Source organism: Anastrepha obliqua, chromosome 5 (genome assembly GCF_027943255.1).
Source record: "Anastrepha obliqua isolate idAnaObli1 chromosome 5, idAnaObli1_1.0, whole genome shotgun sequence".
In the NCBI taxonomy this organism is placed as follows: Eukaryota; Metazoa; Arthropoda; class Insecta; order Diptera; family Tephritidae; genus Anastrepha; species Anastrepha obliqua.
In genome coordinates, this window is record NC_072896.1 from 127658926 (window position 1) to 127803104 (window position 144179).

The window sequence follows — 144179 nt, forward strand, 5'->3', positions numbered from 1 at the left end:
TTTCTCTTCGTCCAAGTGTGCCCACTCCCTGGGCAACCATACTAACCTAACCTAACCATACAAAAAGCTTGCAGTTCCTGTATAATCGTATGTACATGCATACATACATACATATGTATGTAGTGGTAGCGGAGAGGAGTTATCAGCGAAAGTAGTAGCCGGCTACCTGCTGAGTGATGCCATTGAATAGAAGTCAATTAGTAATGCATTTTAGATCGGCTTAGAAGACTGGAAAGATAGTTGGCGTAGGAGCGATAATATCTGGCAACAGTCCTGAGCGGAGCATAGCTCTTCTTGAATCAGGGTGTTCTTAGTATCAGAAGAAAACAAGAAGAACGCGTATTCATAAGTCCTTTGAATAAAATTTCTTATGTTGTTATAAACAAAATTTCATCAGAAAATTTGTTGAGACTTCGCATGGCTATCAACACAAAAAGTAATTGCCTAACACTTCGTATACGTATAAGCATACTTTTATGTACATGTGTTAATGGGGGTTGTTTTTTGTTTTTGCTTTTTTTATTTCTTTATTTATTTTTTTGTTTTGTAGTTCAATTCGCGATGATAATGCGCAAAAAAGTCATCGTTTAGTAAGCTTTACGTGCCGGATAAATCACTAGCCAGCTCGTTCGTGCGACTACGCCGATACATAGTTTAACATTTAGAAGACGACTTTTAACGTAACATATTATTGCTGAAATACCGCTTGCTTTACTATTGCGAAAAGTGTGTGAAAACTCGTCCTCCATATTATGCGTCAGTTCCGGCCCGCAAATGGCCCCACAAGCCCGAAATGATATTCAAACACTGCAGCCAATTTCATGGACATTTAAACAAATTTTTCTGTACTTTATTTCAATTTAAGCATTTGCTCTTGTAAAAAACACTCTGTAATTCTGTAGAGTTTTCAAAAAACATATTTTATTAAATAAACACATATGTACACGCATACATACATATGCACGTGGATTAAACACTTTCTACAAATATTCACTTATTTATGTGTGTATGAATGTAACTTCTATTTCCAGCAATACTAACTTTAGTATCATTCATACGAACATGTGAATGGGAACAAAACAGACATAACAACCCTAAATATAAACAATAAATAGTTAAATTTCAATTGTACTGTTATTCAAAATGAAGGTTTGCGTCTCCGTAATTGATGCAACCAAGCACCAAAAATAAATCCCTCGACTCAGAGTTAGAACAGTTAGGTAACATAACTGTCTGCAAAAGTATATTTAAATCGAATTTTACTCAAATTTTCTTTTATACAGGACAGTTCAAGAACACCAACTTCAAATAAGTATAGAAAAAAACGATCTATGGCAAAAAAAAAATTTTTTGCGATTTTGTTATGGGAGGCGTAAGCTGTCATTTACTTTTGTTTTATTAAATACGTAGAATCCTGTTGCACTTCACTTAGCAGCATGCCCATACAAATGTACATACACATGGTAGAAAAAGTCTGCGTTCACCCACTGTTATAAAGTATTAAAACAATTTAACGTGTTTATCTTAAAACTCTCAGTTATTTCTTTTCACTTATTTCAAAGAAAATTATTCGTAGAGGGTATGAACAAAATTTTTTGGAGTTTGAGCTGCGTCGTGTTCAGATAACGGGATTGTAGTACAGTTACTTAAATAGACTGAGCAGAAAAAGTGTGCGTTCATTTCGAATAGTGACGATTATTTGCATTGGAATTACGTTAAATTTAATTTTAAATCATTCATGTAGTTGACGCGGTTAAGAACAAATCTAAAGAGGGAAAAATTGATATTAGAAATACATTTTTTGTTACTATGAACCAAAGGCGAAAAGAAATAGATATTGGTGAAAGGAAAATCATTGTAAGTTTGTGGCAAAATAGTAAGAGCTATAGGGAAATCGCGAAAATTGTTGGGAGGCAATACTCCTCGGTCCAAAGAGTGATAACCAACTTCAAGCAAACGAATTGTTTGGAGTCTAAGCCTCGTTCTGGGCGCCCAAAAAAACTGGCGGAAAGAGAAGAACGCAACATAACTATTCTTGTGAAGTCTAATCCACGACTAACAGCTAGCCAAATTTCAAAAGACATAGAAGTAAAATACCGAAAGAAAGTACATCCAGATACAGTAAGAAAAATTCTAAAAAGAATCGGATTTCACGGCAGAGTGGCCCGAAAAAAACCCTTCATATCGCGAGTAAATCGACTTAAGCGGATGGCTTTCGCCAAGGAATACGTAAACAAGCCATCTGAGTTTTGGAATAGTGTGATTTTTTCAGATGAGAGCAAGTTTTGCATTTTCGGGATAAAAGGTCGTAAAATTATTTGGAGGAAAAACGGAACGGCACTTGGAAAGCAAAATCTGGTACCTACGGTAAAGCATGGGGGAGGAGGTGCCATGATATGGGGGTGTATGGCTAGTTCGGGCGTTGGAAATACACAGTTTATTGAGTCGATAATGAACAGACATGATTATCTCTATATTTTAAAAACGAATTTGAGAGAAAGTGCTATCAAACTTTGACTCGGTGAAAGATTTGTTTTCCAACAGGACAACGACCCGAAACGCACAGCAAAGATTGTTAGGTTGTGGTTGTTGTATAATGTTCCAAAACAACTTCACACACCCCACAATCACCTGACCTTAACCCCATTGAGCACTTATGGGACGTTCTAGAAAAAAAATACGAGAGCGAACAATAACTAGCAAGGAAATGCTTAAGAACGCGCTTAAAGAGGAATGGGAAGCCATAAGTCCAGAAATAACAGCCAAACTAGTTGGATCAATGAAAAGACGCCTTTTAGAAGTCATAAAAAGGCGTGGATACCCAACTAGCTATTAATTTTAAAACATTTCTATGATCCTAAACCTTTTATTTTATTATTATTGAAGTGAACGAAAACTTTTTCCGTGTAGTTTGAATGTCCTTTTTAATTTTATGTGATCTCATTTTAAATTTGATTTTGTTATTGGTAGCGAAATATGTGTGATAGTTACGTTTAAGTGAACTAAATAAAACTCATTAAAAAAATTTCTGAAATATTTATTGTTTTGAACTTTTTCTAATGCAAAGAATATTTGCATACGTGAACGCAGACTTTTTCTACTATGTGTAGGTCTGTGCTCCTATGTAAGTTTGTATGCTTATAAAAATATGTTTCTGTAATGCTTTAAAGACACTTATAGTGAGTGCTCAAACAATTAGCACCTGCGAATTAAATAATCTTGCATTTGTTGCAGGAGCGTCATGATAAAAAAAAACACATTTTTAAATAAGCATTAAGAAATTCCACCAGCTCTTCCTTTTGGCTGCTTAAAAAATCCATAGCGATATCCATTAACAGCAGCAGTGGCAGAACTGCTTTTCGGTGCATTGCCCCTAAAGTATGAATATATGTACATATGTATATCTCTTTAAGCCAGACGGCTACAAATATAGCTAAATTGTCGTTCCTTTCATGTACAAATTTTCCGAGAAGTGATGAATCGATGGCGGTAAGTATGTCATTAGATGAAAATGTGTATGGATATAGAAAAACGTCTCGTATTTAAGTCACCTGATTGTTGTTTTCTTTCCATAATTGAGAAGTAGTGTCGAAATAAATCAAAATATGTACGTCTGGATGCATGCGAAAGGTAAACAATTTATAGTTCAGCTAACTTTACATACATTCATGCATATATACATATGTATATATGTATATGTACATACATATGTAGATTTGCTCAAGGCAAATACATAACCCTAGGACTTATACCCAAGTACAGGTGTGGCCAGTAGCTATTTGGAGTGATGTAGCTCCTAAATCGCTAAAGATATTGACTTGAAATTTTTGATCTAGGAAAACGAAGTAAATATACGTCGATTGGTGTCTTATTTGTCATGCTAGGTCCATGCATTGATGAGATATAAGCTTTCAAAGTTGACACCTACGACTTCTTATACCCGGGTACAGGTGTGGCCAGTAGATTTTTTTTTCGTTTTTTCTCATTTTTTGAAGGAAAAAAATTTTTATTTATTATTTTCTTTATAAAATATTATTTTATTGATTATTTCTTATAACTAAATATGCAAACAAATTTAAATTATTCAATGCACATTGGGCGCTGACATATTCTGCACATGTGACGCGTTCGTCTTCTGTGTTGGCCATGGATGTAGCAGAGAAAACAGCTTCCAACCTGCTGTTTCTTTGGTTTTGCACCAGCAGCTGCAGACGTTGATGGCCTATTGTCAGCACTTCCTTGCAAGGCCGTACTTATGAAACTCGCGACTGCAATTTTTGTGTTGAAGTTCCGTATAACTTGCTGATTCACCGACCGCTCTTCAATTATGGGCATAGACAGATCCTTGGCGAGCTGGCGAAGAAATCTCTTACGCTTCGCATTGGTGCATCTGATATTGGGATTATTCTCATAATATATGATGTACGCTGCCAATGCCGTCAAATCAATCATATTGAAGAATAGGGACAACGGCCAACGCTTTGTCATCCTTTGGCAAGTATATTCTCCAAGCAATTGGTCCATCACGTCCACTCCTCCTTTTTTCTTGTAATAAAACTCGATCATTTCTGGTTTGCCGCTTTCGCCAATGTGATCATCGTCATGCATTGATGATAGTAATATAACTGCCTTGTTTTTTTTCGACACATAGGAGCATATGGATATGTTGTGCCTAAAATCGAATGTACTTGACCTCTCTGCACGATCTTTGTGTGCCAACATCTTCTTTGGTATGTAGGGCTTATTTTTCCGCAGAGTTCCAACTGCCGTCAAATGCATGGATGACAAGCTTTCCACTAGATTTAGGGATGTAAAAAAATTGTCCATCGTTATATTTCGGCGGTTCCATGAAATCGGCTTACTAAATCCTTCACCACGCGTTCACCCTGGTTAGTTTCTCGTCCCGTAGGTGCTTGGCCAATATATATGTGTCCATACAGTGGATATGCGTTTTTGGCATCACATACCCACCACACTTTGATGCCATATTTTGCCGATTTCGATGGGATGTATTGCTGAAACGGGTGCGGCCACGATATGGAAAGAGCTGCTCGTCTACCGTTAGATATTCACATGGCTTATATGACTGTTCAAAGTTGTAGTTCATCACAGCTCGGATATTGGTGCAGCTTTGTCAGTTACCAAACGTTGTGCCCGTGTGTTGCCATCGTCAAACCTTATAAACCGCACGATATAATGGACAATTTCCCACCGACCACAAGTCCGGCGCACATTCGGCATTGCTGCGGTTAGCGCCAGTCATAATAAGCACTCCAATGAAAGCATACATTTCACTCAAAGTAACCTTCTTCCATGTTTTTGGTTGCGCCTCTGGATATTTTGCGTTTAATTCCGCATATGTAGCTTCTGCTTTTTTGTTGGTGCAGTGTACTATAATATCCACCATTTCCGGAGTCATAAAACATTTATAAAATATGTATTGACTATTGACATCATATTAGTTGATCTTGCGGGCCCACTTCGCTGTCGCAAAATATTTTGTTGCCTAGTTTGGCGTACAAGTCGTGGCTGTGAGCTCCATATGGTACCATCACGTGCTACGAATTCAGCTGCACGCAAATTAATCTCCTCAGAATCATCTGCAGCATCGGATTCATTGTCAGATTCTTCGTAATCAGCCTCATCTACCTGGGCATTGTCAATTGTGTAATCAGGGTCTTCTACATCCGATTCAACCACGCCATCTGTTACTGCTACTTGTTCGCTTTCATCACCTTCAGCGTCGGAAAATTCAAATACATATGTAATTCATCATCTGAGATTTCGTCAAACAGGTTTTGTATGTACTGCTCTTTTTCAGCGTCAGATAATCTATATAAAAATAATTAATTTTTATTCCATATATGAAATTATATTTAAGTTATTTGTATTTACCTCATATATTGATTCGAAGACAAATATTCCATGTTCCTTCTGCTATCCATGTTGTAATATTTTAAATTTTTTCTGACTTGTTATTTTCACAAATATAAATCAACTTCACACTTCAAAAGAACGCTTTACAATGAATAAAAACTGACAAAACTGCCGTTTATATAGCTGCAACTCTTAAGATTCTGGAAGCATTTCTTACCTGCCAGGTAGTGGGATTATATCAAATGTTGTTTGTCAGCAAATTCTAGCAAGGGTACAATATAATGTCTTCTTCTAAATAATTAAGAGTGCGCGAAAAAGGTTGTATTCTAAAAATTCTAACAACAATAGAAATTATTGACTTCTTAGAAATAATTTAGAATGCGCGCAATTCTTAGAAGCAGGCTACAATTATATGTTTATAACTACTTAAAATGTTCGTAAGACAGTCAGCTACAACATTGCATTAGAAAAAATAACTTGTTTCTCAGAAAAAAATGAGAAAAAACGGGTAAAACAGGCTACTGGCCGCACCTGTACCCGGGTATATGAAGTCGTAGTAAAAGTTGGGTATAAATCCTAGGGTTAATAAAATTGGCTATTTATTGAACAGGAAAGGCAATTATCATTGCGTGATGGGAATGCGAAATTTCCATTGCATGTATAAATAAAAAAATGGGCTCACTTCAAGATTTTTCCAGTATGTAATTACGCTTCTAGACCTTGAATTGATAAGGTCTAAAAATAAATCCTTTGCAAACATACCTCAACAAAGGTTTCAATTATGTACATATGTACATATGAGCATACATATGTATATATCTATGTATGTGTGTATGCATGTAAAAAGCCAACTTGAATTTAATGTTGATAAGATTTCGGTACTGAGTCTGACATACATAAATGTAAATAAGTCAATTTGAAAAATACATACATACAGACATTCTTATGTGTGCTGGTTATGCTACTCACTGAGTGCTTTAATTTTCTGTTGTTGAAGCAGCATTAACATTCCCCTTACATATACGGCGAATGCTGATGAAGGGATCGTCTTTGGCCGTATATAAGTCCGGATCGGTCCGGTTACGTAGAATCGACTGTCGTCGGGGCTTTTAAGTCAGTTTTATTTTTAATAAATTACTTGGGCTATTTTGAGGGTCTGTATGCTCCTATGTAAATTGGCTTCTACTACTCGTCGACTGCGGACTGTGTTCGAGTTTTTCGACAAATTTAGTTATTTTCAATGTTCAATGAAGAAATAAATCGATTTTTTTTAAATTAAATTGATGATTCTGTATAACACTGTGAATCCAAGCAGTTTAAATCTTTCAGAAATTTATTTTTGGGAAAAGCTTTCTCAAAATGATTTAATTATCTTTAAATATCAACTTAGTATGCACGTTATATTTATTGTTTTGCAATGCAAGTAATGTTCACTGCAGAAATTTTTTACCTAAAAATACAGAATTTACTTCAATAAACTCTATTTTATAAATAATTGCGAGCTGAGTCATATTATTTGCGCAGTTAATATAATATATAACTCTCAGTCATGAATGATATAATAGCTTTCTGTATACCGTGACTTTTAGCGTCAGCGTAATAAAGGTAGAAGCTGATGCACAGCGACCTACTTTTGTGATATCTTCCAATGTTGCCAGAGAGCGGATTTAGCTGGAATTAAAAAAATTTTAAATGAAAATTGCTCCGAAAATTAAGAACAAATTTCATTTTCGTATTTGAAATATGAAAAATGCAATGGGAACTTTCAATCCACAGCAATCTTGTGAAAAAATCTGTGGAGTTTTGTTCTACCGCTTACTTCAAATAGCTTCTTACTCAAAACTAGAAAACGAAATAAATTCAGAAAATCTTCAAAAATTAAGATATAAGCGATAGTCTAAAAAACTCATCCTGTCTGTGATAGCTGGAAGATATTCGAAATAACAAGGGAACCTGGCAATGTTTTAAAGTAAAATATTCATTGATTGTAATTATTCATGACATTTCCAATAAAAAATAGCTTTGACCATTGCCAGCATTCTACGAGTATATAGCAATGGTATTTCCAATATGACTGTCAAGTTGCTGTCAAATCTATGCGAAATTCGAACAAAATTTCTTAAATTAATTAAACTTAAGTATTTGAAAAAAAATATCAAATTTCAATTGTTCATTTAAGTATTGAAACCGAATTGCAAATACGTATGTATGTATGTATGTGTGTGTTATTGTAAAATGGTATAAATACTTCAGATCTCGATTAACTGATCCTCGATTTAAAAGATTCAAAAACATCTCTACCCTAATCGCAATCAGTTATGATACCATCAAACTTATGAAATATTCACTCCTTCATTTCTAACTCTCGCATTAAATGTGCATCACAATTGTGTATATGTACATATATGTACATATGTATGCATGTGTACATACACTTCGGTGTTAATATAATATATATTAGCATATCAACAATTTGTATTGAACGTAAACACAAATAAAGCTTAATAAAATTCCTCATGAGTGGTACTCCGAAAAAATCACGTAAGCACCAATTAGACACGGTCATACATAAATGTGTGAATAAGTGTATGTACTTCTGTACGTGGGTATATAACTTTGCCCTATATACTATACATATATATATGTACATATATATATGCATATATACAGCCATGGACAGATAAATAGCACAAATGTAAACCTTATATGTTAAGTTAAGTTTTTAGTACAAACTCTGCTTTGATCGAATAAATTTATTTACTTACATTTATTACCGTTATTAGGCTTACATTTATGCAAAGAATTTGCCGTTTTTTTTCGATGGAATTTTTTGCGTTCTATTTATTTATGTTTATTACTGCTTTGAAGCGGACACAAAAATAGCACATTTTAACTTGTGCAGCGGAGAGTAAAACTTTAATATTTTTCAGCGAGTTTTTTAATTTTATATATAATTGTTTGTTTCTTTCTTCTTACTCAAGAGCAAAGCAAATAATGCTTGAAATAAACCAAGAATCTGGACTACAGGTGTCCAGAAAGGTGATTTAACGAAGTCCAGCTGTTTGGACGCATAAGCTGATAGAACCAACTTCTCTCAAAAAGACATATCGAACACCGACTTGCCTTTGCAAAAGCCCACAAAGACAAATCTATTCAGTTTTAGAAAAACGTACTTTGCACCGACGAAACCAAAATAAATAGGATGGGACCAGATGGGAAAACTATTGTACGTCGTCCAAAAAATCAAGCGCTAAATCCTAGGTTCACAAAAAAGACGATTAAACACGGTGATGGAAGCATCATGGTTTGGGGAGCTTTTTCCTGGCATGGTGTTGGGCCGATTGTTCGTGATCTGGCAAAATAATATTATTGCTGATTTGTTAACTATTTTTGCTTTTATTTGGTATTTTCTAGGATGTGTCCAGGAGTTTTCGAGAGTTATCAATATTCTCGTAAATTAAATCAGAACTGAAATTCTTTTTGGCCATTTTTTTGTTTTAAAGTGGAAATAAATAAGTTTTTTTTTATTTTTTAATAAATAAAAATAAAAAGTAATTATTTAAAAACATATTTAACTCTTTGCTTTCAAAGTCTTAATGTGCTACTTATATGACCATGACCCTATATATATGAATGAGTATGAACGTAGGGATAGCCCAGCCACAAGTGAGAACGAACGGGTGTTTATCTGAACTTATCAAATATACCAACGGACTATGACGTATGTATGTATGTAAGTATGTGTAGCACGTGCATTCCCCGGACATGCTCTCAGTCATGTCCGGCGAGTCTAAAAAGATTCTACGCACAACAAAATTCGTGTGTGGACAAATATGTATAATATTGCCATTATTCACACATTTGTATGTATGAATATCTATGTAAATATAGTACGTGCGTATGTATGCGTTTATGCTATTTATATGTATATATATGTATATATATAAATATCGAGAAATCAGGTCAACAAACGACATTATTCAAAATGACGTGCTGACGACCTAACGGTCAACAGCACCAGAAATTACAAAAACACTCGTGCTTAATTTTAGAATTCTCCCAGCTTTAAAGGTACATATATACTAACGTACAAATGTACATACATACATATGTAAGTATAAACTGATAACCCTTCAGCACATAAATAAGTAATCCATTAGGTTAACGGTAGCTATCAAGTAAAAGAACTCTCCTACTAAATTTATATAGTGGAGAGGCTGAGCGAGATCTTGGGAGGCGATCGCATGCTTCATAAAAGGACCTCCTTATAGTGGGCCAATGAAGTTCTCGTCGTGAGCGACCAGGGGAAACTAGGGAAAAGCGACGAGAAAAACATTTCGTACTCTCTATGCGCTTCTAAAGAAAATAAAATCAGGCTCACACTTTGAGTTGACTCAAGTCCCTCAGTCTCTATCACATATCTCTAAAGCATTAAAGACGCGACGAAGGAGTATTTGACATTGGTAGTTATCGACAGGTGGTGCCCTGACGGAAACATATCTCCGGATAACAGGAAATCGGTTCTAAGGTTGTATTTACGATATACTCTAGTCCGGCACTGGTTATTCGGGATGCTGACTAGCATCGAGGTCGTGCGAAGCTTGCACCATGCGCTGATGAGCGATCGGTCAAGTTGACCTAGGATAGACCTTGTGAGTTTTTATAGGGCATTGTGCCTTTTTATATGTGACATTCGTAATTAGTCGCAAGAAATTTTGGAGCTTATCCAACATCGACAACTCGAGGAGTCTGAGTTGGCGAGGTCAAGGAAAAGTAGCGACATGTTGATTTTGTTTTCAACGAAGTTACGCTCCCAACTCTCGCGGACTGTGTGTCCTCAAGAAGAACGAATCAGTGAGGCAACACCTCGAGCGGACCTGCTGAACCAAATACCGTGGAGGGAGACATAGGGGGCAACGCTCAGAGTGGGCCTCCTGACATCTTAGCTAAATATGTTCTGGCATCTTAGTAGGTTTAAATCACATTCTTTAACAAATCCATGCATAAACCGATAATCCATTACCAGAGTCTAAAATTTAAACAGTTGCTCAAAAAGAAAAGAGGAGTTCTGCGAACTAATCTCGGTTTCGAAAATACTACAGAAGCATCAACCGTGGTCAGTGTGGTTTCTTTTGTAGGTTTTTTTTGTACATGTGTATAAGTATGTATGTATATCGGTTCCATGAATCCGTGAGAATACTGCAATATGTAATTTATATTGCATCACATACCAATCCGTGCCTTGCAATGCTCTTCAGTCGTTGACGCGTAAACTGTGCCATTTATTTCATTGCAGGCGTCCTGATAAGAATGGGAACGTCGGCGCACACCAGATCGAGTTCGCCTTAAAAGTGAACAGATCAATCACCTCATGGTATACAAATGTACGTACATACATACATACATATGTAGGTTGTTATTTGGAATAATTTACTTATATAATATAATTTGGTAGTGGGTTGTGCCAAGCTTCTGATCGTACAAGTCCCGCATAAAAGATCTGAAGGTAAACTTTTGTGTGATCAAGTGTTTCAATTGCCAAGAATCTCGCAAATAACATTTGAATACCAAGTGTAGTCATTTACGTATATATGTGTGTGTGCACTGCCTTGTTAAACAGAATTTCTCTGTCATGAGTCATTGTAACCGAAATTTTTGACTTGAACAGAAGCTACAGATTATTTTTTTTAAATTAATGTTGGGAAATCCTTCCATATGTCACAAATACAAAAATAAATGTGTATGTGTAAGTGAGTGCCGTGCCTATGAATCATTGCTATTGATAAGATACTAAAGTGAATCAATTCTTGGAGTTCTTGGAGGCACACATACATACATACGTACGTGTTGAATATTTATAAAAATACATATTATGCACATACATACATACATACATGCAATAGCGAATAAATATTTACTACGTACTTAAAAACCACAATAAACATGTTTGTATGCACATACGCACCCACGTTAATTAATTTGTTCATTTACTCTGTTTTGATTCCGAGGAAAGCGTGCAATTTCCTATGGGATTTGCATCAGCCTAGGCGATTTTTGACAAATTTTATTGATTTTCACATTATCACAAATACACCAATATACATACATATATACATGTACATAAGAGCTTTAATTCATTATCTACATTAGTTTAGGGTCAATAAATAATTGTAGCAGGAAGTCCGTGATAAACTTTTGTTTTGAATTTTTTCTATTTATAATTTGACATCCTTGGTTTTTTTTTTAATTATGAGTTATTTCGCTAAGACGTCGAAAATATGTTGGAGTTGAAGCTTTAGTCAGAACCATGATTCAATTATACAAGGTTAAGTAAAGTTTGACAACTGATTTCGGATGCTACTTAATCCATTGATGTAATTTGGAAGCAAGGGAAAAAAGGGCATAAGTTTATCCCCTTTCTGAAAATGTAGTAAAAAATTGAAAAAGGTCGTTGTAAGCCATAGAATAATTTTATGTTATTTTATAAGTGGTACTTAATTATTTATATTTTTAATATAATAGTGGAAACTCTTAACGAGGAAAAACCACTTTTATTTCGTTACGTCCGCTAATCATACATTTGATTTTTTAACGAGATTACCTGCAAAGTTAGAAGTATAAAATCTGTGCTAAAAAAAGATAAATTTATATACAGTCACTCACATTCAAAGTCGGGCAGATGCATACGAAAACTTCTAGACATAATATCTATGTTTTGATGAAAGAAAACACGTTCTACCTTTTTCTGTTTTTTCACAAAAATTGTTTTATTTAAAAACAACAAAAAAAATATATTCCAAGTTGCTTTATAAAATGTTAATGTATAAAAAACTGAAAAAGGCCACTTCTTTACATTTAAAGTCGGGCAAACCATGTTTTGCAAATATGCATACCGTTATTTCTAAATTTTCTATACTTGTATTAAAAGTTATTGTTCATTGTTACCTTGTCAATCATTGGGTGAGTTTATAAAAGTATTTTGCAAAATGCCGCGTTATGGTAAACAGTCTACATTGGAGGAACGCAAAATAGTAGTTCAACTGCACTTAATTCTACCAGGACAACGATCCCAAACATTCCTCATATGACGTCAAGAGCTGGTTGTTATATAACTGTCCAAAGGTAATAAAAACCCCTGCACAAAGTCCCGACTTCAATGCCATTGAGCATTTGTGGGATGAATTAGGTCGCCGGATGCAGGAAAGGCAGTGTACATCAATTCAACTCTTGAAAATTGCTCTGCAGGAAGAATGGAATAAAATAAGCCCTGATGTTTGCAAAAAGTTAGTGGAATCGATGCCAAGCCGGCTACAAGCTGTTGAAAAGCAAAAAGGTGGAGCAACGAAGTATTAATTTTGCGTTGTGTACAAATTTTTTCACACCTGTGTATATAAATTTTAAGCAGTTATTAACAAAAAATCAGATTGATAATCTGCAACAAAAGACTTACCTAAATGTGGCTATGTAGCAGATATTTATCAATGTAATTTTCACAGAACTTTCAATAGAATTGAAAGATGCGAAAGTCTAAGCAAAATGGAATAGGCAAAACAATATTGCCTACTAACTTTTTCAGCAAAAATTTTAATTTCTACACTTTTGAGTACTTTTTCTTTAGAATTTGCTCTGAAATAAAAAGTAGCTTTTCCAAGAGGACAACACGGATTTATTAAGTAGCTTCAAGATGGCTAACACAGGGTGAAATTTGGCTACTTACATCACCTTTAATTATTGCTTCATGAGTCAGAACGTGTGATATTTTCATCAAATTGAAAGATGACTGTTTTCTTTGAGAGGATAGCTATTTAAAAAAATTCATCCATAGTTATTCTTATCTAATAAAATTGCGATCAGTTGAAAATTTTAATTACTGTTGGTGGGTTTTGACGACATGTAAAAATTAATCTTATATATAAAATAAAGTCAACTTTTTGTGTGTGTTCGCTAACCGGCCATGTCTTTGCACCGAATTAAACCAAACTTACACACATTGTTAAGTAGGTATTGAAGATGGTTTACGTATAGTTTGGATGCCTATTGGTGGATAGGGCTCGAGATATAGGTCAAAACGTGGACCCGGGTAACCTTCGGATGTGTATGTACAATATGGATATCAAATCGAAGCTGTTGGTGAATGCTTTAGTTCAGAGTATTTTTCATGCCGCTCCGTGACTAGGGTCTCAAAATAGAGACCAAAACGTGGTATTGAATAAAGAAATAAATAATATGAGAATAAAGAAATAAATAATATGAAAACCATATCTTTTCTGTTCTAAACCATATCTATTCTATTTTAGTGTGCCCAGCGAAGCGGGCCGGGTTTGCTAGTTTTCTATAAATCGTAAGCTAACCAATTTAATTTCCTCAAAGAAAGCTGGACATAGTAAAATAAGTTTCTGGCTTATGATTAAATGCATTTCAGTTTTTGATTATTATTAACCCCGAATAAAGTTTCATTAATTTAAATTAAATTATTTCATTATACTTTTCATTCATTCAATTGGATATTTTAGGCATTTTTTTAAATAAAATAGTTAAAAAGAATTGTTTGACTCCATGACACGTAGACTTCAAGCTGTAATTAATAATAAAGGATACGCGGCAATGTACTAAATACTTTTAACTGTATCATTTAAGCTGCTGCGGAATTTCTATGTTTTTTTTTTTTTTTTCATTACAACGAAATGAGTGGACACTGTTTTTGCATTTTATGTTGAGAAATGAAATAACACAGAATGAATAAAATAACTGCTCACTCTGTTTTTCTATTTTCGCAAAATATTGTGAAATATAAAACACTTTCCAAAAAAATCGTATCTGTATTCAATAAGGTGTGAGTGACTCCATGTGCCCATCAACAAGGCCATCGTTCTAAAATTTATTTTTGATAGTGATATAAATTACTACTCCCTCTTAAAGAAAATAATGTGCGAATTGGTTCAGCGCCGCACGACCTTAATTTCGCAAAACCATAAAAACAACCTTCAAATGTGCAATGAACTTATTTAGACTAAGTTCGACTGATAGCCCGTTCGTTCAGTCTGTTTGGAAAATAAAATAGGGAATTAGTGAGAGAAAGTGATAGCGTTTTTATCGCGCCGGTCGGAGAACGAAGACGCCAACTACTTACATATGTATGTACACGCATACATACATATGTATGTACAACTGTGTTCACAATAATAGCAGCGCGATATAGTGCAAAGTTTTGACAAATTGGTCCCCTCCACCATTTTTAAGGTGTTCAACAACCTCTCGATACAATAATTTCTTTCATAATATGTTTTTGCTTCCATTATTACAAATTGACTTTTTCTGGTAATTATTCAACGTTTGATAATATTATTTGGATTACTGTTCTGTTTTGACTTAACATTTAATATCGATATATTTCCGAGTAAAATTAGGGAGGACAACGATTTGTTCGTGATTTGCGGGGCAATTGCAACTGAAATATTTACAAATTAGGTAATTCGCTCTCAAAAGTTTGGGTAATTTGAAGCGAGTTACGTGACATGGGAGCATAGCATAAGAAGCTTTAACTAACTATTATTCATGCCGCTCACCTAACTCCTTTCTCTCTTTGGACCCAATCCTTCGAAACATATTGGGACGCCCCCCTCCGTTAGACGAGATTGACGACGACGATAATGATTTACTAGAACTGCTAGAGGTAAAATCCGCCAAACAGCCGATGCATGGATTCTTAATTGTTGAGAACGTCGTTTTGGTCCACCAGTCCTTTTTCTATCTTCGACAAAACCAGTTTCGTGAAATTTTTTTCACCAACCTTTGAATTATCGACTCATTCAGACTTTCTTTTCATAAAAAAAATCACGAATTTTGCGATATATTGTTTTTAGAGACCGACCATTTTCATAATAAGTTCCAGTTATTTTAACGCGTTGTTCTATCGTGTATTTTTATGCAGGTGGTAAAAAGCATTGAAAGCCCAAAAATGTGAGACTTTTCTTTCGACTCACCCACTGATATTTAGGCATCACTTTTGATAGAATAAAATAGTTTAAGGTTTGTCCTTCGACTTCAATATATTTTGTGCTTTCGTGTCTGTGTTTTTTGTGATAAGGCAACAGTTTCTCAAGCATCGACTCCTAAGCTAAATAGCCATTTTTAATCGTGAACAACTGAGCTTACTCTAGAACAAATCTGTACACAAAAATTTGTGTAAAATTTTAATCATCATTGAAGGCTTTACATCCGAGTATTGGTAGTATTGTATAATTTTGCAATCGGCAAGGAGTATCGATCCGTAATGAAAAGCACACTACTCGTACTATTATTAGTCCAGTCAAAAGAGACAAAAAAAATAGCCAACTAAATAGTTTTAGGAGTATGGGAGTTTATGGTTTTATTATGTAAAACCCATCACTGTGAACTTAAATTTGAGTTTTCGGGGTCGGGGGTTGTGTCCCGCGGCCGCCATCTTGGAAATAAGGGTGCAACTGGTTTTTGCGATTATCTCGTGAATTTCGAAAGTTACGAAAATTTTGTTAAATACTTTTTTGTAGATAATACAATAATATTATCTACAACTTTCATTCAAAACTTTTTATTGTAAAATTAATCATAAAAAAGTTATACACAAAATTACGCGAAAAATTAAGGGATGAATTTTTTTCAAGCGTAATAACTTTTTTTTATTGATTTTATGGAAAATATACATCAGAGCTTTTTTATAGAGCATTCTTTTGTGAACATTTTTGTCCTTAAGTTTTTTTCGCTATCTTTATTTAGTCTTATGACTTTGAGCTGTTAAGCGGAGCAACCATTGCATTAGCGAAGCGCGTACATGATTACACAGGCCGACAAAATTTAACCAACATTCAGACCCAGAAACCAGACTATATATTTCCGAAGGTTTATAATGCGCTGAATCCAAATCTGGCCTCAGAATTGATCTATCAGCTCTGGTTTTTGAGATATCCTAACCTAAAAGTGCAAAAAACACCGTTTTTGCCCATATTTGAGGTTATGTAGCCTTGCCGATGTTTTCTCTCACCGAAATTAAAGGATGGCATCTTTAAATACAAGCCTTCTTTTATCAAATGGCGTTGAGATTGCTCAAATATCATTTTTTTCGCTGAGATATCGCATTTTGAAATTTTCATGTTTCTAAATTTTCCTACACCTGAAAATCGATTAAGATAACATGGACATGATATAGTCGATTACTAATTTTCTTGAATTGAGTCTTATTTTTCTTAAAATTTTGTCTAACACCATAAGTATGCTGACTCACCACACCCCTACACTATCTAACCCACGGGTACCGAGTCAGACACAGCCCTAACCCCTAGAAACCACCCCTACCATACCGCAAGCAAGTGTAGGGGTGTGGTGAGTCAGCACACTTATGGTGTGAGACAAAATTTTAAGAAAAATAAGAGTCAATTCAAGAAAATTAGTAATCGACTATATCATGTCCATGTTATCTTAATCGATTTTCAGGTGTAGGAAAATTTAGAAACATGAAAATTTCAAAATGCGATATCTCAGCGAAAAAAAATGATATTTGAGCAAACTCAACGTTATTTGAAAAAAAAGGCTTGTATTTAGAGATGCCATCCTTTAATTTCGGTGAGAGAAAACATCGGCAAGGCTACATAACCTCAAATATGGGCAAAAACGGTGTTTTTTGCACTTTTAGGTTAGGATATCTCAAAAACCAGAGCTGATAGATCAATTCTGAGGCCAGATTTGGATTCAGCGCATTATAAACCTTCGGAAATATATAGTCTGGTTTCTGGGTCTGAATGTTGGTTAAATTTTGTCGGCCTGTGTAATCATGTACGCGCTTCGCTAATGCAATGGTTGCTCCGCTTAACAGCTCAAAGTCATAAGACTAAATAAAGATAGCGAAAAAAACTTAAGGACAAAAATGTTCACAAAAGAATGCTCTATAAAAAAGCTCTGATGTATATTTTCCATAAAATCAATAAAAAAAAGTTATTACGCTTGAAAAAAATTCATCCCTTAATTTTTCGCGTAATTTTGTTTATAACTTTTTTATGATTAATTTTACAATAAAAAGTTTTGAATGAAAGTTGTAGATAATATTATTATATTATCTACAAAAAAGTATTTAACAAAATTTTCGTAACTTTCGAAATTCACGAGATAATCGCAAAAAAAAAGTTGCACCCTTATTTCCAAGATGGCGGCCGCGGGACATAACCCCCGACCCCGAAAACTCAAACTTAAGTTCACAGTGATGGGCTTTACATAATAAAACCATAAACTCGCATACTCCTAAAATTACTAAGTTAAATCTTCTAAAAATTATAAGAACAGTGTGCATATCTTTTTGTTGATTTTGGTCCCTAGAATGTCAAACTGTATAAACAAACATTGACAGTTTAGAGTAATGAAACGAAATTTTACAATTTAGAGACCAAATAAATAGAAAAAATCAAAATAGCAGCCCTGCGACCGCTACTGTCTAATGTGCCAGGGTTAAAGAATTAGCAACGACACGAACCAATAATATTGCCGTCAGGTTGACTTTTGAGCAGGTGAAGCATGACAGTTTGATTTGTCAGAATGTCAAAACTGAAACTACTTATAAACAGCAATCTTTGCAGAACAATATTTTTTTGTGATATTTGGAGTTTTAGCAATAGGTAAAAGAAATATTAAATTTTAATTTTTGGTTAAAAAATCAGTATTTTGTTCCCGGATTATTCTGCATTTCTAGTAAACTATGCCCGAGGCGCGCAGTCCAATGGCGAGCTTCGCCCAGTCTGTGCACAACATCATCGATGGGCCTGTTACATGGTTCAGAGGTATGTAAATACGTGTTCAATGCGTGTTCAACGTGTACATTTGTGTATCAATGAAAAAAACACATTTGAACTAAAATATTTAGCGAATAATTCTTTAAAAGTTGGAGCGGTATATTACATAATAACATAACCTCAATGGCATACAAACAGTATGTCGAGTAGTTTGTTTACATTTTTATTAATGCCAGTTTTCACTTTTATAATATTTTTCAGAGTCGATTGTAGAGCCAAATCAAACGAAGCAAGCGTGGTACCACCAACGTTTCCGTCGTGTACCTACAATTGACCAGTGTTACACTGATGATGCTGTTTGTCGTTTTGAAGCTGACCAACAATTCCGTCGCGATCGAATGGTAGAAAACGAAATCGTATCGATTTTACGTCAACGCTTCGAAGATTGCATATTATACGAAGCGCCCGATCACATGAGAAAATGCAAGCCAATACTAGAACAATACGAGAAGGCTGCTGAAAATTGGTTTATCAAATGTAAGTGACAGAATTTGATTTCTACGAAAAACTTAATTATTTTAGAAATGTTTTGACTCTTGCAAGACGGTGATTTAGGAGCCTACGCTAATGCTAAAACCGCATATATGAAGCAGAAGCACCGTTTGATCTGGGAGCGTCGCCATGGACCTGTTGGTAGTGGAATGAAAAGCCAAGAAGAGCTTGCCAGTCCTGCAACGGAAGAAGAGTAACGTGGTTGCTGAAGGAAAATGCTCAGTAATATATACATTGACATTTTAGTAAGGGTTGAATTAATATGAATTTCTGTGAACGGTCAGAATGCAAACGAAACGAATCACAAACGTCATGGATGGAAAAACTACATAATACCGGATAGATATTTTATTTCAAACATAATAGAGCCAAACTCGACTCTTTTGGAAAGCATTGCTTTAATAAAACAACATCTGGATGTAAATATTTGCACGTTTATTATGTTATTATGATTTAGTAATTTTCTTAATGTCCAAGATACTTTGGAATGCTGTTTTAGGTATCAGCTCAATGAGTTTTAATTAATTTTTGTTCCGTTAGCAGAGTGATTGATGTAATTGCATAACACAATGTTAATTGTATTAGATTTTTAAAAAGTAGTTAAATTTACTGAAGTATCCTAATATAAATTGTTCACGATTTTCAGTCGAAAGTTGGTTGTAGGGCGGTTTTTTTCTGATTTTCGTTTGAATAAACTTGTCGTTAGCTAATAGATACTAGTGGCTTATCCACGAGATTCTTTTTTAATTTGGCCAAAACGCTCGATTTCTGATCACTGCTTTTCTGACGTTTTATGTTCTTAGCACCAAGTGGTATCATTGTGGTGTCATGCAGCCGTCTACGAAATAGCTTATAGAACTGAAGCACTTGTGCATTGGCCCAAACCTGTTTTGGATCGAAGTCTAATATGCGTAAAGAATCCAACGATTTCGCACGAGATAGGGCTACGTAAGCCTGCCCAGCTTCAAATACTTTTGACAATGACATCTCAACGCAATCCAATGTGAGCCCTTGGCTTTTATGTATAGAAAACGCCCAGGCAAGCTTCAATGGCACCTGTCTTCGTGTTATTGTACCACCTGAGGCTGTTTTTATAATCCATTTCTCATGTTTACATAAATATTCGCGGTTGTTTTTAAAACGCACAACTGGGACACCTTTTTCAATGCGGACGACAATACCACGCGCACCATTTACCAGACCAGCAGCAATATTAATATTTTTAAGTAACATTACTTGTGCGTTTATTTTCAAATATAAATTGGAAGTCGCTTGCACCTGCGAGTCTAGCTGCTTCGTTATACTCGCATCAGAATCCTCAGCTCGGAATAGAATTTTTTCGCCATCTAAGCTTTCGAGTTTGGATTCATTAATAGATTGTGCATCATTCGTATGAGAACACAGTTGTGTAGCCAAAATCCCATCGCCTTCGATTTTTTGCTTTGACGTGGCACGCAATCTTTTAGCAATTTCCTCATTTACATGACCAATGCGTATGTGATTTAGAATTTTCACGAATTCTGGATCGGATTGTCGATGCACCTCATTGAGTTCAAAAACACACTCAATGCATTTTTCCCAGGCATTACTTTGAAAGCAAAAATTTTTTGTTGGAGTGATATTATTGTCACTTTTTACCACAGGTGGTAGTTGTAGGAAATCTCCACAAAGAATCAATTGAATTCCACCAAACGGTCGGTCGTTTTTACGCACATGTCTTGCCACTGCTTCTATTTTCTGAAAGTAGGCAGATATTTCAAATATGTTCCATAAAAATTATAATTTCTCTTGTAGGTACTTCAAAGTATTGCCCGTCCACCATGGAGATCTCGTCAATAATCAACCTTTTACATTTCCGCCAAATCTGCCCGCTTGCTGGACGGGATGCCAATTCAATACAGCGCTGTAACCCATAGTCACCACCGCCGATTCCCGCAAAAGCATGTAAAGTTGTACCACCTAAAAGAAATATTCAATTGTATTTGAAAATATTATAAATGCATCACATTAACCTATTAGGCAAGCTGCTACACCCGTAGAAGCGGTCGCCACAGTGCCATCTGGAGGTAGAGCAGATATGATTTTCCTCAACAGAAAACTTTTCCCCGTACCAGCAGAACCTGTGAAAAATACACTTTTGCCCGAAGTGCAGGCCCGTAACACTTCCAACTGTTCTTCACAAAGTTTCACACTTTCTTCGATACCAAGTGATAAAGTACTTTTTTCTTGGTAAAGCTTTTTAGCAGCTACTGTCTCAGATGTCACTTGGCTACTTCCTCCATTTACATCTTCGTAGCGTCGTTTTTTCGCCGCCAGTGGTGATGGCGTAGTCGCAGTGCCACGCCCTAGCAAACCAGCCTTTTTTCTTGCCATTATCATCTCAGTAGTTGTTACCGGGGAGACATCGTTGAAATTGCTCGGCTTCCCCGAAAGCATGTGAGCACGTAATTGTGATTGAGTCGTCGCTTCATCTTTTTGCTCTCCTCCATTTAATTTGATGAATATGGTGCGAAGAAAATACATTAACGTACCAGGTGGGGCATTCGATAGATACATTGCACATTTCTCAGCCTTGAAATTAATTGATGCCTTACCCTCCGACATAAATTTCTTATGGACCATCACATCTTTTAGCTTGAATTTTATTGGCTTAGCCTTCTCCCCCGTTACTTCAATGAAAAGTTCTCTTATTTCGCTTCGCACCAAACGCAATGTAGCTGTTTTGAAAGCCAACTTTCTTCCAGTTACGCCGACCGCATTTGTCCATAAAATATTAACAACACAAGTTAGCACGGCATCATTTAAGTCCATTTTTAGTAAAATTGCCGCTCAATGTTCAGAAAATTATCCCTCTTATATTCCAACAAAGGAGTTGAAACCCGCCAAATCGCTGACATCTCACTTTTCTTGTTCTTTCCGTTGTGTATTCACAATGTAGAGGGCATCACCTTGCCGATGTTGGCAAACCATTATTTTATTACAAACAACTCCAAAAGAGATTCGCGAAGTTGAAGTAACGAAATTTGCTTTGTACAAACGCGATCTAATGAAGAGAGAATTACAGCATTCAATATAGTGAGCTATACCAGTTTTAGTATTCTGTATACCGTGATTCAAACTAAGTTGATCTATATATTAGGCGCCTTACAAAGATAGTTATAGGTTAAAATAAACTCAGGGAATATTGAAGAAATGTAAAATTTATCATCTTTCCAATGAAAATGGGTTGTTCTCTGTTTCTGTTAAAATCGTATAGTATTAAATTCAGACCAATTCAAAAAATTTCTTAAATATTATTTAATACTTTTTTAATACTAGTACAAACTTGATTTTATTTTACCCCTTTCTAAAACGTAGAAAATGGATGCTATCAATTAAGGCAGTCTACCATTCACTGAAAGTAACAACAAAGTTATCGAGCAGGATTCACCGCTAGCGAGTATACCTGAAGTTATACCTCATAAAACTGTTCACACTCACCAATGTAAATGTACGCCCGTATGAGCTGACTCGATGAAATTAATGAGGGCCCCATGTAAATGAATTCTCATCACCGTTCCGTCCGTTCCGTTCCGTAGTATCGTAGATCGTTGACGTGGAATTTTGGATAGAATCGTGTCAGCTGATTGCTCTCTGACCACACAGTGTTGCCAAACAGTACATTTCGAAATCATTCACAAAATAAACTCAGAAAATATTAATTTTTATCAAAATAACTTATAAACAATGTTGAATAATGTTAATTATAGATAAATGAACTATTTTCATTTGATGGTTTTTGACTTTCACTTGTTGTACAATGAAAAATTGTAAATGATAACGCGGGTGTGTGTAAAAGTGTGTATGCAAAAATATCAATGGCAACATTGTGTCGATACTACCAAACACAAACACACATAAACCGATGTATTGTGGAAATATGTAACTAAAAGAATGCAGTTGTTTTCTACGGGATAAGCTTTGTTCAATTTTGTATATCCTACGGAAAGGGACTACGAAGCGTTGGTGAGTGTGAGCACCGTAATAGTTATTAAGTACTTCCAAACAAATGTAATTTTTGGCAGCTCTTTTCCAGTTCTACCTATATATGTTTTTTTATACCAGTTGCTTCATTTATTCTCCCCTCGCTAACGCATGAGGAATCGAAGGCACCTAATGATAACATAATAGCATGACGATAATAAAGCTTTAATATTTCAACAGCTAAGTAATTGCTGTGTGAAAAATAAAAAATACTTACCTCAGAAATAATACTCAAAATGTTTTTTATGTTAATTATTAAAACAATAATTTATCAACATTTTTTACATATATATTTTTCATTCGACCTTCTTTTTACATTGCAGAAAAGCAGAAAAGCTGTAACTTTCACAGTTTCCGTAAACTTGTTCAAGAACTGTTAAAACTTATGTTTTCAGGTTAACATAGCAATGGGCGACTAAGGAAAATACCAAAAGAAGACAAATCCGACCCGGATGAAAAATATTTTTATATTGTATTATTTATTTATTAATTTATCCGTTTGTCTTTCATTCCTTCATCTATTCTCTTTCCATTGGCAGTTCTAATTAGAAAAATGTCACCATCTTGAATAGATTCGCCTTGAACTATGCTAAAAGAAATTCTATTTATTGCACTCTACTTCGCATTCTCTGGCCCACTTTCGCCGTACACATTTCAATTTCTCATTTAGATATTTATTTCAATTCCCTCGATTTTTTATTCCTTTTGATTAACTGATGAAAGTTGGTCAGATGCTGTGTGATACGGAAAAACTCTATATAAAATTTTCAGTTGTTCAGCTGGTGTTGAGCACTGCAAAACAAACTTTGTAGATTCTGTGAAGAAAAGTAAAATAAGCGTATTGTAATGTAAATAAAATTCATAATTGTCACAATTTTTGTGAATATATAATTAAGAAGTAACACTGAAAAAAATGCAGAGATTCTTGCAAACATTTACACTTATGCGGCATGGTATAGGGCATCCATTTCACTGATAACGGTATTTGCTGACTTATTTTCAATTGAAAAGTAACGAAAAGGAAGTATTTTATCTGTTCGAAATTATCTTGTATTATTCTGTATTATCTATACATACTCGTATATGTGTATGTATAGTATTATTTTTTGGTCTATTAATATGGTCTGTAACAAGTTTGACTCCGACATAGATATGATGTTGCTTCCGGTCTCATACAGCAACTTGTTTGAGCATGATGGCGGCGCCCAATATACCAACACCAACGAGATACGACGAAGCACTTTTGTATTCGTTGAGTCGTTGGCGCTTTTGTCGATTGGTATTGTTGGTATTGGTGGTGGTCGCTACTCAGCCGCTACCGTTGCTGTCACCGATAACGTTGGCATATTGTTGTTCTGCTGCTTTCGTGAAAGAAGGTGGTATACGCCGCATATTTCGCAAAAATACTTAAAAGACAAACGAATATTTTATCGACGCGAACTGTTAAATAATGGTGAAGCAAAGTGGATTAAATAAAATTGTTTTTGAGTGCTGATAATACACATATATCTAATGAAATAGATGATTCAAAATATGGGATAGAAAAAGGAGAATTAGCAGCCATTTATTCTAAAGTGTATTGTCATGATTTAACACGGTTTAGTTTCCGAAAAAGCCGAATGTAATGCAATTGTAAGATAAAGATACAAAAATTGAATCGGCGAAATACGAAAAGTACGAGTATTTCAAAAAAGTAAATATGCATAAGTAAATAGACACATACTACATAAATGCAAAAGTAATAAAAGCGACGAAAAAAATACGTATGAAAATATGATAAGCAAATTTTGCCGAAAATGTAGATGTAGATGACAAACCAAGAATTGGCGAGATTCTATAAAATTGGCAGACGTATAGGCTGACGGAAATAAAAACAACTGCGACAATAAATAAATAAAATCAGAGTAAAAGCATTTACAACACAAGTTTTTGGAAGTAAAGCTTGCGAGCGGTACAAGTTAAGGGGTGGAGGAATTCAGATAGCGACTGGGTCGCCTCATTTGTTTGTATTCGTGTTCGTCGCCTTGCCCCTGTGATGCCTCACCACATATGAGCTGAACGCGGTGTCGATATTTGCGAGTCGGGACGACAAATAGACGAGACAAAAGTCTGCCTCTGCGTCTCCAATACACTTTTGGGTGTATTTTCTAATCAGCAAAAACAGCAAATAAAAAAGCAATTGCGGCAACAACGACGCAGGGCAAAAACTGAAGCAGAAGAAGAAACGAAGCGACTGAAAATCGAACTGGGAGAGCAAAACACGCGCCAGCAAACACTACGGCCAACGCTACCGGCCACAACCACACCAACGTACAAGTCGCGTAGTCTCACAGCATCGCAGTCGCAGTGTTTGCAGCTGCGCTCTTTGGGGCCACTCAACGTCGTGCCCACGTTGGCGTGCTCTCTCGTTTGCACATTATTGTATTAGTGTAGCAGTGACAGAAATAAGAACATATGGAAGTTTCTTAGGCACAACAACAACAGGTAGTGAAGCTCACGTCGTGTGCGAGAACAACTTGTGTTCGGCACGAAACCAAATTAATGAAAGCTGAAGAGCAGTAGTGGCAGCAGCAGCAGCAGCAGCAGTAGCAGAAGCAGTAGTCAAATCCAGTTGAATTTTTGACATTTCAGCCTCAGAGCGCCGCGTTTTGGTCATCAGTCGAACGGTCAGTCGCGAGGTCGTTTGTTTGGCGCATTATTCTACATGCGCACATTATCTTGATACACACAGATATCTATAACGCATAGATATAATACGCATACCTCCATTCTTATACACACAAGCGCACAACATATGGAGATGCGCCTGTAAGCTCAACGGAAGTATCGCCCAAACGAACAGTGAATTGTGTAGTGATGTGAATTTGCAGTTTATGTAAAAATGCTATGATTTATTTATCTTCTAAGTTTGTCGAAAATTTTAAGAATTGAAAGTTTTGATGAGCGGAAAAGCATTTGCGAAAGTGATAAATATTTAATTGAAATTGCGGGTTAACTTCTGATTATATTCTGAGTAATCGGCGATGTTATGTGAAGAAGTTGGGCAAAAGAAAAGAAAAAATCAAAATAAAACATGAAAATTAATGAAATTTTTCTAATTTTTGCTGTGCCTGTGAGTTTAAAAATAACTGCACAGTTTTTTAATTCTTTGTTTTTATTTGTTGTCGGTTCTGCTTTTGAAATTTCGTCGCTGCCAAAACCGGGCTGTGTGCTTAGTGCTCAAAGCAAATAAAACAAAGCAAGAAGCAAGAGAAACAAGTAGGCTGGGGGGCGGAGAGTGGAGCAGTGGAAGGGAAGAGTTTTTTGCGTTGCATGTCGCTATTGTTTTTGTAAAAGCACGACTACGAAATGCCGTCGGAATTGTGCGCGAAAATAATTGAAGCTGCGACAAAATAGAAAAAGTGCAGTGTAAAATTTAGAAATTTAAAAATTTAACATAAGAGCACTATAAACGCTCGCAAATATTAAAGTAAAAATTATAAAAAGTGTGTGAATGGAACGGATAACGTGCCAAATTGTTGAATAAAAAAAAAAAATAGATCAAAATAAATTATCTACATAGTGAGAAAAGTGCGCATATATCTCAAAAATTTAAGGCACATCCAATTCACATATCCAAATAATAAATGAAAATACCTTTCTGCTGAAGCTCTATATTATAATATTATTACTCAGGTCAATTGCCATTGAGTTTTGTGAACAGAGCGGCAGCCGGTGTGCATTCGCGTATACATCATACAATTTAAGTGGATCTCATCTGCCCCATGGCTATATTAATTTCGACCTGAACTTTAATTGACTTTTATTAGCGCGCTAAGATTGCCGCCCTCTCCACCACCTTCGGCAGAAGGGAGTGGCCAATAAAAGGACAAGGAAAAAAATGACTGAGTACGTTACGCCAAATATACACACAGTGTTGAAAAAGTATCAAACAAGTGCACCAAAAAGTTTACAGGGCCCTGGCCATGCGCTGAGCGCCGCCGGCTGCCCAACCGGCTCTAACTGTCCGCTTGACGCCACTTTGACTGGCGTGAGTGGCAGCGGCGGCAGCAATACTGAACTGAATATTGTGGGCGCTCGCAATCTTTGTACCGGTCACCTCTCGGTCGGGATTCTACCGCCAAACGGCCTAGCAAGCGGTAGCAACAAGTTATCGCCGCACTGCCCGCTCATAGCCTCGTCATCACCATCTTGCTCAAAATCCCCAAATTCGGGTTCAGCATTGCCACCGGCCGTTCCGCTTATTAAGAAGGAGGTGCTGAGTTCACCCGAGCCACATGAACTGGGTGAGACATTGCCACCACAAACGCTGCTGCTGCCGTTGTCGATGTCGTCACAAACAACACAATCTCAATCCCAAACAACTCCTCCTCAGCCTCCCCTAACTACGGTGAAAATTGTACCCCCTCCACCGCCGGAATTGTCACAACCTATCTTTACTGTGCCAGACTCTGGTTCCGGTGTATTATACGAAACGCGGCTTGAGGGTAAAACAATTGGCTGCTTCTCGCTGGGCGGGGAGATGCGTTTGTGTCTGCCGCAGTTTCTTAACAATGTGCTCGCCGACTTTACGCTCGACCAAATTAACCGCATATTCGATGAATTGGGTATCTATTGTTCACAGTGTACACCTGATCAACTATTGGAATTTAAAACAGCAAAGATTTTACCACCGGACGTGAAAGCGTCTGGTTTGATAACACGGACTGATGCTGAGCGTTTGTGTGCCGCACTTTTACATCGAGCTGATCGGAATAGTTACATTAGCGATGACGATATACCGAAAGGTGCCATCTCCTTCAAAGTATACCACCGCTGTTTCGGAAAGTGTGACGGCATTTGCACGCCCGATTTGTATTCTTACAATAAGCCAACTTGCATTATGTGCTTGGAGTGTAAAGGTTGGTTCTCACCACAGAAGTTTGTAGGCCATGTACATCGGGAAGTTGAAAATCGTACTTGCCATTGGGGATTCGATTCGCGAAATTGGCATGACTATCTGCATGTGGCGTTAGATGTCGAGAACCGTGAAAAATATCAAAAGATACTGGACGAGCTGAAGGAAGTCGAGATCAAGGAGGCGCTAAAAGCACAAAACGAAATACTCTACATGAAAAGAAAGGTATGCATCCCCGTAAAATTAATTTGGAAGATATGAAGTTTCCCATGCTCTCTATCGCAATTCGCGAAGTTTGTGGAATTATAAAAATACTCTCAAAGTTACAAAATATTTTTATTTAGTGGCGAGTAATAAAAATTGTGTTTTCTTTTTTTGAAAAAAGTGCCATCCATTATATTACAACATTACAAAAATGTTATGTATTTCATATGAGAATAGCAAAACGCCAAACCTACCAAAAATATTGAATTTAATTAAATATAACGATTTACATCCATGTTTTTGTAACAATTACAGTTTTTGGAAAACTAGTTTGACGAACTTGTGTTCACAGATTAATTAAAATTAGTTGGTCAACGTTCATCCTCACTTACACAACTGGTATAAAATGTAAGGAGGTAAAAACTTTTGCCCGGTTAGGGTGCACATTTTGAGAAAAGATCACGCAACTTTGTGAAAATGCTGTGGAAAACAATAAAATTTGACAGCTCTGTCGCAGAGCATTATAAATGCGACATTATTACGAGAAAAGAAACCTCCATTCTGCGTTGTGTATCGACGCTACAAAAACGTTATTGACCACTGGTTAAATAATTAACCATTGATGCTTATGTACATAGGTATGTACACACATCAAGCCCGTTTTTATAATTTTAGACGCAGAAATTCGAAATACATACTTTGTATGTAAATTATTTAGTTAATGAAGCACTGCATTTTTCAATAATTTTTTGAATACTTAGAAATTGTGGCCGCGCACGTTTTGCAAATCTAAATAACATTTCCATTAATTTGTATTTATAATACATAAATTTTCGTCCGCCAAAAACACGTATTTCTTAAGGCGTTGAAATTTTAAGTATAAACTGGACTCGGCTTTCTTAGCGACAGATATGGAATTGTAAACTGGATGATTCGCCGTAGTCCAAGCGAACTGCTAATGTGACATCTTGACTAGGAGTGGTCCAACTTTTTAAACCATTCTAAACAATTTTAATCATCGTGTTTTACGTTGCATTGAAATTTAGGAGTGAACTCGATATTTATAATACAAGTATTTACTTGCTCGTTTTAAGTGCTCTAATTTTATTTGAACTAGTCCGCATGAGATACTCGTGCATATCTACGTAGTAAAACAACCAAAACCATGGAAATATCTGCAACATCTCACAGTCCAATGGTATCGAAACCAACTGAACCACTTATCCATGTTGACGGGTATTGCAGCCAGCCAAGCTCTACCCTCAGTCAATCTGCTGATAGAAATTAAAAACCCACATATACACATAGGTGTGTATATGTGGAATAAAACAAAAATTTTATTAACCGGTTATCAGACGCGACTATGTCGTTTGACTTTGGGCAGAGTTCTGCAATGATTTTGTTGCTGTTTGTGCAAAAATCATGTGTGCGTGCACAAGCGCAAACGGTTAAAAATGCTTTCGCAAATGGCGAAAAAAGAGTTAAGCGTACACCACAAAAGAGTATGAACAGTAAAATAGCAAAACAGCAACAGACGAAAAAGGTGGACAGCAACAAAACACAAATTTTGTGAAGATAAAGCCGTATCGCATTGTACATAAACTTGAAATACCAACGAATCATGCCCGAGCGTCTTTGAGCATCCGCACTTGATCGTACATATCTATGTACATAGTGTTTTTTTTGTATTTTGTATGAAGGTAGGCTATACACACTTATGTACTTACTTATGCATGTGTGTTAGCCCCACATAATCGTGTATGTATGTATGTTGGTGTAGTGGATACCAGATTAAGTCACACCGCGTCGAACCAATGGAGACCAAAACCGACGTGCAAAACGTGCAAGACGCTGTTGACATCGACGGCCACACTGTAGGCCAGTGGAGACACGTTTCAAAACCAAAAGCCCAGTTTATTGGTGTGCGATGCTATTGTTTATTTTTGTATATTCTTGTTTGTGAATTGTTTTTGGTTGTAACGGTCGTAATTCTTTTGCGACTACTGACAGTGACTTCGACGGAGTTTTATTACCTCACTCAGCCCGACAGTCGACCGTTCAGTAGGCTAACTGGTCCGGTAATTCGCATATACTTTTGGTCAGGTTCCATTTTTCCGTACGGATTCGACTGAAAATTTTTGTGCCTTTGCTTCGTGAGAATGGTCTTAGTTCTAGTTTGAAGTCTCACTTTTGAGTTAGTACTTTTTTTTTGTGAATATTTGTAGCAAGTAATTCTTTTCAGTTTTGTCACATGATAACAACGGGATAACCCAAATCGCAAATTTTTTAATCATACATACACCCTTGGTGGGGTGTTTGGCTACTTTGTGGTGTGCGACTTGAGGTTGCTCTGGAATTGAGGAATCTGAAAGCTGTAACAACCTCCCGAACGACAGATGTTTTCTTCACAAGAAGCTCGGACGATGCATGCCTACTGTGAGCCAATCGAATTGTAGTCACGCAAGCCCACTCGAATACTGAGTAATACTTTGAAGTTGGCTTCCTTCTTCTTGATTGGCGTGATAACCGCTTAAGCAATTTTGACCGAGTTCAACAAAGCGCGCTAGTCGGAGCGTTTGTATCCATTCGGATGACATGACCCAGCCAACGAAGCCGAAGAGTGCGGTTCCGTGTGTAGAAGTCCACGCAAGTCACTGATGGCCAGGACGATTCTTCTGCATACGGTTCAAGTAGTTCACAACTTCTGGGCTTCTCCCAAGTATTCTCCGCCAAAACAAAGCCTCGGATGAAAGCTTGGAGTGTGCTTTAGGGATATAAAAATCGATTCCGATTCAACTCAAGAACCAACTCTTCTGTTAAAATAATCTGTTATTAATAATCGATTTGTAATTTTAAGAACCAATAAAGTATTTAACTTTTTGAATTGTTTAAATTTCACCATCATTGCATTGGTATTTTTTAATTTTGTGTGTATATTGAACAATTCCAAGCGAGGGTGGATATACTTTAACAACAGTTGCCGCTTTCGATTCACCACTTCTCTTTTCACTTGAGAATTTCGCTGCTCGCAAAGCGAAAAATTTGTCTGTGGAAGGAGCAAGAATTTAGCGATGATCAAACCACTCTGCGTATAGCCACATAGCTCACAAGCGATTTGCTACTCAGAGCTTCCAAGCATAAAAATAAATAAATTATTGGCGCGTACACCTCCTCCTATTTGTGGTGTGCGTCTTGATGTTGTTCTACAAATGGACGGACCTACAATTTTAAGCCGACTCCGAACGGCAAATGGGTTTTTATGAGAAGCTTTTTCATGGCGGTAATACACTCAGAGGTTTGCGATTGCCTGCCGAGAGGCGACCGCTATTAATTTTAATCATCGTGCTTCAATATGGTGTTTCACAGAGATTCGAACATACGTACTCTGAATGGTAGTTACGCAGCCGCTGGCCAAGCATACATTTTTTTATTATATATTGCATACTTAGGGGCAATTCTGTGCTCAAACAGGGTCTAACCATTTTGCATGCTTTCAGGCGGAGCGCTTTGAAAAGCAATACTATCACATGACGGGTTGCCAAAATGAAAACAATGCAGGGCTGCCAAATTATATTCAACGTTGGATTCAAGGTGGATTTGTTTCTTTATTCGCTATTCGCTAGAATGGGAGCAATGTGTAAAGGACAAGGACCTAAATCGGATTTGTGGGACTACTATTCGGTTGCTCATCCACTCAAAGCCTAATATGGCTATAAAACATCAATTGATAGAAAATATGTCTGCTATGGATAAGTGCCTGGTCTAAGTAATAAGATTCAAATAGCCTTCCCCTTATGTCAAGGGAAATAAAATAATAAGCACTAAGCAATGCAAGTTTCCGGAACCTTAAATGTACGAAATCGCGAATACGTACTTATAAGTGACCCATGTGCTATGGATAAGCTCTTTTTACCATTTGATTCCTTCGGGGATGTTTTTGTTCCAAAACTCCTCATATTAATGCTAGCGATGCATTTCCGTTTGCGCCTAAACAGTCGTTGACATGCGAGTATGTATCGCAGTTTACGTGCAAAAAATGCATACTTTTGCCTTTTTTGCTTCCGCTGGCCTAGCAACAATTCCTATTATGTAGGCAGTAACAACACTGCTTATGCCACAAACGTAAGTTTTCACATGTGTGTATGCATGTCATGGGCTATATTCGCGTATATTTACCTATTGGCGTCTAAATAGCCAACAAATAAGCAAGCCAACTTACCAATCAGCGAACTAAGCAGCACTATTCAGCGTTGTGATAAGTGGCAAGTAGTTGTTGGCAGTACCAAACAAGCTCCAAAGCAGGCTGGCCGCAGTACCTCGTTCTGTTCTTAGTCCACTGCTGCACCTGCGGTTTAAGGTGGGTTCAGACATGGTAAATGGTTTTGCTGTTCCGTTTGAGCATCACAAAAGAATTTTAAGGCGATTGTTTTTCGGTAATTAATTTCTTGCATAGTCGCAATTTGATTAGGAGCTTTTATTGATACTTTGTATGATATGCCTTTATGTATTTTAGCTATGACTATACTCGGCGGCCGCCGTAGCCGAATGGGTTCGTGCGTGACTACATTCGGAATTCACAGAGAGAACGTCGGTTCGAATCTCGGTGAAACAGTAAAATTAAGAAAAACATTTTTCTAACAGCGGTCGCCCCTCGGCAGGTAATGGCAAACCTCCGCGTGTATTTCTGCCATGAAAAAGCTCCTCATAAAAATATCTGCCGTTCGGAGTCGGCTTGAAACTGTAGGTCTCTCCTTTGGGGAACAACATCAAGACGCACACCACAAATAGGAGGAGGAACCCGGCCAAACACCCAAAAAAGGGTGTACGCGCCAATTATATACATGTATATACTCGTACATTCATACTGACTTAGGTGACTCGTAGTGGTAACGCTAATGGACACACACAGGGATGTGTTTTGCGTTTTGATGAGCTATTGCACAAATTATGGGTATTACTTTTCACGTTGTTGTTGTTGTATACGTTCACAAAACCATGCCAAGACCCAGGAAACAGGATGTTTCGACAAGGTGGGTCCAGGGGAAAACGAGCGCTAGATGAGACGGTTTAAGGAGGTGTGTGAAGAGTTGGTTAGTGCCGTGTGAAGTTCCCATTAATGTCGGACAGATGTTGATGTTGCTGTAATATCCAGACGGATCCGGCGGCCGCCGTAGTCGAATGGGTCGGTGCGCGACTACCATTTAAAAGTGCGTATGTCGAATCTCCGTGCATGAACATCAAATAAAGAAATAGTTTTCTCTTATAGCCGTCGCTCCTCGGCAGGCAATGGCAAATCTTTAAGTGTATTCCTGCCACGAAAAAGCTCTATTTGTGGAACAACTTCAAGACGCACGCGACAAATAGGAGGAGGAGCTAGGCCAAACACCTAACTTAAGTGTGCGCGCTAATTATTTTTTTAATATCCAGAACGTAATTGCCCCAGAATTGCGTGGGTTTCACAAGGCAGTTGAAGCTCTTCGTCTGCAATGATTGGTGATTGGACACAGATAACAACATTAGGGCAATCATTTTCATACCATGATAAGAATTAACCAAGCTTCCGAACACAGGCGCAATTTAGTTTAAAAACTAACTGCCTGAAAGTGTTGCTTATTGCAGTGGGGGAACAGTTAAAAGGAGTTTCAGAATGTTGCTCAAATCGCTTCTTGAAAATAAAAGCTTTCTTTCAGAAAGTAAAGCACTTTAGTTCAACTTGATGGAAGTACTTTCCATATCAAGTCTGTCGGCAGCTTAACGTTTGCTTGTTGCATTGGTGGTTATGCGGTGGTAGCGAAATATTGTCTTGTGTGTGGGTAATTTAGTTTTTGCATATTTAGAACTCGTGTTGTAGTTGACTTTGTTTGTGCTGTTCTCTTTTTTTTGTTTTTTCTTTTTTGTTCTTTGTAAAACTGGCAAAATGCGCCACAACGAGTACACACAAGTGGCAAAGCTACATTGCATGATTAGACAGGTGTGTTTTCAGGCTGGCTATAGCTCCGTTCGTCCCTCCGCCTGTCGGTTGGTCTGTCTCATTGTTTTCAGCTGCTTATGTCGACTCGCTTGTCTGTTTATCTGTCTGCTTGTCTGTCCTTCTGCGCATGCATCATCCAGTTGTTTATCTAACAACCTTTAGCCGTCTATTCACGCCAGTCCAGTCAAATTCGCCTCCAGCGGCGACCCCTTCAGTCACACTCTGGTCTATCGTTTCAGAGAGTCTGTTGTGCCTGTCAGTTGGTCTATCTTATTTTATATCAACATAAACTTTATTGCTTGTTTTTCGTTTTCTGTTCTCTTTTTAAAGTATGCAAGTGTATCTGCATATAAATAAACAAGCACTTGTATACATATGTGTGTGTTCGTATGTGTATAAATGTGTGCATGTAAATATGTGAGCACGTGAAGGCATTTGCTTACCATCGTGCACTTTTTTCTGCAGGTATTATTGAAGTCGCTACTGCGCGCTTTATTTTAGTTGTAACCGTTGTTGGCTTCAACGATTTGCAGCAGTGCGGCAACAGCTTCGTCACTGTCATGAGTGCAGGCGCACGCTGCTGAGCCAACTTGGCGCTGCTTTTGTGGACCCTCAGCGCTGGTGGTGGCCCCTTTAGCTGGCAAACCGACGAACTGGCAAACTGACAACTTGAGTTGGGCGCGATCTTATGTTGTTGTGATGTTTTTGCAACAATTTCCCTGACATGTAGTTGAATATGTTTTTGTAATTTATGAACAACAACTAATATAAAAAACGCACGTTGCCGATAGAAAATGCATAATGAATGCGGAAAAATTTATATGCATTCGGGCAGTAATTAAAATTATCGTAATAATGTTGCCTAATCGCGTATCCCTCCGTTATTCTGTATTGGTGTTTGAGAATGCAAAATATGCGTGCGAGCAATTAGAGCGCTGGCTGAAGATTCTAGTATTGCAATTCAAACCGTTTTGAGTGAGGTAAAGATGTTAACTGAACTACCGAGCGATCCCTCCTGCCAAGAAATACAATTCTTATGCTAATTTAATACAGTTTTTTTCTTTTAACTCTTGACTGCTCATAAAGTTAGCACTTATTCTTTTCATAACGGCTTACATAAACTTGGGTGACGTATTTATTGAGATTGCAGTTGATATATTTGATTAATTTTATTTAGAAATTTACAAGTCGATATTAATGCGGTCACAGTAACAGGAAGAATAAAAAATTAGAAACAGATGATGAGTAATGACAGATGACACGCATAGTGTTGCCAGAAATAACTTGAACACGCCCTCTCAATATGCGGATCATCTAAGTAGTTAAACCAAGTCCAGTACGACATCTTTCGTGATTAACTTTTGAGAGTGATTTCGTCATAACATCTGCAACCATATTTTGCGTTGATATGTGTTGTAGCTTCAAATGGCCAGCGGCGACTGTTTCACGAATGAAATGATGTTTAATATCGATGTGCTTCGTGCGAGCATGAAAAACAGGATCACCAGCCAAACATTGAGCTCCTTTATTATCAACAAAAATTGTTATGTCGATAAACTCTCGTAGACCAAGCTCAGTTAACAAACTTCGTAAATAGATTGCTTCTTTCGTTGCTTTTGCCAAGCTAATATATTCCGCTTCCGTTGATGATAGTGCGACCGTGCGTTGCTTTTGCGACTTCCAGGTAATCGCAGCGCCGCTAATTAAAAATACGTAGCCGGTATATGAACGACGATCTACGGTACAACCTCCCCAATCAGCATCCGCGTAGCCAATCAGTGGGTCATTCGTCTTACGAAACACTAATCCCCTATGTGCTGAGCCAGCAAGATATCTCAGAACTCTCTTCGCAGCCAACCAATGGCACATAGATATCGCGATACAATATTTGCTATGTCAGGTCTCGTTGCCACTGACAAATACATCAAACTTCCAATTAATTCTCTATAATGATTTACTTCAGACAGCTTTTTCGAATCTGGAAACTTAACATTCACTTCGGATGGCGTCATTACAGGATTGCAATCTTCCATACCATATTGCTTCAACAAATTCATTACATAACCTGTTTGTCGCAAAGTGATACAATCTGCAGATTGACTTATTTCAAGTCCCAAACAATATTTCGCTTGACCCATATCTTTGATCTCAAATTCCTGCAAGAGCTGCTTCTTTACGTATTCAATGCATTTCAAACTTTTCGCTGAAACTAATAAATCGTCGACGTACACCAATAACAAGCAAACCTCATCACAGATTATACCAGAAAACAAACAGGGTTCATTTTTCAATGGCTCCAATCCCATTTCAGATAGCTTTGTTCGAAGTTTAATATACCACTGGCGACCAGATTGCTTGAGGCCATATAAAGCCTTATTAAGCTTACACGCGCTACCACCATTATGTAATTTTGTGAGCATATTTCCAGTACATATACTAATAGGATAATTATCGCTCCGTTTTCACACAATACGCTTCAGTATCTCAGGTAACATGTCTGGAACCTTCATGAATACGTCTTCATCTAAAGGACCATTGAGATAAGCTGTAACGACATCAAATTGCCAAATTTTAAAGTTAAAATGAATGGCAAATGCCAACATCAGTCGGACTGTCTCCAACCTCGCAACAGAAGCAAACGTCTCATTGTAATTCACACGGTATTTTTGACTATAACCCTTAGCTACAAGTCGTGCTTTACGCCGCTCAATTTTTCCTTCGTTTCCATACTTGTTAGTAAGCACAAATCGACAGCCAATAATGTTTTTGTTATCGCCGGTCTTCACGATCTTAAAGGTGTCATTTTTAAGAATACTAATAACTTCACTCTCAATAGCATCTTTCCATTCATCACGATCGGGACCTTTTAAAGCACTTCGAGTTTCAATTTCGGCTATTCCAGTAAATACGTCATCACTAAGTTCGTCAGCGTGAACACCTGGAGGATCGGAATCTTATGAGGCTTCTATTAAATTTCGAGAATGGAATAACTTTCGCGGACGCCCTCTATATCCGCGGAGGAGTCGTGGTCTTCCAGGTGCCCTATTTTCAACCTGTTTAATATCATTCACAGGGGCAACATTTTTCACAGAATCACCTTCAGTATTTGCTGAATTATCTCCCTGCATCTTCGGAGGAGAAAATTCAACGATCCCTCGCTCATCATTATCGACATTTTCTTCTTTGTCAGACAACAACAACTCATCAACAACCACCGTATGTGGTGACCGTGGTAGATTCATCTCTAAAAATTTAACATCTCGAGCATAGACTATTTGATGAGTATTGGGGACCCATATACAATAACCCTTTCTGTCTCTTGGGTATCCTACAAATATACCTTCTATGGATCTAGGAGCAAGTTTATTTTTACCTGGATTCTTATCGAGCACCATTACTTTTGATCCAAATACTTTAAGTGATTGAGCAGTGGTTGGTCGCCATTCAACTTTTCGTAGGGTGTTTTCCAATTTATACTACTCGATGGGCACCTGTTGCGAATGTATCCAGAGGTTGCAACAGCTTCCGCCCAAAATGACTTCCCTAAGCCAGATTGTGATAAAAGACACCTAGACATGTCCAATAATGTCCGATTCATCCTTTCGGCGAGCCCATTCTGCTCAGGAGTATTGGGAATACTTAGTCTCCTCAAAATACCGTTATCTGAAAGATACTGATCAAAAAGGTTATTGCAGTACTCACGACCATTGTCTGATTTTAGACACTTTATTTTCTGTCCTGTCTGCCTCTCGATACAAGTTTGATAAAGTTTGAAAGCGGTGAAAACGTCTGATTTTTGCCGTAAGAAATAAACTTCACACCAACGTGAACTGTCATCTATAAACGTGACGAAGTACCTGGCACGGCCAATTGATTCTTCCCTGAAAGGGCCAACGACGTCGGAGTGCACGATCTTTAGCAATTCTTTGCAATGGTCACGGCTTTTATCAAACGATAAAGCCGTCATTTTGCTTTTCAAACAAGTTTCACAGTTTGAAAGTTCTGTACTCTCGCTAACATCCATTTTAGGAAGTGCCCACTGACTAACTAATTAATCTTACTAAGTCTTTGGAGTTAAGATGACCTAGACGACAATGCCATTTAAATAACTCAGAGCATCTGACTTCAGCAATCGCGCATTCGTTGCCTTCACGTGCAAAGAACAAAGCACCTTTACGATCAGCGACTAAAATTGCTTTGCCATTCTCATCACTAACATATGCTCCATTCTTGACAAATGTTACTGTATGCCCTTTGTTGGTGATCTTTGCAACAGATATTAAGTTTGTGCGCAAGTCCGGCACAAATAATGTATTGTTGAACTCAATGAGTTGTTCGCCACCACAACCAGCAACTGCCAGCTTAACTTTACCCTTGCCTTTGACTTCTGCACAAGCTTGACTAGCGAGATTCAGTTTAACCTTTGTTGATTTGTCAATAGACGAAAAATTTGAAATATCGCCACATAAATGCGCCGTACATCCACTGTCAAGAATCCAATCATGTGTCGACCTGAAACTATGCTCACTTCTCCAAGTGTGCTCAGCACCAGTATAACAAGCTGCATACGATTCGTTTACTTCTTGATCTTGTTGTTTTCCGCGATTTGCACTATCACCTTTTCGTGCTTTACAAACACTTGCCTTGTGCCCAAATACACCACACTTAAAACACTTAAAGTTGTGCTTAGGAGTGAACTTATCTTTACACTTTGTACATTTCTTATGAGCATGCATACGCTCCCCAGTGGCCATTGCAATAACCGCACTTCCCGAAGCTTGTTTACGTGCCTCGCTCCCTTCAATAATTTTTACCTTCAATATATCAGCTTTGGGTAGTTCGTCTCTTGACTCAATAGCACAACGAAAATTTTCGTACGACGATGGCAAACTATACAGCAGCATAATTGACAATAAATCGCCATTTATTGGTACACACATGCTTTCCAACTTGTCAACTGCATCGAAGAACGTGCAATATGCTCTTTAACATTACCGCCCTCATCTAATTTGTGTAGCATTAGCTGTTTCAAAAGAGTTGCTTTGCGGGCCGGTCCTTTTGATGCATAAATTGACTCTAATTTAAGCCACACGTCCCGCGAAGTGTCGCAGCCACGAACTTGCTTCAATTCTGATGGTTGAATTGAAAGAACTAAATCTGCCTTAGCCTTTTTATCGTTTTTCAACAACAAGGCTTTGGCAGCAGCATCACACTCTGTTGGCATAGCACACGTACCATTGACATACTCCCACAAATCATTTTTAATCAGCAACGCCTCCACCTGCATACTCCAAGTGTCAAAGTTCTCCTTGGACAAAAGCTCAATTCTGGATGAGCTAGATACGAAATTCCCAGCCATCTTAGATGCAGTATCAAGAGTCGAACCACGTGTCTGTTGGATAATTTCTTCTTTTGGAATCTTCTTTTGGAATCGCCTTTTCGTCGGTTTTACTCAGTACGCGCAATTGAAATTATGTCAGCAGAATTATTTTGGGTAACTGGGCCCATAACCTATTGAGATTGCAGTTGATATATTTGATTAATTTTATTTAGAAATTTACAAGTCGATATTAATGCGGTCACAGTAACAGGAAGAATAAAAAATTAGAAACAGATGATGAGTAATGACAGATGACACGCATAGTGTTGCCAGAAATAACTTGAACAGTATTATTAAGGAGAGATAATTTTGAAACACTCATATCTTATTAGTATTAACAAATTATAATTGAAGTTAATTCTTGTATAAAGATTTCATAGTCAAAAAAATAAAAAAATTAATTAATCTAAATCAAAGCAATACACTTTGCAGAAATTTTCATAAGCTTTCCATTCAGCTGCTGCAGTTACAATTCTTGGCCGGATTTAAAGCTGCAAATAGTGGCGCCGTACCGTAGGCATAGCTGTAACCATAACAATCAGCTGTTCTGATCAAGCACTGGGGTTTCACTGTAAACGATTATATAGTAGGTGCCGCATCATGGCGCCATAAGCATCGCCGTATGTATCCATTAAATTCTGGTTTTTCACCGTAACCGTAAGCAGTGGTGAAATACTTTAATATTTGCGGTAAAAATTTGGGTATTAGAAATGAACGACGAAAAATTAATTGACTTAGTGGAAAAGTATCCGTGTTTTTATGTCAAAATGTAAATGTTGTCATTAAATCTACTTCAATATAGCTGTTTATGGTTACGGCATGACTAATTTTCAAATGGTGTAATGTTGTGGCTATGGTTATGGTTACGGCTATGGCATCATCATTAATCAATGTCTCAGCAATTTCATATAGTTGTATTGTTGTTGTTGTAACATCATAAAAATTCCACATATATGTACGGGGAATGCTGCTGAAGTGGAAGTCCTTGGCGGGATTTACATCTGAAATATATTTACTTACATTTTTATTTAAATTTAGAACTTTGACTCAATTCGCTAAATTGAATTCGCGATTATTTTTACTTGGCGATCAGCTGTGTTTCTCACTTTGCAAATTCTCACAAGCAAAAATGCATCCAGTAAAAACTTACAACTTCTCCTCAAAATGATATGCCATTTTGCTCTCTCACTTTCCCCTATTTTGCAAGTGTTTTGGATACATGGACACCAAAACTTGATAATTTGTAACAAGACCAAGAAATCTAAAATTATTGAAATAAGCATAGTTGTAATATATTCGCATTTGCTTGCACCAGATGAACTACATATTGCGCATACATACATATGAAAATTATTGCTAGCACCAATATGAAAGTCACGGCTAGAAATTTTCTTCAAACCAGCCAAGAGAAAAATTGAACCAACAACACAACACTTGACCAGACGAGAATAGGAAGCAAGAGAAATTGAAAACCCTTTTCAGTGATCATTATATTTCTTATCTATATATGTAGATATGTGTATATATATATTTATTACGTTTTTGAAACTTCTGCCCCATATCAGTATGTATGTATGTATTGGCGAAATATTGTCGCGCATGCACTCGAAAAACATTGGAAAACTTACGTATGCACATATACATATGTATGTATGCAAGTATTTACATATTTGTGTAGGTATGTGTGCTGATATGGCAAATTTTATTGATTTTGCTTGTGCTGTTGATCTGATGAATTTCGAATGCGCTGCAGGTACGAGCCATTAAGTAGCTAATAAAAAATCCATACGTGTTGAAACCGAAAACCGAACAACCAACAATCTACTAAAACAATAAACTCTAGCCGACGAACCTTATGGGGAGGCATTAAAAATATCGCAAAATTATTGATATATGGTGCATGTGTACGTACACACATACATATACATATGTATGTAGTAGGATCTTTGCATGATTTGCGCGTGAAGATCGCTTAAACGATGTGTGGTACGTCTGTCTGTATGTATAGAAACATTTTTAATGACGCCAAAAATGATAAGAAATTCCAAAAAAAACCCAAGCACACGACGACCACCCAAGCGAATTTCGCTTTTTGAAATTAGTTCGTTTTTTTATTATCATTTTGTATGCTATCGAAAAGGTACAACCATATCTACATAAATACATATGTACATATATACAAGTAAATATTTACATACACTTGTACGTATGGGCCCAAACAATTCATGTTGTTTTGCGTAACGACAAAATGAGAAGCCACTAATATCTGCATATAAGTATTTATTATACTTGTATTTAAATCACAAATATGTGTGTGTGCATTTATGAGTGTAATTTGCTCACATGTTAATGAGAGTTTAAAAATAAATACATTGTTGATAAGATAGGGATAGTGCAAAAGCAAGTAAACAGCTCTCGTGCTTAAACAACAATAACGACAAGAAAAACAAAACGAGAAACAGAAAAATAAACGTAAATTTGATAGTGGGTACGTACTTGCAACTTAGGTGGCGAACAAATAATTAGGACACTTTTATTAACGCCTGGAAATAATACATTCCCACACATACATACGCACATACTTACAAATTTGTATTATAATAATTTGTATTAATGTATAAACGCATATTTGACTATAAATATAATACAAATATGTATTTAAGTATTTGTGCGCACAACCCACAAAAGCGAAGGAATTAACATATGAGGGCTGCCTTTTATATTTTTCGCCCTTGCAACACTACGTGTGATGAGCTGTACCTCGGTATTTTGATTGAAAAGTTTAGTATTGTATTTTTTAGCATAAACATAGATATAACGTTTCCACTTACGAGCTTTGTTTGATTTTTTCAGGGAGCTGAAAAATTCATCTCTTCCAGTTAAAATTTTCGTGCGATGATTTATTACGATTTTCGAGACAGCAGGAGTGCATTGATGAACTTACTTCGACTTTTGGCATTGTGCGCGAATCGATAACGTAAGAACGTCATGTGACATGTCGCGAGATAAAGGCATGCTTGGGCATTAGTTGCGAAAATTGGTTAAAGCGCATGTTGAAACAATTTTGAAAAACACTAAAGCCATTTTAATTATTACAATATTTTACTTTGTTTTAATTACTGGGCGCAAAATTTAAAAGGCCACCGTCGTAAATATAAGTACACAAGTATTTAATGACATTAAGAGTGACTTAGAATTTAGTTCGCTTATTGTTTTTAATACATAATATTTCCCTGATAAGCAGATTTATATGCACATGAGTTAAAAGTTCTGTTTAATACTGAAACAAAGTATTGCTAACCAATACAGATGCTAATTGCAGAATTGGTGAAACAAAGAAAACTTATTCTAGAAGAAATCAATCTACATATGTATGTAGATACCTCAAACGCAGTTGTCGCTAGCATGCAAATTCGCATACGCACCACCAACACATTGTCAAGTTAGAATAAAATCATTTATAGAGATACTAAAGAAATAGTCTTCAAAATATACCCTTAAGAAGCATAAGTTGCCAGGCTTACGAGGGTTGCTATTTATATTTATAGCCTTGAACACTTCTAATACACTCGGAACATTTTGACATGTGAGCCATATTAGTGCTGTTTATAGTGGCTTTAAGAACTCATCTCGACAAAAAAATTGAACTAAACCGTGAACATTATCGTGCAATTATTTTTTACAAAACAAGAATGCGACGATGAACTAAAATCGTCACACGGTGAGCACGCACCATTCTTTAGTATAGTAAACGACTGGTAAAATGAATTTTCTCGTGGTCGCTGTTCGCTCGCCGACCAATTCCGAGAAGGTCGTCCGAAGTCAGAAATTATAAATATTGAAATGATTGAGCAAGATCGTCATGCCAAATGCGGTGAGATTGAGGAATTTTTAGGCACCAATGCTCAGTTTTCCATTCCTAGGCCAGAAATATAAATACCAACTCTCGTATAAATTATATTTTCTCCTAACAAGATTTGTCGCGCTCTGTTAAAATTTTTTGCATTAAATAGTTTTTGAAACATTCCATCTATAAAGGAATGCATCGAAATCTCAAATCTATATGCTCATCATTAATCGTTCGTCAAAGTATTTGTGTACCATACATACATACTCGTACAAACTATGTATTTGCTTTTTTACTATTTTTTACTGCGATTTTTATGACTTTTAATTTTTTGCTGTATTCTTGACACTGCCACGAGTTAACGCTTACCCCCGTTGAGGCGTTCGCTATTTCAGCCGAGCGAGCGCGCAATCAGTGTGTGAACATTTCACTCCGAATTAGCACTTGAAGTGACAGTCACAATTTAAAAAAGTGCATACATGCAAGCGCACACACAGTAGATACGTATGAAACTAAAAGAGAATACAACAAAGAGGCAAATTGATAATAATGCATACATTTGCGTGTGACCACGGGTGACACTTTTCAGATGTGATCAAATAATAACACCTAAGCCCAGTGCCGAACTGTAAAAACGCAATACAAATTATAGAAAAACAAAAACAAAAACAAAACCAAATAAATTAGTAGAAAAGATAATAAAGTAAAATTGAAATCAAAATGTGGAGACGAATTGCTACGTAAATATGTGTGTATGCATGTGCAAATGCATTGATAGGGGCGAGTATGTGGAGTGGTTTGAAGGCGGTTTGCAAATCCTACTAATTGCTGTGTTGCAAAAGTGCAAAGTTGCTAATACCAGACGCCGCCTCTTGCGCCGACAGCATTTAATGGAATTATAAGTGGACGAATGAATAGCGGTTAGCAGTAGAGTATAAGGCGTACAAAAACAAATTGTAATCTACTATTATCAATGATAAGAGCTTTAAGAATAATAAATGAACGCGTTTAAAAAAAATAAAATACCAGTCTAACGGTTAGACGCGATAGAAGTGGAACCTTCCGTAAAACAAACTGAGAGAGAATGAGACGAAAGCAGCATTAGGAGCGGGATAATTATGGGTTCATTATAATATTGCTATAAAGTTCATATTTTATTTTCTTCATTTTATTATTATTCATCCTCAATGTTTTCAATTTCAACAAATGATACGAGTGGCTTATGATAGCTAAAATATGATACAAATGCTTTGGTTTCGATGTTGTCAACATATCTTTGAAATACCGCGTCAATTGTTGTTTTTGATCGTGTTGTCGATTCAGTGCGATTGTTACACATTTTTAAATTGAATTGAGAAAGTCAATTAAAGGAACCGCTGTTACCAATGCAAAATTTACGTTAAAAGCGCCACTTAAAATCATTGGAACTTTATCGTAATATTTTCTAAGTATCCGCGATACTACTTTATTAAATTTTCGTGAATGAATTCCGTGATGCTATTTATTGATTGATTCGGTGAAATATAAATTGCCACAATTAAAACTGTTTTTTTTCTGTCGATATTCACGACACTTTTCTGCATTATTTTTCGGCATAATTGCGGTAAATATTTAAAAATGAAAATATTTACGAATATAAAAATACGGACGCAAAACAGCGCACGCGGTTGCTATTATGAGCGTCTTAACGCGTATATTACACAGACGTACTAACATACACACAAACATTCGTAGGACGCTTGGTCTAAGCAAGTATTAGGTAGTGTAGTATAAGTATACATAATGCCTTCTCGCTCACCGTGTCTCCTTAATACGCAGGCGCGCACACATACGTACTAGCATACATACAAACATACATACGTATGACACTTGAACTAAACACCAAAGCAAGTAATAGGGAGTGTAGTATACATACTACAATACTCACTATACTAGCGTGGCTCAGCAGTACGCAGCCACACACATATACATACGTATATCAACATATAACGCTTCGTAGCCAAGAGTATCGCTTTTTCATTTCATCGAGTCTCAAATCACTCCCAATGATTCTAAAGAAGTTTTCACTTCAAAAATTTGAAATTTATATTTGAATTTTGAAAATCAAAATATGTCAACATACATTTTTGAATACATTGACGCATTTCCACGATGACGAAAATATGTAAATGTTTTTTAACGAAACGAAACATCAGTGGCACTAAATTCTCGGGCGTGATGCTGCTGCCAAGGCTGTCTCCCAGTTTAGCCCTTACTCTTCTGAAGTGGGGACACGTGAGAAGCACATGTTCTGCGTCCTCCTCAACTGCTGGCGTGCACTGCTCGCAGTATGGACTTTCTCCGTGTTCAAAGCGGCGAAGGTACGCTTTAAAGCAGCTGTGACCACTTAGGATTTGGCAGAGATAGAAGTCTACTTCTCCTTGCTTTCTCTGGAGCGTTGGGGATGAGACGGTGGGTTCACCTGCCTTTATTTGCACTGTCCCATCGCGTCTGCCACTGGTCCATGCAGCGGTGGTTTATGGATTTTCTCAGTGCCAGGTGATCGCATTGGGGTTGGTTGTTCCCCATACGTCTCATTTCGTACATCTCCTGCGCTATCAAGTCGAGTGGGCGTAGACCAGTTATGATGAGCACCGCATCTTCTGAGACTGTTCTGAAGGCAGAGCAGACTCTAAGAGCACTCAAGCCGTACGTGGAGTTACTACTTCGTACGTATGAAGCGTGTTGGAATGCATCGCGCCAAACTGTCGCGCCATATAGAAGGATAGACCTCACTATCCCAGCCAGGACCTGTCTTGCCTGTTGTCTTGGTCATCGAATGTTCGCCATTATTCTAGCCAGGGCTGCTGTAGCAGTCGCAGCTTTGTTGCTAACGAAACGAAGTGACTATTCGTTTAAATGCCAGTGTCCTGAAAATAGGAGTTATTATTATTTAAATTTTTGCGTAATTTTCACTGAATTTTCATATGTATGTTTGTAGTACATCTACCACATTTACATAATTGGAAGCATTAAATACAAATTCTTCAACCGCTATTTCACTGAGCCAGTTTAAAGTCATAAATGTAAACCTGGATATATGAAGTTCATTGCAAATTCGCCGCTCCCTGATTACGAAATGCCTATCCAACCAGTATAATGCACTGCGTGCAAATATACCAACACATATACAATAAAAATATGTTACCTGCTCCCGATACAGATGACAGAAAATGCATTATGACGCATCTCAAGGCATCAGCGTGCGATGTGTGTACAAGTAATTACATACATACATATTTACAAGCCCTGCAGCAAAATTTGCGAAGCTTTTCAGAAACACCAGTTCTACACTACGAGGATCTCACACCAATAATAGCAGTATATTGCAATTTAATGTGAATGTGAATTATTGGCAGAGAGGAGCAGTTACCACTGCCAATGACTTGTTCAGTTTGCAATGAGCTGCAGATAAGCTTGTATTTTATTTCATGAAATTTTTATATTTGGTCGTTTTTTTTAACGGCAAGCATTTTTACTTTCATAGTGAGCCATTACCTACGGAAATAGTTTACTATATATCCACAGCGAAGTAGTTTTCTCGGGTTACATGGCGCTCGACATTATCACTTTTCACTAGTCGTAGTACAAGCCTCACAGTAAAATGCTCAACAAGCTATTTCTGCTTGGATGTTTTCTTTTTTTTTATCCAGAATCGACCCCGACATATTAAACATATGTCCAGCATGTAAAGGACACCGCACGATACTAACCACCTATTCATATGCCCCCTCAAACCCGCTCACTTAACACTCCTCTCCGTCTGGACCCAACTGCACTGCACTGGCAGGGCCTGGTGAACTGCTACAATAACAATGCCCGTGAGCATTCTCAGTCTAACTTTAGGGAGGGTTATGAGTTTTCTCAACCTCTTTCGGTTGTACCACCCCAATTACAATTATTTATTTTTTAATTTTTAACATTTTTTTATAAAGCATAGGGACATACTTTTTTGGACATTTATGAATTCCATAGGAATTCAATGATAACTTTCTAAGCGTTAGTGACACGGATAAATATTAAATAAATAATATAAAATAATCTCTCAACAAATTTAGGGGGTATCATCAAGAAAGAAAAAAAATTGTTTGAGCTACCCCACTGCACCTATGTATGTGTGTAAATACTTATGTATAAGTACGCATAAAAGTATTCATGTACATCTGAGCGAATGCATATTTTATAGCATTCCGTCATTCCATGCCGGTGATGCAAAAGTACATCTTCACTAAAATAAGTACTGCGTCCAACTATTTGACTAACTGCGGACGTTAACTGATTAAAATCTAGACCAGTTGAATAGCAAGAAAAAAAGGCGACCCTAGTAGCCAACTCTCCCTGCGTGAATGTGTCACGTGTATGCGCTCAATAAAGCAGCATAGACTGAGTTTGTGCTGGAGTCAGCAACAACAGTCTCGGCAGGTGAGTATTCGCTTTGGGCGGGTTTAAGGGAGACAGTTGCTGAAGTGATAGAACAGCGACAGATATCATAAAAACAACAAGAAAAAGCACCTATTGCAGTTCATTCTTTCTCTATACTGTATAGAATTGTGGTGTACGGAAAGGCAAAAAAATGCAAAATTGCAAAAATGCGAAAATGCACGCATTACCTGGGTTTCTATTGCAACAGAATTGCATGCAATGTGATAATAATGACAGCAGCAGAAACAGCAGAAATAGCAGTTGTAGTAAGTTGAGTAGTAGCAGACGATAGACGCGCACCGCAGCTACCTCTCCGCTGCCTTGGATGGAGACAATACACAGCAATTATGAGGAAGAATTCGCACAACAAATAGGTAGAGACGTCAGACTCGCAGTCAGAATGGCAGGCAATGGAATGTGCGACTATTCGTGAACGCACGCAGATTCTAATTACATACACATGCATACTTAGACAGATATTGTGCAACGTGCAGCGAATAAAGTTCACAAATGACGCGAACCTACATACAATGCTGCTGGCGTCATTGTTGTCATTAGCGGCGACAGAGATTCATTGCTTGCTGCAATGGAAATGGCAACTCTATTATTCGCATCTGTACTGCTCTAAAGGTGATCCATTAGCAGATTATCCACATCACATTTGACGTCCGATGCATGTACATATCCACCACGGCGTATGATGAACTTTTAAAGAAGTGATATGCGCACTGCCGCCATTAAATTTAAAGAACGTCTCTTTTCGAGGTTTAGTGACTCATTTCCTTTAAAATTTATTTCATAAAATTTAATTTGATCGCTATGACTGTGATTGTTTGCCTGTCAAATAGTTCCTGTGATCAGTTACCGAGCCCTAGTTCTTCAAGAGACAGTACCCAGTAAGGTCCAAATGATATTACCAAAGTCAGCAAATTTGAAAAGAAGTTCAGAAGTGAACTGGACGACAAGGTAAACTGGGGTAGACCCGCATTTGAAAGGAAACTCCAGGAGTGTAACCTGCACTGGTACATAGATGGCTCGAAGACACCAGAACATATAGGAGTTGGAATATATGGCCCCAGAACCAAGCGTTCTGTGGCGATGGGTAGTTTTCCAAGGGGAAATGTAAGCAGAGATAAGCTTAGACAGATAAATCTGGAATGAGCGAATCGCCATTCCGAGCGACAGTCAGCCGGCACTCAAGGCTCTGTCACTTTGTGAGATTAAGTCTTCACTTGTTCTTGAGTGTATCAAGAAACTGATTCTACTAAGATAGCAATGTGCAAACCTCGAAGTAATCTAATCTATGCTAAGAATAATATTTCGCAAAATTTGTAATTTTTTAGGTGGAAATAATCCTCCGAATGGGTCGACAATTCAAAGTTTGGACAAAAAATTTCCAAGAAACTGGTCCCACTAAGGAAAAAGGACTGACATAAAGTATACAGGTTATGTATTTGCATAAATATTTACGTGCCTATGAAACAATTTGGACAATATCCATGTAGCACGGACCTATAAGTGGAATATGAAGCAATTTAGGTATGCACATATATCGCAGTATGAGTGTATGTATGTATGTAAGTAAGCACTCAATTTGTCAGCCTTTCAGCGGATTCCCCTCTACACACAGCCACACATACACAAGCGCGATCGTGCACACTGTGACATTGTGGGCTGGTACACGTGATCAATTGGCCAAGTATTGAAGCATTTTAACATCAACTAAAATAATAAAAACAACAATAAGAAAACACCTCAACAATAAGTATTGCCACAGAATTGACTGGTAGCCACTTGCTTTTGTAAGCTGAAACTTGACATTTCACATTCTTACTGCATTTTAAGCGACAACCATAACAACAATGAGAACTACAACCGTTGGCGGCATTCAATTGCACGCCGCACATCAACATCAAGTGCAACAGCAAAAAATTCACAAAGCGTTACTAGCAAATGGAGACTGGCGGACAAAAGTAACAGTGATTCGCTGTAAGCACAACGCCTGCGACCGGCTGACGTTCACACGCAGACAAGCTGGCACTACGGAATGCCGCTATTACACCAACATACACTCATTGACCACTGGCTACTTCAGCCGCAGTCGGTCGCTGGGCCCATCTTGACCACAAAACATATATTTGGTAGACCCATTTTCGTTCCACTAACGACGTTAATAACGCTAATGACGATTGCCCTCGCAGCTGTTGTTCGTTTACCACAAACGATGTGGACGACGCGGACGATGATGATGTAGCTAATCATGACGTTCTTGTCGACGACCGCGCCGTTCCATGTTGGCGATGGCTGCTAGCGCGGATAATGTTACATTCGCTACTGGTGTTTAGAAGAATTCTAATGCAACTGAGACGCTCACTGACAGCTTCAGCGGTGAAGCGACGAGGTGCCCCAACGGGCGGCTTTATCTTCGTTTGTTGTTTTCTTTGCGCTTCAGTGCGCATTAGAATTATAAATAAATTAGAAGCGAGTAAGTCTTGGCAGCGGCTATAAAGCTGGTCGTTAGCAACTGTAGCCAAGAGCTGGCAAAGCGAATGGCTAAAACAACAACAATGACAACATTATCGGCATACTTGTGCACCTAGATATATTTGGACTTGTACTTGCATGTGTGTGTGCAGCTGCATTCCATCAAACAAACGTCAACCAAACGTCAGCAACGCTTTTGTTTTCGATTTGCCATTGTATTTGTTGTATTTGTAGTGGCTGAAATGTTTGTTGCTTGGAATGTGTGAGTGCAATTTGTCTTGTTGGTGGGCGGAAAGGCGGTGCTGAGAACTGCAGCCGGTGGAGCTCATGCGCAGCATTTAGTCTGCCCTAACGTGAAAAGAACAATTCATTTTGCACGCGTAACAAATCGACATACAATAGCGTAGGTAATGTATACCTCGTGTAGAATAGCAGAATAACAATAAATTAACCAAATTCTATTATGCAACTACAAATATTAATTTGAATAGAAAGCTGTAATCAATTATTCGCACTGAATGAGGCTCTTTAAAATATGGGCGCATGCTTTATGATTCAAGATTCACTATTCTTTTTCGAGACTGCGAAATGAAATAAAATGTGAAATTTTGTTTTAAAAAGAAAAAAAAAAACCTAAATAAAAAATTAGCTGCTTATTTTTAGAGTGTAAGGACATGGAGGTAAGGTTCTTCCAGCTACCAATAATCCGCATACTCGCGAGGCTCAAAAGGTCGTAAGTATGTTCGGAACATTTTTTTTTAATTCTGCACCTCCTTTATATGACATTGAGCTGGTTGGTCTTGTAAAATGCAGTTGCTCCATTATTTCAAAAATGAGCTTAACTTAGTTCGGATGCAGCACAGTTGTAGAAAACAATAAAAATTTTACATATGCCAATTTAATTTCGGAAAGGGCAACATATACACCAACATTCTACATTTTTATGTTTTTTGGAAGACGCTAACCAGCGCCCCAAACTATCAGAAAATGTGAAAAGGGTAAAAAATATCAAAAATGGTATTTTTTTAATTTCTTTAAGTCGTATTTTTGAGCTTTTGAAGATATTCTCTGCAAGGCTTGGGATGGTTGGTTGGTTGGTTAGAGTGAAATCATTTTGTTGCCACAGCCTCGTTACCAACTTGTTTAATAGTTATTTACAGCAATCTGTGCGATTTAGGAACCTTATTGGGCTGTTGACGTCTAAGCCGGAGAGTTGCTCGAGACTCTCGAACATCGGTTTGTCCAGGGTTAACATTCTGCCCTTCCATAGGGCAGGGCATTCGATGAGGAAATGGAAGATTGTTTCCTTTTTCTCCGGTTGTTTACAACTGTGACAGTATGTATTGTGAAGGATGCCCATTTTGGTGGCTTGTTCTTTCATAGACCAGACGCCGTTAGTCTACAGGCGTCCTGTTGTTTCATGTTTATCAATGTCGACGATTGCTTGAGGTTGTAGGTGAGCCATAACGTCCTGCTGATTTTGTATTTCGGCTGGTCTCTTCATCTACAATCTGCGATTCGAAGGTATTTTAGGGAAATTACATTCTCGACTGCGCCTAATGGTAATACCGGTACTGCAAGAACGTTTTGCCAGTTCGGCTTTGTCGTTACCTTCTATGTTCCAGTGTCCCGGGACCCAAATTAAGGTTACTTTATGGTTTTCGCTCAAGGAAGGCTATTCCTACTTTGCTCCACCGCTTTAGATGTTGATTTAGCTGAGTCCAGTGCCTGGATTGCAGCTTGGCTATCCGAAAGAATAGCGATATTGTCCTTAAAAGAGAAATCCGTGATTAGTAAGCAGGCCCGTGCGCAGACTCTCAGATTTAGGGGAGGTTCCAACTTTTGTTGCAGTCTGATATAACTTCGCTTGTGTTTATATATTTGTGACACAGTACACGCTTAGGCGGCCGCCGTAGCCGAATGGGTTGGTGCGTGACTACCATTCGGAATTCATAGAGAGAACGTCGGTTCGAATCTCGGTGAAACACCAAATTAAGAAAAACATTTTTCTAATAGCAGTCGCCCCTCGGCAGGCAATGGCAAACATCCGAGTGTATTTCTGCCATGAAAAAGCTTGGTGATACGGATAAATAATAATCAAAAAAAAAATTGAAATTAATTTATTATAATATGCTTTATAATAACTCATCAATGTTCTCATGCTTTATTCGTATATAATTTGTTTTCTCTGTACATCTACTTATGCCTATGTCATTAGCTATTATCAGATTTTATGGAAGTAATTGAACATAAACTATAAATTTATTACTATTTGAGTAAACACAAACAAATGTTTGTACGACCAAGTCAAACAACACGATCATTCAACGTCGACTAGCATTTTGACTCTTCGTGGAACCGAAAGAAACTCCTTTACAACTCTTTGAGGATTTACTACAACTTCTCGATGTATATTGAAAGAAGCTAAACCGATTTCTTTTTCCCTAAAAAATATGTGCATGACATGTGGTTTCAGCATCTTAATCTTCAAATAGTCCTCGACAGTTGCTCGCTCTGAGAAGACGTGTTTGACAATCTCTGTGCTCGTTTGACATATTTCACGCAATACACGTCATATATACGTGCACGCGTTCTTCTTGTAAATCTTTCGTTCGCATATTGTTACTTATTAACAAGTGTTTCGCATACAAGTGCTCCGAGTGTGAAAATATATTAAACATGGCCCCCGGGCCGCCCAACCTCGGGAAAAACAGGTTTGCTCTGCTCGCCACGGAACCCACCCAAAAAGAAAAAAACATCATACACCCCGCTAAACTTCCCCGAATTGCTCCAGTCAAAAGAGGAAAATCCAAAGTTTATTACAATCAGCGCTACTAATTCAAATAAACCTATTTCAAATTATTCCTGTTTCGCAGTACATAAAGCTTTAGAAGCCATCAGCAAAGAAATCATTTCGATTTCGGAGCTACGTAATGGCAATCTCCTTTTGCTTGTTAAAAACAGCCAAATCGCTCAAAGGGTTATCTCGGGCAAAAAACTCTCTGGTGTTTGTGAAATTGATGCCAAATATCATGACAGCCTTAACAGCGTAAAAGGTACAATATACGCTACCTGTTTAAACAACGTCAGTGCGGAAGAAATAATTGAAAATATGTGCAAACAAGATATAGTCGGAGTATATAAGTTTACTAAAACAATAGAAGGTGTTCCACAATTCACTGGTGTTTTACTTACTTTCGACCTTTACGAGCTACCCGATAAAGTTGATGTGTCTTGGCGGAGCGCTAAGGTAAAGCCTTATTTTCCCAATCCAATGAGATGCAAAACCTGCCAACGCCTTGGTCACACCGCTAAACGCTGTAACAATGCACCCACATGTACCTCCATGTACCCGCATACTCTGCGTTAACTGCCCTGGCGACCACCCGTCATCTGCTAACACTTGCCCAAAGTATATGCAAACGAAAGAAATACTTAAAATAAAATGTCAAAGCAGATGTTCCATGCGCGAAGCACTCAAACTTTACAAAACACAAACACCATCATTACTCAATTCCTCTTTTGCCGAAGTCGCCAAACAGACACGAAAATCAACCAACACTCCAGCACTAAACTCCAAATCTCTCCCCTCACCACCACCCGTTTTATCAAACAAATCGCATGTTACTGCTCCACCGAATACTTCGAACCCACCTCAATCAAATTCTTCTCTACCCAATAATTTACCACAAACCAACTACAAAACCCAACTACCCTATAATGAACTAGTTTCCTCTTTTACACCTGTTTCGCAAACTCTCTTACACACTCCATTCAGTTTCGAAGCCACGGTTGCAAACATCATTTAGCAAACCAACTCTTATCAAAACATAACTGATTCATGCACTCTGACTGCAATGCCAACCGACACCTCTTCTATTAACCTAGCAGAAAATATACCACATACTAATGTAAATAGTAAAGAGCAAACCATAGCATATTAATTTTGTCTCAATTCCATTTAATATTCCTTTCTTCAAGATCTTACAGTGGAATATACACGACTACTACAATAATTATAACTCTCTCTTACTTCAAATATAGCCACAATTGCAATCAGTACCTTTCAAATTCACTATCATAACCACCTGCACAAAATATCTCATGCGCTGAACTTAGCTACATCTTGCGATCAGTAACCACTCCAATCATAATAGTGGGCGACTTTAACGTATGGAGTTTTCTTTGGGTCTCTGCCCTTGCCAACTACAGAGGTACAGTTATAGAAGATTTGATTCTATCGGAAAATCTTATTCTATTGAACGATAACAAACCGACACACTTTTCCCCACACAAAACTTTTACCACTGTAGACCTGACAATCTGTTCCTCCAATATTGCACCTAAACTAAATACAAACACCCTCCCTCACCTACACGGTAGCGACCACTTTCCTATCCTTAGTGTATTCTCCATTCCTCCTTTTTACAAAACCAAACCCAAACCAAATTTTTTAACAGACAGAGCGAATTGGGAAAAGTTTGAACTTGTTGCTAGCAGTTTATGCAATAATCTGCCGGGTTCCGATAATATTAACAAAGAAGTTGCCATAGTTACAAAAATAATCCGCACCTCAGCTCACCTATCTATGCCTCAATCCACTAATAAAATCTTTTCAAAAACGGTGAAAAACGTTTCTACTGGACAGAATATAAGCGAATAAAATCTAACTATAATCTTATGCTGTATAAAAAGGCAAATGCTCTATTTCGAACGAAATCAAAACAATCTAAAAGGGAATATTTAAATAAATTTACTGAATCTATCAATCACAAAACAAATCCAAAAAAGGCTTGCTCTGACATCAAAAGGCTGTCCGGTATTTACCCACAATCCACCCCAATTACCATAAATAACCCTAATAGACCCATCGCCAACGCCAAAGAATTATCAAACTACTTTGCATCTTATTGGTCCGAATACTCGCACGACTCAAATTTCCATTGTACTTTCATTTCAGATAAATACAAATACTTAAAAAATTCCAATAACAGTTCTTACAGAATATCAACTATCACTGGCTGCGAAATTGCACACAAAGAAATAGAATCCACTTTATCTTCTCTGTCTGGCAAAACCCCTGGGGCCGACAGAATATCGTACCCCATGCTTCAACATCTACCTTTGTGCCTAAAGATTAGATTACTTAAACTATACAAAAATATCCTCAATCAAGGTATTTATCCGCAAGCGTGGAGAAATGCAGTTATTATTCCCATTCTAAAGCCTGGAAATACTGCAACGGAAGTTTCAGGGTTCAGACCCATCGCTCTACTTAGCTGTTTGGGCAAACTATTTGAAAAAATAATAGCCAAGCGCATTTCATGGTATGCTTTGAACAACAAGTATATAAGTCCACAGCAAAAAGCTTTCAAAGAAGGTCAGGACACTATTGATGCCTTGCTCTTATTCGAAAACTACGCTTCTACTGCTCTTTTCAATAGAAACCACCTCTCGATTCTAAGCATAGAATTCAAGAAGGCTTTCGACAGTGTCGGAGGCCATATTGTCCTACGGCAGTTGGAAAAATGGAACTTTAGCGGTAAAATACTTAAAATTATACAGGCCTTTCTCACTAATCGCAAGATTCGTGTCCAAAGTAAATAATACCTTTTCAGTAAATAATACCTCAAATTAATAAATAAAAATAATAAAATAATAAAAAATAAATCAGGATTGAAAAAATTGTTTGATGTTTGCTCCTCTAACATAGTTACTATATTTTTTCCATAGTCTTAATTAATTAAGTTTTCTAGTCTTCTTTTACATGTAAGACCTTTAAGCTAACTATCTGTTACTTCTACATCAGCGAGCCGAAGGTCCTGACAGCCAGTGCTCCTTTTTTACATATAAGAATAATTGTATTATTATTCCACGTCTGTAAATAAATAAATAAATCTTCAAACATTAAACTATATAGACTGTACTATCGATTTAAATAAAAATGACATGAATTTTTCTGAATTTTACGTGTGTTTTTTTGAAAAACTTTCCTATAGATTTTAAAAAATCACCCTTTATATTTATAATCGATAAAATATTGATGGCGTTGTTTGATTCTTTCACTTATTTTGCCAACAGCGGATATTTAGTTCGCTTTTGAAATCACAAACACACTCTCACATACATACGTATGCAATTACATATACACTTTCGTTTTTTAGTGTATTTCAAAGATTTACCGTCGTCCGCGTGTGAAATTTGTGCACTTTTCAATATTTTAAACATTTTCAGACTTTGTGCTTGCCCATTTGTTTCGGTGCCCGGTGTCCCAGTCATGCAGGAGATACATAATCGCTTTGTATCCAAAGTTTGAACATATCCATCATTGATTAAATACTTATATGCCCATATGTTCACTTGTATGTGTGTGCTAATATTACCGTTAAATAATAATCTTTTCATATTTCATTGAAAAGTTGGCAAATATTTAGGAGCAAAATATGAACTGAACAAATAGATATTTCTTACTCATTCTATTTTGTATAATTTCGGTTTATTTCTTTTTCTTCCTTTTATTGCTCAGCTTGTTGTCTCGCTTTTGTTAGCGCATACAATATTAATATTTCATTAAGATGTTTTTCTCAGTCGCGTCCACTTGTTTTATTCCTTTATGTTAATTAATAATTTTGTATGTTTGTGTGTTTTTTCGTTATTTTTAAGTGTTTCAAATAATTTGTCTCCGCCCACTTTGAACCATTCCACTGTAGGCACATTCAGAGGCCTATGACGATAGTTTGCGATGAGTTCAGATATGGCATTTGGGTCAAGAGCAATAATTTTTCGATAAATTACACTATGCGACAAACGAAAACTGCTGGAATAACATTAGATAGCGAAATCATTATTCAATTTTCAAAAGGCAAAAATCATTTCCTAGACACCTCTCATAAATTTATTGCACTCCTTATATCCATATTGGCTTTAATATTACTTAATATGTGAGCGCTTATTGACCAGCGAAAGCTCTGATTCTTGGCCAAGTAGCCAATAAAGGGAAGAAAGTTTTATCCAAGCTGTATCCGTAGCTGTATCACGTAAGTCGTCGATCAAAATGAATGCCTAAGTATTTATGATTTGGCCACCACTGTACATATGCACGCGTATATGAATATATGAAAATACGCACAAATGCATACATACGTACATATCCTCAAAACACGTTTTATTCACATATCGTCGGCACTTGCTTTATGTGCTCGAGCAGATCCTATCTAATTGGTAGTGTTTGGACACTGGCATCGCAGCGTGTAAGGCTAAGCGTTTTATTCCCCTATGGGTTCTTTGATATCTAAAACATTTGCCCCCTAATAATGCATGGGCTTTTTTAATAACGTTCATCTTAGGACTTTTGTAAATAAATAAATAATTCTCCCCTATTTTGTAACACACCATTTTTCTTTGCCTTAATTCTGTTTAAAATTGCACGTATGTGCGTGTGTGCGTGATTGACCCCTCTGAAAGACTGTATGCACATTTTAATTGCTGTTAGGGCAAATATTGACGAAAGTGCGTTTGTCTCGTAGGTACTTTTTATCTTAATTTTTTATGAGATACTTTATCTCTCCCTTTTATGCATTTAAATGGATTGAATAAAGCTTTGTTTGTTTTTGTGTTTTTGTAAACACTTTTATCCACAAGGGTATTACAATGTGAATAAATAAAATAAAAATACAAAACGCGAAGGAGACATTAGCCCTTCTAATCAGCCAACAAAACACCTGTGTTGCATGTGGACCTTTGACATAAATTTTTAATTTGAGATGCTTTGATTTTTATTCCACTTTCTAATTCTAAAGGGTCTGTGTTCGTATTTTACTTTTATGTACAATATATTTTCTTAATTGGCTAGTTAATTAAGTTTTTCCCTTAAATACATTTTTTAGGTTCAAAGCTAAAGGTGACAAGCCATGTGTAACATGAATGTTATATTCATGAGTTTTGTGCTAGCTTCACTTCATATATCCCATCTATTTGCACGAGTACGGAGCTTAGCCTAGTGCAATAGTCTGTAATACGATCGCAATTCCCGGATCTTAAAGGGTTAACCCCATTTTGCACCAAACTGTTTTTTGTTTGAGCTTGCGAATGTGGTTTTTTAAAACTCTGACTTAACAAGAATGCATCAGAAACCAGATCCACAAAAAGAATTGGATTTTTAGACTCTTGTTAAATGCAGGGATAACCTATTGAACTTTCTTGTGCTACCAAATACCGATAGATGTGCACCTTTAAACACGCATGGTTTTTCAACATTTATGCGCATCAGATAAACCAAAAATGTAAAAGATATTCCTGATGTGTACTTAAAAATATGCCTGTAATCCACTTTATTTATACATTTTCGTTTCGTTTCATGTTTTCATAATTTTAGGAAAGGTAAGCCAAATTTTGAGTTGCTTCTTTGAAAAGATTTAAATATTGGGTCCTCTTCCATACAAAACGTATGCGAGTCGCCAGAAGCGTTAGTTGTGAATGTGGCCACGGAATTATCTATTTATCAAATGCAGTATTGAGGTTACAAGAGTAGAGACGATTTACGAAAGATTTACGCCGACTAGTTTTATATTTTCCATATCTCATTGGTATTAAACATTTTGTTCGGTAAGTGAATTCACGGTTTTTTCATACATGCATATGTATTTGTGTACAACTGTTTAAGGCAAAAGGTTTAAATTAAGCTAAATTCCTGTTAACAACGTACGAGTTAATTAGAGCAAATTTAGTACAGATAAAATAGTGAAACGTACAAATTGCGACTTCCGACTCCACAGAGCTGCGTCGCTGTTGCGGCCCTCGCACGTCTACTTACTCATCAACTTACGCACTCGCGTACTCACTATGCTACTTCACTTACTAGCTGCTTCAGTTTTTGCGAGTTTTGTGCACTGTTGAGTGCACACACATACATAGATAGGTGTGTGTATACGCTTACTCTATATACGACATACGCCTGTGTGTGTATACTTATATATTTGTACATGTATACATACATATGCGCTCTTATTCCTTGCATGCGTGACTCTTATACACACATCATTACATGCGCACATACATACAGTGCATTTGCGAGGTGTGAGCGTGAAAATCCTTGAAAGGTTAAAGACTCCTTCGTTAGGATATGCCCTGCAGTGTGAACTCATAAAGTTGCCTCAATCCATCTGCAACGCCTGCCACTTACCTACTGCTGTCATGCTGCTGCCCCTCTATTTATTCCTGCTGTAGCTTTAAATGGTGCTGTTCAGTTGTTTGCTACCCTTCCCTTGCAAAAGCGCGTTCATGTGCCTTAACTTGAATTCCTGTGCAGCAAGTAGCTCCTGCCAACGCCATCGCCATCGCCATCGTCCATGCCATTCCTGTCGGCGACGGTGGTAATGGTTGTCATGGCAATGACTTGTTTTTGTTGATAAGATTTTTTCCATCTCTCTGCTCAGTTGTTGAGTGTGCGTGTGCACGTTCAAGTATCTGGTTCTACACTCTTTTATGTTGCCCTATTGGATAGCCGTGCTGTCGATGTGTTGGTTGCCTTCCTGCCAATATAGACCAATGTTGTCAACAATGTCGATTTGTTTTTGTTCAGGATTTTTTTTTATTTTTGTGTTAAAGAATCATTTTCTTACTTACAACGGGTGTTTGTTTTGCGCCGTAATTCGGCTATCCATAAAAAAAAATTTTTGAATGACTCGCTGGAGGAACTTTAGTAAGGTTGGCTTCCAATGCCTCAATCGAAGCTGATTTATTCACAAATCATTTAGACTATACATAACCCCTCTCAAATAAAAGTCCAAAGGTGTGATATCATACGATCTTGGTGGCCAATCTACTGGTCCGAGACGAGAGATAAATTGCTAACCGAAACGACGACGCAGTAAATCCATTGTTTCACGGGCTGTATGGCAAGTAGGCGCAAGTCTTTCCATGATGAAATGTCAATGAATACTAAAAAAAATTATGTATTTAGTGTGACAGTAGTCATGCGTAATCTGTCAAAAAACTCTAGTGGAAAAATTACCTCCAATCTGATCACCCTTTATAATTGGACTTCAATGGATCATTCAACAAAACATCACTTACAGACGACACTCAAGGAACCAGCCTGAACTTAGTATCAGTCACTAAAGCACAAATTCCACATTGAACCATATGAGGAGAAAGATTTCATTACAAAATCAATAAATAAATGCTTACGTTTTGTCTCGAACTGATTAAGTTGCAACTGGAGTGTAGTCGTGTATGTGGTTATATATATCATGCGTACGTGCAAACATACATTCAAACACACAAATCATACGCGCAATGCGACAAACTGACGAACTTTTTCAAAATCTATCGAAACTTCAACATTTGTTAGCAATGAATTGTTCTCGCACTGGCGATTTTTCGCGCAGCCATAACTTTTTCAGCTGCATTGGGACTTGGAATTTTAACAGCATTAGCAGCAGCAGCGAAGTACCTAGTGACCAATGGGAAGCGCTCAATAGTGAATAGTGGTTAGATGAAAATGGCTATAACTTGTTCTGGAATCGTATCAGCGGTGACAACTCGGAAAAAATAAGTATGTATTTAAGAAAGTATGTACATATATATACGTAGGTATGCTCATACTTGCAACATTCTGTGCTATCTATCACACTTTCAGTTGCTCTATCACACTTTCAGTTGGTCGAATTACTCGACTATTTGTATAAACAGTGCTGTTGCAGAAACTGCAGATGTCTTGGACTTATTTGAATGATTCTTTTGCTGAATAGTTGAATGCTTTTACCGCATTTTCTTCTTTAATTTTCCTTTGTTTTCCGAGAATTGTTGCATTTCTTGTTGTTAGTATATGCTGATTTACCTTGGCTGCCAGCATTGATGATGCGACTTTGCTGCTGCTTTCTCCATATCTGGTCACGTCATAAAATAGTGAAAAAAAGTAGAAACGGAGAGTGCAATCAAACAAATAAAAATTACTTTTGTATGAATGATGCTGCTTTTATGGATTTCTTCCCTGATGAGGAAAAAGAAAAGAAGTTCCCATTCTACAGTTAACTGAATTTGTAATGAAAATTAAGTAATTGAAGCACGATACGTATTTTGAATCTTTAACAAAATTATATAGAATTTTTAGTGCCCCAATACAAGCAACACTCTTACTTTTTTGCTTATAAACGAGACCACTGGTTGCCATAGTAAACCCCCGAACTTTTTATCGGTTGAGTAACTAATAAAAGTATATGTAGGTACAAGAATTTTATCTTATCGTTCACAGAAAGTTTAATTATTTAAAAATTTCAAAAAATTTCCAAAAATTGCTGCAGCACAGAATAGTTTGGGGACCTTTGAACCAAGCGGCCATTCTTGGAACGAGTTGGCAACACAGTCTTGCAAAATTGTTCTACGAATTTTGAAGCATTTCGGCTAAGTATTTAATTTTATTATTTATTTGTGAGCACTTCTTTGCTTTCGATTTTTTTCGCTCTGGCTAGGAGCTGGACGCGTTCCAAGAATTATTTTTTTGGCACATTTCAGAGTCTTTATTATTATTTTTTTGTCTACATGCATTTTATTTATTAATGAAAGGGCAGGCTAGACGCAGTTACAATCATTTATGTTACTTTTGTGCTATTGTTTTTTATTCTCAAGAAACTTTTTAGCAGCGGATTAGAAGTATTACCTAAAAATGCCTGTATGTATGCCCACCCATAACAAATTTTATCAAGTTATTTCTTCATGGCTAACTGACATTTAGATAAATTGAATATTACATTCATGCATATACACCCATATATACATACATTTGGATAGTCGTGTGTGTATCATATCTAAATAATTATTTTAATATATTTTACAGTGAATATTTGGGCGGCCTTCTTGCCATTTCATTAGATATTTCTTAAAATTTATGACAAAACATTCAGTGATTAACCGTTTGGCTCCCAAACCACTCCCACGGCTACGAATCTGCTATGCAAATATGAATATGAAACGTATAACATACGAGGGCAGGCGGATAATATTAAGACCTAAGTTGCGTAGGGATGACTCATCTTAAGTTAAATACTTCCACCTTTTTTTAAAAATCTTTCTAAGTATGCAGGATTGGAATGAGGGGAAAATCTGTGCTGAGCCTGGTACTTCTGTCTTCACTGATGGCTTGAAGGTGGTATCGGGAGTCGGTGCATAGGTTTTCCCTAAATCAGCAAATTTATTTATTTCCTTAAAACTGCTAGTTTTTTTCGGGCAGAAACAGGCTTAGGAAACGCGCAAGCGAAGTAGATTTTAATATTATTTCCGATAGTCAAGCTGCGATCAAGCTCTATCGACGTCATGGTGTAGACCCGAACTGGTCACCTCCTGTAAGGAGGAGATCAAATCTTTTGGGAAGCAGGTAAAATTTCTCTAATCTGGGTTCCAGGTAACAGGGAAATTAAATTGCTAATAAGCTTGCCAGGAAAGGGCCTGAATTGGTCTATAAAAATGTCCGGGTTTGGTAGCTAGACGATTAAGGTCATTGGGTGCTACAGCCTGGAGCAGTGTTCCAACCTAAACCCCATCAACCTTCTCCATTACATCAATAGCTCTGGCTGGCTGCAGATATCTGCCCGTTGGAGGTCTCATAATGATGTCGAAACGGTGCTTTAGTGCTACTTGGGGAGCGCCAGACTGGTTCTTCAACCATTTCACCTATCCACCTCCAGGCGGCCGTTGTAGTCGAATGGGTCGGTGCGTTACTACCATTCGGAAACCTCGGAGGCTTGAAACCTCCGGGACTAAACAACAAATGGCGGTCACCCCTCGTCAGGCAATGACAAACCTCCGAGTGCATTTCTGTTATGAGAAAAATTCCACATAAAAACCATCTTTGAAGGCGGTGCAAAACTGTAGGTTCCTCCATTTGTGGAAAACGTCAATATCAGTAATAGAAGGAAGAGTTCGGCCAAACACTCAAGAAGGTGTCGTCTGTCCCTACATCTTCCTCATACAGTGGTAAAAAAATGGGCTCTGGTTTTTCACCAAGGAAGAGAGACCTGTGGAGGCGACCCCCACATAAAGACATTATCATCACGATGTGAAAGTGAATTTCACGTAATCTTGAAAAAAAGCTAACCATTTCATTCATTAAAAATCATAGACCGCGAACTAATCAGTCGGCCCTCTTATATATACGTATTTAATTATCTGTGAATAATTCCGTTGGAATTTCTTTTTATTGCCAATTTGGCGGGGCGGGCTTCGCCGCTGGGAAGCTGCGTTATTGATACGTTGAGCGTTTTTGTGTGAATGTTTTCTCGCTTTCCTGACATTGGGTGAATCTCGAGTTTTTAAATTTTATACAATATATAAATACGTTTGGCTTGCCCCATAAACACTATGCTTTCATTATATACATACATACATATACACATAGATATATGAAATTAATCATTTGTTTTGCTCCTTCTTTCACAGGTAAGTCGGCCAAGTAATGAACAATTAAAAATTATGGTGAGTTTAATAGTCGATATAAATTGTTTAGTACTTTATCAGGCAAACCAGCAATCATGCTATAAAATTTATGAGGCTCAATTCGCAACTTATCTTCTTCTTTTTGATTGACTTGATAACCCTTCCCCTTCTTCTGCTACCACCAGCCCATTGCCCCATCGCCTACAATACTCGCCGTCGCCAACGTGCAAAGGTCCAAATATCACCCACAGAATATTTCTGTCAAACACTCCAAGGGACGCCTCCAAGCTTATGCGCCATACAATAGGACGGATATCATAAAAGCCTTATAAAGAGTTAGTTTTGTTCGTCGAGAGAGGACTTTAGTACTCAATTGCCTAATTAGTCCAAAGTGGCATTTGTTGCAAGAGAGATTCTACGTTGGATTTCAAGTCTGGCATTGTTATTGGTGTTAATGCTGGTTCCTAAATCAACGAATTATCTTACAACCTTGAAATCATAACTGGCAATAGTGAAATGGATGCCGATACGCGAGTGCGCCGACTGTTTGTTTGATGACAGGAGGTACTTCGTTTTGACGTCGTTCACCCCAGACCCATTCGCTTTGCTTCTTTACCCAGCAGAACTGGCATCGTGGTTGTTAAGGCCGATGATATCGATATCATCAGCATACGCCAACAATTTACGCTCTTATAAAAAATTGGGCCTGAACGATATAGCTCTGCGGTTGGCACAATCTTTACCCGCATTAGTTTAAAGAAGTCACAACACATCAAGTCACCTGTCTGAAATCTCGTTTTGTATCAAATGATTCGGAAAGGTCGTCAGTGCCCAATTCTGGTGGCACTGCTGATATTAGCCAACGTCATCTTGCACAGCCGTATTCGTTTTTTAAAGCCGCACTGCTAAGGTCCAATCAGTTCGTTGTTGGTGGGCTTCAATCGCTCGATAGAACCTTCTACGCTATATTTAGAATACTAATTCCGCGGCCGGTTTTTTCTAATAGCGGGCAAGGTTTCATCCGAACATATTTTGCATAGAAGCTGGTGCATGTACCTCACCAGCTCATTGCCGCCGTGTCTGAATAGCTCAGTTGGCAGTCCGTCGACTCCCGTGTCTTTGTTGTTCTTTAGCTGCGTTATTGCTATTCTCACCTCGTCATGGTCGGTTAGCGGAACGGTAGCCCAGTCATTAACGATTGGGGGATCGAGATGTTCGTATTCTCTGTGACATCCACTGTTGTCACTATTCAGCTATTCTCAGTTTGAGAAGTGTTCCCCCCACAACTTAAGTATGCTCTGGACGTCTGCCACCAGATCGCCGTCTGTGTTCTTGCCAGATAACGCGCCGGGAAACTTTCTGTAAGCCGCCGAACTTTCTTGAAGAATTTTCGGGTGTTTTTCCCCATCGGCCTCCATCTCAAGCTCTTCGCATTCACGTATTTCGGCCTCTCGTTTCTTCTTTCTGGTAATAAGTCTTTCTTCCTTTCTCAGCTCCCGGTAGCGATTCCATATGGATTGTGCTGCGCTCGATCGCGGTGTGGTCCTATAAGCAGCGTCCTTTCTCTTCGCGTCAGCTTCACATTCTTCATTGTACTAATTGTGTTTTTTCGTTCTCGCCGAATTGCTTCTCCATTCGTCGTGTATACCGGAATTAGCAATTAATTGGTATAAATATACATACATTCGTATTTATATATTTATCCATTACTTCATGCAGTAAATGTTCAGATAGGAACTAATCTCAAAGTAAAGTAAAATATTCCAATTAGATAGACTCCAGAGGCGTGAAATAGAATTCATATTCGTTTGTTCACACGCATTAGCATGCACGCACGTACATAGCTACGTATGTGCAGTTACGTTCAGTATAAGTGTTTAGTGCTACTTAGTGTAAATATACATACAATAGAAGCGTCCAATTATAGGTTTACAGCCAAGCACAAGGGACCACACCAGAAATCTAAAGCCTATATAATTTTAATAATATTACACGTGACAAATGGCAATGTTCGTCAATGAATGAAACCTTGAAGAAAGTTATTAGAAAACCAACAACTAACCATATTTTGCGATCGTTCATACTTAGCGGCTTGAGCACACAGGAATAGAGATTTTTTTCCCTTAATCATTTTCCACCCTCTGGAAAACTCGTTGTGTATGATCATCCGTCAATGAACTTGAAGCAAGATTTATGCAAATCCATTTGTCTGATTTTGAAAAACTCATTTGTATTTATTGTACTGTAATTGTGATATCTAATTTGTGTTGATGCACGTTTTGTTAACCTGAACTTAATTTTTCGGGCATTGGATGAATTATAAATTTGTTTTTATAAATCACAAGAGCTGTATTTTCTAGCATGTGTGTGTTTCATCGAAGAATCGAGTAAGCATACCTCCGAATTTCCACCGATAAAGGCATACGATAGCCTAGAGAAAATGTACTCCTATTTTTGTGAACACAGCTGCATAGGAGTATAAGTACATAAGTATGTACATATGTATGTATGTACGCTCGCATGCGTATAATTGCAAAAGTAATATGGGAAAGATAAACGTGTGCTATTGACATTTAAATACATTGCGTATGCAAATAAATAACAGCCAAGTCGAGCAGAGCTCTGTTAAAGAGCCGACGCAGCAACTAACAGGTTGCCGACCAGTGGTATTTGCAAATATGCGCCCACACATACATCCGCATGCATCTTAGCGTATTAAAGCATTACGGCGTGTGTGGGGATGTGTACGAGTATGTGTTGGGCAGCGATAACTCTTGCCAGGTGCAATGCGACTTGTACTGGTTGCTGTTGTTGCGCTTACTGCCAACGATACGGCACTGTTGTGGTCAGCTTTGGATCATCGTCTACCCGATCTACTTAATGCCATTAGTTTTGCAGTTTTTCGACGCCATTTAGCACATTTGCCCACCATTCTGTAAGTTGTTTACATTTTCAATTTAATGACTGCTGTGATATAAAAAAGTTTTGATAATCTCTATAAAGCCGAAAATATTGTTAACAGATATGCGCAGACGATTTTCAAACGAAAGACATAACAACAACAATATTATTGAGTATTTGGATACTCGTGTGTACATAGTACTTATACGAATGCAAATGTATGTATGTTTGTGTGCGCGAGTTTCTTGCGCAATGAGTTCGTGACGCTGCTAAATTTCAGAGCGAAACAAATAATGCGGCTTTTGACAGTTACTAACTTGAGAGCTCTTGCTTTAATTTTCCATTTACTATTCCCCTGCCAATGGAGGAGTGGCTTTGTAGCTTAACATCTGTTCGCCTAAAGGTTTCCCCATTATGTTATTTGCCGTAACGGGGGGTCAGTCTTTAGCGGTTGTAGAGGCTTAGCATGACCAAAATATGTTTAAATATCGTTGGATGTCATGTGGTGCTTAGATGAAAACTGAAACTGTTCATTTCTAGTCCACTTTAGTAATAATTGCAAATTATGATGGGCATCTTGAAATATTCTTGCCGATTGAGAACCTACCCCAGTTGATGAGAGAACATTTTTCTAGGCATACTATAAATGCATTTAGAGGCTTATCAGCGATTACCGAGGGGTGGCTGCTGGCATTTTGATAATTCTTGCACCTGTGGAAATCGAACGTAGGCCTATTAAGTAATTTTTTACCACAATAACAACTATGCACGACTCAAATGACAATTTCTGCTACCTGTTACCTCATAAGGGTTATACGAGTATATTTAGACTTTACAATGTATACAAATAAGTAAAAAATATAAAACATACTAGTAAAACGTAATAATGCGAAAGAATAAGAGAATCTCCTCTTCGTTTGAAATTAGTATTGTATAAATCGCGTTTTCGCAAATGAGCGAAGAGACGAGTCCGCTGGGCGTAGGGAAGGGAAAGACTCAAAACTGACGTGAATGCTAATCGTTTTCATGCGATACGATGAAATGCTAATAATACACGTATAAGCGATAGGTCATTGTCTGGTCATTGTCCGCGCATTACAATACTGATATGACAACACAACAATAAAAACATTAACGCAAACGATAAGGAAAGAATACTAAAATGACATGAATACTACATAGAGTTGAGGCAAATAACATGCTCGTGCCCCTTCTGCTGTTGTTGTTGTTGCTGCTGGTGATGTTGCTTCTTGTCGTGTGATCGTCATTGCAGCACCAAAGCAAAAGCAACTCCAATACAAGTTTACCCAACATTGCCGTCATCGCCCATCGACATTGCCGACGCTGCCAACATCTCTGCCATGGTCATTATTGTCTGCCCGAACGGCAGGCGGCTAGACAGCCAGCCGTTCAGCCGGCCGGGCGATCATCCGGCTTGTCTTGGCGGCCGTGGATTTTGCGTACCCTCTCCCGAAGCCGAAAATACTTGCCCATTGCGGATCGCAACAACACCTATTGACGTTGGCAACAGTCGTCGCTGCTTCTGCCGCTTTTACGGCCTCTTCAGGTCGTTCGGCTGTTGCTTTTGCTGGAAGTTGTAGGTTATTGTTTGTTTTCCAGTTTCTTTGCGAGACATTTGCGCATTCGGCTTTCTGCCGCGCCTCAATCAGTTAGTCAAGAAAGGCGGGAAGCAATAATTTGAAATGTAGCCGTTGTAGTTGATGTTTGCTTCAATATTGTTGGTGTGGTGGTTGTTTCTTTTTCTACTTTGTTTTAAGTTTTGACATTGTTGTTGTGTATTGCTGTCGTTGTCATTGGTGCTGTCGCTGTTGGCAGTCATAAGCACGACGCTCAGAGCCATTGCCTTCCTTTATCGCTTGTTAGCCGTCAAAAGACCGCGCGCATGCGTAGACGGCGCATGATAGACCGAGCAAATCGTCTGCGCGTTTATTGCGTTAGGTTCGTGCGCGTGTGTTTAGCGATTTTTTATTTCATTTTTATGCACTTACATATGTACGAGAATGTGCCTGCGCAGAAATTTCCATTTTTCCATTTGAATATTTTTTATTTTATTTGCACTTTTAATTTAATTTGCCCGCAAACTAAAACAAACCCTGCTGATGGGCACATGTACTCGTACATATCACACATATGTAACATAGGCTCATACGCATGTACTCGTCTCTTTGTTTACAACATTTAAAAGCAATTCCAACTTGCAACTTGACACCGCATTAAAGTCGCCTTTCTTTTTGCGATCAAAGCCTTCTGTGCTGCATGTCAATTAGGCGCAAAAACACATTGCCACACTACGCCATCACACATTAGCATGCACAAACACGTACTTATGTGTATGGATATATGCGACAGCAGTTCCTCTCTTCGATAAAGAATTTTCGACAATTCTTCATCGGTTGTCGTAGGTCAGTTTACGTCATTATTGGGAGTTGAAGGCATATGAGCCGTCGTTTCTCAAAGCGACGTGAGTCCAATATTCCAAATATTGAAATCGTGTTTTGTGTTCATGCTTTATAATATTGTAAAGGGGTTTCCAATAAGAGGTGTTATTTTTAGATTCAAAGAAAAACTCAATTTTTAAATATAAATGAGCGGATGTTTATTTCATTATAAAGAGGAAGGTATGCCGTTAATAGTGGAAAATAACATCAGGCAGATAACCACCACGACCACGCTTACAGGAAAAAATCCTTTTCATGAAATTTTCCATAACCGAATTGCAAAGTGGCTGCCCTTTGTCCTCGATAGCCTCACGAATTCCATCTTTGAGGTCTTGATTCGACCCTGGGCGGTTGGCGTAGACCTTCTCTTTCACGTGGCTCCAAAGAAAAAAGTCACAAGGTGTTAAATCACAAGATCTCGGTAGGATCACAATTGTCACCTCTTCGAGAGATAACACCGTCCGGAAACTTTTCCCGTAAAATATCAATGGTTTCGTTGCTTGTGTGACACGTAGCGCCGTCTTGTTGAAAATAAACGTTGTCCAGATCAATACCGCCCAATTCCGGCCATAAAAAATCGTTAACCATCTCTTGATAGCTCAATCCTATTCAAAATAATACCCGTTATTGGAAAACTCTTATTTAGATATATTAGATATACATTCTGCAAAAAAAAAGAAACAAAAATACGATGCGCTCGCCTATGGCACACAAACCTTTTATTTTTCATTTAAATTCGTTTCATCGACATCAAAATAATACACTTTTGCCAACGAATAATCCAATTCTGAAACCATTTTTCAAACGAGAGAATCAGCTTAATTTCTCGAATTCTGTTTTGAGCTTTATCGAGCGAAGATGGTGTTGTTCGATAATAATTGTTAAGTTCGTCGTCGTCAAAAAATCGTTGCAATGACAGTCGTGTGATATTATGCATTATTGTATCAGCCGCGCCGGCTATGACATCATAACAGGATCTATGTATATGAGCCGGAAGCGAAACAGCATTCGAAAGTAAGGGTTTCCAAGACGAGCTTAATCCAACAAAAGTCGCACCTCAAAGTAAATTGTAGCCTCCTACTTTGGAAAATCTGGTTGTGTCGCAACTGCACGACTAGAGAAACTTAAAACAGTCAACTCTGTGTGGTACACAACCATTTGATTGCCAAATATTTTCGGTGAATTAAGGAGAACTAACCGCCGAAAACGCTTTACTCTTCAAAAAAACAATGCGAGTTCCCAAGCAAAGCGCCTGACACGAGAGAGTTTTTGTGCGTTCAAAATATCGAATTAATGGATCATCCACCTTACAGCTCTGATTTGACATCTAATGATTTCTTGTTGTTCCCCAGAATCAAAAATTAAGTGCGAGGTTAATGTTGTTCAATGCCTTCAACGTCTTCAACGCCGAAGCTTTCGAAGCTTTTAAATAGCGCGTTTCGGAGGTATCCACTTCTGTGTGGGAAAAGTGCTTTGAAAATTGGTTCAAGCGATCTTCATTAAGATTTTACTTTGTTTTCATTATTGGGCTCAAATATGAAAGACAACCTAGGCAACCTTCGTATTTGAATACGTAGAACAGACACGAAAACTTTTGAAAGATGGCATTTTTTGGAATAACTATGTAACGTATTCATTTATTCCTGCATTGTCCGTCCGTCCATTCGTCCATACGCACAATAACTCGAGCAAACTTTGAAACGTTTTAAAAAGAAAGAACGATATATCTCTGTTATAGGCAAATGAACAAAATTACTCAAATATGATACAAGTGAAAAACCCGGAAAAAATACGATGAAAGAAAGTGTGGAAAATTGACGGGGTCTCAACCAGTTTTGGCTAAGTGCATTTCAATCAGTCGAATTTTCGAGTTTTCGTACATGACAAAGTCGGATGAAGTCCAATAAGTAATGGACCGATGAAGGTTCATACATTTTTTGAGTAACCCATCATAGAGAATTTCTGTTCTTTTGATGATGTTGCTAAGAGTGTCGATGAGTCATAATGAGTATCTATGAGATAAAGGTAAGATTCGAATTATAGCTAACTCCACTACAAAGTCTACACATTAGTATTAAGTTCCAGGAGAGGGCTAATATGATCCAGAATAAATTATTTTTCATAGCGGGCTTGTTGTTATTGCTTTTGTTTGTTTGGCGTCCAAGCTGATTTAAAGACATTTGTATGTACATACGTACATGCATATACTGGAGTCGCAATGTAAAGTTAATTGGTGTAGGTCTTAATGGGTTTGCTGGAGTATAGTGAAACACGCGCATCAGAAGAATTCCAATGTCACAACAAAGGACTATTTTAAATAAAATACATAAATACACTATGTAAATATTCGCAGGATTATCCAAGTAGGTACATTCACGCCGTACGTACATACATACATATATTGGAAACACCATTAGTTCCACTGTATTTGTATGTATTCGTTGATGAAAAAATAAAAACACAACATCAAGAAATTACGTATAATATTTATGGCTATTCAAGGCAGTGTTGTTGCCGCTGTCGTAGGGGGAAAATACCAGTAGCAGGTGGAGACCCAATCATCATCGCATATAATCTCGCCATTGGTCCGGTTATTGTTGTTTTTGTTATTGCACATGTGACTGTTTGGCTATGTTCCTTTTTATTGTTGCTACTTCTATGTTTTGCATTTGTGTCTACACACACATAAACACGTACGAGTACTCGGCCGCTGTTCGCTCATCCCTCTCTCGCTTTGTAACAAAAATAAATTGCGGACATTAATTGCAAACATGGTTTGTTGACAGCGACTGCCGTTCTTATTGTTTTGTTTTCGCTTGTTTTCTTTTTTCCAAACGTTGTTGTTGTGTTTTTATGTTACTGCTGCTGCTGCTGCTGCTACTGGTAATGGCGGCTCGTCTGCGTCGCTGTTTATTTGCTGCCTGATTTGACTTGCCTGCCATACTCAGTTGCTCCCTGCCTTTTGGCTGCCAATTGCTGATGATGGTGTTGGTGCTTTCTTTTGTTGTTGCTGTCACTGCTGCTAACAGCTTTGTTTGTAGCGTTGTTGCTCATCTTATATTTGCGCGCTTTACTAATTACAATTATTTGCTTTCAGTGCAAAATATTCTTTTGAATTGTCGCCGCAGTCGAATTTTCTGCCCTAATTTTAGCGCATGACTCATTTGCCCTGGCAGTGCCCATGAACGAAGCCTACGAGTAGGAAAAATTTACAAACAACGTAAATAGCAAAGATATCAATGAAAAACTACAAATAAATATTAAATATGGGGACTCAGTTTTATGTATAAATACTTATCTATACTTCTATACTAATATTATAAAGAGGAAAACTTTGTTTGTTTGTTTGTTACGAATAGGCTCAAAAACTACTGGACCGATTTTAAAAATTCTTTCACCATTCGAAAGCTACATCATCCACGAGTAACATGGATCATATTTTATTTTGGAAATAGGGCTCGAGATATAGGTCAAAACGTGGACCCGGGTAACCTTCGGATGTGTATGTACAATATGGGTATCAAATGGAAGCTGTTTTTGAATGCATTAGTCCAGAGTATCTTTCATGCCGCTCCGTGACTAGGGTCTCGAGATAGAGACCAAAACGTGGACCCTAGAATGTGTTTGTACAATATGGATATCAAATTGAAGCTGTTGGTGAATGCTTTAGTACAGAGTATTTTTCATGCCGCTCCGTGACTAGGGTCTCGAGATATAGGTCAAAACGTGGACCCGGGTAACCTTTGGTTGTGTATGTACAATATGGGTATCAAATGAAAGCTGTTGATAAGTGCTTTATTACGCGGTAATTTTCATACCTATTGATGACTAGGGTCTCGAAATATATGCCAAAACGTGGACCCGCCGTGTCTTTGCACCGAATTAAACCAAATTTACACACATTGTTAAGGAGGTATTGAAGATGGTTTCCGTATAGTTTGGATACCTATTGGTAGATAGGGTCTCGAGATATAGGTCAAAACATGGACCCGGGTAACCTTCGGATGTGTATGTACAATATGGGTATCAAATGGAAGCTGTTGGTGAATGCTTTAGTTCAGAGTATTTCCATCCGCTCCGTGACTAGGGTCTCGAGATAGAGACCAAAACGTGGACCCTAGAATGTGTTTGTACAATATGGATATCAAATTGAAGCTGTTGGTGAATGCTTTAGTACAGAGTATTTTTCATGCCGCTCCGTGACTAGGGTCTCGAGATATAGGTCAAAACGTGGACCCGGGTAACCTTTGGTTGTGTATGTACAATATGGGTATCAAATGAAAGCTGTTGATAAGTGCTTTAATACGGGGTAATTTTCATACCTATTGATGACTAGGGTCTGGAAATATATGCCAAAACGTGGACCCGCCGTGTGTTTGCACCGAATTAAACCAAATTTACACACATTGTTAAGGAGGTAATGAAGATGGTTTCCGTATAGTTTGGATACCTATTGGTAGATAGGGTCTCGAGATATAGGTCACAACGTGGACCCGGGTAACCTTTGGATGTGTATGTACAATATGGGTATCAAATGGAAGCTGTTGGTGAATGCTTTAGTTCAGAGTATTTCCATCCGCTCCGTGACTAGGGTCTCGAGATAGAGACCAAAACGTGGACCCTAGAATGTGTTTGTACAATATGGATATCAAATGAAAGCTGTTGATAAGTGCTTTAATACGGGGTAATTTTCATACCTATTGATGACTAGGGTCTCGAAATATATGCCAAAACGTGGACCCGCCGTGTCTTTGCACCGAATTAAACCAAACTTACACACATTGTTAAGTAAGTATTGAAAATGGGTTTCGTAAAGTTTGGTTGTAATTCGGAGCAGTGGCAACGGGTACATCGTTCTTTTGAGCCAGCCATAATGTCGCTTACTTTTCTAACGCTTGGGGCGGAACTGAACTGTCAAATTGACAGTGTGAGTTACAATGTGTCAATATTTCTTTCTGATTTGGATGCCATAAGGAAAAAACGTAAGTGCAACATGTAAAAATTGTTTGTGAATTTTTTTGGAGTGGATTTTGGAACAGTGAATAATTTCTTACGAAATTTGAGAATTTAATGTGAAATCCGAATGAAATTATGTGTTCGTGGAAAAAACAATTTTTTTCGTTTTTTTTTGTTGAAAAATATAAATGGTTAATGGTTAAAAAAGCTCCAATGCTTAATAAAACATATAAATTGAAACGAAAAATTCATGGATGATCAGGAAAAAAGACGATTGTTTATTCATATGCGTTGATTTGAAATTTAAAAACAATCTTCTTTTTTCCTGATTTTCAATTTATATTTTATATTTACTCAAAAACAAATAGAAAAACAAAAAAATATTGTTTATGCCAAAGCGCTTGAATAAAGAATAAAGAAATAAATAATATGAAAACCGTATATTTTCTGTTCTAAACCATATCTATTCTATTTTAGTGTGCCCAGCGAAGGGGGCCGGGTTTGCTAGTGTATATTATAAGCATAAATACTTATGCCTGTAAATACATTATTTACAGATTTTGCTATATGAAAAATGTTAGAAGGAATACATTTGACCATTCAGGAGTGGGCAAGGGCGTTCTCCAACGAAACGCTTTTTAGGCCGCTTCACAAAGTCTCTGAAAAAAACTTACTTAGTAAATTTCCTGCTTTTGTTACTTTCATGCATACATACTTATGTATAATTTAAGGGGAGTGGAGTTTTCCATTTTGTTTTTTAAAGAACGTATCCTATCTCCAAAATATTATGTTAGAATTTCAATACGATCGGAGCGTACGGGGTTCTGTACTGCTCAACTTTAAAGCGTTTTGCTAACACCCTCTTTGCAGTCTGTGTACGTCTGAGTGACATAGGGAGTTTTTTTTTGTAATTATTAATCTTACAATAACAAATTAGTCGATAGTTTTTTGGCGGAAACCGGTTTATTGGTTTGCAAGTGCTATAAAAAAACTAAAAATCGAAAAAAATCCTCCTAGTGATATCTCGAGAAACATCTCTTTCAACTGATTCTGTTGCGAGTTATGATGCACACCGCAAAACAACTTGCGGCAAATGTTCAATATTTTGTAATGAAAATACAGTGCACTCGCGGTAACTCGAATAGCCGCTAAGTCGAACGACGTGCTAACTTGAACACATTTTTTTTCCTATTGACTAGTTTGTAACTCGAACAATATTAAAGCGCTATAACTCGAACAAAAAAACAAATTTATTTGTACACACATTCTTTTCAAACATGTACATTTTGTACATACATACATATGTATGTAATAGTATATGTACATAAATTATATATATACTAGTGTATTGTCCATATGAATATTTCGACGTTAATATCCCGTTAGTTTTCTGGGAACAACATCTTGCATTGACCAAATTGCTTTAAATTTGTCATTTGTAGTGTATCAGTGCATGTGAGTAATGGATCGTAAAAGGTTGAAGTGTTTAACATTAAAAGAGAGGGCTGAAGTCCTTAACAAAATTAAACGTGGATGTAGTGTTACTTCTCTAGCGAAGGAATATGGGGTAGCCAAGTCCACCATAAGTCTTATAAAAAAGAAAGACAAGGCAATTTTAAAAGCAGTAAACAACACGATTTTGGGTCCTGGGAAGAGGAGAACTTTAAAAGCTTCTGAGTTTCCTAAAATGAAAGCCGCTTTATACAAATGGTTTCTGTCCCAAAGAAAAAAGAATTACCCAATAAGTGGACTCATCTTGAAAGAACATAACATGAAAAACATAATTTACAGGTCGAATTTACGCTTTATGATGTTAACAAATGGAATGATGGTGCCGAATTTACCGACACAGAAGTAATAATTGAAACTAGTGATTCTGAGTCTGAGTTTAACAACACAACTGAGACATGTGAGCGGATATCATCTGAGGAGGCAGTTAGCTCTATCAATAAGGTAATTCAGTGGGCCACAACTGAACAAGTAAGCCCCGCAAAGGTTAACACTCTTCAACATTGCTGCAAGAAAAGACAAACACACATTACAACTTTCTTTTCGGCCTAACTTTTCTGTTAAAGCTGACTTTTTTTGTGTAACTGACACAAAGACTGCCAAATATTTGATGAAAAATATTGAAACGAATTAATTATTTTAAACATATTCATGTTCATATCCATATGTAAATAAATAAATAAATTTAATTGAAAAAAATCGATATCGATGACTGTTTTTTTAACATAGCACACTCAATTGATAAGTCGAACAAATTCGATAAATCGAACAGCGCCTGTTTTAATTAGTTCGAGTTATCGCGAGTGCACTGTATTGCAATTAATTAGAAAATTTCCTTGATAAACTAGCACTACCTCTATTGCCACAAAAAATCCTAAGAACATATAGTTTTCCTCCGCATTAGCCTTATCTTGAATAGGGTGTGATTTTCTTATAAATACAAAACGGAGCGAGTCGTTTCCAAGCTAAACATTTGTGTCTAGTAATACGAAGTGGCTTGCTTTCGACAAATTTTATTGTTTGCTTAATGCCATAAATTTAAGCGGGACATAATAATAATAATATATAATATTATTGGACTGCACATCCTTGGTTAATTGTTTGGCCGAGGTTCTCCTCCAATTTGTGGTGTACATCTTGATGTGGTTCCACAAACGACTACAATTTTACGGCACCTCCGTGCGTCAAATGGATTTTATGAGGAGATGTTTCATGGCAGAAATGCATTCGGAGGTTTGCTATTGCCAACCGAGGGGCGACCGCTTTTAGAAAAAATAATATCCAAACGAATGGTAGTCACACGGCTATGGCGGCCGCCTACTAACTATTATTTTGCGTACCATTAAATTTCCGTTACCCCTTTTCCGTCTGCTAACTTTGTGCAAATTCGTTTATATATTTACTTGCCAAATACTAAACGCGAAAGTTGGACTATCTGCGTCGAGGCATTGCAAAAAGGGACGCACACACACGCACTGGCAAAAGTCTCTGGAAGCACTCAAAACAATCATTCTTTGCTTTGTCATCAAAGGCAAACTGGAAGTCGCTTTTATTTGGCTTTTTACGCTGCAGTTGTTGGTGTGCATGGCTTTTTTTTGTTGCAGTGGTTTATTTCGTTTTAATCGTTTTGTTTGCATTGAGTCTTTGACGTCTTTGTGACAGAAATTTCAGAAGCAGCTTTAGCAGCAGCCACAGCTGTAGACTCAATAACCAGTCGTGGCTCACTCGATTTTGGTGTTTTTGCCCTTTATTTTATCGGATTTTTATTTTTTCATGACTCCTGCCGAGCGCACCACACTTTGAGACGAGCTTTGGCACCGGCATCGCTCCCCAAATCGTCAAAGCCGCACGATTGCCTTTTGATGTCCCGGCTAAAGTGGCACGCAACGCAGCTAGTCGCTTTGTGTAATAAACAAATTAGTTGCATGCGCCTTTGCTTTTCAGAACACCGAATATTCATGGAGAATAAAGTTTAAGTACCGCCTTTCACTTTTGCACCATTGTTGTTGGTACGAGTATCAGGCAGTAGGTCTACATGCTTTCAGCTTTAAGCTTCTTCCTTAATTTAATCCTTCCCCGTTTTATTTCCTACCTAATATATGGAGTTCTTTATGGAAGAGATTTACCGTAATTTTTAGGAAATATATATAAATATAAATAACATTACTTATACACAGTAAGTAATTGGGGCATACTTCTCCCCACCAGCTTGATGTTGGGCTAAAAATAGAGAGACCTTCAATTTTATGGTGTCTACGGATGAAATATTACTTTTAAGAAAATCTTGATGGCTTGCCATTGCTAACTTACTGTTATATTGACGTAGCATTGTCCAAAAAGTCTGTGTATGATTATGCAAAATATTTTCAATTACCGGAGTTTGATTTTATTTTGTTGACCAGCTAACTTTAGCCCTTTTTATTTCTGATTTTTAAGTAGTCATCAAGGCAAACTAAAAATCAATACAAGGAAAATTGAATGAGGGACAAACAAAATGTTGCATTGAACAGATGATAATCGTATTGGCACATGGTTAATTTTTGTAGTTACCAACGATGATTTGTGAAGTTTTAGCGACCATTAGGGTCTGAAAGCTTAGTGTAGAGACTCCATCCTGTTGAGACGAATTGCTTTCATAATAATGGAGTGCTCACCAACTCTACGACATAAATAAGAGGAAGAATAAAATAAATCAACCTCTCTTATTAGATGTAAGCTGCTCATATGGCCAATTATGCAAACATTCATTACATTTATTTTTTAAAGATAATCCATTTCAAATGTTGGCCGCAACTGCGCCGTATTTCTGTCATCCGTAAACATCAATTTTGAATGACTCGCTGAAAGACTTTGGTCGGTATCTCGGGAATAACTTTAGTAATGTTGGTTTTCAATGCCTCAATCGAAGCTGGTTTATCCACAAAGCATTTAGACTTTATATATCTCCACAAATAAAAGTCCAAAGGTGTGACATCATACGATTTGCTGGCCAGTCTATTGGTCCGAGACGTGAAATAAATTGCTGACCGAAACGACGACGCAGTAAATACAATGTTTCACGGGTTGTATGGCAAGTAGCTCCGTCTTGTTGGAACCAAATGTTGTGGAGATCACGGGCTTTAATTTTCGACATCAAAAAGTCGGTTATCATGGCGCGATAGCAGTCGTTCGTTGTTACATTGGCACCAGCCTCGTCTTTGAAAAAATATGGGCCAATGATTTGTCCCGCCCATGGGCCGCATTAAACGGTTGTTTTCAATGGATATAAACTTCAAGCCAGGTCCAAACATTTGTCCTATAGAAGGGTTAAGAGAGTCGTAAACTACGTTTCAGAATTTTAAAACTAACTTTCTAAGAGATAAGATAGTTCACCATTCCTTGAATAACGTTGTAGACAAAAGTTAATGATAAAGTAGACTTACGGCTTTCGACAGTTTTCAGATTTATTAATCCGAAAGCAAAATTCCTATTCAGCGCGAAGAAATATGTGACTATATAAAAATATGTTAATTTGCGCAGTGTCTAGAAATTCTTGAAATATTAGAAAGAGAGTTTTCCAACAATTGTTAAAAAATATGAAATGTTACCCAAATCGTCGCCTATATACAAACATTTATAGTTTCTATAAGTTTATAAATACCTATGTGCACAGGCATGTATACTTTTGTTCAGAAGCACATACGGCGTTCCCCAATACAACTGTGCATTCAGCAAAGCTATGACTTTTGATTAAGTGCTTTTTGTACGCACGAACATAGTTAATATAATATATGTAAATATATGTGCAAGCGTACATACATATATATTATGTATAAATACATAACAGCCTGTACTTGTATACAGCAACAATATTTTAAGTACGGCTGAACTAACTGCGTATGGTGGCGAATGGTGCCGCAATCTCTGGGGATCGAAAGGATGGAAGGCAGCGCGATGTGCAGATTATAGTCACCAATGTGGTTGCGCTATTAACCAGAGAGCGTCGGTGTGTCGGTGCGTCAATGTGCCAATGTGTGGGTGTGTGTCTGTATTCAATTGTTATTATCTGCTAGGTTTGGTCGCTGGCGTTGAAAAGTCTGTTGAACTCGGCTTTTAAGCGCGTTGCGCTGCTCCAATTATATGCTGCCAAATGAAATACAAAAAAGGGGGAAAACGACTGCAGTGGCCACAATAATGCAAGTGGAGGGAAAAAGAATTTCAATTGCAGATATTGCAAATGTTGATCGGTCGACAAAATGCAACAACTGCAGGAATGGCAGCGACAAAGTACTCGTTGCGAATGCCATAATTTTAAATAAAAATTTGCAACACGTTCAAGGTGTCCAAGTGAGGGAATATGTATGATTTACATGCATACATACATACATACATATATGCACACACATTCATACACATTCTAAGCGCTCATTTGCACCTCGTGTGCTGTTCGCATGCATGAACAATAGTTTTTTTGTTGTTTCTGCATTGTATGAGTGTACCGTAAAATACAACATTGATTGTAAAATATTGATATCCGCAAAAGAAGAGCGTTCGCCCACCCACCTCCGTCGCACAAGTGTCGGCTGCAGCTTTGAGTGCTGCTGTTGTTGTAGTGTGCGGTGGTCTTGGCGCTTGATTTTTGTTGGTTTTGGATTGTTGCACGTTGCTACGTTATTGCTTTACAAGGTGTGTGGAGCAGCGGTTGCACGATTGTTTCGCTAGCCGGTTTCGATCGGTTTCTTTTCTTGCTGTGTGCGGTGCAACATTGAACACCGTCGTATTTAAGTGTTTTTTTATATTTATTTTGTTTCCCCATTTATTCATACACGCGGCACAAGGCCACTTCAGATTGCATGGGTATTTGTATTTGTATGTGTGTAGATGTGCTGCGAGTTCAGCTGGTAGGGCTCGTTTCTTGTTGCGTCGGTTTTCACATAACGTATCGTTACTGCGATTGTTGTTTTTGGTGTTATTGGTGGCAATTTTTTACTGTCATTGCCAATTGGCGTGAACACTAGTGGCAATTCGTGATCGTACAGTGTTCTATTTCACACTTTTAGCAATACACAAATAGTGGCAGTGGATTGTGCGTTCCACATACAAGGGGTTTCTTAGAAAAATTTCGGAATTTACTTAAAAATATTCTCGTTTTCTCTTCAATCTGTGGTGTGGGTCTTGAATTTTGCCTGCAAATAGAGAGTCAAGCAGTTTTATGCCGCTTTCGGTTCGCGGGGATGTACTTTTTATGTGAAGATTTTCGAGACGGAAAATCACTTGGGCATTTGTCGATGCCTGTCAAGAAGTGGCCGGCCGTTTTTAGAATACATAGTTTTTCTATAATTCTAATGTGATTACCTACGCTGCGATCGTGCAGGTAGTGAACGTCGGAGCGAGGGAGATATTAACATTTTTTTCGATTGTCAAGATGCGATTAAGGCTCTGACGATGCCAACTGGTCAAATCCTTTGAGGAGGAGATCAAATATCTTAACATTTCTCTGATCTGGGTTCCAGGTCACAGGCCAATTAAATTGCTGATAAACTTGCCAGGAAGGGACTGAATTGGTCTCTAAAAATGTCCGGATTTGGCACCTAGATGATTAAGGTCACTCGGTGCTACAGCCTGGGGCAGTGTTCCAACCTAAATCCCATCAACCTTCTCCATTGCATGAACAGATCTGGCTGACTGCAGATATCTGCCTGTTGGAAGTCTCATAATCAGGGGCGGATCGTGACATTGTGGGGCCCTGGGCTAATGTTACTCGGGGGCCCTGTTTTCAATGGTGATGCAGTATATAGTTATCAGAAAAAAAATCAATTTATAAAAACATTTATTTATCATAACAAATATGACAATAAAGGATATTAAATTACAAATCAATCTTTCTGCATTTTCGTGCAGCGAGTTCCATTATTTGCTCATCAACTGCTAAATCCTTTGTTAGATCACAATTTATCGAAAGAAGAGATAAATGATTAAGTCGATCGTTCGACATTGTTGTCTTATACTTATTTTCAATATATGACATCCTAGAGAAAGAGCGCTCCGCTTCGCAGCTGGTGATGGGCAACGTCAAAAAAATTTTTAAGATGGTGTAACAATTAGGAAATACACCAACAAGTTCCCTTTCATAGATAAGCTTATAAATTTCACTGCAAGAGGCGTAGCAGTCTGATTTAGATTGTAGTAAATATGATTTTAATTGAATGCATTAATTTACTAAATTTTCATCTACGTCATCTGAATAATATTTTACAATATTGCGTACACTTTCCAGATCCAGGTTTTTATTCTGCAAATCCATTAAGAAATAAATTTTTTTCTGGTTGTCTAATAGACTTGACCCCTTTCATTTAAATCCATAATCATCTTCTTCAATGCAACGTTTAGCGTGTCTCTTTTAAATTTTTCTGCGCCGCACACTGAGACTTTAGCAGTAGATTTATCGGCATATTATGAAGTAATTTGTCTCTTGTAAACGTCGCTGTAATTTGTTTCCACACTAGTACTTAATTTTTTAGCTTCTGATCCGAATGCTGTCGTATGTTGTACACGAACTCTTTTAACGAAACAATTAATTTAGTGCCTTCGCAAATGTTTAAGCCAGGGCTCTGTATTTTTTTATTTACTACATGAAACCTCTCCAAAATTTCTTCGCAAAATGTGATCAAAATTGCAAATGAGTGTTTCGCCAGTTTATTAAATAAACTTCGTGTCTCTTTTCTGAAATCAGCTTTCTCATCCTTATTTTCGCTAAAACTTTTTAAAATTTTCATAATTTCAGAATAATGATTTTTTAAAGCTTTGACAGCCTCATAATGGCAAGACCATCTGGTTTGGCTTAAACTTTTTAACGTAAATTTTAGTTGCATTTCACGATGTAACAATTCCCACCTGTGGGTTGAAGATGAAAAGAAAACATATATTTTTTGCACCACTCCAAAAAAATTTACAATTTCGGTTGCAACTTTAACACATTCTTCATCAACTAGGTTAAGGGAATGTGCAGCACATGGTACATAATCCGCACTTTAGTTTTTTGTTTAGTTAATGCTTGGACACCTTTGTACTGACCCGACATATTGGCTGCGTTGTCATAAGATTGTCCCCTACAATTATCCAGTACCAGCCCATTTTTTTCTAAAAAGTCTCGTAGAATATTAAATAAGTGTAAACCAGTATGAATTTTGATGAATGAGACATATCTCTCGTACACATTTTCCTGAAAACAGTATCGTAATACAATAGCAAGTTGGTCATTGTGAGACAGATCTGGAGTTGAATCCATCACAATTGAATAATACTTTGTGTCGTCGTTATTTAATTGATTTATAATTTGTTTCACTATCTGTTTGCCCATAATATCAATAACTTCCTCATATACTGTTTTTGATAAGTACGATATTGTTGGTTTCGGTCGCAGCTCTCGTTGTTCAATATGTTCCCGAATGAATGGGTCAAACTCTGCCAATAGATCCAGAGCTCCCATGAAATTACCATTATGTGGTGTACCAAATACTTCTTCGGAACCTCTAAATGCTAATCCTCTTATACTCAAAAATTTTATCACTGCAATAACCCGTTTCATGACATTATGATAGTACTCTGTTTCTTTCTTTGATTGATTCTGGAGCTGCTTATCTACAACAGACTTATTTTCTTTTCGTGACAGCCAAGCTAACATAGAAAGTTTATGTTCATTAGAATTTTCGTGATTTTCTAAAGACGTTCCTATGTGTTTCCAATCAGAAAATCTCGTTGTGTATTGAGAAAGTGTTTTAGAAAAAAGTTTGCAAGTCGAACAAAAAATAGTCCCAAGGCTGGGTCGTTCCAGTCGTTCCAGTAATTGGCCGTTTTTCATTTTCTTAATGAAATATCTGTCTGAGAATGATCTATTTTGATCTTTATATTTTTTTGTTGAAGCTGTATATTTATTTTCTGGATCTTTATTTTGAAGATCTGTTATTTCATGAGAGAGGATGTGATTAATGAAGTAATTATTTAGTGACACTGGCCACGATCCCACGTCAAGATATTTCCCAAACTCAAAGTTAATGTTTTCTGAATTTCGTTCAGTCTCAATATAAGCTTCCTTATGTGGAGCATTAATATCGTTTTCAGTTCGATCAGAGGGTTGTTGGTAGTCAGATAATTGTTCATTTGCATCACTAATATTTTTTTTTTGGTGTTGGGGTTCCTTACCCTCTGTAGATATGTTCTCTTTGGATAAGGTTCCTTCCTTTTTGCTTGATAATAGATTTTTAGATCTTTCATCGTCATTTTATTGTTCTATTTTAAAAAAAGTGTGTAGTTTTGCACATTTACTTTTTTCTTTTTCTCGGCTTAACTGTAATTTTCGTTTTTCGGCTCCACTTTTATATTTTCTTGTAGACATTGATATGATTTTGGTATTCTAAAAATAATCAAAGAACAGAATTAACCTATAATCGTTGAGATAATATAATAGGTACTAATATTTTGTACAAGTAACGCAATTTATTAGAAAAAACATGCGAATAAATTTTTGAGTGGATGAACCCGACCGCTGGATGAGGAATAATTTTCTTAACAACTCCTGTCGATTTGTTTGGTTGAAGCCACCGGTAAACTTAATTTATTGAAACCGATTGGCGCTACCGATTATTTCACAAATCATAAATCGCTAGCCTCTACAGATTTTTGGTTCCATGTAGAGCTGGCCATAATTCGAATTCCCATCCACCCTTACAGAAATTACAGAGAACACTTATAACTAGATTTACTAACGAAGTTGATGCAATTGCCTTTGCTTTGTTCTGAATATTCCATGGAGCATGAACTAAATTCTTGATCTACGGGGAGTCCCCAAAATATACGCAATACACACGTACGCTATAAAATACACCGTCTATAGCCAAGCGAAGTGGCAGGTGAATTACCGATTCGTTTCATGGGCGTGCACACGAGTTGATCGATTTTAGTTGCCAAACTTACGATTTTTTTTTCGTTGCAAGTAACGTTCGCACACGTGTGCAAACAAAAGAACATATAGTATAAAGTCAAGTATCAATGTTTATGTCAGCGCAGGATCAGCACTGTCAAAAAGTGTGAGTACTTAATTAGTTGGCACTTAACCGTTTAAACGGTTCTGGCCAGCTAGTGTTTTTAGTAGAAAACTAATGTGAGTGTGGTAGTAAAATATCAGTGCGTCTTGTAGGGCATTCGTATTTTATTTTTATTGGTGGCTGGGGGCCCTTTGCAACCACGGGGCCCTGGGCTGAAGCCCAAAAAGCCATTAGGTAGATCCGCCACTGCTCATAATGGTGCTTTAGTGCTACTTGGGGAGTGCCAGACTGGTATTTCAACCATTTCACCTACCTACCTACCTCCCGGTGAATGTTTCGTTATGTCAAAGGACGATCCCGGCGACGTTCCCAATTAAGCTTACGTTATAACCAATAGAGTGGAATATATATGTCATAATTTTTTAATATTCACCTAATACTCATAATTTCTAAACACCGTGCATTGAGTCCACTACAGACACCTCGGCATTTACATGCAACTTGCAACTGGCACGAGGGCTAGCAAAAACCAAAGCTGCCGCGCATGCGCGATACCAGCACCGACATTAGATAAACTTTATGAGTAATAACATGGCGTGAATTACGATTTACTGATCGATGTGGAATTGCATGCATTGGATATGAATTCCATGAGCTTATCATTTCTAAACGCTACACACATACATACATATGACATTGTGGCAAATTTTTTTCGAGGTTTCATGCCCTCTAATTTGGGGCCTCAGTACTTGATGCATTTTCCTGACGAAACGAAAGCGTTTTTGTTTTTTTACAGAACATATGTATGTACATATGTATATTTTCAATGGTTTTAATTGAAATTATCATTATCGAACTATGTATGTATTTGTACGTGCACATGTATTTGTTATATGCAATGATTTGCACTTTTGGGAAATATAATATAACAGAAACAGTGCACTTCAATTTTTCGAATGACTGTATCACTTCTATGCAAATTGTTTTTTTTTTAGCTCAATTACTGGGAACGGCGCGCTCAATTCAGACTATATGGTTCTAGTAAGGAGTTTTGGAAAATCAGTTACGAGTTTTGGCAATCTCTTAGTTCCGAGAAATAGCACCATGAATGTAATTACCGATGGTTCAAAAATAGAACAGGCGGCTGGCGCTGGCATATATTGTGTGGAACTATGCAGCAAAAAGTCATTTAAACTCCCTAACTATTGCACTGTGATTCAAGCTGAGATCTTTGCTGTATGTGCAGATGCAACAATTAACTGCGCAATAAACTTCTACGTGGATAGCTAAGCGGCTATAAAAGCGATAAGATCATACTGTTTCGCATCCAAAAACATTCATGAATGCAAGGAAGCAATTAACAAGTGCGCTCGTAACCGCAGGTTTTGTGTATATTGCGTTCAGTGGCATAAAGGCATAGAGGGAAATGAGAGAGTAGACAAAATAGCTAAAGAAGGCGCGATACTACTTGCAGGTGATCAAATAAGTCAGGTACTTAAACCCCAGCGCACATTTCAAAAAGAACTAGAGGAACACATTCTAAGAAATGCGAAAGGCGGATGGCTTTGTTTAAAAGCTAAATTTAACTCTTAACGATCCTTGCAATAAATGCAATGAACCGGATACAAGAGAAACTCTGCGTGGCTTCGGCTAGCCAGTATAACCTAACCTTACCTAAGTGACGGTTACATAGTATTGAATAAAAAAAGCAAAATGGGCCGCGCTAAGCATTGCTAGGAGGAAGAAGACAGATTACTAAAAAGTTTAAGAAAACAAAAAAAACAAAAAACAATGGAAAAACAAAAGCAGATTTTATGCAATGTTCAAAAAGTTTTTATGCCATTCTTGATGTGCCAAAAGAGGAAACTCAAGGAAGTAAATGTAAAATTGTGAGAAGAGAACTACAAAATAGTTTTCTTCCATCAAAAGAGCTTAAAAATGTGCTTAAATTTGCAATTTACAAGTCAGATAGTTCAATACAGGTTGGCTGATAGCAAGAACACCCAGAACAGTACCACTGTTGAATTTAGAGAACAAAACTAAAAGGCTTCAATTTGCAAGAAAACGCCTCTTTCGTCGAAACTGGAAGAAGCACGGATTAAATAAAAATAAATATGCTTGGATCTGGCGGACAACAATATTTTCGATGGGCCACAAGTACAGCACTTGATCACAGATAGGCGAAAAAACAGTAAAGCACGCTGACAAATCTTAGATGTTGTGATAGTCTTCGGCGGAAGGAGTAGGACCAACATTTTGGATGAAGATCCCAAGCAGTCATCAAAATTAGCCAAGGAGGGGTCTAAAAAAGAGAATGTGAATGTTTTAGAATGGCCATCGTAGTCTCATGACTTAAACCCAATTGAGCATCTTTGAGCAGAACTGAAATAGATAATCAGGCCTTTCAAAACGACAATTAAAAAAAAGAATGTGGAACCAAATTCAAAATGCTTGGTGCTCTATTTCTCCGGATATTTGTGCAAATTTCATAAATTCAATGCATCGAAGATGTGAAAGCAAGGAGTTGCTACGAAATAATCATAAAAAACGAAATAAATATTATAAAAATAATTTTCCATACATGAGCATTTTTTTAACACTGGGTTTTTGTGGTGAAACTTTCCTTTTTTTTGCAGAAAACGTATCTTACATTCGATGAAATTTTATTATGTTGTAAAATATTTGGAAAGTTGGCTTTTTATTTTCTTAACTTGCAACTGTTGATCTTGTTAGGCATAATATATCCGGAGTTTTCAAAATTAAAAAAAAAATTTCAGAAATCACATGAAAATATTTGTTTCTGTTATATTTTCCAGAAGTGCATTTTCTTTAGCGGTCTTTAGCCAGAAAAGAAGTCAAAACGCGCAAGTGAATCGAATGTAACGTGAGTTGGCAAATAAACACTTATGATATTAAAATCATGTACAATTACATCCACAATTACATACATACGTACATTTATGTGAACTAGAACTCTTTGCTGTGTGTGCAAACTTGCTTTTGTAATGCTTGTGGCGTTTATTGATGTGTTTGATGGAAAGGAATCGAAATTGAAAATGCATTGCAAAGTTGGTCGCGTTGTCGTTGGTCGTTGCTTGTTTTTCCTCTTACTATTGCTATTGTTATTGTTGTGGTGCCACATACGAACTGCAATCCGTTGCACTGCATACATGCAAATACACACTTACTTATATTTTGGATTTGTAATGCTGATGTGATGGAGTGGAATGACGCGGAGTGGCATGGAATGGATAAATTGGTGTTCAGCGATCAGCAATCGGTGATTGGACTTGAAATGTATACACGCAAACCGTTGAAAACTTTAGATCACAATCATTCCGTCATGTCGTCGAGGAATTTTCTGTAATTATTTTTTGTAGTTTTCATAGTATTTTTACAGCAACAACGCGTGTCAGAGGCATATTAGTTATAAATTGTGCGAGTATTCTATTCCTACTGTTATAAGATAGATGAGTTGGTCGATTTAATTTCACAATCCTATAAATGTATAGTTTGTTCTGCTATACCTATACACATACACAGTTTTTTAAATATTCTCGATTTCAATTAACCGAATGGGTGAACCTTTTTAATAATAATATATAAATCAAGAAAATGGCATTTAAATCTCTGAATATACATAGAATTCATGATGGAAAGAATAATGAGATGGCGCCTATCGTGGTATCGTTACTTTGCTCTCAGCGAATTTGATAACGAGTTACGTGATTTTAGCTCCAGTATGGCCGGATTATCATCTTCGTAACTTGATTTTGCTATTTAGTCTCGGAGTTTTAGTTCTTTCTTCATGACATTTTTCTGGCCTGTTCTAATTAAAATGTAATGTTTATAATTTTGTAAAATATACATTTTTCTAATAAATAGTTAAATAATTCACTCAGTTTTATTTAGCTTTACTTCTTTTTAACTTCTGGTGGCATTGCCCGCGATTGCAGTTGTTGTTGGTGTTCTTCTGCTTTCAGCAGTCAAATCTCTCTTTCGCTACTGCAGTGTTGCCTAGCTTTAGATATAAAAAATGCACTCAAATGCCCATTTAAAGAAAATAAATACCAAATTTCTATTGAACTACTTAAAGAACTTTGTATGCGTGACAAATTGTCTTTTAAATGTGCGTTTTTTTAAATAAATGTGTTTTGGATATGTACAATTTAATTTATGAGTTTTTTTTGTTAAGCGAGACTCTTTTGTTAAGAGAACGACTTATTTGCTATATTTGAGGTTATGCCACAAAATAAGGTACTCTTTTTGTAAATGTCGTTATGATTTTTTCAGTATTTTCTGGTATTTTGTCGCTTATTTTTACTGTGAATACAACTCTTGATGCCCTATGTCTCACTAAGGATTGATGGCCGGAAGAAACGATTACACCTCTATGGTTTTAATTCGCATTCAGTAAATTCAAACGCCTTTTAAAATGTGTAAAAAGGTTTTCAATCTTAAGAAGAGTTGAGAGAGGGACATTTAATATTCTTGCATATCCTTAAAAGGAGCAAAAAATTAAATTCACACTTTCAAAATATCAAATTTTATAAGAACCAACTAATTTTCATTAGCACTAAAACCTTCTCAGAGTGGCCTTTTTTAACCTTATTTTGTATAATAACACAGTTTTTTTTAACTTAAAGTTTCGATAGCTTTAAATTAAAAAAAAGGAACAAACACGAAACTTCAAAATCTTCGCATTTTCGGTACAAAAAAGCACTAAATTTATTGCGAAGAGCAAATGGTTGCCAATACTGTACATCTCGGAAAAACGTGACGTCACGCACTCTCTGATGGGCGCAATGTTCTTTCTATCATTCTTGCATAGAATTAGTATCTGAAATATTTTCTGTTAAGTGGGTTAAGGTAATACAACTTTTTTTGTCATTCAGGTCTTAAATGAATACTTAATATCTTGCGTGTCCGTTGCTCCAAGGGTTTTTTATGCAGACAATAAAGCATTTTGCTGAAGCTTGCTATTTTTGTAGTCCGCATACGTTATAGCTCAAAGCCTACTGGACCAATCGTTGCACACCACTTCTTCACTCGGAGGTTTGTCATTGTTTGCAGAGGGTCGACCGTTATTAAAAAACACTTTTTCTATTATTTGGTATTTATGCACGGAGATTCGACCTATGCATTACCGAATGGTAGTCACGCACCAATCCATTCGGCTACGGCGGCCGCCAATTAGAAATTGGCCGATTTTTTTAGCGATCGGCATAAAAATTCAAGAACAATTGCTCAATTGTTGAAATTTTTCTGAGGAAATCGAGTGTATCACAAACGAAAAAAAATCTTAAAAACACAACTTGTCAGTGTCTTAAGAACTTGACGTTCGAACAAAAATTGAAAGACTTTCATAACCTATAAAAAACAATATTAAAATTGGTAATAAGTAAGTGAAGTTCGAAAAGTACTCTGGACACCTGAAAGTATAGGCATTTCAGATTTTAGTGGGAATACGTACTTGAAGAAGACCTGCAATGCATTAAACTAATGAAAATTGTTTGAAATAAGAAGTTTCGGATTCTAAATTTTTTTAGTCGATAAATTACTCGTCATAAATTACTGCGTCACCTTATATTTGGATCGTATACATACATACGTACAGCCCGCAACAAAACTATGGCACCACAACATTTTGATCACTTTTGACTACAAAAATTGGGAAAATTCTATAAACTTTTCAGTTCTATTTCACGGCTTGTAATTTCTAGACAAAATTTGTGTTATGCAATTTTGTCAAAGTGCATTCATTAAAAGTGACGGCACTAGACCAGCAACAACGTGTTCTACATTACAATGTCACGACAAAAGAAGATAGATAATAGAGTTAGAAGCAAACGGCAACGGTGCGAATGGAACGGCTTTTCGTCATTTCATTTTGTGCTAGCACCCTAATGTAAAAAACAAATCAGCTGGTCTACTGATATCACATTTAATAGATGCGTCATGAGTTTTACAGTGTATCAAATTTTAGAAATTTTTTCTAAAAGCGGTCGCCCCTCGGCATTCAATGGCAAGTCTCCGAGTGTATTTCTGCGATGGCAAAGCTCCTCATAAAAGATATCCTCGGCTTAAAACTGTGGATCCGTCCATTTGTAGGACAACATCAAAACGCACGCCACAAATAGGAGGAGGAGCTCGGCCAAACACCTAACAGAAGTGTACGCTCCAATTATTTATTTGTAGTGTTTTTTTTTTTATTTTAGTACGATAAAATGAATGTTTCAAGACATTTTCGACGGCTGATGATGTTATGCGCTTTGTATGTGCAGAGTAGTTTTGTATTTAGTTCAAAACAACACCAACAAACCATTTTAAATGCAGGGACTTTTATACTTTATTTTCTAGTTATTTAAGTAGGGTTTTGGCAAACCTGCGAGGGTTCTGCCCCAGAAATAAGGGTGCAAAATATTAATTTGTTCATCGGTTGTTAAGAGGTGCCCTCAAAACCATTGATTTTTGAAAAAAAACGGTAATTTCCCAACGTTGTGTGCCTACATGCGTGCATACATTTATACATACATACACTTGTATTCACTTTGGGTTGTTGATGTGTTTAAATTGATTCCAAAGCATTTTCGTAGCCTTCTAAGGTAACTTTTAACCCTATTTAGTGTTATTGATGTAGTTGGTGGCATCAAATAGATTTCAGTGTCGAGCTTCCATTGTGTCGGTTCTTAATATGTATTATTTAAATTATTGCTTTTATTATGATTATTATTATTTTACTTTAGTACTGCCGTTGAAATCTAGTTATAAACATTGAACTTAAAATATTTGATATATGAAGCTTATTAATAGCGGGAAGTGTGGGTGATTCGGGATCCGGATTTGGCGTTCCTAATGTCAACGATTAATTTATTTTCATTGTATACTTAAATCTGAAAATGGTAAACATTCATAGCTAAAGATTAAGCTGCCAATTCGCCTTCATCTACATACCGCGTACTCGAAACACACACACACACATGGGGCCAAGTTCGTAATTGGTTGTGTTGGCGCGCGCGGGGTTGTTTGGCGTTGAAATGCTCTTTTGTATATGAAAATACTTTCAGTTTTGCACAACAATTTGTGCCCATTTGACCCACATTCCCGGCTATTAAGCGCACCACGCTCCCACCACACCGCCACGTTTGTCTAATGTACACGGAGTTAATTTCTGTAAATTCGCAAGGTGGCCGTGGAGACCAGCGCCCATTTCGGGCCAATGAGCGGTGAACTCTGCAAAACTGCTGCAATTGACGGCGACTCAACAACCTCAAAATCGCCGTAATTTTGGTTTTAAATTACAAAAACGGTAAGCAGCCGTGTGCCAGTGTCACAAACACACATAAACACACATGCACATTTCTCTATGTGGCTGCTCAAAGTCATGCAGTCATTGACTGTTTTTGTCACAGCGGTGTAATTTTGCCGTCTCGGCAACCCGAAAACGAAAATAAAATGCATTTGTGCATGCTTCATCGCCAATAATGTCACAACAACTTGACAGCGATCGAATGAACTGGACATACTTTGAGTACGAGATATTTCTGCATGCCGCAACACTCACTCGTTATTTAATACTCTCCGGCGCGGTGGCCAAGCCCTAGATGCCTCATGGTCAAATCAATAAAATTTTAGAATTTCAAACTCAATAACGACAATGGCAAAAACAAACGGATGATTCGTAAAAAGGTAAAATCTGTATTAAAGAATTCGAAAATAGCTTCAAATTCGTTGACCAAAAAAAATTGTACAAGTATTGATAGAACTTTTCAGTCTACGAAATTAAATTAACAGAAGAAAGAAAAGAAATACCTTTATATTTAATAAACTGTGTGTGTAACGTTATATAGAAAATACGCCATCACTAAAGCTTAATAAGCTGCCGTAGAACCCATTCGTTGGATTTCGTATTAAGAATTCCCCAGGCGCCGAAGCAAACTGCAAACTTTTCCTTTCATTGAGTTCTAATGGATTTTGGGTTTGCTTGCTAAGTACTCCATACATCTTTTGACAGCAAATGAGAAGTGACAGTAGCTGTTCGGCAACGTCGCAGCCAATCTGTGACTCGAGCGTGCCTTGTGCTGATGCACGTCCAAGCAGCTATGGCACTCGCCAAAAAGCAATCGATGTCGCAAGCACATCAAAACAATAGCCAGCCAACATTGAATGCAAAAGCAACGCCAACAAAATGCAGGCTCGACGCACCATCAAAACGCCACTTGGCTTGCAGACTGTATTGTCGTTGGTGACACTGTACTTTTGTGTTTGGTTTTTCTGCGTTGCAGTCATTTAAGTGACTTTAAGTGACGTCGTTGGGGGCCTGTTATGCACATGCGAGTGAGTTGAGCTGTTCGATGTCGCTTTAATTATTCGGTTGATATGAATGCAGTTGACACGGCGTAGCTGTAATAATGCAGCAAACAGCAACTGACCTTTTGCTTGAGTGGGGAATAAAGTGGTAACAATTTTATGGTTAAACAAAAAACTCAATCAAATCAAAAATGTCACACCTTAGAAAAGAAATATAATACATATTTAATATGTATGTACATTAACGTGGCAGTTATTTGACCTGAAGGTCCAATTTTCAATCACTCGTTCGAGCATTTCGACTGGTATGTCGTGAATAACACGCGTAATGTTGGCTTCCAGAGCTTCAATCGTAGCTGGTTTATCAGCATAGACCTTGGACTTCACGAATCCCCAAAGAAAAAAGTCCAAAGGTGTGATATCACAAGATCTTGGTGGCCAACTCACAGGTCCTAAACGTGAAATCAGCTGCTCTCCGAAATGACTTCTCAATAAAGTCATTGTTTCACGAGCTGTATGGCAAGTGGCTCCGTCTTGTTGAAACCAAATGTCGTAGAGATCATTAGATTCAATTTCAGGTAGCAAAAAGTCCGATATCATGGTACGGTAGCGAGCACCATTCACAGTTACGTTGCGGCCATCATCATTTTTGAAAAAATATGGACCGATGATTCCACCAGCTCATAAACCACACCAGACCGTTGTTTTCTCTGGGTGTAAAGGTAGCTCTTGAACCTGTTCTGGTTGCTCTTCATCCCAAATACGGCAATTTTGCTTATTGACGTAACCATTGAGCCAGAAATGCGCCTCATCGCTGAACAAAATTTTGCTCGAAAACAGCTGATCTTCTTCAATCTTTTCAAGAGCCCAATCAGCAAAACGGTGACGTGCAGGAAGGTCATTTGGCTTTAGTTCTTGTACGAGCTGTATTTTGTATGCTTTTAAATGAAGATCCTTCCGTAAAATTGACCAAGTTGTTCCATACGACAGTCCAAGTTGCTGAGAACGGTGCCGAATCGATTCATCGCGGTTTTCACGTACACTCTCTGCTACTGCCGCTATATTCTCAATGCTTCTTGCTGGACGTGGTCTATTCGGTCGAGAATTATCCACCAATGAATATTCGGATTCAAATTTGTTGATGGTATGTCGAATAGTGTTTAAGGCAGGCCGATTATGTTGACCATAATGCGGTCTAAGCGCACGAAAAACATTTGTCACAGAACGCTGATTTTCATAATACAGTTGAACAATTTGTAGACGTTGTTGCGGTGTGAGTCTTTCCATGATGAAATGCCAAACGCTGTTCAACAAATCCACGATGACAGTTTGCCACAACTCGCGCGCGATCTGTAAAAAAAACGCAAATGAAAAAAACTCCTCTTAATTGATCACCCGTTACAATGTTTTTTCGCGGGCTACCTTCCAGTTTGGTTCCATTCTATATAAAAATGACCTCTGTGAAATTTGGAGCCAATCGGATAGGGGAAAGGTGTGCCCCCGAGCCTTTCAATATGCAAAATTTACCCCAAAATGACAAAAAATTGTAATTTCATTAAAAGTGTGTTTTTTATTATACATGAGTATATATACAGCATAAATAAGTAGTAAAAGAATTTAATTGGTAAAGTATATTAAATTATACATATATAAATTGAAGAAGGAAATTATTATCCATACAGTATTTAGCATACATAGTTCCATATGACGCTTACTTCATTGCAATTTAGTTTAATAACAACATATAAAAAAAAACTAAAAAAAAGAAATAACTCATTGAAGAAAACAAAATAAAAATTAATTAAAAATCTTTATTTTTAGATATAGTTTGTTTATTGCTGTCTGGGAACTTCTGTCGATAGTCACTTACAACTTGGAGCACGTACTGCATTTGTCGCTCGTTTTTTGTATATAACTTATTAAAAACCCCTTACTAGTTTAACACCTCTCTCCGCCGTATCATTTGTTACATTAAGTTTATTAACTACTTTTAAAGCTTGGACGAAATCTTCATGTTTGTGCCACCGGGCAGGATCTGTGCATAGGAATTCGTCATTTATGTTAAATCTTGCAAAGAATCGTTTTGTTTTATTGGAGACAAATTGTTCAAGTTCTTGGTTTAATAATTCAGGAACTTAGCTTGTTTCCACGGTTATCCTTTTAATACTTTTTTCACGTTCAGCATGAGTTTCACGATTCAACGCCTTTACCATTTTAATTTTTGATTCTGCCATCACATTTGGGTCAAAGAAGGCCACGGCGATGGATTCAGGTGATAAATACCACAAATGATTTTTGATTTTTTGTAAAGCCACACGAGAGATGTCTTCGTCAACTGTCCGGTATTTATAAGTTTTGGAAAGAACACTGAAATCCAAAAATGGTGCTTTGACTGCAGAAGGTGCACAAAACCACGCTTGGATATATATACTGATAAGGAAAATGCAAATATCACAAATTGCATTTTCCTCACGCGGTGATAATTTGAATTCATCGCGAAACATGAATATCTTAAAGCAGTAAATAGCCTTAGCCATCCACCTTTCATGATGGATAGCTCCTGGAGCACGGAAGGATACTCCACGAGATGGTATTTCGCCAAGAAAAATAGCAGCCAATTGTAAAAATTCTCGATAATCCTCTCTCGGTTGTTGTTCTTGCAACGTGCTTAGTATAAAATCAAAAACTCAGGAAACATCGACCCGATCCAAATGTTTTCTGATCTTCTTATTCACGATTCCGGTTTTAAAATTATTTACATTTATTTTAGGCCAAGCAGTTTGGAACTTTTTTAAGATTGGTACGGTTGGGCCGGTAGTTTTACCCATCTTCTCCTCGAAAACGGCTTTTAAACTGATTTCGTATATGTGATGGTGGCAAGGCAAATATAAGAGATCTTTTTCTAGAAAGCTTTCAATCAAAACACACGCACCATTAAAAGCGCCCGTATTAGAGGCAGTAGTGTTAAAAACAATGCTTTTACGTAGTCCTGAAGACCCCATTCCGCAAAGGTTTCGCAAACAGCTGTTGCCTGTTCTTTTCCACTCCCTGATTGCAATGCAGGTACACCAAGAAGTTGATCAGCACCGCAATTTGAAAGAATAACAGGAAGTCGGTCTACTGTCTCTTTACCTGTTAGTGATGGCAGTAATTTACTATCCCAATGTATTGAAGCGGCAGGCAATTCCTTATCCTTAAAGATATTTTTGATTTCGGAAGCTTTCTTTTCGCGGAGTTTCTCACGAGAATTGTTAATAGACCACCTGTTGATCGCAAAAGTCTCCACATCTTGACCAAGGGCTTCAAGTGTAGCTATAAGAATATGAACTGAATTCCTGTCACTGATCTTGCACTTATCCAAAGCAGCAGCAAGCTTAGGAGTTATTATTATTTGTCGTCCTCTTTTTTGTTTTGCTGGTACAGACAAATGTCTTGAGCATTCCGGAATTTCCTCTTCTCCGCTGCTTGAACTCGACGTCATCAGTATATCAGATTGAGCTAGAAATAGTATTAACAATATAAGTACGATTTAGTTCGATATACATAAATATTCATCTTAAATAGGTAGCTAGAGAAGATGAAGACAAATACTTACTCAATTGAAGAACTTCATTATTGCTTCGTACTTTTCTCTTCTCCTCTCGTAATTTTCGCTCAGAAACTCGAGTCTCTTTCGCACTTAGCTGGTAATCAATTCCATACATAAACCCCGGGCGTCCTTTCATCCGCTGATTGTTTAAGAACTGCTTATCTTCTTCAATGGATATGATATTCAATGCATTGGGGTGTGCAATATCGAAGAAATCCTCGAGTTTTTCAACGAAATCTTTTTCTTTTTTCTTATGATCCATCGACGTTCTTGCAACATGCTTTTGAAGTTGCCGCCACTGCTGATAGAGACCTTCTAACTTTGGTATACAGTTCTTTAGTTCTTGCGTCGGAATTCGGGCTTTCTCCCAATATATCATCACTTCCCGCACAGCTAGTCAAGCACTGCCTCGTATTGTTAACTTACACACCCGTAAATTGAAAAAAAAAAACTTGTAACGTTTGTTTTACAGATGGAAGTTTGTTTCCAAAAATTTCATTTGAATAATACCCGAGCAGATAAACTTTTTCTCGTAATAGAGGTCGCGACATTGTACTACCGAATGTCTTTACTTCAAATGTTGTACGCAACTAATGATTTTTTTAAAAAACTTTAATACAAAACTTTTTTAGCCATAAAAATTTGAATTACCGTTGTTATTTCAGAAACGAAATGCTCGCCTACTTTATTTGATACTAGTACTAGTTTTTGATATTGATATTATCCAAGACACGATGTGTACGAGTACGTTAGTCAAAACGCGAACCCAATTTTTTATGCGCGGAAATCTGTTTAAAGAAATCTATTTTCATTTCGAATTTCAAAATGTGATCAGTTGATAAGTTATCTCACATATTTTAACATCCGTTTTGTTTTTGTAATTCAGAAATTGAAGAAAAATAGAAAATTTTTGAGAGAGTTGTCAAAAAGCAAGGGTCGAACGCCTTGGTAGAATCTGCATTGAATATATTTTTTTTAAGCGTAATAGTTTGAATTATCATTGTAATGTGATAAACCAAGTGCTCGGCTATTTTACTTACTACTAGTACTTATACTACGAATTTTCGGGTTTTTTTGATACTTTGAAGGCCCGGGGGCACACTTTCCACTTACCAGATTTACTTCAAACTTTTTTTCCACCATTTTTATATATAAAGGATCGAATCTGTGGGGTAGCACCAATAAAAAAACAATCTTGCAAAATAACTGCCACCCTAATGTACATACATGCGCATATGGATAAAAATTCATAAATCTTCACTAATAGTGCAGGGGCGCATTTTTGCTTATTCTGGTTGAACATAAACTATTTATTTATTATTATTACTGAAACGAAAGATGCAATAAAGTTTTATCTCAATTTTTATCTCAATAATACGTTAGACAAGTCGTCAAAAGTTTAATATAAAGGAACCTTCACGCAGATACAGATTTACAAATTGTGAAAATGCAATTCTGGGGAATTTCAAGCTACAAGAACAATTATGCCGAACCAGTTATCGATCGCATTTGTCGCAAGCACATGACCAAAATCGATTCTTTAGTGGTTGCTTCTGCTGGGGATGCCAGCATGTACGATGCTGAACAGAATGCAGAAAGCTCTTGGTTGGTGGTGTTGGCAGCTGCATTAGCAACATCCGCAGATGAAATATGTATTTGTTGTACTTTGTGCTTGCTTTTGCCTGATCCTATACTCTCCTTCTTGCACTACTTCCACTCGATCTACTGGCCCAGTTTCAACTGCCTCACTTTACGTTTGCACGTACCCTGTAGAGAAATTCACTCAACACAAACTCTTCCACCATTAGGAAATTTGCAAAGTTTAGCGCTGTTCCTAACTTATACAAAGTTGGTACTTTCGACTTGATTGGATAAAACAATGTATTTGCCAAAAACAAAAAACCTATTAAAAATATGTACTTGTATTAATATGTATGTATGTATATGTGTGTACGATACACGATTCTTCTTTTCTTTTCAAAAAATATATATGCAAAGCTTCATGGTTTTAAATCAGAAATCTTGCTAGTTCAGGTCTTTCCTGCAGGATTCATCTTTGGGTTTCTGTTGCTGAGTTGTGTGAGCTGTTGTTGTTTGCAGTATTGGTGTTGTTCGTTTACCCATGCTTTTGTCAGTTGTAGCCTTTGTCTGTGGAGGAAGAGGATATGCGAATCGACAGATTTAGGTTGTGCACACGTGCTACATAGTCGTAAGTTTGTGAGCATCCACAAAAGCACACAAGCGGGCGCAGCTCAACCACTGCCACATCATTTGTCTGTTCACATTTCTGTCATTGTTTGCGGCAATAGTTGTTATTGTTGTTTCGTGTAGCGTTAGTGCAAGAGTATTTGTGTTTGCTTTTGCTCTTGCTGTTGCCTTTTTGGTTAGTTCGTAGCTGTGTGTGTATGAGTGTGTATTTCCGCCTGGTGCTGCTGTTTGCTCGTAGTGTGGCCTACATTTATCGTGACTCTATCTCGCTTAGTCCCCGCTGGCCACCATTTGCTCTGAAGCTCCGCATTTCATCGAAAATGCAGCTAGCCGCAATCTGAGCTCTTGTCGCGCCACCACCAACGACAGCTAGCCGATATATACCACACCCCAATGTCCTGTAAGGCCCCTCTGCTCTTGATAATCAACAACTGCGGCAGCAACATTAGGAGTTGCCCTCATTTCGTCTGTCTACTTTGGCTTCATACTCGCACACATACACATACATACATACATACTTACATGAATATATACATGTCGAAACCGACCTCACGGCTGTGCATGATAGTTGTAAAATGCGCCCACGCCCTGTGCACTCAATCCTGTATAATCATGCGGGTTATGAATTTCAAAGAGGCGCCCACGCACACAGACATACATATGAATTATATATAATATGTATGTGTGTGTATGGGTAATATTTCCTAACCACGCTAGCAAATATGTGTATTATCGTATAGTTTAACACAGATATTTGAAATCTTCACCGGCGACCACTGTGTGCTAGTCGGCAATCTTTGTTGCATGCCACATACCAGCAAGTTCGCCCGGCAGCAGTCACGCTGTCACATCATTACCTATGCCTATATACATGTTTATATGTGTGGGTACGAGTATGCATGTGTTTATGCGGTTGTTCAGGTGACAAATCCTTAATGTGTACCCGTTTTACTGTTAGCCCATAGTTGGATGACAAATGGAGGGAATCAAGTGATATGCTATGCTGCACGGTGTAGAAATGGGGTCATGTATCTCTGAGGTTTAATAGGAGATCACTTGGTCAACTTTTAATTGTTTTTGACCTGATTTAAAAGTTAGTATAGAAAGCATTTCTGCTTCCATTTAAGCACAGATATACAATGGAAGTTAGGTAAACCCGTATGAATTTAAGTTGCGAAGCAAATTTAAAAGAATTGGACAACTTGTAGTATATTTTAGTGCCTTTAATATTTTTGAATTGAATGATGCTCTGAGTAATTGACTGCAGGACATTTGAGCATAACTTACGACTGCACTTTTAGTTGAAGATAAAGTGAACTGACAGAGGCAAGGTCTGAAAACTCCATAGGAGTATATTGTTATAGTCCAATAACTGGTGTAGTTATCGTTCGTCATCGTCTAACTCGTTCAACGGTAGGCCCGAGGCACGTGTTGTTTTGACGGGTTGGGTCCAAAGGGAGAGGGGTGTTAGGTCAGCGGGTGTGTGAGGACAAGTGCCGGACATATATTGAGTATACCGGGATCGATTCTGGATAAGTAGAACTTGAACCTGCTACAATATCGAGATCGTAAGTTACGTGGGTCTCACGAGGCAGCTGAAGCTTTTCGTCTGCAATAGGTGGTGGTTAGACTCCGATAACGGTAATCGGAGGTCTGGAGTTTAGGAAGGTGGTGAGAGTCTCCCTATAAATATATTTTACTGTCCCGCCCGGAGTTGTAGTTGTGGTTCTTGACTTGTCTGGGAGGTCGCTCAGTTTACAGCAAACGTCTGCAGGGTTGATTCCTGTCGTAATACACAAGCAGAAATGGCTTGTTGAGTAATTTGCTTTGCATGGAAGCTTCATTGTGAAGGAGTATCTCGTCGCTTCTTGAAAATAGTATTTTGATATATTAGGTTTGGAGCTTTGTACGCTGCGAATCACAGGTCCTAGGCGACCAACCGGCCAATTGCTTTAATGGGGCCAGCAACATTTGAAAACTTTGTTGCCCCTTTGGAACTTAGTGGCAATTGCGGTTTTATGCGCTGAAAATGAGAGCAAACTGTCGAAGGTGACACCCAAATTTTGGGGTTGTTAACGGTGGGTACTGATGTATCATCGACTTTCAGCTTTTTAGGAAGACTGTCGCTTTTGGAGGCGAGCCGACGCGAAGCAATGCCTTGGGCAGATTCAGCATCTCAAATACCGTATTTCATATTGCGCCAAACTGTGTGCGATAGAAGAAGCATTCGAGATAAAACTGCCAAAACTATTCAAAGTTGCCATGTGTCAAGTATAGATGGGACTCACTGTATTTAAGAAGAACAATTCTCTCTCATCTGACTACCAAGACGGTAACAAGTACAACTCTTTACTATAAAGAAATACTTTCCATATATCATAAAAATAGGCTCATCTTTCAATTCCCTCTTTTTACGTTTAATACAAGTTTTCAAATGATACAAATATTTCCAATATTACAAATATACCAAATATTGGTATATGGGGGGGGAGGTGGCGCCATAGCCGAGTGGCTTTATAAAAGGCTACTATTCGGTTAGTCCAGGTTCCCACTGGAAAGTTGGTATGGAACTGTGGACAACAACAATGCGCTCCTAACTGAAGACATATGATCCAATAATGTACCTGCCTATGTGGGATCCATGACGAACTTGCCGCCGCTTGCGTGTTTAAACAAAACTTACCAATACAGACATACAAAAATTATAGCACATCTCCCAGCTTAAACTTGACTCACTAACTTTTTCATAACTAAGGAGCCATCTCGTAAATCCATATTTCGCTGTGCAACACTGACCTTAATTTATTTATATTTCAGTTTCTATTTTCTTTTCCAGCACTTTGACTTTTAATGAGAACTTTGTTTACGTTGTTGCTTTTTTTGCCTTTTTTCGTTTCATATTAGCAAATTAAAGTGAAGCGAAATCAGTTTGCACAATTTGTTTATTTTTCCGCTGCTGGTGAATATTTCATTAGAAATTAATGCTTATGAAGCAATTACAATACCATTCATCGTTTTCTCATAAATCTGCATTTATACATACATATTTACATACATACACACATGTGAATGCATACACTCAACTCTTCCTGGTTATAATCGTGCAAACATACATTCATATGCACACATACATATACATATACACATATAAACACTGAACACTTCCCCTCATTTTGCCGACACACTGATTTTCCGAATGATGATATGGCTGGATAATGAATGGATTAATGAATGAAAATGCAATCGCTAAGTTCATCATCGGACAATTGCATATTGTTTATGTTGCGGTTCAATAGTGAAATGTAAATAAAAAAATGTTGGCATCATCACTCGTTAGTTGAGTTCGAGTTCTATAATTATGTTTATCCGAGTATTTGCTTTTCCCTTCATTTCGGTCTTCATTTTGGCTCACACATTTTCTACCTTCCTATTCATAAACACGCGTACATGCATGCATATGTGATGTGAGTTAATGATCTAGGGATCTACGTCGCGTCGTAGCGACACTCGCTTTAAATGATCAAAGCGATTTATGCCCCGACCTTCATCACTGGTTCTCTTATTTGTCTTATATTTGAGAAAAGAATATGAGAAAGTTTCTGGCCATTGTCCACTGTTCCACATTGTCCATTCCCCTTGTTATGTGCCAAGCCTTGTAGGTTATTTGTGAGAAGGGGACTTATGATGTTCCCTTTGTGAACCCGGAAAAAATGTGCATTTATTAGGACGTCTAGCATTTCGTTATAAGAAGAGGTTCATTTACGTTTTGGCTTTTAGATGTAATTTGAGGAAATCGGATTTTCGATGTTATTTTCCGTAAACGATTACCTTCAGCGCTCTCTTCAGTGTTTCCGCAGAGGTCCAAGTTCCGGGAAAATGATCCTCACTGTAAATCACATAAAATTGTCGAACACAGTTTGTACCTCTAATATTTTGTATGCCTTTTACCATGTCATGATAGGAATGAAACCCCGGCCTTAAAAAATTACACGTAAATATTAAGAAATTTGATGAGTCTATTATGCTACAAGTCATTTGCTAGAACCTTGTTATCGGTTTTGGTTTTACACAGTGTAGTTTTAGACAGTTTAAAGCCCATTTAGCTTGGAAGATTCTTAGAAAATTAATTTAATTAAAATCCATGAACGAAAAGTACCAATGGCACTGAAGTCATTAGTTTTTGTTTTTTCGTTGAATTGGTGTGATTGTTTTCTCCGAAACGTTGGGGAGAGATGAGATTCAAAGTACAACAAAAAATACACACAGCGAATAAGAGGAGCAAATGAATACCGGCGGGGTAATTGATTTTTTAAGTTCTTTGCGAGTCTTCTACAAAGTTACCGCTACTTCGATTTCTCAGCGACACCAATTTCGTAATTTTTTATGACCTCTAACACGTGTCGTTTCTCCAACAAAAAAATAAAAAATAAAATAAATAAAAACACACACACACGCAAACCCATTGAGATAAAATAAAACATGAAGTATTTAGAATAAAAAATGATAAAAGCGAATTACTGCTGTAGGTATGTATGACATGTGTCAATGATCGACAAATAATGAAGCAAGAATGAAAAATCGTTTTAACTGACAAAATTTATTCAATTAAATTACGACAAAAACTCGCACTTTTGTTGGTAGATACATATGTATGTAAATACGTGTGTATGCATGTTTTATATTTTTATCGCTGTTGGTTGTCTGACTGGGCATACTGAAATCTCATTAATAGAACTGCACACAAATTTCTTGCAACCCAAGCTTCTTGTTTTGCTGCAGGCCATGACTCGAACTTCGCACACCAGCCAAATTCAGAAAGCCATTTGAATTCCAAATATGTACATATGTATGTATGTATATGTACATATTTGCTAGCACACATTTTCCGACAATTGGAGATTGCCAGTATTATCAGTGCGTAGCTCGTTTTTACAATATCACTTGGCTAAACCTATTGGCATATACTATATATGTACGTGCATATGCATACCTATTTTTGCAAGCTTTAAGAAAATTTAAAAATTTTAATTTTACATCCATTGCCATAGCAAATGTTTCGAATTACGAATTGGCCCATCCGAGTTTGCTTAATAGACTTCACTTCTAATTGGCAATTGATTGATACTTACTCGTATTTGCTTGTGGGAGCAAAATCTTTTCACACAGATATGACGGTTTCGCCTTTTTGCTACCATTTATGTTGATTCTGGCTACTTCGCATTCGTAAGAGCCACGAATTCTTCCAAATAAGGGTACACAATTTATGTAAAGTCACGATTTTGAGCATTTAAATTCGATAATATTTTTTTTTTTTTTGTCTTTTTTTCAGTTTACTTTGAGTAGGCGTAGAGAGAGCATTCTCGATTTATTAATCTAATTTGTTTTTGAAATTTTGGAAATTGAATAAAATTAAATAAAATAAAAATAAAAAAACAAAAAAACAGTGCGGTCACGTTAGAACATTCGCTTGTGTAATATTTTGTGTCAATCTGAAATAACACTCGTTCAAGTGTAATTTTTACGTGCCAAGGTGCCACCAATTTTTAATTCAAAAACTCTTTATGGTCTCACCGGTTAAAAACTAATTTGCTTACTTGTGACAAACCACTATGGAAGAAGACCCCGAAAGGGGCAGAAGTAACTACTTCGCCATCTTAGGCGAAGAACCAAAAACTAAACGAAGAGACTACAATGTCAGCAATCACTATGACTTTCCAGCGTTAAAATCTATCAAACCTGCAAGTACCCAACAAAACTTATTATGCCCAAAATTTTTATTAATAAAAAGCAAAACAGAGAAATCAATTAAAGCCTACAATATTTTCGCAGTCAACAAAGCACTAGAATCGATAGCAACTGAAAAACCTTTAGAAATATCATTCACTAAAGAAGGAGACTTACTTATTCTGGTTAAAACTCAACAACAGGCGAATAATTCCTTAAAGCAACACAATTATCAAATATTTGCAATATATCTGTCTCTCTTCACCCAACGCTCAATATCTCAAAAGGTGTAATATACTCCGGAGTATTAAAAGATTTAAGCGAAGATGAAATCGTAGAAGGTTTGAAACAGCAAGGTGCAGTAGAATGCAAAAAAAAACAAAAAATACATAGAGGGAAAACTTACCAATACCCCTCTGCACATCGTTTCCTTCAGCACCTATAGCCCACCAAAAGAAGTGAACGTAGGGTGGCTTAAAATAAAAGTCGAACCATATATCCCATCTCCTATGCAATGTAAAAACTGCTTCATGATCGGTCACACAGCTAAACATTGTACCTCTGAAACAAAATGCAATGTATGCTCATCTAGCATTCACTACTCCACGCCTTGTTCAAAAGTATTGTGCATAAACTGCAAACATAATCATTGTTCAAACAACAAACAATGTCCCACGTATAGCAAAAGGCAAGATATAATAAAACATAAAATTTTAAATAAATGCTCTTTTAAAAAAGCTATTGAGTCAGTCAACAAATTCAACACAGACTACAGTAAAAATGTACCTGAAGAGAGCGTTGAAGAAGCAATTCAAAAAAGAATTAAGGAACCTCAAACAGCAAAAAAGGAAAACAACAACTATGTAAAACTCAACTCAACAACTACAATCCGTTCCACCGTTCAAACAACAAACAATGGCCCACGTATAGAAAAAGACTGCAGTAAAAATATAAGGTTGTCAAAAAAGTCTTGCGGTATTTTTATTGAATTTTCAATTGTTCATAAAATTGGTTATAATAATGCGATTTAAGTCAAATATGCGCCGTTTTGTTCGATGACGACTTCCCAACGAGATGCCAACTTCATAATGCCCCTCTTATAGAAGCTCGCTTCCCTATTGTCAAAAAACTCGGAGAGCCAATTTTCACAGGACTCTCTTGTGGACAACTTCCGACTACCAAGCTCGTTCGCCATGGACAGAAATAGATGGTAATCACTTGGTGCGAGATCCGGACTAATCGGTGGATGCAAAAGAACCTCCCATCCGAGCTCCCGGAGCTTCTGTCGCGTCACCAAAGATGTGTGTGGCCTGGCGTTGTCCTGATGGAAGACAATTCGGCCTCTTTTGATCAAAGATGGCCTCTTCTGCATGAGTGCTGCATTCAAGCGGTCCAGTTGTTGGCAGTACAGGTCCGAATTGAGCGTTTTGCCATAGGGGAGCAGCTCATAGTGGATGATTCCCTGCCAATCTCACCAAACACACAGAAGAACCTTCCTGGGCGTCAATCCAGACTTGGCCACCGTCTGGGCAGCTTCACCGCTTTTCGACCACGACCGTTTGCGCTTCACGTTGTCGTAAGTGACCCACTTTTCATTGCCAGTCACCATCCGCTTCAAAAACGGGTCGATTTTGTTGCGATTCAGAAGCGATTCGCATGCATCCATACGGGCAAAAATGTTTTTTTGCGTCAAGTCGTGTGGCACCCATACATCGAGCTTCTTTTTGAATCCAAGCTTCTTCAAATGGCTTATAACGGTTTGATGACTCATGCCCAGCTCTTGGCCGATGCTACGGCTGCTACTACATCTTCGATCACCTCTGCACCAGAACGAAAACGTTGAAACCATCGTTGTGCGGTGGAAATGGAAACTGTATCGGGTCCATAAACTGCACAAATTTTATTGGCAGCATGAGATGCATGTTTGCCTTTATCGTAGTAGTACTGTAAAATATGCCGTATTTTCTCTTTATTTTGCTCGATGTTTGCGACGCTATAACTCACGAACGACTAAAAGCAAACAACAATTAATCAAACACGTGTTAGCACGTGAAAAGAGCTTTCCAAAAAGCTCTAGCGTGAACCGATGCGACGAATACAACTAGAACTACGCGCTTGCAAAGACAAGCTTGCGAAAATACCGCAAGACTTTTTTGCCAACCTTATATAACTGAAGAGAGCGTTCAAGAAGCAATTCAAAAAAGAATTAAGGAACCTCAAACAACAAAAAAGGAATACAACAACTATGTAAAACTCAACTCAACAACTACAATCCGTTCCCAGAGCGAAAGCTTCAAATCAAATAACAAAGAAAGCACAGATCAATTATCAACCCACTCTGCACTAACATCAACCCAATTACACTTAGACCCAAATCTTTCACAACTTTATGAACAATACAAATTTATTAGTCAGTCCAATAATTTAACAAACACACCAATGACCACAAACATGCCACTCACTAACATAGACTCCACAAATTCCACAATAGAAGACTGTGAAATAATGCAACAAAACTAAAACAACTTCCTCTCACCTATAGATTTTATCGTTATACGTTAGAAGAGTAAGTACAATTTAAATTTCAATATGGTACTTAAAGTTCTCCAGTGGAACATTAGTGGATACCACAACAATTATAATGAATTATGCTTAGTATTAAAAGAAAATAACTATAAAATCGTAGCAATCCAAGAAACCCACATTAAGGAAAGCCCTTCCACAAGATTTATACCCAAAAATTTCTCTATGTATGGTAAGAATAATATTACAGCAGAAGAAAACGCAAAACGAGGAATCGCTGTTCTTATTGCTGATAATATTGAATTTACTCCTTTTGGGCTACACACTCAGTTACTTGCAATCGCAATCAAGATAAAATCTAAAATCAATTTTACTCTACTAAACATATATTCACCACCAAACGAGTAAATTGCTGAGCATAATTTACACGAACTCACTTCACAAATAAATGGACCTATGCTAATTGTAGGTAATCTAAATGCTTAGTGCCCGTTATGGGGATCTCCAAGGTTTAACAATAAGGGCGAAAATGTCACCAAATTTATTGAAAATACTAACCTCATCATCTTAAATGACAAAAGTCCTACTCATTGGTCCACTCACCTAACACTCACACACATTGATATTTCCATGTGCACTCCACCACAAAACATTGCATCCAGCTGGAAAGTAAACGAGGAACTTTGTGGGAGTGACCATTTTCCTATCAGCATAACACTATTCAACATGGCCTCAAACATGACATACCACACTCCCAAAAAATTTATATATATAAACTTGAGAATCGATTCAATGAATCCAAACAAAGCCGCTGCGATCCTTACCAAAAAAAAATAAGCAAAGCGCATACGATACAATTCCTATGTCTACCCATAAGAAAAGAAAATATTCAACATATTGGTGGAATGATACCTTGCATGATCTTAGAAAAAAAAACCAAGACCTCTGGAAACTAGTCAAACATCACCCCACCACTGAAAATGTCCTAAATAATAAAAAGGCGAATGCTAATTACAATAAATTCAAACGAGAAACGAAAATTTCTAAACGTGTGGCTTTCACAAATTTCACTAAGGATATAAACTGCAATACTCCATCAAAAGTCCTTTGGAACAAAGTGAACTTACTCTACGGGCACCGCCCATCTAACTTAATTCACTCTATTGAATAAGATGACAAATTATCTACATCTAACTCCCTCGAAATAGGTGATTCGCTGGCAAAAGCATGGTCAAACTACTCAAAAGACACTAATTTTTCAGCTCAGTTCACAGGACAAAAAAATCGTTATAAAAACCCAATAAGCATGGTCTATCAACTAAGTAAAAAGGCGAAAGCTTTAGAAGAGCCCTTCACATTGCAAGAACTCGATGGATGCCTAGCTTCACAAAAAGGAAAAACACCTGGCCAAGATAATATCCCCTATGAGTTTATAAAACAATTTCCTTCAGTTGGCAAGCTCAAGTTATGTGAACTTTACAACCTCATTTACAATACACACACTATACCACAACAATGGAAAATTGCCCTTGTTGTACCCATACCGAAACCAAACAAGCTATCTCGGAGGCTTATGTGGTATCTTCACACAAATAAGTTGCTGTCAAGTAACCAAACCGCTTTTAAGTTCGGAACCAACACATTAAACGCATTACTTCGCTTAGACGAATACATAACCAATAGTATTTCCAGCAGAAACCACACGTCTCTTATATCCATAGACATGGAAAAGGCATTCGATAGAGTTGGTTTACACTCCATAATGGATCAACTTTTAGCTTGGAAGTTAGGCCCAAAAATAATAAATTACATTAAAAACTTTATGCTAAATCGAAAATTCCGGGTTAAAGCAAACCAAATTATAACAGATTGTTGGCCTCTGGAAAATGGTTTACCGCAAGGTTCCCCCCTCTCTGTCACTCTCTTTTTAGTTGCCTTTGACAAACTCAGTCGAGTAATCAATGAGAACAAATATTTCAATCATGTCTTATATGCAGATGATTTATGTATATATGCCAAAGTACAAGACATAACGACGTTCCAATCAAAATTCAATAGCCTTTTAGTAGAAATAACAAACTGGTGCAACATCAGCGGAGCTAAGATATCCATAGCCAAATCTAATCATTTACATATATGCAACAGACATACTTGCAAAAGCTTTTTCGTAAACACAGAAGATACACACATAAAAAATGTTACATCACTTAAAATATTAGGTATATTTCTTAACAACAAATACAACTGGAATGATCACACAAACCATTTGCACAAATCACTACAAAACAGACTTAATATAGTAAAATGTTTAAGCAACATCAGACTTGAAAGTAATACAAATGCACTACTTAGTATTGTGAGAGCTACCATTCTCTCGAAAATCGATTATGGATTATCTCTATACGGTGATCTTTCAAAAATTTCATCTATATACCATTCTGCGATTCGTCTGGCGTTAGGCGCTTTTCGCACCACTCCCATCCTCAACATTCTCGCCGAAGCGGGATTTCCGCTAATAAAAGATAGAATCAGTTATATATCCGGACGAACGGCAATCAAACTAACACAAAATGATGACCCTGCCTTAAAATCAATAGTAAAAAAACAGGCTGAAACGAGAACGAAAATCACGTAAAAAACCAGCAATAGAAAGGCTAATAGAGATAGCGAAACACCTTGACATGCCGTTGGAAAACAATATCACCTCCAACATAAAGAATCCTCCGTGGACACTACCGACGAACAGCATTCTACTACAGTTAACACAATATGAAAAAGAAATAACTCCAGTGTCCGTATTTCTGCAAAACTTTCAACGCATACGCAACAATTACCATAATTGGTCCACACTATATACTGACGGCTCGAAAAATGAAGATGTACTCGCCTTCAGCATTGTTAACGAAAATGCAACACTATCATCCGCCTTATTACCATATTATGCATCCGTTTTCACAGCCGAAGGAACTGCCATCTATAACGCCTGTAAAATAGCAGAAAAAAACGGAGAAAAATGGCTTATCTGCAGTGACTCACTATCAACTTTGACTTCAATAAAAAATATAAACAACAACGATATATTGATATCTCAAATCAGAGATGCGCTAATTTCAAATCCTGAAAAAATAAAGTTGTTTTGGATCCCTATCCATATTGGAATACGTGGAAACACCTTAGCAGACGCAGCAGCAAAACTTGCCACTAAGTCGCCGTTACACACAATATACAGTTTTAACAAGGTCGACCTAAAAAACGCAACTAACAAAGCAAATCGACAACAAATGTTACAACGATGGCAAAACATAAACCATTATTATAAATGCATTAATCCAAGCTTCAACCCCCCAATCTTCCCAGCAACAACCACAAGGCGAAACACGATTATTTATACCCGTTTTCGGCTTGGACATACACGCCTGACCCACAGCAACCTCTTTTAAAACAACAACCTACAAAACCACGTTTGTCAATTCTGCAACGAAGAGTCACTTTCTATCCAACACATCGTTACAAATTGTGAAGCATTACATTCAATAAGACAATCAATATCAAGCCACGCAATAGAAGAACTTCTGTCCGAAGTTAACGCAGAAAACATTAAAAGTTTTATACACTTTATTTACAAAATTAATTTGTATTTTGAAATCTAAATTATACACGAATATTACTTTTATATATAAATACTTATGTTTCGTAAAGCTGATGGCCTAGTCGCTAATGCTTTTTAATTCATTGTGATTGTAATTCATTACTTTTCCAATTTTCAAATAAAAAAAATATTTTTTTGTTTTTTGTTGTTTTGTGCTTTGCTTTTTTGCCTCATTAGAAAAGAGAACAAATACGACTTACGTACATTCATTCTGACCATTTTATATAACTGCAGAGATTTGTGAAATTCCACGGAACCAAATTGGAGCTGAAAGGATCTCCCTATTTTCCGAAAATAATTTAAATGCCATTGTAAAAATTACTGATTAACATTATAAACAACGTTCTCTGATTCAATTTTTGGCCACAGAAATCCTTCTAAAATTGCTGGTTTACGATTCCTTAATACATACTTGTATGTTTATATAAAATTTGTAAAAATGTACATTAAAAGACTGGTAGCAAACATTTATGAAAAGTGTTGCCGTACGAAACTAATTTCTAATTACATAAATAATGATGATCTTTTTTAACATTGATTGAATATTAGTGTCAAAACCCAATTCTTGATCTTAATTGCTTTGAAATATCATTTGAGATATCAAATCTATGGGGATGGCTCGCTCGTAAGGTTCATGAGCATGGGCAACAATTTCAAGACAAAAATGCTTTAATTCGAATCATTAAAACGGATAGTCTTTAGACTATCTGGAGAATTGTGCAAATTCATTCCTCAACATACATATATACGAACTAACTTTTAAACAAGGTGGTAACACAAACTATTAAGCTTTAAATTATGAATGCAAAAAACTAAACTTCTAATATTTGTTATAATTTCTTCTTATTTGGTTAGTGAACCCATAAAGCAAGCACAGTATTACAACAAAGTATAGTTTTAGTTTTAGTTGCTTCAATAACCATTTTTCCCATAAAAATTATTGCTTCTAATTAAATGAACCAGACTATTTGTACCATTTTTGCTTCTCTATTAACAAAAATACTGGACTTTTAAAATATTATTACGTATTTATTACTTGGGTCCGTTAAAATGTTCTGTTTGGTTTCGGTTCGTCTTCGGTTGAGATTGGCTGAAGTTCGTATCGGTTCGGTCTTCAGAATCAATGATCAGTCGTTCTCTAATTAATTTATTTCCAGTTCCTTAGTTGAGGTTTTTCCAACAGGGAATATATGTATGTAAGTACACAGCTCTGTTTATGTGCGTACGCAATATTTGGAAGTTGCTGCGTTTTCAAATGATTGTAACTGGTATGCAGATGTACACAAATACTTATATATTAAATATGTAAGTTCATATAATAGAAGCTCTACAAGCTTCGTTAGGCAGTAAATCAGAAGACAGCTATATGTAGGGACACATTCATCACCACCACAACGCACTGACAGTCGGTGCCAACGAACAAGCCAACTAGTACTACGAGTAGCAAACACACACGCAAATAACCACCGCATCAACAGCGCTTGTACCAACACTGACTATTCGGGAAAACACACACTGGCGACGTATAGCCGTCGCCATTTTGATGCTTCAATTGTGTCGCAGCTGTGATTGTCGCCAACAAAACGGCGATGGGGACAACATTCTAGCCCAGCCATAGCGTGGATGCGGACGCCGGTAGTCGGCAATTTGGCGTTAAGGACGACGGCATCAACACGTCAACAATGGTGGCATGTGACGAGTGCATTAATATGCATTAGTGTGTGTGCAAGAATGTAAGAGAATATTGGATGTGAGACGAAAACACTGCCGATAACAATGGGGCTCTTTCCGGATTACATATGTACATACATATGTATGTGTGTGTATGTAGTAGCCCTGCAGGGAAAATACTAGTGTGTACTGGAATACTTACTACCAGTTCACTCTTCAGCTCAACCAATTCGTGTTCTATCTTTTTCCCATGTTAGCAAGTGGTTCTACAAAATGTCAATGAGTCAGCGAAATGCCAGTTAAAATACCAGTTCATACTAGGCAGTCCAGTCCAGCACGGTGGCGGGACCATAATAATTTGGGGACGCATCTCTCATCTCATAACCAATAAAATGGACAAATTTATTTACAAGGACATACTTCAAGAAGCGATGCTACTATTTGTTGAGGAGACTATGTCACTGTGATGACAACAATTTATTGTTAGTAACTGAATGGTTTTTATAAAATAATGTTAATGTTATGATTTGGCCATATTGGCCAAGCGAGTCACCTGACCTAAGCCCCATTGAGAGATTTAAAAAAGCGAATTGCGAAGCAAACATTAAGAAATAAGGATGTATGGCAAAAAGTCAAAGAATTATTCTACTCCCACAGACACCTGCCATTGGAATATCAATTCTATGCCAAAGCGGACACAAATAATCATTAATAATTAGCAGTATATAAAGGATTTTCCAATAACAGGTGTTATTTTAAATAGGATTGCGCTATCGAGAGATGATTAACGATTTTTATGGCGGGAATTGAATGGTATTGATCTAGACAACGTTTATTTTCAACAAGACGGCGCTACGTGCCACACAAGCAACGAAACCATTGATCTTTTACGGGAAAAGTTTCCGGACGGTGTTATCTCTCGAAGAAGTGATCACAATTGGCCACCGAGATCTTGTGATTTAACACCTTATGACTTTTATCTTTGGGGCCACGTGAAAGCCCAGGGTCGATTCAAGATCTCAAAGATGGAATTCGTGAGGCTATCGAGGACATAGGGCAGCCACTTTGCAATTCGGTTATGGAAAATTTAATGAAGAGGATATTGTCCTGTAAGCGTGGCCGTGCTGGTTATCTGCCTGATGTTATTGTATTTTCCACCATTAATGGCATACCTTCCTCTTTATAATGAAATAAACATCCGATCATTTATATCAAAAAATAGGATTTTTCTTTGAATATCAAAATAACACCTCATATTGGAAAACTCTTTATATATATTTGGCGCTTACATTCATTTTTGGTGTTTGGTCGAGCTCCTCTTCCGATTTGTGGCGTGCGGCTTGATGTTGTTCCACACAAATGGAGGGACCTACAGTTTCAAGCCGACTCCGAACGGCAGAGATTTTATACGAGCAGCTTTTCATGACAGAAATACGTTCGGAGGATTGCCATTGCTTGCTGAGGAGCGACCGCTATTGCCACTGATTTACCACAGAAAATTTGTAATTCTTAATTTTAAAGCATTTTTAACCCACCATTGCCCTTTGATTTAAAAATTTAATAGATTGTTTGTGACATTCCGTGAACAACTGTACTTAGCGGCAGTGTATCCTTATTCAATGTATCAAAAATTGACGTACATTTTGACTTTTATTTATTAACAATAAAAGAAATACAAAATTTTTCGAGAAAGTAATTTTTGTAGTTTTTTGAGATCACTTTAGCGCAAGCTAGATTTAATCGATAGTATAGCAAGAATGATAGAAACAAGATTGCGCCCATCAGAGAGTGCGTGACGTTACTTTTGCCTAGTTGTGCAGTGTTGCCCATCAATTGCTCTTCACAATAAATTTATAGCTTTTTTATACCCAAAATGCGAAAATGTTTAAGTTTGGTGTTTGTTTCTTTTTGTTTTTAATTTAAAGCTACCGAAACTGTAAGTTAAAAAAACTGTATTATTAAGCAAAAGAATGTTAAGAAAGGTCACTCTGAGAAGATTTTAGTGCTAATGCAAATTTGTTGATTCTTTTTTAAAAGTGCAAATTTAATTTTTTGGTTCTTTTAAGTTAATGCAAGAGTATTAAATGTTCTTCTCTCAACTCTTCCTAACATTGAAAACCTTTTTACACATATTGAAAAGCGTTTGAATTTACTGAATGCGAATTAAAACCATAGACGTGCAATCGTTTCGTTCGGTCCTCAATTCCTAGTGGGACATAGGGCATCAAGAGTTGTATTCGCAGTAAATATAAGGGACAAAATACCAGAAAATACTGAAAAACCATAACCAAAAACCATTTTTACAAAAAGAGTACCTTATTTTGTGACATAACCTCAAATATAGCAAATAAGTCGTTCTCTTAACAAAACAGTCTCGCTTAACAAAAAAAACTCATAAATTAAATTGTACATATCCATAACACATTTATTTAAAAAAACGCACATTCTAAAGACAATTTGTCACGCATACAAAGTTCTTTAAGTAGTTCAATAGAAATTTGATATTTATTTTCCTTAAATGGGCATTTGAGTGCGTTTTTTATATCCAAAGCTAGGCAACACTGCATTAGCAAGAGAGAGATTTGACTGCTGAAAGCAGAAGAACACCAATAACAACTGCAATCGCGGGCAATGCCACCAGATGTTAAAAAAAAGTAAAGTTAAATAAAACTGAGTGAATTAATGAACTAATTTTTAAAAAATGTATATTTTACAAAATTATAAACATTATTTTTAATTAGAACAGGCCAAAAAAATATCATGAAGATAGAACTAAAACTTCGAGACTAAATAATAAAAAGAAAATGCTAAATCAAGTTACGAAAATGGTAATCTGGCCATACTGGTGCTAAAACGACATAACTCATTGTCAAATTCGCTGAGAACAAAGTAACGGTACCACGATAGGCGTCATCTCATTAGTCTTTCCATCATGACAGTATAGTGAAATAGAATTTCTCAGTGATGTTACTTAAATGTTTATTTAACAACTGAAGTTTCGAAATATGTGCATTTAAACTACATACATATTTTTGAATAATCTTAACTCCGAAAGTTGACCAAACCGCAACTGAAAAACGAGAATCGAACAGCTACAGTAATTATTTCACTTTACAGGAAAGTTTTTAGTTTAAAGCTTTTTAAAAAGTACACAAAAATTACCTAACATAGATTTATTAAATGGAGCTGATTATATGGGAGCTTTAAAATAATAATTATTTGGATATTTTGGGAACGGCTGCGATGTGGTCGTATACTCGTACAAGGTTGTTTCTATGAGGTTTTTTTTTCAATTCGCGAAGTTCATTAAGCGAAGTGTTGAAGCAGGCGTCGAAATGCCGATTCGTCGGCGATCACAGCTTGTCGGCCTTTGTTCTGCGACTACGTGGAAAATTTTAAGTAAGGATCTTGGCTTATGTGCCTATGAGAAGAATAAGTGATGCAAGAATTGAAGTCAAATGACCATCGTTAGCGTCGCATTATTGCTGATTGGGCTCATTTAGATTTATTATTCAGATTTACTGGAAAAGTAGTGAACAATTGGACTGATCTTATAAATATCCTATCAAAATATAAATGCTATGAAACTGTCTTCCAGATTATAATAAAATTGGTTTCAAATTGGTATTCGAAAAGTACTACAGTCTTTACAAAACATAAAGCTATACAAATTATTATATAATTGTGATCCTCTTCAGACTTATCTCTACGCTTTCCGATTGCTCCAGTCGATGTTCTTTTTGTTTCATCAGAAACTGTTCTTAATAGCATATGCAATTTTGAACTACTTAATAGAGAAATTTTTTCATGGAATGCTGAAGTCGTTAAATTATAACTGCCGGCGCTTTAATGCCAAAAAATCAAATTTGAATATTAAATATTCAACGCTTGAAATATTATTAAAAATCGTAAAACGCAATAATTCCGTTCCTTCATATACTGAGCGAATTTTTCACTTTTCCCCGTTGCTTTATTGCTTGATTTTCTGATGGCGAAAATTTTCATTATCATGTTAAGCAGCCCGATGACTGGCTAGCCAATGAGTACTGGCAATGTTGCAATCGCTTATATTTATGCCGCCCACTTTTGTACACCGAACCCCGCGCTGTTATCCCGTTTTGCATTTAATTTTCAGTCGCGCGTTCAAATTTAATGCGCGATTTACTGAATTTTCATTTTCGAATTGCATTTGTTGCTTTTCATTCTTTTTCGACTTCTTGCCCAGCACACATACATATATATATGTACATATATACATACAGTCAACGTCAAAAGAAAGTGTACACCAATAATGATAAGTTTTGACTATTTATTTATTTATTTTGTAATCAAATTTTTTTTTATAAAAATAGAGTTCATACAGCAAAAAAAAAAAAAATTAACAAACCCATACATATAAAGCAAAGTTTTGAACTTTGTAAAATTCGGCAAATTTTCATCAAAATTTCAAACTCACTACTCAGAGTTTATAGAACAATTTCGGTTATAAGGTTTTATAGATCATTGAATTTTGGTATCATAAAGTGCAAATTTCAAGTAGGTCAAAAATAACGCAGATTTTTGAGAATTTCTTTCGTTCCCGGTCTCGCGCATTTTCTCCATTTAACGCCTACACATCATTTTTTTATATGGAAGGAAACACCCAACCCTGTCAGCAGAAATTTTTTTCGAAAATCAACGCGATTTTTGAACCGCTTGAAACTTGCACTTTATTATACCGAAATTCAATGATCTATAAAATTGCATACCCGAAATCTTTCTAAAGAGTCTGAGTAAAAGTTTTGGAATTTTGATGAAAATTTGCCGAATTTTTACAAGTTTATATGTTTTTTGTTGGACAATTTACTAAATTATTGTAAAAAAAATAATGAACTTTAAAAAAATAGCGGGTCAAAATGTTGGTGCGCTATCTGTACGTATGTAAATGTGTAGTTGCATATGTACATATATACATATGTATGCATGCAAGCGTCAACTTTTTGCTTCATCGATATTTTTCGCGTGTAATAATTGCCGTCGATGCATTGCATGCAATTTTCGCCACTTGCCTGCCAAAGCCCGATGCCGCGATGGCGGAGTGCCGATCCTTTCTTTTACACGGCTTGCTGTTTCGCCCGCTGTTGTTGTTGCTGTGCGTTGTCGCGGTGCACAGATAAAAATATTTTCGCGCATAAATTTACGCTAGGCGGCAGCGCGGCGAATAGACAACCAACTGTGGCGGCTGCTACCGCGCTGACAACAACATTCGACAAAGCAGTGGCAATGGTAGCGTACGCATACATATGTATGTGTATATGCATGCACTAGAATAGAAATAAACAAATAAGCTCATAAATATTAAAATTGCTCTTAGCGCACGGCAACTGCAATGACACTTTTTACACTTTTTCGGCATTCCTCCACATTTTCTTTCGCATACAGCCCTGTCGAGCAGATTTTTATCGAAATGGGTGAGAGTTGGCTGCCCCTCGCTGACGCCTGCTGCTGCGTTGCACATTTGCTGTGCGCAACGAAAGTGAAATTGTTCTGGGATTTGTGGCGAGAAGCAGCCGTGCCGCCAATTCGTAAAATGGAAAACGTTCAAGAAGAATCGTAATTAAAATTAATGCACGCACGCCTGCCTTGCAACATAAATCTTGTAGCAAAGTGTACAGAAATTTGCGAAGCAAGGCGTACAACGAACGCACTCACATAGCCACATAGCCGCGCAAACGTACACATTCACAAAGTAGCGTGTGTGCTTTGCAGTTGTTGGTGTCATATTATATATGCAAGTGCTGCGGTCGCGCATTTTGGCACTGCTGTCAGTGTTGTTGCTCCTGTTGCTTTAGTGCTGCGGTTGCTGTCATTGCTGTCATTGCTACCGTAAAATCATCAATTTTCCCGGTCGGCCGCTACAGCGCTTCCTCCCTGGCCACTAGGCACCAGTCGCACGGGGAACATTAGTTGCACTTGTTGCCGTTGCCGCAGCTGTTGTTGTCGTTGTCGTTGTCGTTGTCGCTGTTTTCATGTGCATGTGTCACACTGGTGGCGGCTGTGCCTTTCTTTCTAAGTTCATTTCAAGTTGTTTGCAATGCATTTCTTAGTGCATTCTCCAAGGCTAAGGGTGCGGTCAGACTAGGCAATGAAAGTATTTGCTTTTTCAACTGATCAAAAATTCTTACACTCGACTTGAACTTTGTAATAATCTATAGTATTATTTTAAAACATGGCGCTTATTCTGACTAAACTACAACACGTACAGATATGTAATATATATCAAAAGAAAGGTTTTGATGAGCATATTTCCGGAAAATTATAAAAATTAAAATTGGTTAATTTGTTCATGAAATATTTGCGTGTAAAGTTATCAAAATTTTCGTATTGATAACAGTGATGTCTATGCAAAGCGGGATGACACACAAATATACGCATATATATATGAGTACCTTTGCTTTGTTTAGCTCTTTTTCTAATGAGCACAGCATTGTATACATTTGGATTCTCAATAATTGTTTTGTTTTGTTCTCTTTACTAATAAATATGTATTCATGAACATAGTCCCAACGGGTGCTGCGAATTTTTTTCAAAATTTTGTTGTGATGGCAATAATTGGTATGAATTGACAATTGACTTGAAATTTGTCAATTCACTTAAAACAACGGTAACAGTGCAAATTAGAAAGAGTTTTGGACAGACGCAAAATAGAATTTATTTTAAGAAAAAAGTACATCCATATTTAATTTTAAAATATGTCTAGAGGACGACTTAGAAGAGTTCGTAGAAGAGTTCCTACTTTAAGTGGAAGAATAGAGCAGGTAAGTAAGTGATAAATGTTTGAAACGTCACGTATTGGATATAATTGGTAGAAGCATCCACTTTTGCTTTCGTTCATATATGGGACAATTGAACTACAATATATAAACGTATGTATGTATTTAAAAATTTTGTGTGCGTTTGCAAAACTCAAAATTTTAAATACATATTACATTCTGTTAAGTGCTCTCAAACCATTCCAGTGTGGAAGTTTATTTATTTGTACAAAGTCTCCCAAGTTTGTGTATCTTTTTGGCAGTATTTTTATTCACGCAATAAATGTTTTTTAACTAAGGGAGAGTGGTGCAGCTAGAAATTAGCTTCTCGGTGAGAGATAAATAAGAGCCTGGTAGCTCGTAAGCCTTATTAGAACACCACTGTGGAGCACCTAAACACCTGTTAATAAACTTTTCGACTCTTGCTGCTCGGGAACCCTTGGACAGGGCCGCTATTATTGGGAAGAGCTTCTTTGCTGTAGTACGCACGCAGTGTACACTTTAAATTCAGCATTTCATAATCTAGCATTCAAAAATGTGAAACCTCTACGTGCAATAGTAAAACCTCTCAATGTCGGTAAACAGATAAATTTGGTTTGAAAAAAGAAACTCGTATTTGAGCAGCAAACAAGTTGGAAACCAAAATTGATATCGAAAAGTATTTATAATGCGCCCTTGCATACTTATAGCATGGCTGCTCTCGCAATTACTTTCCGCAATTATTCTATTTCTTAGCTTTCTGAAACCATATTTCTTGCCACGTCTCGCGGCTGCCTAACATTTGCTCTTCATAGTGTGGACACTGATGCATATATAAGTACTTATACGCATACGTTTACACTGATAGACACTTCGTCTTTGTCTCCCCATTCCAAAGGCATGTGGCCATTGTGACCGCGACTGTGATTGTGATTGTTGCAGCTGCAACAGTTTTGCCACATTTTTGGTGCAATGCGCAAATTTTCTCTAATCCAAATGACTTTTATTGACATATTAATTGCAGTCATTAAAATTTTCTTTTACTCTTCCTTTCTTGCTTTTCCCTGTGGCTTTGCTCACCCATGTCTCTCGCGCTTTGCCCCTCGTCCCTCTTCCCAAGCACTTAATCTTGACAACATTGTTTCAGAGCCGCACTCAATACCATCAGTGATGTTCTTGTTGTTGTATATATATATATATTTAGACAAATTTGCTATTTGGTATTTCGGAATGCCTACATCTGTAGCTACTCGTATACAAGTATTTGGCGTGGATTTATTGTTGCAATAGCAGTGACTTGTAATCCATAGAACCAATGCGTCGCAAAATATTGGTATTTTTGATATAAATTTCTCTTCGAGAAATGTTGAGTCCTGGTGTTTTTGCTTCAACTTACGATGGACTGATTCGAACAAAAGAATGAACGAAATATTCAGTTAAAGGAACGTTCGTTCACTTTCATTTTAATTATAGTATTTTTATGGCAACTATTTGAGCAATAATTCCTCAAATTTTATTTATAATTTGACTGATAATGTATGTGTGCCCCATTCTTGCAGGTAAATTATATTGATTATTATATTCCAAATTTATGTTAATAAAATTTGTATTTTTATATTTTCAGGTAGGATAATAAATTGCATGAAATAAGGCCAGCTTGCCGATGTGAGTAAAATATGGAAAAATGTATACATATTCGCACCAATTATGTACATATATATATATGCAGTTTAGTCAAATATCTCGGCACCGGGCCAGGGTCTCAGGGTGTTGCTGACAAGCAATGGCGATCAGTAAAACAGGGATGTTGCCTAGACGAGCGTACTGATACTACTCGATACCCAGGATATTTGAGGTGGAAGTACTTCAATATTTTCTTCAAACCACAGGTTATATTTACCACTCTTATTTTTCTATCCATTGAACATTAAAAAGTTATCAGAGGCTATGGCCGTTTGTATCATAAAACATATTTGTTTACCGGAGCATAGTATATACATCCGGAGAGCTGTAAGCAAAATATTAATTTTGGGCGCTTAATTCGTCTATTATAATTGACGTTTTTCGGGATTTTGTTTTCGAAAGAGTTTTTTTGGTTGTTTTATTATTCTTGAAAACCATCGTATCCAAATGTTTAGTATTTTTATATTATAATTTACAATTACGATGGCTCTCATGTTTGAGTCACACAATTAATCCCGATTTAATTATTGCGGTATTTCATATTAAAATTGCGCGTTGCTAATTGCGTGACTGGGAATTGGTAAATTTAACACATTTATGGGAACTAATACGAAAGTTTTGGCATTAAAGCTAATGAGTACTTTCCATAAATGAATTGCTTTAAATTTTATTTAACTTGTAAAACTAAACAATATTTAGTTTTCCACATTGTCACCTTTTAGCTCGCTACCTTTTAACGAACATATATCGCATTTTCTGGAACGCTCAGCATAAAACGATTCTCAAGGCGGCTCATCGATGAGCTCTTCATTCGAGCCAACTCCTTATTGACTTGTAATATGATATATAAAGAAAAATTGATTCCAACAATATTTATATAAGTTTTGTATTATCATTTTAAGTACTCAAACTTTCACAACAAATAAAAAACATTCGTTACAAATATTTGTGGAGAACTCAAATCACTGATGATTGTTATAATCCCGTGAATTTGAATTGAATAAACCATTTGTGAAAGGTTCCAATCGATGAGTGAAAAGTCCCCACAACACTTTTCAAGCTTTTGCTTGGGGTACGTGATGGCTTTTTCGTAAAAAAAAATCTAACGGTCGAAACTCATTTTTTCTATTTTGACGCTTCCTGACAAGAAAAAATATGTATATTATTTGAAGTTGCAAAGCCTTCAGTTCTAATTTTTCGGGACTATTGACTCACTTTTGTATATGTATACGAAAACTAAAGGGAATGAATGAATGAAATAAATGTGTTTCTGCTGTGTTGGGCCCTATGGCGCGAGATTTTCCAAGTTTTAATTATTTTTTTATTTGTTTTTTTTTTTTATATATAAGTATGTATAGTGCATTCTAAAACATTAACAAAGTAAAAAAAAGTTTCATCCAAATTTTTTAAATTTTCAGAATTTCATAAAAAATATTTTTATATAAAAGTATAGTGCATTCTGCAACAAGGACAAAAATTTAACAAATTAAAAGAAAAATGCCATTAAAATTTTCAGAATCTTGAGAAAACTTTAAGTTATTAGTTTTTATAGTAATCTCAATTTTAGTACAAAAAAATGTTGATTTTTTGAAATTTTTTCTTCCGACTTCTGAACATGTGTTTTAAGAATACGAAAGAATATTCTCATCACTTCAGCAAAAAAAATTGCCAAAAATCATCGAGAATTTCGAGCCACTTAAAATTTGCACTACAAGGTGGCACAAAATTAATTATTTTAATAACAATCTTGTCATAAATAGCTTTTTTACTTAATAACTAAATAATATTTTGAGTTCTGGAAGTATTTTGTTTGACCTTTACGTGCTACATAGCTTTTCTGTTCGTATACTGCAGCTGTCTACTTAAGCACATCTTCACAAAAATCATACATCTTCCGGTAGAGTGATTAATTTTACGTCACCTTGTACAAAATTGCATACCGAGAGTTTTTCTAAAATTCTTAAAAAGTTGGAAACTTGTATTTATTTTGTTTTTTGAAATTTGTAAAATTTTTCTGAATTTTGCACAAAGTTGAACCTGTGAGTTATATATATTAGTTTTTGTTGTAAAAACACAAGAAACAAAGTAAATGCAACAAAATAATTAAAACTTGGTGGTTGGTCGCGCCAATATTATCGTCACAACAAAAGAGGAACAAATCTCTCAACTGCGCAAAAAGTGAATAAAAATCAATAATATTTGCGCCCGGTTCAAAATCATTGATTAGATTTCTTCGCTTTAAGTGAATGTGCGATAACATTTGCAAGAATGCCCGTGTGCAGGTGTCGATTACCGAAAAACAGGCAAAACAAATTGCTTTAATTACCCAATGCTATGTAATCCACCTTTCTTTCGATGGTCCGAGGCTGATCCCTTTAATCCACGCATTTGAGAGAAAAACGCAGTAACTTCTGTGTATGGGAAAGTATATGGCGTGTGTAGATATGCTCCAGTGGAGATCTAATTTCTCGGGCCTTCGTCTAGGGCTACTAATAGTTACGTACACAGTAAACCCCTTTCGCGTTTGGTACGCATACCCACTCATTCGATCGTCCTCATCGCCGTCTGTTGTGTCTATCACTAATGCCGAACACGCGCCCGGAGAAACATACATAAATACATACGTACGCGCATTCCGCCATACGCGCCGCACTTATATGATTGAGGTGTTTGTATGTTTGATGGCAGACACAGAGACGCTGTCATACATACGCACACACGCACGAGCGCACGCATACATTGGCACATTATTTGCTCCAGCAATACTCTTACCATTACTCATTGTCAGCCGCAACAACTACAGGCAATCACAGAAGCAACGTTGTATTATAACTACAACATTATTATTATAACAACAACACTACCAGTCACAATAACTAGATATAACAAGCGGCCGTCTAATAGCACCAAGAGACAGGCAGACAGCCCTTAATTTATGTGTACCCCATTCGCCGCGAGCTCTGGCTCGGTCGTCATCCACCCCATTTGACGCAAACGACAAAAAATATAACGTTCGTCGCCAAACTCGATGACGCCGTCGTGGCACGCCACATCAACATTAATACAACCGCAAACAACGAACACTCAGTCGAAGCCCAACTTGCCACCCACAGCCGAGGAAGCAGCACATTTAACAGCCTGACCCGAAGCCCGAAACTGTAATGACTGAAAAAAAAACAACGCAACGCATACGTGGCAGTATCTTATACTTGGATGAAAATACATACATACATATATGTGCGTCTGTATGTGTGTGTTTAACAAAAGGCTGATATATACATGGGTAGTGATTCACCCTGTCTAGCCACAACCTACAGCAACAAAATTTGAATGAAGCCCTCGTCCCAACTCAACGGTTTACTAGCTTATAAGTTCGTCTGCTAGTTATGTTTTGCTACGTTTTTAGTTAATCGTGTGTGCGTATGTGTATGTGCTCGCTGCAAAGGGCAGACTGGCGTCGACGAAAAGCTGTCTCTTGTGCTCCTTATCGTCTTCAGTCAAGGCAGCATGGTTGGTCTACATATTGAAATGGAGCCAAGTCAGCGCAGCGTGTAGCAATCCCACCACTCAACACCCTCTATGTTTGAGTTGTTTCGCAGTGGTGGTGGCGGCATCAGACACGCGCTATGACTCGTCTCTAATGTTGATACGAAACCAGATGTCGGTGTAGATACTCAGTTCGTTAAGCCTCGTTCGAAGCGTATTCGCCTCTTTGGTTGCTCACAGACGGGTGGGTGGAAAATAGTTACTTATTTTTCGACATTTCAGCAGTTTATTTGCATGGGGGCTTATCAATTTATAGCCTATGTGTGATGAGTAGGAAGGAGTGACATTTTGTGATACATACAAGCACTCCTGCTGGCTGTAATAAAGTTCGTATTAGATTTGCGATGGAGTAAAGTAATCGTTAAACGTGACGAATGTTTTTCGTCTCGTGGAGGTCGGTTAACACGTCCAGTTTCCGTAGAGAAAATAAACTCATTTGAAGAGAAAAGCGCAAATTCCTTCTCTTTTTCTGAAAACAAGCAAAGCATCGTAAAGCATTTTAAGCCCCTTACTTTTGACATTTTTGTATAAATTATAACTATTTCATTAAAATGTTATGTTAATGTTGTAACTCGTTGTTCGGTAACTTTTGTCGTAGAGTTTTTCTTCTTACTATTTTTTAGTTTTGACATGACTCAAGATTTTCCAGTAATTTTTCTCAACGCCGGCCACTACATTTGTTCTCAGCAACTGATCCCTAATTTTACTAGCCTAGGCTTACAAGTTACCCTTTGTGCCCCAATACCAATTGGCCACAATCAGTATGATTTTTACCAGGTTTCTATATTTAAGATAATCGAAATCATCAAAACGAGATCTGGTGGTAACTCATTCATTCAACAACATTCCAGGCGCTATGGTTTCCAGTTTTTCATTGAGCTATAAGATTATATTCAGATGATAAAAGCGCTAAAGGAATGCTTGATATAGAGTTCTAGCTTTAGCCGTCCATATAGTTACTACCGGGAAGTGGCAGGGGAGGTGTTTCTTTTAATCCTACTCTGCCGTGCGACAATTTCTATCGAAATCGTTTCAGGGACCCCTTCAGCTAAACAAGTCAACCAATAAGGATTGCAGTTGTTAAGTGAATAATATGTGTACTGCGGTTGACGATTAGAGGGTTTTTTTGTCGGGATGACAAGCAAGTACAGCACTCAGACAACATTAAGTCCGTTGTACTGCACTCTGCTTCCCTTTTAAATTTTCTGTAAGTCTACCCGATCTCGGAAGTAATCTGAGTAGATCTTGTGGTGCCAAGGAGCCAAGGTGGTCGTTTCTTAACACATCAGTGCCAAAGACCTCAAGCCTGATTCGAGCGAAGGCCGGGCAGACGCACAGAAAATGGCCCGCCGTCTCATCTCTGTCTGGTGAGCAGAGTGCACTCTCTGAGCTGCCTACCTTTTCCATGTGCTTCGCCCATAGAAAGTGACCCGTCATCAGTCCAACCAACTGCCTACAGTCCTTCCTACTTAACGACAGGAGGATCCGCAACAATCGGACGGACATGACAGGTAACATCAGTTTTGTCCAGAGGGTTAATGAGTGGATTATTCACTGTCAATTAAAGTGTCAATTCTTTTCATTAGTAAGAAATGTGACATGATGAGATAGTCATATAACTATGCTGCTGGGACCGATTGGAAGGCAGTGGTCGATTTCTCTGGAAACTCCAATGAGTTCCGTCATTACTAAGCAACGTCTCGGTTTTCTAACTGATGAACTTAATTAATAATTTGGTTTATAAGTTTGCATTAACAATATTGCGGTATTAAACACCATCTCACACCTGCTGAAGATCTCGCTGCCGATAGAGACTGTGATAGTATTATATACTTATAAATGTAAAAAAAAAACAAAAACAACAAAACGCCGAAGAGCGCGTTAAAAACATGTGAGAAGGATGACATTACAAATTGATCTCGACAAGCAGGCGTGGACACATTGTCACACATACGTCTACCTATGCATATATGTATACTAACTTATACGATATACCAACAAATTCTGAAACAGCATTTGCGGAAAAGCAACAAAGCAAAAACCGCCATCGCGATGCATTAGTTGAGACTTTATAGTAAATTCCCAGAGTAGAAAGTACGGGCCGGTGGGCGCTAGGCGTAAAGTAATAACGGACAACGGCTATAACTACGTCTTAGGTCAAGCCATCTTCAGCTGCAACCCTACTGCGGGCATTTTCTAACTGTCTGCGCATAACTCCCACTCTTAAAGGTTTTTGGCAAAAACTAACGGGAATACCCACTTCAAAGCCAAGCTAGAAAGATGAGCTATAAAATTAATGAATTCCCAACGGTGTGGGCCGCGGCAACAACTACTGATACCGCCTAAAACATCGTCACGCAGTAACAGCCGTGACAGTACCAACAGTAACAGTAACAGCAGCACCAATAATAATAACTAAACAGAGTGTAGCAAAAGATATGGGCGAAAACATGTAGAATGCAATTCACTTAAGTGCAGCGAACAAATAAAAATAAGTAAACTTGAAGGAAGAGGAAAATGCAACTCCGGTTGCTGGTTGTGTCTGCTTGCTAGGTCGGTCCTTGTGTCAGTTAGTTGTGGCTGGTTAGTTGGTCGGTTTGTTAGTTCGTTGGTTGGTTGGTCGGCATGTTTGTTTCTGCAACTGATTATCGGCAACAATTTCATTAATATTCAAAACCAGCGCAAGTCAGACAGCTTGGCAGACAAGCAACTTCTTGGGCCAATAGTAGCAATAGTTGAGGTTTCTTGGGTTGCCCATTAGCCGCCGTTTGTTGGCAATTACCAGTTACCAGTTGAACGTTGAATGTTTTCTGGTACTTTGTAACCATGTTCAAGACCTCGGCTTCCTTTTTCGGTACGGTCATGGGTGAATGTCTGCCTGCTGTTGTCTTTGCATCTATGTACATGTGACCACATCTTCGTTGTTGTTGTTACTGCTTGTTGGCGTTTGGTGTTGTATTTTTATTTTATTTGCTTAGATTTGGTTCGCGGACAGGTTTATGTCTTTGTTTTGTTTGCGATTCGTTCAGGCTTCGTTTTTATGAGGTTACCTGTCTCTAACAAAGCGGTTGGCCGTGATTTGTTCTGTGGTAGTGACAATTGTATCGGCCACTCGAACCAATTTGCGCCGACATTTTTTGTTGCTAGAGAAGCAGCTTTAAAATTTTAGAATAAATAAAATAGCACAAATGTGCACCTTATGTGGCATCACCTTTTGCAGCCGTGTTCGAATAGCATAAACTCGATAGTCGAAGTCAAACGGGTTGATGAGTTCATGTAACTCGCAAGTATGTCAGTGGTAACGATTACACCGTCTAGGAAAGTGTGATTCTTTATCATATAGCAAGCACCGTTAAAAATAATAGAATTATTATCGCTTGGCACATAAGTGTGTACAAGACATTTATTTTCTTCCTTGTTCGTTCCGCTCGAGAGCATTGGGCCGCGACAAAACTATTCCGTTGTACGCGGTCTGGGCTGATGTAGGCGTCTGTTAGCTCGCGCAACATTGGCCTTCTCCAAGTATTCTTTGGCCAATCGCGACCTCTGCTCCCTTGCGGGTTCCAGTCCGTTGCTATTTTCGTGATGTTATTTGGTGGTTTTCTAAGCGTGTGACATGACACAAAATATAGGTCTTATCTTTTTCTTGATTGGCGCGATAACCGCTTAAGTGATTTTGGGCCAGTTTAACAAAGCGCGCCAGTCGTCTCTTTCTCGTTCACCAAGTCTAGCCTACTTCTTTCCTATCTAATCTTTCAAGCGCAGAGAAGACCTTTCTCTTCCTCTGCTACCACCAGCTGGTATCTATCGAATACTTACAGATCCGGGGCGTGTGTATCATTTGGAAGACAAGACCCAGCTAACGGAGCCGCTGGATCTTTATTCGCTGCACTTGTCTATGGCGTCGTAAAGCTTGGCTCCATCATACAGCTCATGGTTCCATCGCAGAATCTTTCTCTCAAATACTGCAACGGGCATACGTTAGAACGGGCACGATGAGAGCTTTGAGGTACTAGTTTTGTTCGTCGAGAGAGGACTTTACTACTCAATTGCCTACTTAGTCCAAAGTAATTTAGTTATATTTTGAAAATTAATCATCTTTACAACTCCACCTCTTTACCCCACAACTTTCTGCTTAAGTGTCTTTGCTTTAATCCTAATTCAACAAATGTTGCTTTGGTTTGCATTTTATTGGCAAACAATTTTTATTAGCTAACAGCAGCATTAAAGTAAAAGCTAAGTGATTGGTCAATTACGCATTCCGTTGTCTTTTCTTTTAGAAAATGTCCACTTGTTTATCTCTTTATTGTACTCCTTAATGCGTAGACCATACCTGGACAGTTTACCATACTGGGGCGCGGCAGCCGTGCCGTCCACTCCCTGCATAATATTATATACATTTTTCGACATTTCCAACATCTGCGTCAACACCCAAAAAAAAAACAAAAACAAAATCCCGTATCCTGCGTGTAAAGGCGAAACGATGGTGCAAAGTTGAATTTCCTTTTCAATGTCAATTCTTCCCACTCTCCTTGTTCGTGCCGAAAAGTTGTTGATTTTGAAGAGTACATACGTTCCTACATACTGTGTATCCAAAAGACACGCAATGGCAATCGTAAGAAGGAATAGAATCGCTGGCTGATTCCTGTAAACGCCTACCAGCAAACTTTAATAAAAAATGGGGTTTGTGGTGGTGGTGTGTTGCCATAAACTTTCGTCTGTTAAGGAGTGAAATAAAAAAGCATACATACGCATATAAATAATAAAATACCGAGAAAACGCATACATATGTACATACACCAATACAAACGAATTGAGTCAGGCAAACGTTGAACGACCGACCGGCCGGGCTATCCTTGAAATGTCGTTGGCACGTGTTTCATTCGTCCTGCCGCACGCAGTGTCGACGCCTACGTCAAACACGTCTGCTCTCACACATCCACTACATATTTACATGAATAATATATTCATGCCAACGCGCTAGCTCTCATCAGCCGATCTTATTGGGGGTGTGGAAGGTTGCAATCGCTCGTCTGAATTGAGGGGAAATGCTCGCACAAACAATTTCATATCCGAGACGATGAGACAAATATTGGGCTGGAAGGTAGATGATGTGAATATTTGTTTATGCTATTACATGGAGTGAAATATAGAACCGAATTGTTTTGGCTAGGAATCTTAAAATACATAAAAGATCCGTTATGCAGCTTTCAAATTCCAGCGAAACAGACCTTAATTTTAATCGGAGTGGGCTTCCTGCTCTCGATGTTTTTCCTGTTAAAAGAGAAGAACGAATGCATCATTACGTCGATCTGCTACCGACGGATGTTACAAATGCACAAAAGCTCGATTGTGCAAATTCGTAGTCCTTTAGTAAAATATTAAGCAATTTAGAGAATGTAAAAATTTTCAATACTTCAAAGTCATATTTTATTCTATAAATAAAGAACGTACTTTAGATACAGTGAACCAAAAACAAACTGGGACACTTGCTTGATCTGACTTCAATCCCTTGTAGCTTGGGAACGATCCAATTAATTTTCAAAAGGCAAAAGTGAATATAAAGTATTCAATTCAGTATTTTATTATACAAAACGAATATAATATAATATTTAATTTTTTTTATTTATTTTTTTTTCTATACTAATATTATAAAGAGGAAAACTTTGTTTGTTTGTTTGTTTGTAACGAATAGGCTCAAAAACTACTGGACCGATTTTAAAAATTCTTTCACCATTCGAAAACTACATTATCCACGAGTAACATGGATTACATTTTATTTTGGAAAAAAATAGGGTTCCGTAAGATATTTGGATTTTTCGGACACAAACTGAAAAAAATCTTATATATAAAATAAAGTCAACTTTTTGTGTGTGTTCGCTAACCGGCCGTGTCTGCACCGAATTAAACCAAACTTACACACATTGTTAAGAAGGTATTGAAGATGGTTTCCGTATAGTTTGGATACCTATTGGTGGATAAGGCTCGAGATATAGGTCAAAACGTGGACTCGGGTAACCTTCGGATGTGTATGTACAATATGGGTATCAAATTGAAGCTGTTGGTGAATGCTTTAGTACAGAGTATTTTTCATGCCGCTCCGTGACTGGGGTCTCGAGATATAGGTCAAAACGTGGACCCGGGTAACCTTTGGTTGTGTATGTACAATATGGGTATCAAATGAAAGCTGTTGATAAGTGCTTTAATACGGGGTAATTTTCATACCTATTGATGACTAGGGTCTGGAAATATATGCCAAAACGTGGACCCGCCGTGTCTTTGCACCGAATTAAACCAAACTTACACACATTGTTAAGGAGGTATTGAAGATGGTTTCCGTATAGTTTGGATACCTATTGGTAGATAGGGTCTCGAGATATAGGTCAAAACGTGGACCCGGGTAACCTTCGGATGTATATGTACAATATGGGTATCAAATGGAAGCTGTTGGTGAATGCTTTAGTTCAGAGTATTTCCATCGGCTCCGTGACTAGGGTTTCGAGATAGAGACCAAAACGTGGACCCTAGAATGTGTTTGTACAATATGGATATCAAATGAAAGCTGTTGATAAGTGCTTTAATAGGGGGTAATTTTCATACCTATTGATGACTAGGGTCTCGAAATATATGCCAAAACGTGGACCCGCCGTGTCTTTGAACCGAATTAAACCAAACTTACACACATTGTTAAGTAGGTATTGAAGATGATTTCCGTATAGTTTGAATACCTATTGGTAGATAGGGTCTCGAGATATAGGTCAAAACGTGGACCCGGGTAACCTTCGGAATGCTTTAGTTCAGAGTATTTTTCATGCCGCTCCGTGACTAGGGTCTCGAGATAGAGACCAAAACGTGGACCCTAGAATGTGTTTGTACAATATGGATATCAAATTGAAGCTGTTGGTGAATGCCTTAGTACAGAGTATTTTTCATGCCGCTCCGTGACTGGGGTCTCGAGATATAGGTCAAAACGTGGACCCGGGTAACCTTTGGTTGTGTATGTACAATATGGATATCAAATGAAAGCTGTTGATAAGTGCTTTAATACGGGGTAATTTTCATACCTATTGATGACTAGGGTCTCGAAATATATGCCAAAACGTGGACCCGCCGTGTCTTTCCACCGAATTAAACCAAACTTATGCACATTGTTAAGTAAGTATTGAAAATGGGTTTCGTAAAGTTTGGTTGTAATTCGGAGCACTGGCAACGGGTACAGCGTTCTTTTGAACCAGCCATAATGTCGCTTACTTTTTTAACGCTTGGGGCGGAACTGAACTGTCAAATTGACAGTGTGAGTTACAATGTGTCAATATTTCTTTCTGATTTGGATGCCATAAGGAAAAAACGTAAGTGCAACATGTAAAAATTGTTAGTGAATTTTTTTGGAGTGGATTTTGGAACAGTGAATAATTTTTTACGAAATTTGAGAATTTAATGTGAAATCCGAATGAAATTATGTGTTCGTGGAAAAAACAATTTTTTTTGTTTTTTTTTTTTTGAAAAATATAAATGGATAATGGTTAAAAAAGCTCCAATGCTTAATAAAACCTATAAATTGAAACGAAAAATTCATGGATGATCAGGAAAAAAGACGATTGTTTATTCATATGCGTTGATTTGAAATTTAAAAACAATCTTCTTTTTTCCTGATTTTCAATTTATATTTTATATTTACTCAAAAACAAATAGAAAAACAAAAAATATTGTTTATGCCAAAGCGCTTGAATAAAGAATAAAGAAATGAATAATATGAAAACCATATATTTTCTGTTCTAAACCATATCTATTCTATTTTAGTGTGCCCAGCGAAGGGGGCCGGGTTTGCTAGTATTTTATAAAGGCTTACATAAGAATAAAATTATTATACAAACTGAAAGTAGTGCAGCGCTAGCATCGGAGGCTTTCGGCTGGATATTCTTCAGCAAACAAAACAATAATTTAATTTTACAACTCAAACATAAAGTGAAACAGTAATGAAAATATGAAAATAAAGGGAAATTGATGATTCCTGCTTGAAAACATCGTTGCATTGAGTCTATTGGACTTTTGGTGAAATCTCTTGGGAAATTTTCCCATATCTCTTCAATGGCTGATGTTGTTTCACACAAATGGAGGGACCTATAGTTTTAAGCCGACTCCGAACAGCATTTTTTTTATGAGGAGCTTTTTCATGACAGAAATACGCTTGCTGACGGGCGACCGCTATTGAAAAAAAACCTTTTCTTTATTTTGGTGTTTCACGGTTGCCGTAGCCTGTATAAGTTACTGGGCAGAAAATTTCTCATTATTTGTGGATGTACGTCCACTATCGAGTGATTTGGCAAGACTAACCGCAGAAATTTTCGGATTCTCGTTTATTAAATACTATATAATCCTTCTCTTGGTCACTTTTACGTTAATTTTGGAAATTCTTCCATTTCCACTTTTTATAAGAAAGGTTTTCATTTTATTTTTTCAATATATTGAATACTGTCGACTAGGGCCTTTTCAAAATTTCCGCTATTTTACGCACACTTTTCCCCCCGAAATGGTATTTCACCATCAGTTCTTTTAAATCTCTCGATGTTTGCTTATTCATCTTCACTATTAACAACTTGCAGTGTCAATGCATGCATTACTCGCAAATTTAGTTCTAAAGTTTTCCCCATAAAAAGGATAAAAATTGCGAAGACTTCTTTGTGAAACATTAAAGTTTATCCGCTCGAGTAGATCTGGACAGTCGACGATGCCATTAGCAATACTGAAAATAAACGAAAGTGAAAGGACTGTCTACTGTTTTCTAGAAGTTCTAAATGAATTAACTCTAGCCGAGAATTATAGGATGGAACAGGGGACTCAGATCGTAAGGAATGTAATACCTGCTTAAGAAATTGTAAGAAAAGCTTTTTTATCAAGAGTGCGCAGTTCATTGTTACTTATTTCCATGTAATTTTATTTTTTGACTTTTTGTTCGAAACTTCTGTGACAAATTTCCAAATCAGTTTTAAAGTACATAATTAAAACATTATTGTCAAAAAATGTCCCACACTTTATGAAATAGACAAATGCATGCATATGTATATATGTACAATACATACCATCAGAATTATATGTATGTACGTGTCCTCTCAAGCTAAAAGCGAACATCTTTAGCCCTCAAGTTTATTATTTTCTGCACTACAAAACGAAAAGTGTTCGTTATCAAAGCAGCGTAATGTCGTACATGGCATAGTAAAATTTGCAGGAGGAGGTGGCTGCTCTTGTCAATATTACTGCTTGTCATGAAAGTCGGAGATTTTCAAAGGAAATTTGCTCAACGAAGCGGTTCACCCAACGAAGCGATTCTTACACACAACTGCCGAGTTATTTTGTTGCTTTTTTTTGCATTTTTTCTTAACGAACACATACCTATGTTACATATGAACGAGTATGATGAAATTTTGAAAGTGTGTGCGTTTGCACAAAGTGTAAGTGTATATATGAATATGTATGTGTGCATACCTACGCTTTGTTTGATGTTTGTTGCCAATTACGAGATCTATAGTCATATTCGGTAAGAAACTTTACCAGACGAAAGCTTTTGTCATTACAGATATTTATTTTATTGTTTTGCTTGACCGTTTATGTTCGCTGCATTTTTCTTTGTAGTTTTATGTGTGCCAGACTTGCCTGCCGCACCATCTTGCTTGTGTCTATCTGACGACTTGAAGACACTTGATGACGATGTTGTACAAAACTGATCTTTCGAGGATCGCCTTAAGGCGAAATTCACACGAACGAGCAATAATTCCGAAATCACAGATAGGTACTTCAATTTGTCAGTGAAGATCATTTATTAATTTATTATCACAAGTCTCTTGCATGCAAGACCATTTTCAATAGATAATAGAAAAGATCTTATCAACTCTTTTAAATACAGCAAAAACTCGATACTTGCGACACAATTTTTTTTTCATTGCGTACACCCTACTAACGAAATTAGAAAATTTGTACCTCGACACGTGCAACATTTTCTGTTTTGTCTTTTTCTTTAGCTCTTTTTACGCCTCGCTCGCGTAGGAATAGTTTTGAGGGATTTAGGATATGTATGTATATAAAAGAATTATAAACAGTAATTTCATAGAAAATAATTTTTTATTAATAACCATAATATTACAATACCCGGCATCCGTTGCTATGCCTCGTTGAATAAAATCAAAACAACCAATCAGAAAAATATCAAGCAAAATTATTTTTATTAATTTTCTATGTCAAACCGGTTTTGAACTTTGCATTTGGGTCATAGTTGAACAGCTTATGCGGATTATGAAGTCTAGAGTTTGCTATAAATAGTGGGAAATAGGAAATACTAAGATTTTTTAGATTAAATTTAAGCAAATATTATATTATTAGTGACGAATGAGAGTGGTGGCGCGGCCTGGGGGCTGAATGTATAAAAATTTTTACGTCATTTGGTGTTGTCGTTTCGTAGTGATGCGCAGACAACGTACAGACATTCACCTTTATAGTATACATAGATAAAACTCGGGAAAGTACCGTCGATGTCATTTAGGTAATGCCATTTATTGAATTGAATTTAGGAGAAGTACCGTCTAATTTATGATATTTGGTAACGAAATGATAGCTTTGCATTACTTTGCATGGTGTGCCCTCATAAGGGCAAAGGGAAAATTTTCGCTACTTACAATAAAAGAAAAGGCTGACATTCTGAACAAATTAAATAAGGGAACTTCCATTAATGCATTAGCTAAAAACTTTCACGTGCATGGAGCAACAATAACTCCTATTAAAAAAATGAACAATCCATAAAGAAGTTTGTTACGCGATCTGAATCCGATCCAGGGAAAAGCAAACCCCTTACGATTTCTGAGTTTTCAAAAATGTGAAAGGCTCTGTTAAATTGGTTTGCGGATCGAAAGGCCAAAAACTTATTATTTACAAGAAAAATGCTAAAAGAGAAGCCAAATTGTTATATGCCAAAATTCAGGAAAAGCCTGGAGACTTCCACGCTGGCAATGGGTGGGAAAGAAGGAGAAAAATATCAAATAAGAGTGACTCCACCAACCCATTTTTGGACAAATTTAACAAAATAATTATGGATTTAAGTTTGGCAAAGGAGCAGACATGCAATGCCGATGAGTCTGGCTTATTTTGGAAGTTCTTAGCCGATAAAACTCTTGTGCGTCCAAAAGAAACCTCTCCTCCGGGGCATAAGATTAGTAAGGGGAGAATAGCATTCCTTGCTTGTACAACTGCTGGTGGTGGAAATCACAAAGTAAAAATAATTATTATTAGAAAATCGGCGAATCCGCGCTCGTTAAACAATTTTACTGATATGCCTGTTGTCTACAAAGTATATAAAATAGATTGGTTGACCTCAACTTTATTTGAAGACTTAGATCACATAACAAAACAAAATAGGAATCCTTTTTTAATCAAAAATGGTTTAAATAAACTCGTAAAAGAGTCCCTTCGTGCGCAAAATCTTCCGGAAAAAGCACTTATTCTCATTAATAATGTTTCATGCCATACCGAGGCGTGATAAAGAGTTACGACGGCAAATATCGATACTGTGCTTTTCTCCAAATTGTACGACTCTAATACAGCCCATTGGCTGATGAGGTATTACGAAAATGCCACTCAATTAACCTAATATCAACCGTTATCAATTTCAAGTTTAATTCAACTATCAATTCTTCGTACCCTGATTAAAAGGATTTGTTTATTTCAAGTAGACTTGTGTTGTCTACCAGACAATTAGCACAACTTACATATTAGCACAACTGTATAACAGTGTATTAGTGTGTATAACTGCTTCTTTTCCTTAGACTTGAAAAGCAAAGGCTCGTATCCCTGCTTTTTCTTTTCGTCATTTGTTTCCAGTCACTGTAGTAGACATGTACACAAAAAATACTCTTCTTCTCTTACATTTATATATATACATATAAACATGCATACGCACATAGATATATTATATAACTCTCCCGATATTTGAAAATAGTGTAAATGTGTGATTGTAGGTCGGTCATGCGGCTGCCGCTTTGCGCGACAGATAATGCGCCCGTCTGCCTACCTGCCAGTCTGACTGCCAGAGTTGTCTGTCTGTCAGCCGCCTTCTCACCATCGGCCCACATATGTCACGCAAAATTTGAGTCTGCCGCTCGCTGCGTTCGCTCTTCTCAATTTCTGAATTCGTCTGCTACGCATACATACACACATACATTGGCCCTTTCTCCGACCTCCAAACAACCACCCACCCAACCATTCACAATTTCTGATTGTCTGACCTAACCGACAAGTCCGACGTCATGTTCGATGTGTGTTTAGGAAGGTAGTTGTTGCAGATTTTCATGCGGCTCGTGGTCGACCGAATTCGACACTCTGTTCGACTTGACGTCAGTGCAGCTAACGAGCAAAACCGGCACACGACGCCAACAATTCGGCTAGACAATGACGATATGCCGCTGTTAATAATAGTAATTGTTGTTGCAATGCTAGTGGTAGTTGTTATTGTTGTATTTGAATATACGAAGTCTGCGTGTAGATTTGTAGCTGTTTGTGTAACCTAAGGTGGCGTGACTATTGAGACGTGCAACTACCGCGGGAAAGGCAGACGAGCCAACCAACTAGAGCGCCAATCGGTCGTCCTATCGTCTGGCCGATCAGCGCGATGTACCGACTAACAGAACATTTTTCGGTTAGACATGTGTCCATTTGCCACGTTTTGTTATTGTGCTTTTTTGTTTTTGTTTGTATTTTTGTGGAGCTACTATGCGCCACTGCGCCAACTTCTACTAGGCTGCTATGTAAACAAGTTTGAATGTTGTCATGGCTGGCGCGACGGCAAAAGGACACACATATAGACATGCGTGAGAAGAATGCTTCACGACAGGTCTGGAGGGGTGTATGGGTGAAAGGCCACAGATCGATGTTTTGGTGGATTGCTGAGTAGAGCACACGCCATGGCATCGGCGCCATAGCCACACCTAGACCCGACGCCTTGCGACGACGTTTTCAGACTTGTGTATGTACATATGTGCGTGTGAACATGAAAATGTACTTTTATATACTTAAACTCGTAGGAAGCTTTTATATATTTGTATATGTGTGGGTTACTTCTTGTGCTTAACTAATATTCATCTTTTTGTACGAACCAAAATTTTGGCTTTAGATAGTTTCTTAGCTCCCGCCCAGTGTTGCCTGAGGAATGAATATTTGTAGATAAATTTTTAGAAATATTAATATTTAACCGAATAATAAAATTATTAAATAAAAATTGGGAAAAGGCATAAAACTGTGAAAAAGTTGTGGGCTGTTGGACAGGCGATTATAAAAGCCTACCTCTGTTTGTGTCAGAAGATTCTTTGAGAAAATTAAATTATGTTATCAAGAATTTCTCAAAACACCCAATAGATGACCCAGTTATCGATACGTTTTCACGGCAGTTGGTTCCGCGTTATCGGAACGGCCCGAGTTTGTATGCGGCCAAGGACCGTCTCTCAAGCAGCATTCTCCCTACATCTACAGATATCAAATGAAGTATCCCGCATTCACTCTATTGCGCCAAAAAAATCAAGGATTGAGGGAAATTTTTGTTTTCGACAAGAATTCGAAAATTTGGAATGTATTTCTGAAATGCACGCATGATATACTCGTACATCTCAAAAAGCAAAAAAAATCACATAAAATCGTCAATCAACTGCAAAAAGTAGTTTCAATTTGTTCGCAGTTGAAAAAATATAGGTCTACATTAAAAAATATTAAAATTAGAAAAAAGAATTAAAAATATTCTGAAGTTTAGGTAAAGCTATTACAAAGCAATGTTCATATATTCAACCCGTTAAAATTCTTCTGAAGTGGGTCTAAGTGCACCCTATGCCCATATGTGCACATTTTACTCAAGTGAGTAATAATAAAGTTACACATTTTGAAAGACTAGGATACAGTATGTAATCGCTCAATTTAGTTAAAATAAGGGTACCGACTCATTTGCAAATGTATTAGCGTTATGTGTTCCACTTCATCACAAATACATGCATACATACATACATATAATGTGAAAGCGTTACCAGGGTAAATGCGAAGCAACTCCTACAGCAACCGGTGTGAGCCGCAACCAACATCTCGTATCTTTTTGCGAATTTCATTTTATTATGGATGCTTCGTCTCTGGCGAGAATATACTGAGCAAATACATACAACATACATACATACATAGATGGCCACATCAATACATCTGCAAAAAACAAAGATGTAATGTAAGGACTTCAGCAAGAGAAAGAGAGAAGCTGTGTGGCAGAAATGGTGGAAATAGAACTTAAACTTTTTCAGTGAGTCTATTTGCGAGCGCTGCTGTTGTTTTTGGTTCGAAATGTGGGGCAGCATGAAACCATGAAACCGGGTGGGGTCGTCTGTATGCGGTACTGCGCCGTCGTACATATGCACTCACATAAATAAGGACTTTCGGTTCTTTTGTCTGCCCTTACTGCCTTTGTTCGTATTTTTTCACCACTGCCTTCCATCACAAAGTTATTGTTCTCTTATTCTGCATTTTTCTGTTGATGTAGTCTTTCTCGGAATATTATTGTACGCGGTGAACATTTATATGCGCACGAGCAGTCAATGTTTCTTTGGGCTTCTGCGGACTTAAGGGGAGTTTTAGTGGCTTTTTGTGTATGCTTTGAATTGTTTTTGTTCCACTATTCTTTGTATTGTTATTTGTCTGTCTCTGAGCCTATTGAGTGTTTTGGTCGTTGGCATTTTTTTGTTATAAAAATGTATGTACTTATGTATGTATATACATACTCGCGAATTTTGTTATATGCAGTAAGAATGGGTTTTATGCATGAGAACATACATACACATACGCCCATATGCAGATATATGTGTATATATTCCATTTCATGTGTAAATAGTAAAATTTACATTCGTAGGATATTCGCCAACTGTCAACTCGAATAGGTCTGATAACAATAACAAGTATGTGACATTCACATACATTAATGATTACACATACAAATATGTATGCATCTACAAATGGCTTCCCTCCTATATTTAAAAAAAAAATGTGCTACACCGTTAGCCCCACCGTTAACAATAATCGTAATAAATCGCTGGCTTCTGGTGAATTTTTACATAATTGGAAAAAATCTTTTATCATACCGATAACTAAGTCTGGAAGCAAGTCGGATGTCAAAAATTAGCGCCCGATCTTCTCTAGTATACTTAAACTCATTGAAAAACTGGTTCATGATTTCATTCGCTTCCAATTTTCAGATCTCATATCGCCTTATCAGCACGGCTTGGTCAAGGGTAGATCTACTAATACGAATTTAGCTTTATTCGCAAATTTTGACTTAAAATAATAAATTTTGTCTTTGAAGCAAGCCAACAATGCGATGTCATATTCACCGACTTTTCCAAAGCGTTCGCTAGAGTCAGTCAGAGAATCTTACTTAAAAGGCTTGGCTCAATTGGTCTTCACCCTAGCTGACTTAAGTGGTTTGCATCTTATGTATCTCACTGACAGAACTCAATTCATTCGTATAAGCAATATAAAATCTGATACTATCAAAGTTACCTCAGGTATTGTTTTTAATCTTTGTTAATGATATTCCAGAACTTTTTTCGACATCGCGTTGTCTGATGTATGCAGAGGACTTGAAAATTTACAGTCGTATACAGGACGTAGCTGACTGCATGAGACTTCAAGAGGACGCTTGGACAAAATTGGAAGCTTAGTGTTACTTAAGTTACGACAAATATATGACTTACTTTTAATGTGAAGAAATGGTAAAAAAGGTCAATGTGCGCAACTAGGCCAATCTTATTATTTCCCATTAAGCTGTTCAGGTTGGATTTTTTGCAGTTTGGAAATAATATATGACGGGAGCCTTGCATAAATCCGTTTACATACGAAAACTTGTCCCATTTGTATGTTCTTTAAGTTTGGTGTGAAATATATTATATTAACTGTTCTATATTCTGATTTACATATGCAACAATGAAATATGAGATAATTTTTTTTTACATTAGTAATAAATTTTAAAGAATTGTACTTTTAATAAACGAATAAAACACATAAAAAACTTAAGCATTTCACATTTTAATATTTATTTATAAATCCAAAGTTTTGTAAATTTTGTTATTCATATTTGCAAATTCCTTTTTCGTGTTGCCCGTCGTGTTCACAACGCCGTTACTTACAATTTTAGTCTAGAGCCAACAGCAACATCACAAGTTACGAGTCGAAGCAACAAAAGTGGTCCTGTATGAACGCGATGTTGCTAATAAGTGCTTCCAAACAAATGTAATTTTTACCCCTAAAGTATATTGCTTATGACCTAAAAGGATATAGAAAGAAAATCGCTTGATCATCGTTTAATTGTTGTTCTAATCACAAAAAATTACACTGTGTGACAAAAAAAAAAAATTTAATATACTTTAGCGTAAGTTATACCTACATACCAAATTAGTAAAAAAAAAAAAAAAATTCTTAAAACTCACACAACTCTATTAATTTTAATTCAATTACAGTCAAATATAGCTCATTCGACGCAAAATTAAATTTACTATAACAGTATTGTACTAGAAAAAACCCTCAATATCGGATAATATGGTAAAAATTATGTCAAAGATTGTACTAGAAAAAACCCTCAATATCGGATAATATGGTAAAAATTATGTCAAAGTTGAAAAAATAGAGAAAAAATAAAAAAATTCCAAATACTTCCGTCTACAGTCTCGTCAGTTGTCATTTCAGAAAAATGGTCCACACACTGTCAAAAAGGTTTGTTTTTGTTCTTTCGAACTAAAAAAACAAATTCGAGATCGGATGGAAATTGGCGAAGTTAGGAGTGATTGTTCACATCAACCTACTGAAAAACGGTTTTATGGCCATAAAATGAGATTTTGGGGGTGTATTGGAAATTTCTCCTATACAATTTTTTTTAGTTTTACTATACCTACAAGTTGTACTATGTCTCCATAAAAGTATAATATCACTGTCGCACAGTGTTATTGATGAGCAGCGCAGTTCTCTAGCGAGCACAGAGAAGTGGTGAATCGAAAGCATTTCATACTAATCTAAGACCGAAGTTATTATTTTTGTATCCTGTCTTTAGTTCGTTGTTTACTTTCCTTGCTGTTCAACTTTTCTTCTTCCTGTGTGTGTGTGTATGTAGTCAAAAGAAAAACGAAAATGCCTTCCAAACCATCCAGCGCCATTAAATGCGTTGAAATCAGCTTTAAGGTTGGGTTTTGTATTTCAAATTCGATTTTTGTTTTAGTTTTTTTACGCACACTTTGTCATATTGTGTGCAGTCACCCGATGGCGACAACGACAACGACGAGGGTTTGCACGCCTATTGTGTCTCTCGTTTGCGTCATTTCCATTTTCTATCTAACTGTCTCGTCAGTGGCGCGTCGAGCGTCTTTGCTTTGTCTGCCTTCTTATTACGAGTAGAAAAAGGTGACGACGTCGCGTCGCCTCGTGGAAGGTAACAGGCTTGTTTGCTTTTTGCTACAAGCCGGGGAGTCTGGCAAGGGAGGAGGCATTGACGTCGGTCGTGAGATTATGCAAAGCTTTTAGGCTGTACATGCGTATTTATGTAGATACATACATACATGCATACTCATGCATACATACATACACACACACAGATAATGGTGGCAACAGTATGCATGTTTAGGGCTAACTGTACTGTTTGTGTTGATTTAAGACTTCGTACTCAAGGTTACAATAAGATTTTGGCGTATTTTTTCCATGACAAGCTAAACATTTCAAATATTTTGGTTATTGGTTTGTAAATAAATGTTAAAGTGCATTCAAAAGTTCGATAAGCTGATAATTGATAAGAATTATCACAAATTTCTGTATTCGCGTACTAAAGTGAGTTTCATATGAGGGGGTGATTGTGAGGGTCATTTTAAGGTAAAGTTGGAAATTCCTGTTTTATTTACTGTTTTTTATGGCAAACATGTTTACGTTGGACAGAAGAGTTGGTGGTATTCTGCGAGGAGCTCCCCATAAAGCTCAAATTTAGGTTTCCGGATCACTGTAGAGTTTTCCACGCGGAGGTAGCTGCAATTAAGGAAGCAGTGCCTATTGGCTGCTTACTTCTGTAAATACTATAAAGGACTAGCGAAAACCCGCCCGTTCCGCTGGCCGTCTTTAAAAAAATCTAGATTAATTAATTAAATTAAGCCGAAAAATACTGTGTGTTTTTTATAAAAATTCTCGCGCATGAATAGTATTGAAAGAAGTTTTGAATAGTAGTAGCAATTAAAAAACGTTTGATGTGATTTACTTTATTACTTTTTTTATTGTAATGCTCTTTGGTATACAATATTCTTCGTTTTTCCGTGCGTTGTTGAATAAATGAACAATATGTACCGATGGCTTACCAACTCTTGAGCATGAAACATAAACTTTGCCATGAGAAAAACATGGGTATTCTAAATCAATACCACAAATTGATAAGGTTTAGCCTTGTGACTTATTAATAGTAATCGCGAATGCAAGGCGAACAGGAAATTGAAGACGTTTGAATTCAAACGGCATATCCGATGGTATCATTGGTAACGCGGTATTAAAACGTCTTCACCAGAGTATTTTCCATTCAAAATTGTTGCTTCAATGACGTTATTCATCAATCTCTTAACTGTTAATCGAGTGCCATTACATAGTCGTGGTTGATTTATGTTTCTCAACATAATAATCGGTGCTCCTATTTTCAAGTTTAGCATGTGTGGCGGTAATCCAGGTAAATCAAGGGAATTCAAAAATTCAGTGGGATAATTTACAATATCATCTTCATTTGTAACAGTGTCAACGGATCGATATGTTTGTTCTGGACTTGGTATGTTAACCAAAATAGTCGCATTCATTTCATTCACATCTTTATTTTTGCCAGCCATGATGGCTCGTTCACTAAGCCAATCATGATTTTTGTAATTTTGAGGCAAATTTGGGAAAATATTGTACTTTGAATCAACTGTTCTTTCGTTTGACTTATTTGACAAAAGTTTGGTTGTAAAATTATTAAGCCAGTTAAATTATCGACAGGAACTTTGCCATTTCCAATATCCAATAATTGCTGTGAAAATTTAGCAGCTGATGGATCATTTTGCATTAGAACACGTACATTTGTAGTTAGTTTGAGTGTTTGAACATGTCTCCACAAATATGATGATTTCAAACATGCGACCAATTCATCGAGGAATAACAGGCAGTGTTTGTCTAAAATCACCTGCCAGCAGCACTAAGGCACGACCAAACATTTCATTTTTACTACGTAAATCTCTTAATGTCCCATCAAGCGCTTCCAGACTTTTTATGTGCCATCCTGCACTCATCCCATACAATTACGTGTGCGAAAAAGCGGAGAAGGAGAAGAGAACTGTTCTATTCCCCCCCGCTTTAACCCAGCTATGTGTTCAGGTGCAAATGACTTTTTTGCGTGAAGTCTGATATAAATAAGTTCTATTTGCTCTTCTTAAATTTATATAAACTTTTCCAGGCGAAGTAAAAAAACTGACATATATTTGGTTTAACCGTATATTTGTGAGTACAGAGGTAATACGTAAATATATGAATGATATAGGTAATATCTCATATTAGCATAACTTTTGTGCAAAAAATTAAGGAAACGATCACCAATCATGATACAATGAATTTTTCACTATAACTGACTTTAGATTAACGTTTATATAATAAGCGTATATGTAATATTTTAAAATTTTTTTAGAATTTGGTTTTTAATTTTTAATAATCTTCCTCTTCCTCTTCCTGTAG

The 144179-nt window shown here is 37.2% G+C and overlaps 3 protein-coding genes across 4 annotated transcripts; 2 read left to right on the forward strand and 1 right to left on the reverse strand.

Moving 5' to 3' along the window:
- Positions 1–18431: 18431 nt before the first annotated feature.
- On the forward strand, positions 18432–19610 carry LOC129247670 (NADH dehydrogenase [ubiquinone] 1 beta subcomplex subunit 10). 2 transcript variants are annotated; one of them, XM_054886901.1, is made up of 5 exons: positions 18432–18518; positions 18593–18680; positions 18894–19169; positions 19236–19406; positions 19469–19610. In XM_054886901.1, exons 2-4 carry the CDS (start codon positions 18599–18601, stop codon positions 19379–19381), a joined length of 504 nt encoding a protein of 167 aa, XP_054742876.1. In that variant the 5' UTR covers positions 18432–18518; positions 18593–18598; the 3' UTR covers positions 19382–19406; positions 19469–19610. The 2 variants fall into 2 exon arrangements, with proteins under 2 accessions (XP_054742876.1, XP_054742875.1); XM_054886900.1 differs by having other exon boundaries at positions 19236–19610.
- On the reverse strand, positions 19599–22091 carry LOC129247668 (ATP-dependent DNA helicase PIF1). The gene is made up of 3 exons (XM_054886899.1): positions 21197–22091; positions 20983–21143; positions 19599–20921 (listed from the first exon to the last, which is right to left on the reverse strand). Exons 1-3 carry the CDS (start codon positions 21993–21995, stop codon positions 19887–19889), a joined length of 1995 nt encoding a protein of 664 aa, XP_054742874.1. The 5' UTR covers positions 21996–22091; the 3' UTR covers positions 19599–19886.
- Positions 22092–26686: 4595 nt separating this feature from the next.
- LOC129248984 (ski oncogene-like) lies at positions 26687–85830 on the forward strand. Its single transcript, XM_054888587.1, has 2 exons — positions 26687–28329; positions 85726–85830. The coding sequence occupies exons 1-2, from the start codon at positions 27088–27090 to the stop codon at positions 85828–85830; spliced, it is 1347 nt and encodes a 448-aa protein (XP_054744562.1). The 5' UTR covers positions 26687–27087.
- The last annotated feature ends 58349 nt before the right edge of the window (positions 85831–144179 follow it).

What these genes read in the sequence shown, in the direction of transcription:
- LOC129247670 (XM_054886900.1), top strand. Translation starts at nt 18,599, where the DNA reads ATGCCCGAGGCGCGCAGTCCAATGGCGAGCTTCGCCCAGTCTGTGCAC. An exon ending in GCCTGTTACATGGTTCAGAG is followed by an intron (nt 18,681 to 18,893) that starts GTATGTAAATAC and finishes AATATTTTTCAG; the next exon opens with AGTCGATTGTAGAGCCAAAT. An exon ending in TGAAAATTGGTTTATCAAAT is followed by an intron (nt 19,170 to 19,235) that starts GTAAGTGACAGA and finishes GACTCTTGCAAG; the next exon opens with ACGGTGATTTAGGAGCCTAC.
- LOC129247668 (XM_054886899.1), bottom strand. Translation starts at nt 21,995, where the DNA reads ATGGACTTAAATGATGCCGTGCTAACTTGTGTTGTTAATATTTTATGG. An exon ending in TGTAGCAGCTTGCCTAATAG is followed by an intron (nt 21,144 to 21,196) that starts GTTAATGTGATG and finishes TATTTCTTTTAG; the next exon opens with GTGGTACAACTTTACATGCT. An exon ending in TGGACGGGCAATACTTTGAA is followed by an intron (nt 20,922 to 20,982) that starts GTACCTACAAGA and finishes GCCTACTTTCAG; the next exon opens with AAAATAGAAGCAGTGGCAAG.
- LOC129248984 (XM_054888587.1), top strand. Translation starts at nt 27,088, where the DNA reads ATGACTGAGTACGTTACGCCAAATATACACACAGTGTTGAAAAAGTAT. An exon ending in TACTCTACATGAAAAGAAAG is followed by an intron (nt 28,330 to 85,725) that starts GTATGCATCCCC and finishes TTTTTTTTTTAG; the next exon opens with CTCAATTACTGGGAACGGCG.